This window comes from Rhinolophus ferrumequinum, unplaced genomic scaffold, assembly GCF_004115265.2.
Source record: "Rhinolophus ferrumequinum isolate MPI-CBG mRhiFer1 unplaced genomic scaffold, mRhiFer1_v1.p scaffold_84_arrow_ctg1, whole genome shotgun sequence".
NCBI lineage: Eukaryota > Metazoa > Chordata > Mammalia > Chiroptera > Rhinolophidae > Rhinolophus > Rhinolophus ferrumequinum.
Genome location: NW_022680440.1, coordinates 2,451,671 through 2,595,849, shown reverse-complemented (window position 1 = coordinate 2,595,849; position 144,179 = coordinate 2,451,671). Strand labels below are relative to the sequence as shown.

Below are 144,179 nucleotides of genomic sequence, written 5' to 3'. Positions count from 1 at the left end.
AAAAATGTCCTGGATGTACACACTCTTCCCCAATAAAGTCCTGTACCCCTTCCCCAAAAAAAAGAATCTTAAAAAAAAAATTTCAGAAGGGGCAGTTTTAACAATAGAAGTCTCCCTGTCCAGCCTTGCTCCCCTTTTAAAAAAAAAATGGCAATAACTATGTACCTATCAATAATCACTTTAAATGTAAATGGATTAAATGCTACAATCAAAAGACATAGGGTGGCTGAGTGGATAAGAAAGCAAGACCCTTGCATATGCTGTATACAAGAGACTCACCACGGATCAAAAGACACACACAGGCTGAAAGTGAAGGGTTGGAGTAACATATTTCATGCAAATGGAAATGAGAAAAAAGCTGGAGTTGTAATACTTATATCTGATAAAATAGACTTTAAAAAGAAGAATATATTAAAAGACAAAGATGGGCACTACATAATACTAAAGGGATTGATCCAACAAGAGGACATAACCCTAGTAAACATCTGTACACCCAACATAGGAGCACCTAAATATATAAAACAGATATTGACTGACGTAAAGACAGATCAACATTTACAGCATCATAGTAGAGGACTTCAACACACCTCTGACAACAAGGGACAGGTCTTCCAGACAGAAAATCAATATGGAAACAACGGCCTTAAATGACACATTGGACCAGTTGGATTTAATCAATATTTTCAGAGCATTTCACCCCAAAGCTGCAAGATACATGTTCTTCTCAAGTGCACATGGAACATTTTCCAAGATACGCCACCTGTTAGGCCACAGAACAAGTCTTAATAAATTTAAGACAATTGAAATCATACCAATTGTCTTCTCTGACCACAGTGCTATGAAATTAGAAATGAACCTCAGGGAAAAACGTGGAAGACACACAAATACACGGAGACTGAATAACATGTTACTAAATAATGAATGGCTCAACAATGAGATCAAGGAAGAAAGCAAAAGATATCTCGAGACACACGGAAATGAAAACACGACAACCCAAAATATATGCAATGCAGAGAAAGCAGTCCTAAGAGGAAAATTCATAGCAATGCAGGCTAACCTAAAGAAACAAGAAAAATCACTAATCAACAGTTTATCTTCAGACTTAAGGGATCTGGAAAAAAAAAACAAACATCAAAATAAGCCTAAAAGGAGTACAAGGGAGGAGATAATAAAGATCAGAGCAGAAATAAATGAAATAGAGACCAAAAAAAAAAAATTCAAAAGATCAATGAATCCAAGAGCTGGTGTTTAAAGATAAACGAAACCAACAAACTTTTAGCTGAACTCATCAAAAAAAAAAAAAAAAAAAAAAAGAAAGAGAGAGAGAGAGAGAGAGAGAGAGAGAGAGAGAGAGGACCCAACTTAATAAAAGCAGAAATGAAAGAGGAGAATTGACGACAGACACCACAGAAATACAAAAAAATTTAAGAATTTACTATGAGCAATAGATGCCAACAAATTAGACAACCTGGAAGAAATGAACAATTTTCTCGAAGCATACAACCTTCCAAGGCTAACTCAAGAAGAAATGGAAAACCCTGAATAAACTGATTACCACCAGGGAAATTGAATCAGTAATCAACAAGCTCCCAACAAACAAAAGCCCTGGAAAATATGGGTTTACAGGTGAATTTTACAAAACGTTCAAAAAAAGAATTTTCACCTATTCTCCTCAAATGATTCCAAAAAATCCAGAAGGAGGGAATGATCCCAAACACTTTTTACGAGACCACTATCTCCCAGATCCCAAAATCAGAAAAAGACATTACAAAAAAGGAAAACTACAGCTCGATATCCCTAATGAACATAGATGCAAAACTCCTCAACAAAGTATTGGCAAACAGAATTCAGCAATACATTAAAAAGATCATACACCGTGATCAAGTGGGATTCATTCCTGGTATGCAAGGGTGGTTCAACATCCGCAAATAAATTAATGTGATACACCACATTAACAAAATGAAAAATAAAAATCATATGATCATATCAATAGATGCAGAAAAAGCATTTGACAAAATCCAGCAGCCAATTATGATAAAAACTCTTAAGAAAGTGGGAATAGAGGGACCACATCTCAACATAACAAAGGCCATATATGATAAACACACAGATAACATCATATTCAATGGGGTAAAGCGAAAGCCATTCCCCTTAAGATCAGGAACAAGGCAAGGTTGCCCACTTTCTCCACTTCTATTTTTTTTTAATTAAATTTTATTGGGGGTGACAGTTGTTAGTAAAGTTACATAGATTTCAGGTGTACAATTCTGTATTACATCATCTATAAATCCCATTGTGTGTTCACCACCCACTCAGTTCTCCTTCCATCACCATATTTTTGATCCCCTTTACCCTCATCTACCACCGCCCCCCCCCCTTAACCTCTGGTAACCACTAAACTATCTTGTCTGTGTCTATGAGTTTTTGTTTCTCATTTGTCTTGTTCTTTTGTTGTTTTTGGTTTATATGCCACATATCAGTGAAATCATATGGTTCTCTGCTTTTTCTGTCTGACTTATTTCGCTTAGCATTATATTCTCAAGATCCATCCATGTTGTCACAAATGGTCCTATTTCATCTTTTCTTACCACCGAATAGTATTCCATTGTGTACATATACCACAACTTCTTTATCCATTCATCTATCGAAGGACATTTTGGTTGTTTCCATGTCTTGGCCACCGTAAACAAAGCTGCAATGAACATTGGAGCACACGTGTCTTTATGGATAAATGTTTTCAGATTTTTTGGGTGGATACCCAGGAGAGGGGTTGCTGGGTCATACGGTAATTCTATTTTTAATTTTTTGAGGAACCTCCACACTGCCTTCCATAGTGGCTGCACCAGTTTGCATTCCCACCAACAGTGTATGAGGGTTCCTTTTTCTCCACAGCCTCTCCAACACATGTTACTATTTCTCTTGTTGATGATAGCCATTCCAACTGGGGTGAGGTGATATCTCATTGTGGTTTTTATTTGCATGTCTCTGATGATTAGTGATGTTGAGCATTTTTTCATATGTCTGTTTGCCATTTGTATGTCCTCTTTGGAGAAATGTCTCTTCAGGTCCTCTGCCCATTTTTCAATTGGGTTGTTTGTTTTTTTGTTGTTGAGTTTCATGAGTTCCTTGTGCATTTTGGATATTAGCCCCTTATTGGAGGCACTGTTTGCAAAAATCTTCTCCCATTTAGTTGGTTGCCTCTTTATTTTGTTGATGGTTTATTTTGCTGTGCAGAAGCTTTTAAGTTTGATATAGTCCCATTCATTTATTTTAGCTTTTACTTCCATTGTCTTTGGAGTCAAATTCATAAAATGCTCTTTGAGCCCAAGGTCCATAAGTTTAGTACCAATGTTTTCTTCTATGCAGTTTATTGTTTCAGGGCTTATGCTTAAGCCTTTGATCCGTATTGAATTGATTTTGGTACATGGTGCCAGATAGCAGTCCAGTTTCATTCTTTTGCATGTGGCCTTCCAATTCTGCCAGCACCATTTATTGAAGAGGCTGTCTTTTCTCCATTGTGTGTTTTTTGCTTCTTTGTCAAAAATTATCTGTCCATATTTATGTGGTTTTATTTCTGAGTTCTCAATTCTATTCCATTGGTCTATGTGTCTGTTTTTCTGACAATACCATGCTGTTTTGATTATTGTTCCCCTGTAGTACAAGATAAAGTCAGGGAGTGTGATACCTCCAGCATTGTTCTTTTTTCTTAGGATTGCTTTGGCTATTCAGGGTCTTTCGTGGTTCCAAACAAATCTGATGATTTTTTGTTCTGTTTCTTTAAAAAATGCCATTGGGATTTTTATGGGGTTTGCATTAAATCTGTAAATTGCTTTGGGTAATATGGCCATATTGACTGTGTTGATTTTTCCAATCCATGAGCACGGAATGTTTTTCCATTTCTTTGTGTCTTCTTCAATTTCTTTTAAAAATGTCTTGTAGTTTTCAGCATATAGGTCTTTCACATACTTGGTTAAGTTTATTCCTAGGTATTTTATTGTTTATGATGCAATTGCAAAAGGAATTTTTTTTTTATTTCTTTTTCTGAGATTTCATTGTTAATATATAGGGATGCAATGGACTTTTGTACGTTGATTTTGTAGCTGGCCACATTACTGTATTCGTTGATTGTTTCTAATAGCTTTTTGGTGGAGTCCTTAGGGTTTTCTATATGTAGCATCATGTCATCTGCAAAGAGTGACAATTTAACTTCTTCATTCCCAATGTGGATGCGTTTTATTTCTTTCTCTTGCCTGATTGCTCTGGCGATGTCTTCCAACACTGTGTTGAAAAGCAGAGGAGATAGGTGACAGCCCTGTTGTGTTCCTGAACGTATAGCAAAGGGCTTCAGAATTTCACCATTAATTATGAGATTAGCTGAGGGTTTGTCATATATGGCCTTTATTATGTTAAGGTGTTTTCTTCTATACCTATTTTGTTAAGTGTTTTAATCATAAATGGATGTTGTACCTTGTCAAATGCTTTTTTCTGCATCAATTGATATAATCATATGATTTTTGTCCTTTATTTTCTTTATGTGATGTATCACATTTATGGATTTCTGGATGTTGAACCATCCTTGGTGCCCCTGGGATGAACCCCACTTGGTTGTGATGAATAATCTTTTTAATGCATTGTTGCATTCGTTTTGCTAGAATTTTGTTTAGGATTTTTGCATCTGTATTCATCAGAGATATTGGTCTGCAGTTCTCTTTTTTTGTGTTGTCCTTGCCAGGTTTGGTATCAGGGTAATGTTGGCCTCATAAAATGAGTTAGGGAGTACTTTCTCTTCTTCAATTTTTTGGAAGAGTTTAAGCAGGATTGGTATTAGATCCTCTTTGAAGGTTTGGTAGAATTCACTAGTGAAGCAATCTGGTCCCAGACTTTTGCTTTTGTGAAGGTTTTGGATGACTTATTAAATTTCTTTACTGGTGATCGGTCTGTTTAGATTTTCCAGTTCTTCATGGTTCAGCGTAGGAAGGCTATATGTTTCTAAGAACTTGTCTGTTTCTTCTAGGTTATTGAATTTGGTGGCATATAGTCCTTCATAGTATTCTTGGATGATCCTTTGTATTTCTGTGGCATCAGTGATAACTTCCCCTTTTTCATTTCTGATTTTGTTTATTAGTGTCTTCTCTCTTTTTATCTTAGTGAGCTGGGCCAAGGGCTTGTCAATTTTGTTAATCTTTTCAAAGAACCAGATGAATTTTTTCTATTGTCTTTTCGTTCTCTATTTCATTTAGTTCTGCTCTGATTTTTATTGTTTCCTTTCTTCTGCTGACCTTCGGTTTCATCTGTTCTTTTTTTTCTAGTTCTTTAAGGTGTAACGTGAGGTTATTTATTTGGGATTTTTCTTGTTTCTTGAGATAGGCCTGTAATGATATAAATTTCCCTCTTAAAGCTGCTTTTGCTGCTTCCCAAAAATTTTGGTATGATGTAATTTGATTCTCATTTGTTTCTATGTCTCTTTTGATCTCTCCTCTAATTTCTTCTTTGACCTGGTCATTCTTTAAAAGTATGTTGTTTAATCTCCTTGTATTTGTGTTTTTTCCTGCTTTCTTTTTGCAGTTGATATCCAATTTCAAAGCTTTGTGATCAGAGAATATGCTTGGTATGATTTCAATCTTCTTAAATTTTCTGAGGCTACTTTTATCTCCCAATATGTGGTCTATCCTTGAGAATGTTCCATGTACACTAGAAAAAAATGTATAATCTGATGTTTTAGGATGAAGTGCTCAATAAACGTCAATTATGTCCAGTTCATCTAATGTGTCATTTAGGGCTGCTATTTCATTATTTATTTTCTGTTTGGATGATCTATCCATAGCTGGCAATGATGTGTTTAGGTCCCCTAGTATAATTGTGTTTTGGTCAATTTCTCCCTTTAGTTCTGTTAGTAGTTCCTTGGTATATTTCGGTGCTCCCTGATTGGGGGCATAAATATTGATGACTGTTATGTCTTCTTGTTGTATAGTCCCCTTTACCATTATGAAATGTCCATCTTTGTCTCTTGTTATCTTTTTCACCCTGAAGTCTATATTTCATCTTATCAGGTGTATAGCTACACCTGATTTTCTCTGGATACCATTTGCTTGGAGTGTCAATTTCTACCATTTTGCTTTGAGTCTGTACTTGTCCTTGTAGCTGAGATGTGTCTCTTGGGGACAGCATATGGTTGAGTTTAGTTTTTTGATCCAATTTGCTACTCTGTCCCTTTTTATTGGTGAGTTCAGTCTGTTTACATTTTGGGTGATTATTGATATGTGAGGATTTCCTATCATTCTGTTTTCAGTTTTCTGGTATGACTGCATCTCCATTGTTTCTTTGCCTTTTTGTTGTTGTCTATTATTTCTGTGTGGTGGTATTCTATGATTTTTTCCGTCTTTTTCTTCTTTTTTTACAGTATATATTTCAGTTCTGGATTTTTTTTTTTGAGTGTTTACCATTAAGTTTATGTAAAATAAAGTTTGGTATTTAGAGTATTCCTTTTTCTTCAGCACGCTTTCTTTCTCCATTCCCATATTCCAGTTGAGGTCTTTACTCTCCCCCTTTTTATGTTTTGTTTGCCACACATTGTCCCTGTTGATGGTCCTCCAATAGCTTCCTTTAGTATTTCTTGTAGTGCAGGTCGTGTACTGGAAAATTCACTCAGCTTCTGAATATCTGGAAAGGTCTTTATTCCTCCTTCATATCTAAAGGATATCTTTTCGGGGTAAATTATTCTTGGCTTATAATTTCTCTCTTTCAATCGTTTGAATATTTGGTTCCACTCCCTCCTGGCTTGTAGAGTTTCTGCTAAAAATCTGATGATAATCTAATGGGCTTTCCTTTGTAGGTTAGTGTCTTCTTTTCCCTGGCTTCCTTGAGGATTCTTTCTTTGTCGTTGATTTTTGACAGCTTCAATACAACGTGCCTTGGAGAAGGCCTGTTGGGGTTGAGGTAATTAGGTGTGCTGTTTGCTTCTTGGATTCGAGGATCCAGTTCTTTCCACAAGTTTGGAAAGTTCTCGTCAACTATTTGTTTGACTATACTCTCTGTTCCCTTCTCTCTTTCTTCTCCTTCTGGTATGCCCATTATTCTTATATTGCTCTTTCTGATGGAGTCAGAAAGTTCTTGTAGAGTTCTTTCATTTCTTTTAAGTCTCAAGTCTCTTTCTTCCATCCGTGTCATTTCCAGGTTTCTATCTTCGATGTCACTGATTCTTTCCTCCATCTGGTCAACTCTACTTCCTAAGCTGGTGTCGCATCCAGCGCAACATGGGGAGTGTGGATGCGAGAAGGGGCAGCTTTGGGTTAAGTTTTTAAGAAAGAAAGAAACAGAGACTTAATGCAGTTTAAATATCAGAAGGCCAGGGGTCTCCAGTCATGAAAGACTGGAGCCTAGAATGAAGCCAACTGGTGGTTTTTATTGGTAAGTACACAAGGGAATGTTGTTGTTTTTGACACGGTCTGTGAGACTCTTTTATCATGTTTTAGAAATAACCCAAACAAATTATGTTGATCTTCAAACAACCAAAGTAGAAAGTCCTTGATATGAGATATATGACTCCCTTGAGGGAAAATATCACATGTTGAAATTGTTTTACAGAGCTGAGCAGAGAGAGCTTAATCTTATCGCTCTAAAGACTCTTCTCACAATTAAGTGAGAGGGGAAAGCCAGAGTACCAGCAGCTTTTCTCAGGCAGAGGGAAGGGGAGACAAGGCCCCTTCCCAAATCTTTCTAAGGAAGCTCATTGGGGGTCTCCATGGGGTTCCACCTGGCTTGAGTTGTGCCCCCATGGGGAATCTTACTCGTCATTGTCTGCAAACCCTCTTTTGGCGACCAGACAGAGAGACATGAGGTGTAAAACATTGAGATAAGCAAAGTCCCAAAGAGGCACAGTCTCACGGATTTTTCTCTCCTCAAAGACACGAGGGGGTGGGGAGTGCGCAGCAATCGGCTAAGCTGTTGTGTGACAACAAGCTGGCTACTTCATTCTTAATTTCTTCTATTTCATTCTTAATCTCCAGAAATCTATTTGGTTCTTTTGTAAAATTCCAATCTCTTTCGTAAAATGCTCATGTTGTTCCTTGATTGTGTTTCTGAGTTCTTTAAACTGCCTTTCTGAATTTTCTTGCATCTCATTGAGTTTTTTCAGAACTGCAATCTTGAATTCTCTGTCATTTAAGTAACATATTTCCATATTTTTAACTTCATTTTCTGGAGACTTTTCACTTTCTTTCTGAGCTGTCTTGTTGCCTTGGTTATTCATGGCAATTAATGATTTATTATTTCTCTTCTAGACATCTACAGGAGTGGGTTCTGCAACAGGTTGATAGGAAGAGGTCTTTCTTTTGTTTTCCAGTAAGTGTTGGTAGAATGTTTTATTTTCTCCCTGACTGCAGCCATGTTTCTCTCTCACACTGTAGTGTTATGTTTTCTCTGCACTATTGTAGTTTCTCACACAATGGGGGGATTCCCTGGAAGGTAGGCTTCTCCTCTGTTAACAGTTCACCTGGGTCATAGGACGCCGAGTCCCTGTGGGGATGTGGAGAGCTTTTGAAGTTCCAAAGCTCTTCCTGCACCAGATTTAGAGCTCGTGTGTTTCAGCAGTTCTGTTTACTCCTGTAGGGATCCGCCCAGATAGGTGGGGTAGGGGCGGGGTGAGTTGTGAGAGGTGGCCCAGAGCAATGGTGGCAACCACCACCACAGCTGGTCCTGCTTCCCTGGCTCCCTCCCCTTTGCTGGAACTAGTTGGGCTGCGAGCCCGTGTCTGCACACCACAGTTCTCAGAACTGCAAATATTCTGTTCTTTTAGTCTGACACTCCTATTGTTCCACTTCTAGTACTGGGCAGGTGGGGGCGGGGTGAGTTCTGGGAGGGTAGGGAGGGGGTGGCTAGTCTCAGTGCCTAAGGCTTCCATTCTCTACTCGTCAGTGAGGGCTTAAACCACCATTTTCAGCCTTCTTCCCTCAGTCTTTGCTCCGAGGTCTGTGCCGTGATCGTTGGGGTCAGCTGTGTTATATGCTGTCCCCTCAGCCCTGTGGGCCATAAATGGAGCCCTAGCAGTCGGAGTTCTTCCCTCTCCCGCAGCTGCAGTAGTTCTGGGATGCAGCGAGCTTGGAGCACTGAGCTAGGTCTGCGTCCTGTGCCTGTGCGGCTCCATTTCCACACTTCTCCCTTCCATCCTCCCCTGCTCGCATAATTTGCCCACCTTTAGGTGAATTCAGCAGTGACTCTTCATCTTGCCTGTGTGCTGTGCAGGGGTCCTTTGTGGACTTATAGTTGTTTGATTTGTTGTAAATTCCAGGGAAGATTTCCAGAGGCTCACGTCATGGCGACATTTTGATGACCGCCTTTTGGGGTTTTTTTTAAGCTAATGATTTTATTGTTTGTATGTAAACAAGACATGCTTGTAATAAAATATGTGGGGAAAGTTACGTGTTAAGCTGTCCAGGGAAGAGGTGTCATGAACAGACTCCAGATATGTCTCGTCGACAGAAACTAGGAACTGCCTAGGTAGACAGACACTTCACAAGAATGGGGCCGTTCATACATATAGTGGCTGGTTCTGACTTTCTGAGCCTTTTTATTGGCAGCATAGACACCCCCTCTCTTTTGTTTGCCAGCCAAGTAAGTGCCCAAAGTTTCAGGAGAACATGGATTTACATTCAGCCCTGAGGGTGTGCTGTCCATGACTGGGTTGCTGTGAAAATCAGGACAAACCCCACAGCTGCCCCAGAGCACGAGTCCTGGGGGCAGGGCTCAGATGTCAGTGGGCACAAACACGCACTGAGCAGCTCAGAGATGCTCCCCAATCACGGCCAGTGGCCTTCGGTCTGGGGCGGTGTGCTGGGCACAGTAACGGCTTTGTCCCCACAGCCTTAGTCGGCCTACAGGTGTGATTAGGGATGTGGAGGCCAGAGGTGGTCCTGGACAATCTGGGTGGACAAGGCATCATGATGTCCTTACAGGAGACCAGAGTCAGAGAGAAGATGAGGACCGGGCAGAGGCCAGGGAGGAGGAGGGACAGGGACACATGAAAGGCACGTGGGTGCCTCTCGAAGCTGGAAGAGGCAGGAAGCGTTTTCCCCAGAGTCTCAGGTCGCATTTCACACTCTACTCTGCAGAATAATGTGATGCATTCCTGTTGTTTAAGCCACTGCGTTTATGGTGACGTTTTAGAGCAAGGGTAGTAAGCTTTTACAGAACTCTTCAGGAGTGGGAGATCTGGCTAGCTTCTGAATGCTGGGACATCACTGGCAGTGGGGGGACAGAGCTCTGCACCCGAGCTCCCTGATCAGCCTTGTGTGGATGAGGTAGGTAGCTGGAGCCAGCCAGATTAAGGAGGGCCCCAGCCTAAGCCTGGCTGCCTGATTTCTGACCTCTCTTGCCTCGGGAGAGCCTTTGGAAAACATCCTGGAAATTGTCTTTTGGTGCCTTTTAATAATACTGTTGGCATATCCTGATGACTGTACATGAGAAAGAAAACACATTCTTTACAGAACAAGTGATGGACTACCACAAACATCTGGTGGCCGCTTTGGCAGCGGCAGGCAGGACTTCTGGCTCCTAAGCATCAGAGGCAGCTCAGGAAGCTGCTGCTCCTTTGTGAGGAAGTCAGCTGGTCCCCCCACCACCACTATGTTCAGACTGCTCCTCTTCCTCCTGTCCTCTGTCCTCCCAGATCATTTACGCCTTCATTGCCCTACTTGAAATTGAGTGAATGTATGTGAAAATGAGAGCTTATTCAATCACGTATAGAAAGTTCCACTACAAAGGGTTTGCTACAAAATGTGTACACTTATCAATCATTTCAGACTTTCAAAAAGTTGCAAAAATCGGACCAAGTTCGTGTGCCTGCTTCTCCAAATAACATTTCAGTTAATCACAGAACAAGCATCCAAGAGCCCAGGACCGATCTGTAGAGCTGGGGTCCTGCCCACTGCCCACAGTTCCTTCCCGCATCCTCACATCTGGGACAGCCCCTCAGTGTGCCTCTCAGGGCGGTGACACTTCTGAAGAGCGCTGGTCCTCATCTGTAGATGGTCCCTCAGTAGATTGAGGTTACCCATTCTTGGCAAGAAAACCTCAGAAGTGATGCTGTGCCTAGTTGGGGTACCAGGTGGGGGCACCAGCTGTGGAAAAGCCCCTCTCCCAGTGTGACCGGCTGGTTATGGTGACCACACTGTACGTCTCTTGTCCCCTTAGTAATCACTAAACGACTGAGTGCAGGTCCTCAGGGCAAGGCCAACACCCCGACCATATCACATGCCACCCACTAACCCCACTGATGTTCCTGTCTGCAACCTTGGTTAGTGCAGTGTTTTCCAATGGTAGCTCGTCCCCTCAGGAGCTATTCCTCCTGCTGCTGAATCGGTCATTCAGCAGTTTGCATCAACGTGAACTCCTGGGTAGTAATTTATTCTGAGGGCTATAACCCATTACTATCTTCCTGTTGTTGCAGTGTGTCCCAGATTTGGCCATTGGGAGCGCCTCTACGTGGCCTCCTGGTTTTCAACAGGCCTCCTGGTTTTCAACAAGCCCCATAAGTTTTCCAGCAATTGCTTGGTTCAGACACGAGATGGTCCAGGCTCACCTTGGACTTTCCTGGCCTTGGCCCTGGAGTCAGCCATTTCAAGGAGCCCTGTCCTTTTGCTGGAGACATTGTTGGAACCCAGGATCTGAGCTCTGGGTGTGCACCCTACCACTGGGTTTCTCTGCTTCCAAGTAGGGTTTCCAGGCGGGAATTCCCACCTGTTCTCAGGAATTTTTTTCACTTTCCCGTTCCTGAATCCCGAGAAAAGTTGGTCGGCAAATTGGGAAAATTGGCTCCTTGAACCCAGTAATACTCACAATGGGAAATAAACATACTACTCACAATGTATCTCTTAGACACTTTCGTATTTCTCGCTAGGGTTTCCGGGTGGGAATTACCACCCGTTCTTGGGAATTTTTTTCGCTTTTCCATTCCCAAATCCAGAGAAACATTGGTTGGGAAATCGGGAAAATCGGCTCCTTGAACCCAGATGTTTGGTAGTATTGGCCATCACTTTGTGGAAAAGATTCATCGCGGAGAACAGAAAACAGTTTATATCTCGGGATTTGGGAATGGGAAAGCAAAAAAAATTCCTGAGAATGGGTGGGAATTCCCGCCTGGAAACCCTACTTCCAGGCCCCAGTGCTCAGCTGGAAACATCTATATGAAGTCGCACCACATACACACATGTCTATTTCTGTATGTAGCTGCTGTCCTATGTCAGCAAACTAGTTTGTCAAATGCAGCTCTTACCCACAGCATACCCCTAGCTTCTTCAGTCTGCGGATACAGTTCCAGAACTGTCATCCATGTTAAAAACAAACTAACTAGAACACACAATCTTGTCTTTTTGTCTCTCGGTTTGGTCAAAATCCTGCTTCCTAAGTCACTCAGCTGTTGTGTCCCCTCCACTGTCATCGTGGTAAAAGTTCACATTTGTAACATGGTGTGGGTGTTCCATTTTGGGTCCCCACTCCCTGTCTTATTTTTCAAGCATGTTGGACATGAATGTCAATGATCCTTCTCACCAGTTTCTGGTTTGTCCTTCAGTTTATTTTTTGTACAAATACATGGATATTTCTGGAGTTTCTTACATCTCTTTCTTTCCCTTTTTTTAAAAAAAATTGTTTTATTGGGGAATATTGGGGAACAGTATGTTTTTCCAGGACCCATCTGTTCCAAGTCAAGTTGTTGTTTTCATTCTAATTGTGGGGAGTGCAGCTCACTGGCCCATGTGCAAATCGAACCGGCAACCTTGGTGTTAGGAGCACTGCACTTCAACCAACTGAGCCAACTGGCAGTCCCACATAGCTTTCTTTTCAACGTGCTATAGATGCACTTTTGGATTCCGCTTTTTTCACTTAACAGTATGTTTGTGATTCGAAATCATTCCATGTCAGCTGAGAGATGCCCACATAATCCCCAGTTTTGGGGGGCTGCATGCACTGTGCTGTCTGGATGAGCCAGTTTACTCAAACACTCGTATGGATGGGTTCTTGGGGCACTTCATGGTTTGTAACTACAAACAATGCTGCAATAAATAACTGTGTATGTAATTTTGTGCTGTTGGAAAATACAAAATAGTTGATGGCTCTGTTTGGTTTGGTGATAAAAACCAAGACTTCATAAACTAGACAATATGCAAAAAATCTGCAGCGTACCATCAAAAGATTCCGTTAGAGACCAAACAATGAACAGTGATGAGCTGAAGACAGGAGCAATTGGTGCCACCCATCAACATGGCAAATGGTGCCAAGTGGGCACTGGAGGAATGGAGTCAGTTTGGGAGGGACATCATTCAGGGGGGTCTCAAGAATAGACGTCCATCACTGCAGGACTGAAAACAGGGTTTTAACGCAAATATCTGAACAGGGGAGAGAGATGCCTTATCACCAATTTCCGAGGATTGGAGGGCAGTAATTTCCTGGAGCCCAGGCTGGTCAAGGTCGGCTGTCCCCACCTGCAGGAGCCTGGAGAAGATACAGCCACTGCCAGGGCTGCTGTCCGAGAGAGACATACCCCAAATTATCCCATCACCATCTTCCACTGGCCACATCGAGATGAAGGCCAGCTGACTAGGACTCAGGGAAGGAAGGCTGTGCCAGGGAGGGGGGACAGGTCCAAAGGCAAGCAGGTCCAGACCCACATGCACTCAGTGTTCTGTTTGTGGTTCTGAACCCTGCTCAAATACCAAAATCCCCAAAACTCCTGGCTCAGGATTTGGATACCTCTTTGGTTCAAATGCCCCACAGGGAATTCTGGTATCAGCTGGGCTGCTGTGGTACCATTACTCTAACACGTTCTCAAAGTACCCAGGAGCAAGTGCTGGTGGGTGTTCTTGGGGGAAAAACTGGAAGGCACTACGTAAGTCTAACTACAAATATACTGGCATTCTGTTCTTCAGAGTTACAGCAAATGAGTAATTGAAATTAAACATCTAGTTTTAAAAATACAGTCTGATACAAATCAGTAAATGACTCTGTCATTAGAAATATATGTAGTGTTCAGGTATCCTCAGATAAAGATTGAGAAGTCAAACCTGACAAAAGCCACACCATTTCTCACTTCCTAGTTTGTCTTCTATATTGCTAAAAAAGAAAAAAAAATGCAAGGAAACCATTTTGCTAGGGATAGTTTTCTGACATCTGTCTACATTACAGTCTGAAATTCGTGAACATTTAGCATGCTGGTCCTGAAAATATGTTCAGAGTATGATAATATAAAGCCACCAGTTCACAGGAGAGCCAAGCTGTCCACTCACTAATGAGACCTTCCTCAGCATTTCCCATCTGTCATGGGATCTCAGGGACTCCGTCACACACATGGATTTAAAAATAAAACTTAACATTCAGGGGAAAATGAGAATCTAAAAGGAAGGATAATTTTTCAAACTAATCTGGGGGTTTCAGAGCATGAGCCATACCCCCAGCCGTGAGCCCTGCCCACCAAGGAGTTGTGTCTATTGTGATCTCGTGAGACACTTCGAGGCACTCCGGGTGCCCCTTTTTCAGTCACACCACCTCATAAGTAAACTGTCAAGGTGACAAGGTTAGTGCCACTGTTCTGTCCCAGATGATCCCCAACAGAGCCCAGCAGTCTTCTTCCCATCAAAATTTAGCTTTTGTCTCTGATTTTCCATCTATCAAATTTCCAAATCCCAGTTTTTCCAGTGGTTCTTGTGCCATCAGTTGCCTCTCCATTCTGCGTTCTAAATATTTTGATTTGTTTCTGCACAAGCATTTTCAGAATTATTTTCACAGAGAAAATTCATGAATTTCTCCTTAAAGGTTTTACACTCACTGAAATGGTCCAGTGGGAAGCTGCCCTTGTCTGGGAACCACAGCTGGAAGCTCTAGGAACTGAAATTCATGGCCATCAATATGATGGCGGCAACAGAGCCCCCAAGCATGACACACGCCATACATAGGCCAGTCAGGCGAGCCTGCAATGGATTTTTGTACGTTGAATTTTGTACGTTGATTTTTGTACGTTGAAAGTTGCCAGCAACTTTACTGTATTTGGTTATTGTTTCTAGCAGCTTTTTGGTGGAGTCTTTAGGGTTTTTTATATATAGCATCATGTCATCTGCAAAAAGTGATGATTTAACTTCTTCATTCCCAATTCGGATGCCTTTTATTTTTTTCTCTTGCCTGATTGCTCTGGCTAAGACTTCCAATACTATGTTGAATAACAGTGGTGATAGGGGACAACCCTGTCTTGTTCCTGAACATAAAGCAAAGGGTTCAATTTTTCACATAAGGGTTCAATTTTTCACTCAGTTATGATATTAGCTGAGGGTTTGTCATATATGGCCTTTATTATGTTAAGGTATTTTCCTTCTATACCTATTTTATTAAGTGTTTTAATCATAAATGAATGTTTATCTTGTCAAGCATCTATTCACATAACCATATAATTTTTGTCCTTTATTTTGTGTATGTGGTGTATCACATTGATTGATTTGTGTATGTTGAACCATTCTTCTGCCCCTGGGATGAACCCCACTTGGTCGTGATGCATAATCTTTTTAATGCATTGTTGTATTCGGTGTGCTAGAATTTTGTTTAGGATTTTTACGTCTGTATTCATCAGCGATATAGGTCTGTAATTTTATTTTGTGTGTGTGTGATCCTTACCAAGCTTTGATACTGTGTAATGTTGACCTCATAAAATGAGTTAGGGAGTATTGTCTCTATTTCAATTTTTTGGAAGAGTTTGAGGACAACAGGTGTTAGATCTCTTTGAATGTTTGGTAGGATTCACTAGTGAAACCATCTGGTCCTGGACCTTTGCTTTTGGGAAGGTTTTAGATGACTGATTCAATTTCCTTACTGTTGATCGGTCTACTTAGATTTTCTAGTTCTTCGTGATTCAGCCTAGGAAGGCTGGACCTAAGAACTTGTCCATTTCTTTTAGATTATTGAATTTGGTGGCATATACTCCTTCATAGTATTCTTGGATGATCCTTTGTGTTTCTGTGACATCCGTGATAACTTCTCTTTCATTTATGATTTTGTTTGTGTCTTTTCTTCTTTTATCTTACTGAGGGTAAGCAAGGGTTTGTCAACTTTATTAATCTTTTCAAAAACCAGTTCTTTGTTGCATGAATTTTTTTCTATTGTCTTGTTGCTCTCTATTTCATGTAGTTCTGCTCTGATTTTTATTATTTCCTTCCTTCTGTTGACTTTGCGTTTCATTAGGTTTTTTTTTCTAGTTCTTTGAGGTTTAACGTGAGGTTGTCTACCTGGGATTTTTCTTCTTTCTTGACATAGGCCTGTAATGATATAAATTTCTCTCCTATTACTACTTTTGCTGCATCCTAATAATTTTGGTGGGATGTATTTTATTCTCATTTGTTGTTATATATCTTTTTATCTCTCCTCTTATTTCTTCTTTGACCCAGTTTTTCCTTAAAAGAATGTTATTTAATCTTCACATATTTGTGGTTCCTGCTTTCTTTTTGCAGTTGATATCCAATTTCAAAGCCTTGTGATCAGAGAATATGCTTGGTAGGATTTCAATCTTCTTAAATTTGCTGAGGCTAGTATTATGTCCCAATATATGGTCTATCCTTGAGAAAGTTCCTTGTACACTATAAAAAAATGTATAGTCTGATGTTTTAGGATGAAGTGCTCTGTAAATGTCAATTATGTCCACTTCATCTAATGTGCCATTTAGGGCTGATATTTCTTCATTTATTTTCTGTTTGAATGATCTATACATAGCTGTCAATTATGTGTTTAGGTCCCCTACTATAATTGTGTTTTGGTCAATTTCTCACTTTAGTTCTGTTAGTAGTTACTTTGTATATTTTGGTGCTCCCTGATTGGGGGCATAACATTGATGATTGTTACGTCTTGTATAGTTCCCTTTACCATTTATCAAAAAATGTCCATCTTTGTCTCTTGTTATACTTTTTTTTATCCTGAATTCTCTTTTATCTGATATCAGTATGAATACACCTGCTTTTCTCTGAATACCATTTGCTTGGAGTATCAATTTCCACTCTTTCACTTTGAGTCTATATTTGTCCTTGTAGCTGAGATGTGTCTCTTGTAGGCAGCATGTGGTTGGTTTTGGTTTTTTGATCCAATCAGTTACTCTGTGCACTTTTATTGGTGATTTCATTCCATTTACATTTAGGGTGATTATTGATATATGAAGATTTCGGATCATTCTATCTTAGGTTTTCTGGTAGGATGGAGTGTCCATTGTTTCTTTCCTTTCTGATGCTCTCTGTTATTTCAGTGTGGTGGTATTCTATGATTTGTCCCTCTGTTTCTTCTTTTTTTATGTTATATATTTCAGTTCTGAATTTTTTGGAGTGGTTACAATTAAGTTTATGTAAAAGAAGGTTTCGTATTTAGAGTATTCCATTTTTTCTTTATTCCTCCTTTCTCCATTCCCCTTTGCCAGTTCAGACCTTTACTTTCTCCCCTTTTTTGTTTTTGTCATCACTAATTATCCTTATTTCTGCTGTGAGTTGATTTCTGTATTGCAGTAGCAAGTAGTCTTTTTGCTCTTTTTTTAAAAATGTTTTTTCCTTCTTTACCCTGTATGTTATGTGTAAGTGTACAGTGTCCTATTTGATGTAGAATTTCCCATTTCCTGCTTCTGTCTTTCTGTTCATAATACTACTCATGGTTTTGTATTCTTTTGCTGTTTTGTTTCAGGTCAAATCGCCTCCTTCATTTCTTCTTGTACCGCAGGCTGTGTGTTAGAAATTTCCCTCAGCTTCTGTATGTCTGGGAAGGTCTTTATTCCTTCTTCATATCTAAAAAATATCTTTGCTGGATATATTGTTCTTGGCTCATAATTTCTCTCTTCAATAATTTGAATATTTGATTCCACTCCCTTCTGGCTTGTAGAGTTTGTGCTGAAAAATCGGATGATAATCTAATGGGCTTTCCTTTGTAGGTTACCATCTTCTTTTCCCTGGCTTCCTTGAGGATTCTTTCTTTGCTGTTATTTTTTGATAACTTCAATACAATGTGCCTTGGAGAAGGCCTGTTGAGATTGAGGTAATTAGGTGTTGTATTTACTTGGATTCAAGGATCCAGTTCTTTTCACAAGTTTCCCAAACTTTCATAAACTACTTGTTTGAATATACTCTCTGTTCCCTTCTCCCTTTCTTCTTCTTCTGGTATGCCCACTATTCTTATGCTGCTCTTTCTGATGGAGTCAGAATGTTGTTGTAGAGTTCTTTTATTTCTTTTAACTCTCAAGTCTTTCTCTTCTCCCATCTGTGTCATTTCCAGATTTCTATCTGCAGTGTCACTGATTCTTTTCTGCATGCATCTGGGCAGCTCTGTTACCTAAGACGGCTCTTTCATTCTTCTTCTTTTTTTTTAATTGAGTTCTTAATCTCCAGAATTTCTATTTGGTTCTTCTTTTTATAAGTTTATTGGGGTGACAATTTTTAATAAAGTTACATAGGTTTCAGGTGTACAACTTACTGTGTGTTCACCTCACAGAGTCAGTTCTCTTTGGGAAATGTTCATTTTGTTCTTTGAATATATTTCTGAGTTCATTAAACTCCCTGTCTGTGTTTTCTTGCATGTCTTTGAGTTTTTTCAGAACTGCAATCTTGAATTCTCTGTCATTTAAGTCACATATTTCCATGTCTTTGATTTCATTTTCTGGAGACTTTTCATTTTCTTTTTGAGCAGCCTTGTTACCTTGGTTATTCATGGCAATTAATGAATTATTATTCCTTTTTTTTGTTAAGCATCTGCAGGGGTGGGTTCTGCAACACGTTGATAGGAAGGGGTCTTTTGCATTCCAGTAGGTGTTAGTGGAATGTTTTATTTTATCTCCCATTGCAGCCTTTTTTCTCTCTCACACTGTAGAGTTATATTTTCTTTTGCAGTGTTCCAGCTTCCGGCACAATGGGGGAGTTCCCTGCAAGGTAGGTTTCTCCTCCGTGAGCAAGTTGCCTGGGTCTTAGGGCACTACCTCCATGGGGCAATATGGAGAGCTTCTGAAGTCCCAAAGTTCTTCCTGCATCCAGAGTTAGCACTTGTGTGTCTCAGCAGCTCAGTTTACCTCTGCATGGATCCACCCAGATAGGTGGAGGTGGGGGCATGTTGGATTATAAGAAGTGGCTCTGAGCAATGGCGACTACCAGTGCACAGTTATCTTGCCCTGACATATCTTTCCCTCTCACCAGAATTAGTCGTGCTGTGAGTCTGTGGCGGTGGGGGCTGCAGTTCTCAGAGCTGTAAGTGTTCTGTTCTTTTGATCTGACACTGATACTGTTTCTTCTGGAGTCTGTCTCTAGCACTCGGAGGGTGGGAAGTGGTCGGCCAGGCTCTGTTCCTATGCCTTCCATCTTCTGTTTGGAAGTGAGGGATTAAACCACCGTTCTCACCCTTTTTTTTCTCAGTCTTTGCTCCAAGGTCTGTGCTGTGATGGTTGGGTTCAGTCATGTTATATGCTGATCCCTCAGGCAGGATTGTGGGCCATAAGGGGAGCATTAGTAGTCTGCTGCGACTGTGGTAGCTCTGGACTGTAGGGAACTCCAAGCTCTGGTCTGTGTCCTGCAGTCCAACCGCGTCTTTGCTCTTCCACCTTCCCTCTTCCCGTACTCGCCCAATTTGCCAACCTTTATATGATTCAGTTGCAGGTCTCTTAGGTATGCCTCTGCCATGCAGCGAGTACTTTGTTCAATTATAGTTGTTCAATTTATTGTAGATTCCATGGGAGATTTCAAGAAGTACTCCTTACACCACACCACTGTCACACTTTGAATATTTCTTGCCACTCCTTTCTGGCCTGCAAAATTTCTGTTGAAAAATCAGCTGATAGGTTTATGGGAGCTACCTTGTAAGTAACTAGTTGTCTTTCTCTTGCTGCTCTTATGATAATTTCTTTGTTTTAAAACTTTGCTATTTTAATTATAATGTGTCTTGGTGTGAGGCTGTTTGGGTTTATTTTCCTTGGGATTCTCTATACTTCCTCGGCTTGTATGTCTATTTCCTTCATCAGGTTAGGGAGGTTTTTAGTCACTATTTTTTCAAATTTAAGTTCTCAGTGACGTGCTCCCTCTCTTCTCCTTCTGCTGCCACTACAATGTGAATGTTGTGTTTGACGGTGTTTCATAGGTTCCTTCAACTATCTTTTTAAAAATTCTTTTCTCTTTATTGTTCTGCTTGGGTGCTTTCTGCTACCTTGTCTTCTAAATTATGGATTAACCCTCTGCTTCATCTAATCTGTTGATTCCTTCTAGTGTATTCTTCATTTCAGTTTTGTATTCTTTCTTTATGACTGGTTCTTTTGATGGTTTATGTATCCTTCTTTAGGCTCACTATCTCTTGTTTGAAGTTCTCACTAAGGTCCTTAAGCATTCTTACAGCCATTGTTTTAAACTCTCTCTTTGGTATGTTGTTTTCCTCGAGGTTTCTCCTGTTCTTTTATTTGGGACATGTTTCTTTGTTTCCTCATTTTTGTTGCCTCTCTATGTTAATGTCCATGTATTAGGTAGATCTGCTATGCCTCTCAGTCTTTGCCAGGTGCCCTTATGTACTATGTGTCCTGTGTGGTCCAGTGGTGCAGTCTCCCTATTTTTCTGTGAGAGTGGTCCAAGATTGTCTCGAATGTGTTTTGTGTGTATTCTCCTGTTGTAGCTGAGCCTTGATTGCTTTTGATGCATCAGTGGGTGGGATTCACTCCCAGGCTGACTGGCTGTGAGGTTTGGCTATGCCCTCAGTATATGAGATACTGTGTAGGGGCTGATCCCTCAGAAGAGGAATCACCCCAGTGGGCTCTTGTGTCTATTGTTGCCACCCTTTGGGTGTGCCACTTGTGGGGCTATTGGGGTAGTGTTCTGGTGTGGTCTGAAGCTGGTCTCTGAGAGTGTTGTTTTTGAGGGAAGGGCTCCCATGCAGATCAAATTCAGCCTTGCCTGTGACTGGCCCAGGGCTACCTGGTAGGAGCTACAAAGCTATATGTGATTTGTTGCTGCCTGTGCTGGACCTGAGGTATGTAGGGGTGGCCTCGCTGTGACTAGAGGCCAGCTGCCCCAGTATTGAGGTGGGGCAGCTTAGGAAAAGGTCCAGGGGTCCCCTAGACCTGTTGCCACCTGGCTTCCCATAAGGCTCAGCCTGCTTGAAATAGACTCCTTGGCCCTTTAAGTCTCTTGAGCCTTGCTTTTGCTCAGTGGCCCGCTCCAAATCCTTTGGATTGTACTTTTGTCCTAATATTTCCACCTTGGGCCCTTGAGCCATTCTCTACTGCTTGGGTCTGCTTCTATTTCTTCAAAGTGCACTATCTCTTCTAATAAACTACTCTTTCACCACTTAAAAAAAAAAAAAAAAAACAAGAAAGAGACTCCTTAGGTGCACAGGCAGGGCTGTTTGACCCAGTGATGAGAAGATCCTCAGAAATGTAGTACTGGCTGGGTAGGGCAGGGTCCCAGGGAGTAATGAGGCATGGCTGGTGGTTTTCTACAAACTTAATGCAGATTCATTTCTTGGCACCAGTTGTGAGCCTGTGATGACTCATAAAATACCCTGAGAATACCAAGGACAGCCTCCACTCACCTCCGGCCCACAGATCCCCAGAGCTGCCCAAATACATGCAGTGAAAATTGTGCATGATTGCCCACCACTGAAAGTCACTTGGCTGCCATGGGCCATCTGATGCTGTAAAAGAGTTTCTCAGATTGTGGGGCAGCTGCCCGTCCAGGCACCCAGAATGTCCCCGTAGATGCAGCACTGAGTGGGGCAGCAACCCAGGGCATCACCAAGGTGGTGTGCAAGCCTGGATTTTTCCACATCAATGTGGTCTGAGATTTGGCTCTTTGGGGGAGGGTTCAATACAGAAAAGAGGGCATCCTCCTGTTCTCTATACATGAGGCAGGCTCCACACAGGGACAATGGCTGCTGTCCCTGCAGCTCTCACCCCGTATGTCTCCGGCAACTCTTGAATTGCTGCCCCTCCTGCAGAGCCCAGGTGAGTGTTTGCAAGCGAGTGAGTCGGTGTCCAGGCCCTTTAAGAGAACATGAGGCTTTCTAGCCACCTCTGTCTCACCAGTATGGACAGACAGAGTCCTCGCTGATTTTCAGTGCTGGATGTTCTGAGGACTCCTCTTCCTGAGACAGGACCTCTGATCTGGGGAGTCCAGTGTGGGGCTTGGACCCCTACCACTTCAGGGTACACCACTGAGGAGTCCCTCCCATTTTTCATCCACAACTTGTGGGTTTGGGGTCAGCCCATTACTCATCTATGCCCCTCCTACCAATCTCGATGTGGTCTCTTCTTTATATACTTAATTATAGGGATTCTCTTCACCTAGTTTTCAGATGATTCTGGATATTGATTTTGCTGAAATTTAGTTGTAGTTTTGATGTGATCCTGGGAGGCAGCTGGCATAGCATTTACCTAATCTGCCATCTTGGACCTTCCTCCTGGTCGAAGTTAGTTTTATAGTGAACTGAGTCTGTTGAAGAGACTTGACTAGAGGTCCAAGTGACCTAAGAACTAAGTAGTGGCAGCTGGTACCTAATATATCACAATAAGAAGCAAGGACCCTGAGGTTTGGTGAGGCACAGAGATTGCTGCTCAGAAGTTTGATTCATCTTGTAGAATCATGGGATTTAAAATTACCTCCTACTCTCTGAGGGAGACTTGAAACCCTAATGTCTTAAACCCCAGTGTAGCAAATTTTTACTACATTGTTCTCATGTTAATAAATGTCTCACCAAAAATGGATTCAAAGCAGAATCATTTTTTGAAAGCAAGGTTGACTTGCTTATTTAAAACTAACAATCTTAAAACTGTCTATAGTCCAAAAAGTAAACATTCTTATATTTTCATTTATTCTCTTTACCTTGCTGTGAATCTTCCATTTTATGGCCTTCTTCCAGTCAATAGGTCACAATAATTTATGAGGCTATGGCATGATTTTGTAGAGCAAAGCTGGTGGTAAAGAATACAGTTTGGTGAAAAAATTCTGTGGCAAACTTTGGGGTAAGCAAAGCAAAAGTTAGTGTTTTATTCTTTTTTTGTTTTTAGGCTGGAAATTGCCAGAGTGTTTATGATATGCAAGATGGACATGTGTGTCATAATATTCTCTAAACCTGTTTGAGTTTCAGTACTCTGTTTTGTTTTACTTTGCATTCTGGAGAAATTCCAAAAACTTTGGAAAACCCAGTTGAGAGAGATCAGAAGTTCATTAAGCAAGATGGCAAATTCCAAAAATATATACACTAAGTACAGTGGTACCTCGGTTTTCGAACGTAATCTGTTCCGGAAGACCATTCAAGTTCTGAAATGTTCGAAAACAGTTGACAGCTAGGCCTCAGGATCTTGCATTCAGCGGACCATGTTCGACTTCCAAGGTGTGTTAGAAAACCGAAGCATTTTCTTCCGGGTTTACGGCGTTTGTAAACCGAAATGTTCATCAACGGAGACGTTCGAAAACGAGGTACTACTGTATACACAATTAATACTAAATCAACATGCTATTTTTAATCAATGTTATTAAAGAAGAACTACCAATTTTGGGTGGCAATATGATGGTTTTTCTCCTCAGTATCAAGATCCATCTGATCTTTATTCATGGAAACTTTTTAAAAAAAGTTATAAGGATTTTTTCTTTAATATAATTTGGTGCCTTCTTGAAACTGCAGTATAATGTGAAAAACACAAACTTCTTTAGGGAAATTCTAAGTCAAATAGCTTAGGGAGAAGGTGGGTCCCTGTGTCAGCAGTGACATGTCCCGTGGTCATTATCATCCCATCACCACACCACCATTGGGATGGATGCTGGAGAAACACTATGAAAATGTGCTTTTTGTCCCTCACAGCTTATAGTCCCAACGCTTCAAAGAACACACTTTTATTTAGTGCCTCGTCTCTCTAAGCTGGTAATGCTGGTACATTTTCAAGATATGCAAACAATAGGAAAGCAACATTACTAAATATAGTACTTGAGTGGTTGTGAGACATTTAAATGCTCCCAGGAAACAATTCTTGCTCTTTAGGGTTCTAAGGAGAAAACATGTAGATCATTTTGGATATGATGAAAAAAATTCATGGTGATAAATACACCTTGAGAAAGTAGAAAAGAACATTGTGCACAGGCTGTAGGCATTCCGTTCTCAGAAAACATTGCGCAGTTTCTTTGGAGTGTGCACCTGTCCTCCCGCCCCCATGTCTGCCTCTCCCCCTCTCTCCTGCCCCACTCCTCTCTACCTCTCTCTCTCTCTCTCTCTCACACACACACACACACACACACACACTCATACACACACAGGCGCGCACGCACACCCACATTCTCAAAGAAAAAACACATTAAAAAAATTCAAGCACTATGCTACAACTGGGGATGGTGCGTTAAAAGAGAAGTCATTTTCCCACTCTCTTGAAGATTATAGCCCAAGATGAAGAAAGCACACACTAGTCAAACAGCCACACAAACAACCATAATACTGCAACCAACTAACAACTGTAACCACTGGGTTAAGCTAAGCGAGTCACCATTGTCAGCCCTCCCTCAACTCTCAGTAAAGTGTGTTCCAAGTAAAGGCCTTGAGTGAATCCTCTTCTGTTAAAAAGATCAAGGAAATCACCCCCACATTTGAAATTATGTAGTTTGGACTATCAGGAACAAAAGTAGGGATAGACCATTCAGACCTGCAACTAACCAGTCTCCTCTCCCTCTCTCTGTCTCTCTCTGTCTCTCTCTCTCTCTCTGTCTCTCTCTCTCTCTCCCCCTCCCCCATCCCCGACTGCTGCAATAATGCCGTAGCATATCCAGTGTTCACTCTAGTTCCCCTGGTCTATTCCCAGAGCTGACAAAGTGGTGCCTTAAATGTAACCCTTGTTTGCCACTCCCTACTCAAAATCATCCATGGGCATCCCACCTCATTATTAACCCAAAGTCTTACCTGTGCCTCAAGGTCCTGCCCGATTTCCTCCCCTCTCCACGCCTCTCTTGCTTCATCATTCTCCCTCCTTGGTTGCTGCAATCTGGTAAAACTTGTTTTCCCTCCTAGGTTTTCCTCAAACACTACAGGTAAATAAAGAACTCTGACAAATTAATAGACAAACAATTCTATTAAATTGGGTAAAAGATTTAGCAAGACACTTCACCAAAGAACATACATCAATAATCAGTAACCACATGAAATATGCTCTGCATTATTCATCATCAAAGAAAAATTAAAACCCTAATGAGAATAACTTCACACCCACGAGAATGACTCAAACTAAAGAAATTGATTACACTAAAAAATGTTAAGGATGTGGAACAAGTAGAACTCTCATCCATTGTTGATGAAAATGTAAAATGATGTACTACTTTTGAAAACAGTTGGCATTGATTTATCATACAGCCCCAAATCTCACTCCTAGGAATTTACACAACAGAAATACAAACCTATGTCCCCACAAAATTTGTACATTAGTATTCATAGCAACAACTTTATTCATAAATGGGCCAAACTAGAAATAACCCAAATGTCCATTAATAGGTGAATGAATAAATACATTTTGGTACATTCATATCACTGCTCAGTAATGAAAGGGAATGGAAGTTGATACACACAACAGCATGGCCCAATCCCAGAACACGCTGAGTGAAAGCAAATGGGCCCTGTGTACATACACACTGTAAGATTCAGTTACATAAAACTTGAGACCAGGAATATCTTACATGTAGTCACTGGAAGCAAATCACTGCTTTGCTTTCATACAGAGGTGGGGATTAATCACAAAAGGGCCTGAGGGAGCTTCCTAATACAAATTTTATATCTTGGTTGTAGTGTGACTACACAACTGTACATGTGTCAATATTCACCAAACTATTCTGTATACTTAACACGAGTGCCTTTAACTGTACGATAATTAAACTCGTGACTCATTTTAGAAAAAGTGCTACATACCTCATTGCTGAATATCACTATGGTCATCTTTGAAGTACTCCCCTTAGGAAGCTATGCACTGATGCCTGTGCCCAGTCCAGCCTTTAGAACAATTTTGGAACTCTTTATCTGGAATGGCCATTAGAGCTGTTGTTGTATTTCCCTTGATGTCCTGAATCTCATCAAAATGTCTTCCTTTCAATATTTCCTTTATCTTCTGGTAAAGAAAGAAGTCAATGGGGGCCAGATCAAATGAGTAGGGAGGGTGTTCCAATCCAGTTATTTGTTTACTGCCTAAAAACTCCCTCACAGACAGTGCCGTGTAAGCTGGTGCATTGGGCGTGTTGCAAGAGCCATAAATTATAAATTGGTGGCGAAAAGTCCAAGTCGTCTAACTTTTTCACGCAGCATTTTTCAGCACTTCCAAATAGTAAACGTGGTTAACTCTTCATCCAGTTGGTAGAAATTCACAATGAATAATCCCTCTGATATGAAAAAAGATAGCAACATCATTAAAACAAGTTCGTGAATTTGTCATATGACATATGTAAATGACACCCTAATACACTACATTTGAAAAGAAATTTATATTACATATGACATAAATATGTGTTTAAGTATGTTACATACATTTCTTCACAATGGAATGAAATATGTTTTTAGTGGTCACGTTGCCACTTAGCCAACATCTGCAATACTAAATAGTCGTATCTTTCTCTTGGTTTTTCTTTCATTAACCTTTTCTAGAAACATCATTTTGAATACAGCTACATAAACATTATTAATTTACTGGCGATAATTTGAAAACACAGAAGTTATTCTTTGTAAAAACAGAAACAAAAGCTTCTTCCTCCACTGTCAGTTTTTATATTCTTCTGTCAAGTTCTTTACACCAATTGACCCACTGAGTTATGCATTCATTTACTTTTATTACTTTTTTTTCTGTATTGGGGAATGTTGGGGAACAGTGTGTTTTTCCAGGGCCCATCAGCTCCAAGTCAAGTTATCCTTCAATCTAGTTGTGGAGGGTGCAGCTCAGCCCCAAGTCCAGTCGCCATTTTCAATCTTTAGTTGCAGGTGTCACAGCCCACCATTCCATGTGGGAATTGAACTGGCAACCTTGTTGCTAAGAGCTCACACTCTTAACTAACTGAGCCACCCCGCCATGCCTTGTGCGACCTAGTCCTAGAGTACCTGACTGCTACCAGGTCATCTGGTCAAGGGAGACTTCTTTAAAGTGGCAGACGCCCTAGAGGTGTGTACCTGTCCATCCCGTGCCCACTAAAAGTGCGGCTAAGGTGACTCACCTTTCCCCCAAGAAATAGAAGCCTCATATCGAGTTTGGCAATGGGATTCCCAACCAACACAGTTCAGACTTTTGATTCCACCAGAGACTAACCCCAGCTTGGAAACATCAATTTCCAACCCTCAAAAAAATCCATGAGAGGTTTCTGAGCACCACCAGAGAAAACGCCTGGCAGGGGAGAGAAGGAAGTAGAGTTGAAGTCACAGAGAGGAGGAGGTTGAACTCATGGAGAGGAGGAGGTAGAGTCGCAGGTTTTTGCACCAAAATGTACTGGTGTAGAATTATCCTCTGGTTGTTCCCAAAACGTGAAAGCATTCATGAGACTCTACAAACTGGGAGAACAAGAAAAGGTTTATTGAAATTTATGGGGGCGGGGGGGGGGGGAGAGAGAGAGAGAGAGAGAGAGAGAGAGAGAGAGAGAGAGAGAGAGAGAGAGAATATCTGTTTGAAAGAGAAATACTGGCAAAGGGAGTTTTACCAGGATAGAGCCCGATAGGGACAACTGCACTGATGAGCAGGAGTGTTGGGCTTTTATGTTTTTCCATGCAGGATGTAGGGTGCTTGTTTGCTTGCAGGGGGCCTGTCGTTACAATTGTCTTCTCCTGGGAACTGTCCTGTTCCCATCTGTGATGGATGTCAGCTTTCAGGAGATTACTGTCGCAGTTGGGAACTGTTCTGTTCCCATATATGGTGGGTGTTAGTTTTCAGGGTTTGCCATTGCAATTAGGAACTGTACTGTCCCCACCTATGGTGGATGTAAGGTGCTTGTCAGCTTGCAGGTGCAGTGCTAGCCAGAGGTTTCAGAACCAAGTAATTATATTTTAAGCTTGTTCCTGCTAGCTCACAAGCCCGCTCCTGTTAACTCTTTACTTGTCTTATCAGTTTTTATTAGAAATAGATATGGGGTTTTGCCAAATGGTTTTTGTGTATTTACTCAGATTGTTTTTTTCTTTTTAATCTATTCCATTGACTGATTACATTGACTGATTTTTAAAGATTAAACCAACTGGCATTACTAGAATAAACATCACTTGTGCATGTCCTAACCTTTTTAGATATTGGTGCACTTGATTTGTTAAAATTATTAAGAATTTCCCCATTTATACTCATGAGGGGTACTGATCTGCAGTTTTAATGTCTTTGGTTTTAGAATCTGAGTAATGTTGGCCTCGTGATATAAATTGAGAAGCAGTCCCATCTGTTCCAACTTTCTCTTTAGTTACGTAGAATTGGCATTATTTCTTCCTCAATAGTTGGTAGTATTCACCAGTAAAAACATCTAGACATAATTTTCTTTGTGGGAAGGTTTTAAAAGTACAAATTCGGTTCTTTAATAGAAACAGGACTATTCTGGCTATTTTTTATTTAGTGAAATTAGTCTTTTGAGGAATTTGTCCATTTCATCTTAGTTCTCAAATCTGTTGGAATAATGTGTTCATAGGCATCTTATTATCTTTTTAATATCTGTAGAATGGTACTTCACTTATTCCTGATATGCTAGTTTTTATGTCCTCTTTCCTTTTCTGATCAGCCTGAATAGATGTTTATAAATAATATGGATTTCTCAAAAATATCATTTTTTTCTTGTTTTCTATTTTGTTAATATCCATGCTGATATTTTTTATTTTCTTTATTCTGCATATTTTTAGTTTTATTTGCTCTTCTTTTTCTGCTTCTCAAGGTGGAAGCTGAGGTCATTGATTTGAATTCTTCTTTTCTAATATAATCATTAAATTTCCCTCTAAGTACTCAAATGAGGTAGATCCCACTAATCCTGAAATATTTTTTCATTTTCATTCAACTCAAAATACTTTTTGTTTGGCTCTATTTTAACCATTGAGTTCCGTATATGTGTTTTACTTGGTTTTCAACTATGTGAGGGTATTCTAGAGATCTTTCTGTCTTTGGCTTCTCATTTAATTCCACTATTGTTGTACTGAAATATAACAAATCTTATTAAATTTGAGAGAAGCATCTCTTTCATTGTGTCAGCCCGCCCTACACTGATACTGTTTTCCCAGGTAGGTTATAAGCTCCACATGGACAGGGTATAGTCCCATTATTATGTATAATGTCTCTTATGTGTTTGTTTAATTAATGCTTATTATTATAGTCAACTGTCCCACACTTCAAATACATTCACAATGGGTAGTCAGGCTTCAAAATATGAAGTTGAGGGGGACAAATTCGGTCTATAGTATAGGGGATGAAAAAGCAATTCACAAAGACTACATCCCTACTTGGCAGCAATTTTCTTTTTCAATACCAGATCTTGAAGCCCTATTATGGTGCTAAAGTTAGGTTCTAAAAATCTGGAAACAAAACCAGAGACTATGTCCATTACTTTGACGAATGCCATGAATGCCAAACGGGTTGATGGGATCACTAATCTCTCTGTATTTTACCAACCTGGGTTACGTAATTGTTTTGTTGCCTAGTGGATGGGATAGCCATTATTTCTCTGTACTTATCCAACCCAAATCTATGTGACTGGAAATGGCCCCAAAAGGAAGCACTGGACATTTCATTTTGCTACCATCATTATCACTGACTTCAAGGGAAAAGGTTGATTTTAAAATTAATGGTAAGTGGGGGCCACGTGAGATTGCTGCTGAGTGGAGGGGAGTCAACAAATGGGTGTTACAAAAGCAAATCACCTAAGCTCACCTTGGTGCCTTCAGAGAGGCTCAGAGCAAGTGAAAAATATTCTCTCTTAGCTTAGGCTGAGATGCCCCTTGGGGCAAAAGACTGCCAGCTCTTCCTCCACCTTTAATGAAATGAAGCAGCTGTACCATGGCCTATCTAATAAGTGTCCTTCCAGTGTTGATCTATGTCCTCCTGGTCTATGAACAGATCAGAGCTCAGATGATGACTATGTGGAACGATACCAACATGGCTGTCTCTCTTGGTTCTCATTTCACAGAATATTATGTCTACGGAGTACAATGGGCCTAAAGAAGATTTAAACTTAACTGATGATAGACTGATTAGGATTCTTAATTATGCAACAAGTGTATGACATAAAGTGTTGATACCTATAGCTCAGGGAGGACTAAAAATATGAGACAATTTGTGCCAGCATTATAAAATGGCTTAAATTATACAACCCCTCACTGGTTACTACAACTCTTTGAAATCTGTGTGTACATTTTGATTGTCTATTTGATTACATACTGTTGAAAGGCAAATGACTGACTGCTGTCAAACAAAGCAAAAGACTTTAACCAAAAACCAGGGGGTGAACTGTGCTGTGAGGGTTAAGACCAGCTGACCTGAAATGGGCCTGAGCTAAAGTATCTGTACATGATGACTATTCATTACTCAAGGAATGAAATACACTAATAATGTTGCCTTGTAACCATGGATTCAAGATATATGGGGGCAGGTTTTAACAGCTTATCAGCAGTGTTTATTGATAACAGTGTAACTGATAATCTACACCTGTGTTCACTGAGACATTTAGGGTCCTCTGATGTTGGGGCTGCTTACATAGCAAGCACATGCCTCATGGTGTAAGAAACCTCAACAGTGAATACGTTTGGCTTCTGGTGAGTTCTTTGCATGTTGATTCTTCCCTGACAGTGAAATTATGTCTGCTCAATAGAGAAAAATTGGAGTTCATGCCTGGCCTTGATCCAAATCCCAAGCTGTGAGGCACCCTTTCCTCTTAAGATGCAGATTTGTAAGTATTGCCACTTTGTGTCCCATGAGTCTTCTTTAGCAATTTCACCCTATTTAGGTGTCACTGTTAGTGCACTACATTGTTTAAAATGTGGCAGTTCTGTAGTTTTAACCCTTGTGGTCATTTCTCAGTGTGTAACCTTTTTCTCTCTCGTGACTTATCTATCCACAAGTCATGTAAAATCTAGTTCTTTTTTTGTTTATTCAGTGGTCCCATTTGTTCCTTTTCTCTGCTTACTTTGTCAGTGTGCTTGTTGGTTTCTATTTCTCTGGGATTCACAGTGCACTCGGGCACCAATAATCTTCTGATTTTCTGAGCAGTGTAAAAATAGTCTTCCTGTTTATCACAGTAGAGACATGGTAACATTCTACCTGTGCTATTGGGTTATCTTCTATTAGAGATGCATACCTGTTTGAGTATGTTTTTTATCAGAAATGTTTTCCACATGTACTTCAATCAATATAGTTATCTCCCAGAGGTGTTGCTTTTAGAATTCCTACTGATTTTCATCCACACTGATGTGTGATGATATGCATTGTATGTGTGCAATAACATATGCCCATGTGTTTTTGCTTCACTTGGTTTCTATAACCCTTCCCTGGTTTAACTATTATGATCTGGGAGTGACCATCTGCTCCTAATCCTTTATATGTCCATCTCGTTATGCCATATGCCTACAGGTCTAAACTTTCTATCTATTGATAACACACTCATTCCTTTTAGAACTTCCTATTAGTACCATACAATTTAATACTTTTTAAAACTGCTATGTAGGCATTTGGCTTTTGATACCCCATCTTGCTCTCATGCCCGGCTCAACTGATTTCTCCTCTCATTATAGATTTCTTAGTTATCATGGCTTTTCATTCTTTGTATCTCCTGTTCTTATCTGGGTTAATAGAACAACCTCTGCGTTGACTGGCTCATAAAATGCAGACAAACTTGCAGTCTTTTCATTACTCTGCATCCCAACTTCAAGGATTAAGAGGTATGGAAGAGTTGGGCATCAGTCTCATGACTAGATGTGTAAATAAAATCCTGAAGTTAAGTCCTGGGAAACAACAAAAAGGGCAATCATTCATTCATATTCCAATAAACACTAAAAACCAAAAATCTCGACTGTGAACTGGATCTGCTTAAAGCAATTTTAAAATACTGGGTGTTCTAGTTTTTAACCTGTTTATGTTGTTTCCAACAATAAAGTCAGAATGATATAAGAAGGATTCTGATCTTATTTTATGTACAACTTGAAAAACTAATAATTCATGAAAGAAATCTTTACCAAGTGCCAAGCATGATGCTTGCTATACATGCTTTCAAGTTGAGGGACAGTTCCTCAGCAAGGTGACCAAGCTTAGCAGTGTCAGTGATCATTCATGTTGACAGCACGTACTACTGATAGGATGAGAATGGTTTGTTTTTCTAACTATGTGGTCTTTCTACAAAAAAACGCTTAATTCCAATGCAATCATAAAAAAAAAATATATCAAAAACCCAAACTAAGAGATATTCTACAAAATACTTGACTAGTACTCATGAACTGTTAGGGTAATAAAAAACATGGAAGGCACGATTAATTGTCACAGACCAGTGGAAGCTAAGGTGACAGGACAATTAAGTGTAATGTGGTATCCTGGATGACATCTTGGAATACAAAAACACCATAGAGAAAAACTGAAAAATAATGTGTTTAGTTAATACTCTATCAATGATAGTTATGACAAATGTACCAGAGTAATGAAAAATATTAACAAGGGGAAATGTGTGAGGAATATATAGGAATTAGTTTTGTAACTTTTCTTCAAATCGACAACTATTCTAACCTCAAGTGAATTAAAAAAAATTTTTTAAAGTACTCAAGGTTAGATAATTTCCTTTAGTTTTCTGTAAATCAACGTTTTCTGAAAAATCAAGCGTGTAGACAGAGATGGCTTCTGACTTTCATTTCCCTTTTGGTTGTGCAATAAACTTTTGTGGATCAACATGTCAAGACACTGAAGAGAGGCAAACACACTCTCTTAGCTGCTGAAACTGTCTAGCCAGAAGGAGAGCTGATCAAGTGTAAGGTGTGCTAGCTCTGGAGGTCCCATGACACAGCCTTCATCCAGCAGTGGGCTCTTACTCTTACACCAATAAATGTTTGTGAGTATTGTCTGAGCTATGGGACACATCTTTTCTTTGGCAGGGATGCTGCTAAATTAAGTGCTGATAAGTCAGTGTCAAAGAAATACCTGTTCTCCAATTTGTGCTAAATTTATACTATCATTTCCCTCACGCCATATCAACACAAGATGGGGAATAGAAAACCTAGAGAATCAACTGACCTGAGTATTTTCCACATACTCTTATCAGATCATACTTGCAGAAAGCAACGTGTCCAGGGTTGAGATGTTTTTAGTGGTCCAGGTTTTAAAAATTAGTATTTCAGTTACTTATTTCTCTTTGCTGACCAAACCATGTTTCCTGCAATGATGACAGACTGACCAAACATTTTCTTGGTTAAGACTATATAGTTTCCCAAAATGTGAATGTTTTTCAATACCAATATGGTGCTTCTGACATGAAAGTAGCCCTGATTTTATTCCAATTACAAAGCCTGCTATTCAAAAAGGGTAGAAATTAACTGGTTTGCAATGCTGCAGTGTGAGCAAACACCATGGGGTAAGGAAAGATCCTAGACAGGATGTTCAGGCTACATGCATTCAAGAGGGCTAAGAAGACTTGCTTTTTAATTACTCAGCATAAAATAAACGATAAATGGCATAAAATGAAGGTCAAAAGAGCATGTAAGAATCACCATCCAATACACACATGCATGCACACACGTACACACATATTCACACAAGAGTCCTTCTCTCATGGATAGACGAGGTCCTAGAAAAACGGGGCCAGACCAATATTCAGACATAGCAGGCAGGCCAAAGTCTAACAGCATCAAGCTGAGGGAAGAAACAGAAGAGCACATAGACTGTCACTCAAAAAAGGAAAGTGAACTTGACCAGAGCAAGTTTGGCTACTGCCTCCTACTAGAAGAAGTAATGAAATCTGTTACATACCCATACAGATGTGTCCCATAGCTCAGACAATACTCACAAACATTTATTGGTGTTCTCCAGAGTTCACGTTATTCTTCAATGTTTAAAACTTCACATACCACAGTGTTCATGCATAGGGAATATTTTCTTCTGTATTTGCTATAAAACTTAGTATCACATATAAATCACAAGTTTTGGTACATCAGTTCTAGGTGAAGAATGTACTTTTTTTTTATTAGTTAATTGGGGTGACAATTGTTAGTCAAGTTACGTAGGTTTCAAGTACACAATTCTGTAATACGTCATCTATATATAATGTTGTGTATTCACCACCCAGAGTTCTTCCATCACCATATATTTGATCCCTTCTACGCTCACCTACCACCTCCCTCCCCTCTTACCCTCTGGAAACCACTGAACTATTGTCTGTGTCTGAGTTTTTGTTTCTTCATTTGTTTGTCTTGTTCTTTTGTTGTTGTTTTTTTTTAGTTTTATATACCACAAGAGAAATCATAGTTCTCAGCTTTTTCTGACTTATTTCGCTTAGCCTAAAAATCTTAAGTTCCTTCCATGTTGTTGCAAATAGCACTATTTCATTTTTTCTTATGGTATAATAGTATTCCATTGTGTATATATACCACATCTTCTTTATTCAATTATCTATTGAAGAACACTTGTTTCAATGTCTTGGCCACTGCATAAATAAAGCTGCAATGAACATCAGAGTACATATATCTTTACGGATAAATGTTTTCAGGTTTTTTGGGTATGTACCCAGGAGAGGGATTGCTGGGTCATATGTAATTCTATTCTTAAGTTTTTGAGGAAACTCCACTCTGCTTTCCATAGTGCTGCACCAATCTGCATTCCCACCAACAGTGTATGAAGGTTCCCTTTCTCCACAGCTGCTCCAATACTTATTATCTGTCTTATTGTGATAGCCATTCTAACCGGTATGAGGTCCTATCTCATTGTGATCTTTACTTGCACTTCTTTTAGGATTAGTGAGGGTGAGCATTTCTTTTCCATAGGTCTATTGGCCATCCGTATGTCTTCTTTAGAGAAACATCTATTCAGGTCTTCTGCCCATTTTTCAATTGGGTTGTTTTTTTGTTGCTGAGTTGTATGAGTTCCTTATATATTTTGGATATTAGCCCCTTATTGGAGGCGTTGTTTGCAAAAATCTTCTCCCATTGGGTTGGCTGCCTCTTTATTTTGTTGATGGTTTCTTTTGCTGTGCAGAAGCTTTTTGGTTTGACATGATTCCACTCATTTTAGCTTTTACTTACCTTGCCTTTGAAGTCAAATTCATACAATCATCTTTGAACTCAAGGTCCATAAGTTTAGTTCCTATGTTTTTTCTATGCAGTTTATTGTTTCAGGTCTTATAGTTTAGATATTTGACCCATTTTTGAGTTAATTTTAGTATATGGTGACAGAGAGCAGTCCAGTTTCATTCCTTTGCACGTGGCTTTCCAATTCTCCTAGCACCATTTATTGAAGAGGCTGTCTTTTCTCCATTGTTTTTGGCTTCGAAACTTATCTGTCCATATTTATGTGGGTTTATCTCTGGGTTTTCAATTCTATTCCATTTGTCTGTGTGTCTGTTTTTCTGCCAAGAATTTATCTTCAATTTTGAAAGTGATACATTTCCTCAGAAAAAATTATCTGATGCAAACTCAGTATGTGTTCAAAAATTAGTTATCAAAATACAAGATTTTAGTCTAATCTTAATTATTTCATGTTTAATGAAGTTCAGTTGGTGGTAAAGACATTTGTGTTGTTCCCTAAGATTTCTATGATTTTTAATGAAGTCTTCTGATTATTCAGGACATTGACAGAAGTTTTCTTCCTCATGTGAAATCTCTGATGTAGAATGATAGGTTGAACTCTGATAGGTCTTCTTACATTTATTGTATTTACAGCATTTCATCCCATTCTAACAGTGAGTTTCCTAAACTATATACATTTAACCAAGAGACCGAAATCTGTAAAAGCTCAACAGAGTACAAATTTAATTCTGGCTTAAAAAAAGCCAGAGGGGAATTAAAAAATTAGGAGGGAATTCTGATTCAACCAATTATTCAGACTCTAGCTTCTTTAACCTTATATTCTATGTTCAAAACACAGCACACACGTCTTCCATGGAAATTTCTCCATTCCAGTATAACACAGACATGAACAATATAAGGAGACTTTTTAAGGCCACACTTAGCTTAAATGTAATAGTATCGTATTTCACTACTGTACTGGGAAATTCAGACAAGCTATGTGCCTAGCACAAAAACAAATACTTAAAGGAAACAATTTGCCAGTCTATGTGTCATGAGATTCTCCACTGTGTTGTATGAGTTCTTAAAGGACATTCCAGATTCATTACACGCAAAGATTTTGTCTTCTGTGCATTCTGTTGTGATGTGCTCTAAGGGCTGCCTTAGGGACAAAAAATTTCCTGCATTCATTATATGCACAGGGTTTCTCCCGTGTGAATTATCTGATGTGCCCGGAGGGATGAACTGTCTGCAAAAGTTTTCCCACAGTCATTACCTTTATAGGGTTTCTCTCTTGTGTGAATTCTTTGATGGACTATGAGGGCTGCTTTGTAGACAATGGTTTTCCCACATTCATTACATTCATAGGGGTTTTCTCTCCGCTGTGCATTCTGTTGTGGTGTACTCTAAGTGCTGTCTTACGGACAAAAGTTTTCCCACATTCATTACATCCATAGGGTTTCTCTCCTGTGTGAATTCTCTGATGTGCAGTGGCATTTGACTTCCGGGAGAAAGCTTTCCCACATTCAGTACATTCATAGGGTTTCTCTCCTGTGTGAATTCTCTGATGTATTCTGAGTTTTGATTTAAGGGCAAAAGGTTTCCCACATATACTACATTCATAGGGTCTCTCTCCTGTGTGAGTCCTTGTATGTGCTCTAAGGTGTGATATCATGTAAAACGTTTTCCCACAGTCACTACATTCATAGGGTTTCTCCCCTGTGTGACTTCTCTGGTGTACCCTGAAGGCTGAATTGGAGGCAAAAGTTCTCCCACAGTCACTACATTCATAGGGTTTCTCCCCTGTGTGAATTCTCTGATGTGCACTGACATATGACTTCCGGGAGAAAGTTTTCCCACATTCACTACATTCATAGGGTTTCTCTCCTGTGTGAATTCTTTGATGGACTATGAGGGCTGCTTTAAAGACAAAGGTTTTCCCACATTCCTTACATTCATAAGGTTTTTCCCCTTTGTGAATTCTCTCATGTCCACTGAGGTTTGATTTCTGAGAAAAGGTTTTCCCACATTCACTACATTCATAGGGTTTTTCACCTGTATGAATTCTGTGATGTGCACTGAGGTGTGACTTTTGGGAAAAAGTTTTCCCACATTCATTACATTGATAGAGTTTCTCCCCAGTGTGAGTTTTCTGATGTGCTCTGAAGGCTGAATTATACGCAAAAGTCTTCTTACAGTCATGACATTCATATGATTTCTCCCCTGTAGGAATTCTAAGGGTTGAATTACAGGAGCAAGATCTCCCACAGTCATTACACATATAAGGTTTCTGCCCTGTGTGAATTCTCTGCTGTGCAGTAAAGTTTGACTTTTTGGAGAAAGTTTTCCCATACTCATTACACACATTGGATTTTACACCTGTGTGAAATCTCTGGTGTACTCTGAGAGTTGAATTGTGAGGAAAAGGTTTCCCACATTCATTACAGTCATAGGGTTTATTTCCTGTGTGAATTCTCTGATGTTCTTTGAGCTGTGCCATCTTGAAGAATGATTTCCCATATTTATTACTTTGATAGGGTTTCATTTCTGTGTCTGTTGTCTGGTGTACTAAGAGGGCAGGTTTCTTGTATGATTTCCCAGATTCATTGTTATCATAAATTTTCTTCCTTCTGTGAATTGTCAGATGTTCACTGGCATTTGATGTCTGATAGAAAGTTTTCCTACATTCATTACATTCACAGAGATTGACCCCCATATGAGTATCAGGATAGTGAATAGTGTGTAAATTTGAACAAAAGGATTTCCTGCTTTCCTCATATTCACACGTTTTCTCTCCTGAGCAGGTCCTCTGATGCTGAATGAGGTATGCTTTCTCGTAAAAGGATTTCCTGCATTCATTACTTTCTAATGACTTCTCTCCTGGGTCACTTTCCTGATGTACACAGAGAAGTGAGTTTTGATACAAGCATTCCCCATATTTACCACTCTTGTAGACTTTCTCTTTTGTCTGAGTTATCTGATGCATTGTATGGTGTAATTCCTGGGAGAAGTCATTTGCACCTCTATGAAAAACACAGAACTTATCTCCACTTTGTATCTTCTGATGTACTAGATGGGATAAGTTTTGGCTCAAGTTTTCTTCACATTTACTCCTTTCAAAAGCTTGCTGTTTTGTAATTGCTAGCTGAGGTGGAGTGCAGGGTGAATTGCTGTTGAAGTTATTTTCACTTTCATTACATTCATAGTTTGTTGTAACGCTGCTAACTTTATTGAATTCCACAATGGTGGTTTTGTGACACGATCTCCCACATTCATTAATATCAAAGCACTTCTCTCTTGTGCCAGTTCTCATTTGGTTCAACACAGTTGCTTTATCACAGTTTTTCCTAAATTCATCATCCTGATAGGATTCCTCTTCTGTTAGACCACTCTGAGCTGTAACAGAGACAATAGCCTCATTATGTAAAACTTTTCCAAGTTCATTACATTCAAAGGGCTTCTCCATAGTTTCAAATATCTGATGATTTTTCTTTTGACTGAGAGCTTTCATATTTTTACTATATTTGTAAGACTGCTCTCCAGTATGAGTTTTCTCATGTTTAATATCAAGCTGCAACTTTCCACATACATTCATGTAATCAGCCTTCTTTCTTGAACAGTTTCTATCACTAACAATTAATTCAGAAACAAGTGGCAAGTTCATTCTACATGAGTCACACTTACAGGACATTTTTTGTGGAAATTCTGGAGTTATATCCAGATTAACTGGTTTTGCTATAACTTTCTGCTCTTCTTTACTCAATGTTTTGTTGTCACTGACTATTACTTGCCACAAAAGTTTCTCTTGTTTTTCCTGGTTCCTCGTAATGTGGATGTCAACTTTGTAATATCCTAAAATGACAAAAATGGAAAACATCATTTGAATCTTGCATTTCTTATTGAGAGGTGCTTATAGCCATATGTTTTTGTCATGTATTGTCTATAGTCTCTGGTCATGTTTCCAAAATTAATAACTCATGCACTCAGAAAGACAGACACAGTCAGCCCCTCTCTCTCTCTCTACCCTATTCATAATGTCACTTAAAAAAAAGAAAAAAACTGATGTGTCCAGTGCTGGCCAAGATGAAGCAACCCCAGGCCTCCCTCTTTCAAATACAAATCCCTGGGGGAAAAAATTTGAAAAACAAATGAAGATGCTACAAAATGGAAAGAAAGTGGACTCTTGGACATAAGAAATGACATGGATCACAGTTTCAAGATTTTCTTTCTGCTTCCCATATATCTTATATGGAGTGCTCAAGTGGTGGAGAAGCCTGCAATCCAAAGCCAACAATAGGGAGAGACAAAGAGCTCTGAGAAAAGCCTGTTTCTTCTAGCCAAAGATCTGAGAAAAAGCTGGTCTAACATAGTAGAAAATCTTTTTGACAATATCCACCACACTCAAGCCCCCATGCATCCCAAAAAGAAAGAGGGAAAAAAAATAAACACTGTTCTATGCAGTTCTTCCACAGATATAAAGGATTTGTACACACTAGGAAAATTTTCCTTGAGCCAAACCAAGAATTCATAGGAAAGATCATGAAGAATCCTGAGAAATTTCCATTCACAAGACATTCTGGGAAATGGTCACAGCAGCCACTGCCAAAATATTTACCTGGAAACATATTCCTATCTACTCTATGAAATCTGCATGGGCAAGAGAAACAAATCTGTTTGTTTAGGGCACTTGTGGCCATCTTATACCACACTGGAGAATAAAAGCAGGAAAACAAAACACAGAAAAAGAAAAGAGGCAGGAAGATATCACACTATTACAGTATTACAGCACGAAGAGATGAAGCAGCATTTGTAAAAACCATATCCTCAAAACCCAGAAACAATACATTAAAAAGGAGCTGAATTCAGATTATTCTCAAATGCACATGATGCATTCATCAAGACAGACAAATGGAAAACAGTATGGAGGTATCTCAAAAATCTGAAAATGGAACTACCCTATGATCCAGTAATTCCACTTCTAGGTATCTATCCGGAGAAACCCAAAACTTCAATTCAAAAATCTTTATGCACTCCTATGTTTATTGCAGCACTATACACAATAGCTAAGACATGGAAACAACCAAAATGCCCATCAGTAGATGACTGGATTAAGAAACTGTGGTACATTTATACAATGGAGTATTACGCAGCCATAAAGAAGAAAGAAATCTTACTATTTGCAACAACATGGATGGACCTAGAGAACATTATGTTAAGCGAAATAAGTCAGACAGAGAAAGATAAGTACCATATGATCTCACTTATTTGCGGATTCTAAAGAAAAGAATAAGTGAATGAACTAATCAGAAACAGTTTTGGAGACAAAGAGGAAAAACTGAGGGTTGCTAGATGGGCGGGAGGGGTGGGGGGTGGGGGGGAGGGTGAGGGGATTGGAGGGCAGTCGGTGACCACAGGATGGCCACGGGTTTGAAAATTAATCTGGGGAACGTAATTTGGTGGTTACCAGAGGGTAAGGGGGTTGGGGGGTGGGGGATGAGGGTGAGGGGGATCAAATGTATGGTGATGGAAGGGGAGCTGACTCTGGGTGGTGAACACACAGTGTGATTTATGGATGATGTGATACAGAATTGCACACCTGAAATCTATGTAATTTTACTAACAATTGTCACCCCAATAAATTAAAAAAAAATAATAAAAAAAATAAAAAAATAAAAAATAAATAAAAATAAAAATATTTTTACATACAAAAAAATAAACTTTTGATAATTAAAAAAAAAAAGACAGACCACATTCTGTGCTATAAGACAAATCTTTACAACTATAAAGAAATCATATAAAGTGTGATCTCAACCCATAGAGAAATTATACTAGAAATCAGTAATGCCACGTTATATGGAAAAATACAAAATAATTCTAAATTCATACACTTCCAATTAAACCATGGTCAAAGAGGACATCTAATAGAACATTAAGATAATATTTTGAAGTAAATAAAAACAAGACTGTTCAATACATAGAATTTAGCAGCATTCAGTTAAAATAGTACTCAGAGATAAGTTTATATCTTAAAATTTTCACATTAGAAAAGACCTCCAACTAGTTTCCCAAGCTTCCACTTTAAGAAACTACAAATAGAATGTAAAGCTAAAGATAACAAAAGGAAGAAAATGATAAGGACTAGAAAATAAAATTGAAAACAGAGAAAAATCAATCAAGCCAAAGGTTACATATTTGTAAAGACTTAAAAAAAAAGATAAAAATCAACACAGAAAAAATGAGAAAACACATGATCAATATCAGAAATAAAAACAAGAAGGGACAACAGATATTAAAGAGATAATAAAGAATATTATGAAAAACTCTATGCCCATAAATGACAATTCATATGAAATGGACACATTTCCTAAAAATAAAAACTACCAAACTCATTCATGTAGAAAGAAATATCCTAAATAGATCTATTTAAGAAATTGAATATGTAGTCAAAAATATGTAGGTCAAAAAGCAGCTCTAGGACTATATGAGCTAACTAGTGCATTCGACCAAACGTTTAAAGAAGAAATAGTATCAATTTTACATATTAGGTCTGACAATTAAGTTTGCAAACTCATCCTAGAAAAAGTACCACCTCATTGCTGAATATCACTACAGTCACCTTTGAAGTACTCCCCTTGGGAAGCTATGCACTGATGCCAGCGCCTAGTCGACCCATCAAAGCAATTTTGGAACTCTTTTTCTGGAATGGTCATCAGAGTTGTCATTGTATTACCCTTGATGTCCTGAATGTCATCAAAATGTCTTCCTTTTAATACTTCCTTTATCTTTCAGTAAGTCATTGGGAGCCAAATCAGGTGAGTAGGGAGGGTGATCCAGTGCAGGTATTTGTCTGATGGCTAAAAACTCCTTCACAGACAGTGACGTGTGAGCAGGTGCACTGTCATGATGCAAGAGCCATGAATTGTTGGCGAAAAGTTCAGGTCGTCTAACTTTTTAATGCAGCACTTCCATAAAGTAAACTTGGTTAAATGTTTGTTCAGTTGGTACAAATTCATAATGGATAATCCCTCTGACATCGAAAAAGTTTAGCAACATCGTTGCAACAAGTTCACGAACTGAACTGTCAGACGTTGTAATCTCTTTCAGAACATACAAGATATGGGACTATTTCCTAAATGATTGTATAAGGTGTGCATTATCCTAATAGCAAAACCTAAGAAAATTCAGAAAAGAAAAACGTACGTGCCAATATCTCCCATGACATAAATGTAAAAATACTGAAAAACAGTAGTTAAAAGAACAAAGCAATATATAAAAATAATAAATCTGGATCAAGTGGGATTCATCCCAAGAATGCAAAGTGTTCCAATATTCAAAAGTTAATCAATGTAATCCATCATATAAATAGTCTAAAGAATTCAAACCACACAATCCTATAAATTAAGGTAGAAAAATATTTCAATAAATTCAAAATCCATTCATTGACCTAAATAAAAGGAATCTACGAAAAGGCTATAGCTAACATCATACTTAAGAATGAGAGACTGAATCTTAACCCTAAGATTGGGAAAAAAGACAAGGGTGTTTACTCTCAGCACTTCTACTTAAGAGAGTAATGGAAGTTCAAACGAATACAATATGACAAGAATAAAAATGAAAGATACAGAGTAAGTCTACACAGAAAAATCACAAAAAGATCTTTTAAAAAGTTCCTTAACTAGTAACTGTTTTCAGCAAAGGCAAAATACAAAGCCAATATACAGAAGCCAATAACATACAAATATGATCAATGGGAATTTGAAATCAGATAAACATCATAATTTACCTAACACACACACACACACACACACACACACACACACACACACACACACTTGGTATCTCTATGCTGAAAACTACTGACGAAAAAAATCATAATGAAAAAAATAAAAGAAATCCTGAATAAATGGAGAGGTATATGTTATTTATGGATTAGAAGGCCATATATTATTAAGACGTCAATTGTCTTTAATTTGATCTATAGATTCCATGCAATCTCAGCTGAAAGGCCAGCATGCCTTTTTGTAAATATCAAGAAGCTCATTTAAAATTGATACAGACGGAAGTTGGTGGATTCACAGTACCTGATTTCAAGAATTAATTAACAAGCTAGTGTAATGAAGTTAACGTGCTATTGGCATAAGGATATGTTGATGAATAAAAAAGAATAGCGAAGCCACAGAAATGCACAATCTTACACATACAGAATTATATAAAATATATACATATACAGAAATATGCAAATATTCCCATCTGTATTCTAAGATCTTGAAAATGCTGTTTAATGAAAAAATGATATTCTTTTCAATATATAGTGCTAAAATAACTGGATTCCCTCTTCAAAAATTTAAACCAAACATATACCTCACACTTTCTATAAAAATGAATACAAAATAGATCACAATGTATAAAATGTAAAATTTAAAAAATTCTAGGAAAAAAACATAGGAATAATCTGTGTTCCTTTGAGTTCCAATGTTTCTACACAGGACAACAAAACCATGGTCCTTAGAGACAACTGAAGAATTGGACTTTATGAAAGTGGATGTTCAGTTTTAGCCAGCCTTCTCCGAAACCACACCAACAGAAGAAGTTGGGTGCAGTTTCACTACTGCAAGTCAGGAGAGAAGTCCAGGTTCCCCAATAAACCTCTACTGACACCCGGGAGTTGGAGAAGATGCCACTTAAACACCGGGCAGGGGTGAGATCAGGCCCCCAGAAGCCTCCTATTGGCACCCAGTGTTTCATCAGGTGCCAACGTCCCTAAATCATCTTCACTCCTTTCCATCTTTCAGAATCTTAATACACATACACACACACACACACGTATAGATGTACTATATGTACATATGTACAAGTACATATTTAACTGAACTTAGTGGGTGAAGTAGAAGGGAATACATTTATTCCATCTTTCCCTTTTTATAAAAAAGGTTAAGCCTTTTTATATCCTATTAATTCCTTCCCTAAGCACAGTCATGAACACGTTTTCCTTGTCATCATATAGAATATTTCTAGTTTTGCTTTGAAAACTAGGTCATCAAGCCACCTGAATCCAATTGTTTGGTTCTGATCCATAAGGTTCCCTCAGAATTCTTTCCCCACTGCTCTGTGGAGATAGTGCCATGTGTCAAAGACCAATTGCCTATAAAGCACGTTTTATCTTGAGCTTTCTTTTCTGTTTCACTAATTCATTAAAATATCCCACCTCCAGCTGCATATTACATAACTACTCAGAGCTTTACATAAATCCTTGATATGTGGTAGAGCAAGTTCACTCTATTTTATGAATGGGATTTAGTTTGACATTGCATTAAATCTTTACAAATCTATCTCCACTTGAATTTCTTATATAAAAAGTGTTTCTTTTCTTTTGTCTTTGTTAGGGTTACCGAAGATTCACCCATTTTATTATTTTTTATTCTAAGAACATTCTACAATTTCTATGTTTTCCAGTTTATTATTAATTTCACTTTTAAATTCTTCTGCTTTCATTAGTATACTTTTGTTACTGTTCTTCCATTATTAATATAAATACGATATTACAAATTTATCTCTATTCACTAATTTAGCTATATCCTATGGTTTCTAATGCACATATTTATTTATACTATATTATAAATGTCATGAAATTTTGGAATTGATTTCCTTTGTCATACATTGTTTAAAAGATAATTTTTTTAGATTTCCATATAGAAAGAGTTTTTTGTTTACTCATTTTATCATTAATTACTACATTTTATCAAACTGTTGAGACAATATTATTTGTAGTGATTCTAATTTGTTGGGTTTATTGCTTTCTTTTTAGACTAAAGCTATATTTTCACAATCTTATTATTCCATGAAATTTTAAAAGCTTGTTCTTTGATTTCAGCATACACATATACAAATATGTTTCACTTTAATACAAATATTGAGACAGGTTAGTTAGTATGACGTCAGGCAGTCAGGAATTCCCTGGTAGAATGGACAAGCACAGTCATATCTTCAAGGCTGTAGCCCTGAGAAACATCATTAGCACAGGACAGCTGGTTCAGTTCAAAAAGTCCTGGTTTGTTTCAAAAAGCCTTCTCAAAAGCCTCCTCAAGGTTGAGAATTTGATAAAAATATACCAGTAGGCGTCAGCTTTTCTCCTGAGATACAGAAAAAAAAAGTACAAAAACAAAAGCCTTTGCTTTAGCTGTGGGCATCCCAGTTTCAGGTACCCCCTCCCATTTGGGAGCTGTAACTCTTTGCTTTAACAAACTATCCTTTTCTGCATTGCCTCTCTGGTCTGTGCTTCCACTCTTCGGATACGATCCCAGAGTACACACAGAAATATCCTACAACATTTGGGAGCTCCTCCGGGATACGAAGGAGAGGTAAGCACAGTGTTTCTGCTACCACTTGCCTGGCTTCAGGCTCCTATTTACTGATTCTCTCTCTCAACAAAATTAGGCCTCCGTCAGCCACTTAAAAGAGATAGCGCGGCTGCCAATATATAAGACCTGGAGAACAGGCTTGCAGAAGGGCTCTGGTCAATCCCGTCCGGTGCTGAGCTGGAGGAATGCTGGCCTTAGTCCAACTGCCTTTTCTCTTGCCTTCTCTTGTAAAGGGGGGGGAGACAGCACGAGGTTGGGGTGAATGACCCTTGGCAGTCATTGAAGAGCTCTTGCCATGGTTACTCTGCAGTGCATCCCGAAGACTCCCTAGGTCTTCTCCCAGCCCGACTGCCCGGTAAGATGCCATTTGGAGGCTCTCCCACCCCCTCTCTGCTACATTCTCCTATTCCTCTGCTGCCTTTTTTTTCCTTTCTGCGAGGAGGCCGAATACCGACACGTGGCCAGGATTGTCGGCCTTTGCAGACAACTGAGGGGCTCTGGCCACAGCTACTCTGAGGTGGGTCCCAAAGGTCTCATAGGTCTCTTCCTAGCCCAACTGCCCATAAAGGTGCCAGTTGAATGACTCCTCCCATCTATATTGTTCTTTTCATTCTGTCACTATCTCTCCTCAGCTCTTGAAACACTGCTCCAGGGTCTCTTCCCTGTGAGACCTCCTCAACATTCTCCACCAGCCTCAAGACATCTTAAGGTACGAACATGGACCTCTGTCTTTATAGGACATCCCTTGTTACTCAGGACAAAATTTACTGGCATCTGGCATTCATAGCATCCTATTGGTAACTCCTCCAAGTTTTTTAAGTGCAAATGGAGGTGTCCTGACATTCACACCCAACATCTGTTGTTTTTGTGACTTTCTCACCTGTTGCCCATTGTCCAATAACTGTTTAGCGGCCCAAGTCCATCGAGGACACCACCCTGGGGTCCCGAATATCTCGCCACGTTCGTTTTGCACCTTGATTTTTGCGAACCATCAAGCAAACTCCTTGGGGAAAACTGAGTATTCCGGAGTCGCTTTTCCTTAAGGAAGCTGCCCTGTCCGAAGCCTTTTGGGGCTTCTGATACCTCTTTCTGTCCCCCCTCACATATTGGACAACATGGCCTCCCTCTACATCCTTTCATTCAAGCAACATATCTTCTTTACAGAAGGTCCTAGATGGACTTGAGCATATACTCCCTCCTTAACCACTTCTATTTGGAAGGCCATCATTACATTGATCGTGCCATCAATTTTCGAGATGCCCAGAGATGGGCCATACACCCCTCTACTTTGAAACACTGCATTGTCGGCCACTACCTTATTTGGTCTGTAGGCAGTCGGCACCAGACATTCAGGCAAGGATAGTCCCAGATTTGGGCAGGCACTCACTGTGGACATGGTTTGGGCAGTCTCGTTAAGCATGACTAACCCTGGTACGCCGTCTCCTCACATGCCTTGGAACCAGTCATGTGGTTTCCTTGACCCAGGCTCTAGAGGACACTCTCGATAGATTGTTGTGAGATGAACTGCAATGAGATGCCTTTCTTTTCTCCCTCCCTTCCAGATGGGCAATCAGCCCTAATGCACCTTCACCCCCTGAATTGCATCTTGAAACATTGGGACAAATTTCACCCTCAGACTCTGAAGAAGCGGTACCTGGTCTTCTTTTGTTCTAAGGTTTGGCCTTAATACAAATTAGAAGATGGGGAGACTTGGCCTTCGGAGGGAAGTACTAACATACAATACTATCGTGCAGCTAGATCTGTTTTGCAGACAGGAAGACAAATGATCAGAAGTTCCATATGTTCAGGTTTTTTTGCTCTAAGGGACAACTCAGACTTCTGCCAAAAGTGTACGTTTGATCCAGCTCTTTTGGCTGTGATTTCTTGTCCCCCTCCTCTAAAGGAGACCCATTCAAAGGAAATTCCAACCAGACCCTCCTCTCCAGAGGAGGTCCCCTCAGTAGACACCCAGGCAGAGGACTGTCCCAAGACTCTATACATTGCCCTTCGTCCTGAGCCGGCTCCTGCTCCAGCTCCCTCTCATTGCCCTCCTATACAGGACTTGCTATACAAAAGCACCCCTAGCTGGGAACAAATCTCCTTCCCGGAAGTACAGCAGATGCCAGGAGAATTTGGGCCTGTCAGGGTTCAAGTCCCTTTCTGTCTACAGGATCTCAGACAAATAAAGGGAGATCTAGGGAAGTTTTCAGATGACCCTGATAAATATATACAAGTTTTCTAAAACTTAATCCAGGTCTTTGACCTCCCTTGGAAAGATGCCATGTTACTCTTAAATCAAATTCTTACTAGTTCTGAGAAACACGCTGCCAAAAAGTTTGGAGATGATCAGTTCCTAGCATATCATGATCAACAGGCAGAAGGGGACCCCATTCGGGAGCCCTTCCCTACAGGGAAGCCAGCAGTACCCGCTAACAATCCACACTGGGATCAGCCATGGCTGAGACAGCCATGGGAAATTGGCAGAAAAGGCATTTTCGGGCATGCATTTTAGAGGGACTAAGGAGAACAAGGACCAAAACAATCAATTATTCAAAGCTGTCTATTATCAGCCAGAATTCGGAAGAAAATCCCTCAGTCTTTTTAGAAAGGCTCAGAGAGGCCTTAATTAAATACACTCCTATAAGGCAAGACTCCTTCGAAGAGGAAATTCTTCCAAAAGACAAATTTATAACTCTGGCTGCCCTAGATATCCGCAGAAAATTACAAAAATTGGCTATTGATCCCGAAGGCACCTTGGACCAAGTACTCAAGGTAGCCAACACCGGCGTTTACGATCAGGACAAGGAAAAGGCCCAGAATATGAAGAAGAAAATAAGAAAAAAGGTGGAAGTATTGGTGGCTGCCTTACAGGCTACAGCCCAACAGGGGACCCAGGGGAAATCCTGCTGCCACTGCTGCAGGAAGTCTGAACACTGGAGAAAGGAATGTCCACAGCAACTGGAACCGACCCGGAGACCTCCACGGCCCTGTACCATCTGTAAAAGACCTCCCCAGAGGTCCCCACCCCCGAGGCCAGCCTCGGCCAGTCAGACTCCCACACGGGACTGAGGGGATCTGGGGCTTCTAACGATGGCTCCTTCATCCCATCTAATCATTGGGACTCACGAGCCTTGGGTAATCCTAGAAATAGAAGGAAAATCTATTGATTTCCTTCTACAACAGGAGCCACTTTCTCCGTCCTCCTCTCCAACCCAGGGACCCTCTCCAATCAACATGTTACTGTTCTCAGAGTAATGGGCAAGCCAATTACTAAATAGTTTTCCCAGCCCTTAGGCTGCATATGCGGTGATCTAATGTTCTCCCATTCTTTCTTAATCATGCCAGAAAGCCGTACCCAACTATTAGGAAGAGACATTATGACTGAGATGGGAACTGTTGTTCTCCTAGCCCTTGGAAATATTCCTAGCTGCCTCCCGGTTGTAGAAGCTGACATCAACCCTGAAGTTTGGGCCACACAGGGGATAAGCAGTCGCGCCTTAATGGCCACCCCAGTCCACATCCATCTTAAGGACCCCACCCTATTTCCTTGCCAGGAACAATACCCTCTAAAACCTGAGGCAAAGAAAGGACTAACACCAATCATTAACAATCTCAAACGACAAGGCCTTCTTAAAGAATGCAGTAGTCTTTGCAATACGCCCATCTTAGGAATTCCCAAACCAAATGGGAAGTGGAGACTAGTCCAAGACCTCTGGGCCATCAACGAGGCAGTTATTCCTATACACCCTGTAGTTCCAAATCCTTATACTCTCTTAGCCCAAATACCTGAGACTGCCAGATGATTCACAGTTTTAGATTTAAAGGATGCCTTTTTCTGCTTACCGGTACATCCTGACTCACAATATCTCTTTGACTCTGAGGACCCTGGAAGCCAGCCTTTACAGCTTACCTGGACAGTATTGCCCCAAGGGTTTAGAGATAGTCCCCACATATTTGGACAGGCTCTCTCTAAGGAGCTGTCAGAATTTTCTTATGACAGTTATATACTCTTACAATATGTTGATGATCTCCTATTGTGTGCTCCATCTGAGGACCTCATCAGCTGAGGCACCACCGCCTCATTTTATAGCCTCCAAAGGCTACAAGATTTCCAAGGCCAAGGCCAAATGTGTCAAACTTCTGTCAAACACCTGGACTAATTATCTCCGAAGGGGCTAGGGCCCTGGGAGAAGATCCGTCCCATCTCCATTTATCCACTACCTAAGACCCTTAAACAACTAAGGGGTTTCTTAGGCATCACAGGCTTCTGCCGCCTATGGATCCTGGGATACGAAATATGGAGAAATTGCCCACCCTCTCTATCAGTTAATTAGAGATACTCAGGCTGCAAATACCCACCTGTTACTTTGGAGCCCAGAGGCAAAACAGATTTTCAGCCTTTCAAAACAGGCATTATTAAGGGTGCTGACCTTAAGCATTCCCACAGGAAAAATCCTTTCACCTATAGATAACGGAGAGAAAAGGAATGGCTTTAGGAGTCCTGACGCAACCCAGGGGACCCTCACAACAACCAGTGGGCTATCTAACTAAGGAAGTAGATCTTGCAGCACTTGTTTCCGGGCCATAGTGGCGGCTGCTCTCCTAGTTCCCAAAGCCATCAAGCTCACAATGAGACAAGACTTAACTGTTTTCGCCCCACACCACATCCAAGGGCTGTTAAATGCTGATAATAGTCACTAGTTCACAGATAGCCACCTTTGGCAGTATCAGGCTCTCTTATTAGAGGGTCATGTAATCCAAATATGGACCGGCTCCACCCTTAATCTAGCCACACTCTTCCCTGAGACAGAAGAAGAATTAACTCGTAACTGCCAACAAGTTTTAATGCAAACCTATGCTGCTAGAGCAGATTTACAAGAAACACCCCTAGACAACCCAGACTGGACGCCCTTCACTGATGAGAGCTCTTTTATAGAAAATGCCATACGAAAGGCTGGATATGCTGTGGTTACTCTACATGATACCTTAGAAAATACAAGCCTTCCCTCTAGGGCCAGCGCACAATTTGCTGAGCTAATAGCTCTCACCCGAGCACTGGAGCTAAGTAAAGGAAAGAGAGCCAATACTGTTTCAAAATATGCCTTTTTAGTATTAAATGCCCATGGAAGCATTTGGAAAGAAAGATGCTGCCTAACAGGCACCGGGTCATCCATCAAATATCACCAGGAGATCAACCGACTACTATAGGCAGTACATTCTCCTTGGGAAATAGCAATCATACACTGCAAGGGACACCAAAAAAGAAGTGATGAGATTTCTGAAGGCAATAGATTAGCAGGCCAAACAGCTAAAAATGCTGCCGAAATGGGTCTTAATCCTATACTAGCTCCTCTAGCTTGGGATGGATCCATAACTCAAATTAAGCCCCAATATACTCAAAAGGAACAAGATTGGGTCAAAACAAGGGGCCACACTGCCCAACCCATGGGTTGGTTACAAGGGGAGGATGGTCGTTTATACTCCCCAGCAGCCAATCAATGGAAAAATTCTTAACACCCTCCACCAAACCTTCCACCTGGGAAAATTTTCCAAAGACCCAAAGATTATTCATAGGAAAAGATCTTCAAAAGACTATACAACATATTCTTACATCTTGTGAAGTCTGCCATAAAAATAACCCTTGAACACATCCTCAGACACCCATAGGGGTGCAAAGACAAGGCAAATGCCCAGCGGAAGATTGGCAGTTAACTTCACCCAAATGCCCAAAGCCAAGGGGTATAAATATCTCCTAGTGTGGGTAGACCTTCACCCACCGAGTTGAAGCCTTTCTTTGTAGGACAGAAAAGGCGATGATGTAGTCAAGGTCTTAATCTTGGAAATTATACCTAGATTTGGCCTCCCAGGTCTCTCCCAAGTAACAATGGGCCTTCTTTCAAGTCTTCAGTCACCGAGGGTGTTTCCAAAGCCCTGCAGATATACTATCACCTTTATTGTTGTGGATTGAAGGCCACAATCCTCAGGCAAGGTAGAAAAGACCAATGACATCATCAAAAATCATCTCCAAAAGCTATCACAAAAAACTAGTCAAAATTGGATAGCTTTACTTCCTACAGCTTTCTTCACATTCGAAATACCCCAATTAAATGTGGTCTAGGCCCTTTTGAAATGTTATATGGACGACCTTTCTTAACCAATGACCTCCTAATCGATCGTGAGACTATAGAATTAACCCAACATATAACCTCTCTAGCACAATTTCAACAGGCCATCCAACAATTGTCAAAAGCCCAACCCCGAACAGGTCAAAAACCCCTATTTAACCCTGGGGATGAAGTTCTTATTAAATCTCTCCCTTCTTTGTCTTCAACACTAGATCCAGTGTGGAAGGGACCCTATACTGTGATTCTCTCTAGCCTCACAACAATAAAAGTCCCAGAATTTGACTCTTGGATCCACCACTCTTGAGTCAAGCCCTGGACAAACACACCCCCATAAAAGAAAAGAAAAAGACAAAAGTCCTAAATATTCCAGCCAACCCCTAGAGGACCTAAAACTTCTATGTCGTACAGATAAGTACTCAGATGATAAAATTTAACTAAAAAGAACACACTGTGGGATTCAGTTTTCTAGTTAGTTGTGCTGTTCTAGATCCGGCCCCCGCTTCATGTCATTATCTATCCTGGGCGGGTCTAGGATTAGGAGTAGCCTGCATTTTTTCCCTAGGCTACATTCTAATCGGCCTCTGGAAATTCCCTGAAGACTACCGTACTAGCACCTCCCATAGGCTTAGAATATACGAACTACTCAACAGAGCCATTCAGTTGAAATGTATTATTATCAAGTTTTGCTCTTTTTAATAGTTTTCCAAAAGGGAGTTCAAGATAGTCCCATGCCCTTTCAAAAAAAATGAAAACATATGGGTTTACTTAGCCAAACATATGATGAACGTATCAGACTTTTGTCTCACTGCAGGAACCTATGTAGAACAAACTTTCACTTCCTGTCTGGTGGGGTATCTTTCAGTTTATTGACAAGCCCATATCCTATTCTGATATCTATAATTGGAGTCCCATCAGTACCCAAAAGGATATGAGCATGTTTTCCTTCCAGGTAAGAGCTGTAACTCCAGCTGATCAATGTGTTAATTTCACCGGCTGCTACGACCAGTGCTTTACTCTTTCAGGCGGTAACAATTTGAACTGTAGCTCTACCACTTCTATGAGTTATGCTAATGCACATGTCAAATTACTGGCTGGATGGTTTCTCATTTGTGGGAAGATAGCCTACTCTTACGTCGCAGGGGACCCTGCTGTCTCGGAAGATTAACTGTCTTTTTACCCCAAAAGCCTCATCAGGTTAGACCTCGCAGAGAACTTACTTTGGACTCCAGCTGTAACAGTGATATACATTTATTCAGCCTGGCTGAATATGCATCCTTCTCTCTTTTAGTAGTACCCACTATGACCGTTGCCTTAAATGTTGAGATTAGTCACATAGCTTGCTCAATGGCAAAGGCCCTAAATGCTACTTCACAGGCTATCTATGCCATGGGACAAGAGTTAGGACAGGTCAGAGAAGCAGTTCTTGAAAACAGAGCTGCCATAGATTGCCTACTCCTCAAACACAACCAAGGATGTGAAAATTTTAAAGGATTATGCTGTTTCAATCTCTCTGATAATTCAGTTAATTGAAAATAAAGTTCAACAAATTCATGACATAGTTTCCAATATTAAACAAAAAACAGGATTCTTTGGCTTGGATTTTTCCTTCCTTATTTCCTGGCTACCTAGTTTAGTGGGATTTACAGAAACTTTCCTCATTTTTCTTTTATTCATTATTATCGGGATTACTGCATGCTGTTGCCTACAATGAGTCTCAGCTTGCAGACTACCCACTGGCTGGCTACGATGGCCCACAAGACAATATCCTCACCTGTACTCATTCATCTACAGGGGACCCTTAGATAGACCTCTGGACAAGCCCTAGCTGCCGGTCTCTCTACGCCCCTCCTCTGCCTGAAGTAGCCAGAGCAGTCATCGCCCTTATTCCTAATGGCAGTTAGGGTTTCATCTTCACAGGGGGGATTGAGACAGGTTAGTTAGTATGACGTCAGGCAGTCAGGAATTCCCTGGTAGAATGGACAAGCACAGTCATATCTTCAAGGCCGTAGCCGTGAGATACATCATTAGAACAGGACAGCTGGTTTGTTTCAAAAAGTCCTGTTCAAAAAAATACTGGTTTCAAAAAGCCTCCTCAAGGCTGAGAATTTGATAAAAATGTACCAGTAGGCATCAGCTTTTCTCCTTAGATACAGAAAAAAAAAGTATAAAAACAAAAGCCTTTGCTTTAGCTGTGGGCATCCCAGTTTCAGGTACCCCCTCCCATTTGGGAGCTGTAACTCTTTTCTTTAATAAACTATCCTGTTCTGCATTGCCTCTCTGGCCTGTGCTTCTATTCTTCGGTTCCGTGAGACCACGATCCCAGCGTACACATACACACAGAAATATTCTACATCAATATCATTCATATCCTCTATGAATATACTTATTTAACATCCACAGCACTTCTTCTTTCATCAGATGAGGCACAGCAGGTACTGAAATAACTTCATTAAACATCGTTTCGTGACAACGTGGATGAGAACAAAATAATCAATTCCCAGACAGGGTCATTGTCTGCTGAGTTGGCATGTTCTCCCCATCTCTGCGTGGGGTTTTTCCGGGTACACTGGTTTCGTCTCACACCCCAAGATGTGCATTTTTTATGAACTGGCGTGTCTCCACTGCCCCCAGTCTGACTGAGTGTGGTATATGTTATGTACCCTATGATGGAATGGTGTCCTGTCCACGATGGGTCCCCACCTTCAGCCCTGAGCTGCTGGGATAGGCTCTGGCCACCTACCAAGGTAAACTCGCATAAGCGGGTAGGAAAATAAAGTCAGTTTTCAAGAACCTATTGACGCTAATGGAAGACTTACTGTCTATTAAGATCTCCTAATTCAAGTGAACTTTTAAGTTCTTAGAAATCCATTACTTTGTGTTTTATGAATGTTAACATCACATTGTTTGGTGCAGTCTCTCAACTGCTTGTGGGTTCACGTTAACCTGTGCTACTGTGCTAGCGGCCTTCTTTAAGTTAACGAATACATTGCCAAAATTCAAACCTGAACGATAACAGAACACTAAATCCTAAATTGTTTTATTTTTAGTGACTTAATAACGCTATCATTTTTTTATTACAGTCTTTCTAAGATACTTCTTTGGCGATATCCTTTTTAGCTAATAAGTATGAACCAATCATTTATATTTAGTGACTGTGAAATATGCTTCATCTAACTTACATCAATCTTTGTTACCCTGTTTAAATGGTTTCACAACAAAAAGTTTCAATGAGAACACTTATTTAAGATGATTTTACTTTTTGCTCGAGGAATTATACTGAAACTATAAATTCCTGGAATTGTTTTATTAGTTTAGACAAAGGCCAATAAGCACATGAAAAGATGTGTAACTTCATCAGTGATCAGGAAAATTGTTATGGACTAAACTGTGTCTTCTGCAAACTTTTATTTTGAAGCCCTAACCCCCAATGGAACTGTATTTGGAGATAAACCTTTGGGGAGGTAATAAAGGTTAAATGAGGTAATAAAGGTGGGGCCCTAATTCTATACAACCCGAGTCCTTATAAAAACAGGAAGAGACATCACAACTCTTCCTCTCTCCATGCGTGCGCAGAAGAAAGGCCATCTGAGGACATGGTGAGCCAGGAAAAGAGGCCTCCCCAGAGATCAACCAGTCTGGTCCCTTGATATTGGACTTTCAGCCTCCAGAACCAAGAGAAATAAATTTCTGTTACTTATGCCAACCAGGGTACAGCATTGTGTTATGCCAGCTTTTCTGACTAATACAGAAAAGCAAATCAAAACCTCAGTGATATAGCACTTCACATCCACTCACATGGCTATAATCAAAACGTCAGAGGGCAGCTGGATGGCTCAGTTGGTTAGAGTGCGAGCTCTCAACAACAAGGTTGCCGGTTCAATTCCCACATGGGATGGTGGGCTGCGCCGCTTGCAACTAAAGATTGAAAACGGAACTGGACTTGGAGCTGAGCTGCGCCCTCCACAACTAGATTGAAGGACAACGACTTGGAGCTGATGCACCCTGGAGAAATACGCTGTTCCCCAAAATTCCCAATAGAAAATTTAAAAACAACAACAACAACAAAATTGTTAGATAATAAGTGCTGGTGAAGAGTGGAGGAATTGGAACCCTCGTGTCCTGTCATTAGGAATGTGAAATGGTACAGCTCAGGAAAACAGAGTTCCACAGTTACCATAGAAACAAGTAATTCCACTCCTAGCTGGGACCTCAAGGGAAACAAAAGCAATGCCATGGAAAAACCTGAAATGAATGATTATATCAGCATTACTCAATAATAGCCAAAAGGTGGAATCCCAAAGGTCCAATGACTGATGAATGGACATACAAATGATGTAATATCCAGACAATGAAATATTATTTTGCAATTAAAACGATGGAGTACTAATGAATCCTATAATACGAACTTTGTGATGCAAAGCGAAAGAAACCAATCACAAAAGAACACATAGTGTGTAATCCCACTTATATGTAATGTCCAGAATTGCCAAATCTATAGAGACAGAAAGATCAATGGTTGCTAGGGCTGGAGGGGACAGGACACAGCTAAAGGGTATGGGTTGTCTCTCTGAGGTGAAGAAAACTGACTGTAGTGATGTTTACATATATATATATATATATATATATATATATATATATATGTATATGAATATATTAAAAGCCAGTGAACTGTACACCTTAAATGGGTGAATTGTGTGATATGCGAATTACATCTCAATAAAGCTGTTTAAAAAGAAAATCACTGTCAGAGCGTTTCCCTTTAAGGTCTACCCCTGGAGATTCCTTCTGTCCGTGCTCACTCACCTGGGTACCTCTGGTTTAGGAATTCTTCCCCTAAGGACCAGGGCTCTTCCTCTTGCTCCAACTTGAAGATCACCTGGGGTTTGGTAATGCAATACCCTGTGAACGCAATAATTGAGGGGATATGTAGACCCGATCCATGGGCTTTCTAGTTTCTGATTATGGAGAAAGATGCAGCACCAACAGGAAAATGAAAGCATCCATTTGCTCCTTTCAATGGGAAAGTAATAACACAGACGTTGTTTCTGTGTCTCCAGAGGTTTCAGTTACCTAGGCCTCTTAATCAAAAGCCTGAATGACACTAATCTCTAGGTGTATGTGATTTGATAATTTTAAAAAAAGGAATTGTATTCCAGAGGGAGTCAGGTGGTAAGGTCTGCTCACCCACGGAGACCAGGTGGCTGTAGTTCTCCAGCATCACATCTCTGTAGAGGGCCCTCTGAGCAGGGCCCAGGTACGGCCACTCCTCCTGGGTGAACTCCACAGTCACGTCTTCGAATGACAGGGATCCCTGTGATAACACACATTGTTCAAAAGTTCAGAATTAGGTGACAGAGCAAATAACTTTGAGAACTACTATTTTCCTGTTTACACTTAGGCTCCAAAACAAATACATATAAAAGCATTTCTGTTTTTTACTTAATTTGTCTTGAACTTTGGAGTTACTCAATTAGTTAAAAAGCTTTTTTTTTTTAATTTTTTATTTTTATTAAAGCTTATTGGGGTGAAAATTGTTAGTAAAGTTACATAGATTTCAGGTGTACAATTCTGTATTACATCATCTATAAATCCCATTGTGTGTTCACTACCCAGAGTCAGTTCTCCTTCCATCACCATATATTTGATCCCCTTTACCCTCTTCTACCACCCCCTCCCCGCTTACCCTCTGATAACCATTAAACTATTGTCTGTGTCTGAGTTTTTGTTTCTCATTTGTTTGTCTTGTTCTTTTGTTGTTTTTGGTTTATACACCACATATCGGTGAAATCATATGGTTCTCTGCTTTTTCTGTCTGACTTATTTCGCTTAGCATTATAATCTCAAGATACATTCATGTTGTCACAAATGGTCCTATTTCATCTTTTCTTATCACCGAACAGTATTCCATTGTGTATATATACCACAATTTCTTTATCCATTCATCTATTGAAGGACATTCTGGTTGTTTCTATGTCTTGGCCACTGTAAATAAAGCTGCAATAAACACTGGAACACACGTGTCTTTATGTATAAATGTTTTCAGATTTTTTGGGTAGATACCCAGGAGAGGGATTGCTGGGTCATACCATAATTCTATTCGTAATTTTTTGAGGAACCTCCACACTGTCTTCTATAGCAGCTGCACCAGTCTGCATTCCCACCAACAGTGAGTTAGAAAGCTTTTTAATGTAACATACTTACTTAATTTATATATATTTATGAATTGTAGGTTTTTAAAACAAAAAAATTTTCATTATACAGAGACTTCCTACAATTTTTCTTCTACATCCCAAGGGACGATCCTAGAGAATTCTAGGATGTTTTATCCCTCCATAGACATCACTACCATAAATGATGGGAGCCAAGGAAGGGGTACATGGAAGCTCTGGAGATAAAACACACGACTGAACTTCTGTCTAAATGAACGTATAAAGATATATAAATCTAGAGCTTATGAAGAGCAAAGCACAACTTACCAAGGAGTTGGAATCCCAGAGACCTGTATAAGAGAACTGTGTACACTGAAGTAGTAGCAGTGGATATAAGGGTAGGGATGGAATCATAGAGCAGAAGCAGCACCCAATGTTATAACTACTTTCTTATACAGCTACCCAGTTAAGCAAGATGAGCAGCTTCTTCAATGCTGCAGTCAAATACTGATATCGGGGACACAAAATGAAAAAATTGTGTTACAAATTTTAGTGAGACAGATCTGGTCATGTTGCTACTGAATGTCTGTGGAACATGAAGCTGAAACCGTCCATTAAACTAGCACACACATGGTTGTAGAACACAGAGGAGGTCCAGGATGAAGACAAGCATTAAGGAGTTAGGAGCAATCTGGGTGGTAACTGAAGGTATCAGAGGCCATCAGACAGCACCTTGAGCACACTGGGATGAGGAAAGCAAAGTACCAAAACCAGCCTTGCAGGGACCGTGGATATTAAAGAGGAGGGAAGAAAATGTATAGGTCACAAAGCCAGAGAACTTTTCTAAAAGGTCATAACAGAACCATGAGAGGTCAGAGTCTTGGAAACTGGGAAAGGGAAAGTTTCCACAACAACAGACTTCAAAGGGGCTGGGAGAAGGGAGAAGTGGGGAGTTGCCATTCAATAAATATAAAGTTTCACTTGAGCAAAATATTAACTTCTAGAGAAATGCTGTACAACCTTGAGCCGCTAGTTAACAATACTGAATTGGACATGTAAAAATTTGTAAGAGAACAGATCTCATGTCAAGTGTTCTTATCACAATGAAATAAAATAAAATAAAGCTAGATGAAGAGATAAGAGGAGAGAAGTTTTTTTCCAGTGTTATGTATCCAATTATATGTTCATTTACATCTTCAGAATTACTGAGTGAATATCTTCTCTCTGTGCAGCTCAGTGTTAGTAAGTGAGGAACTAAAACAAGTGAGTAAAAAAACAGAAACACATCTCAAATGTGTTTAAATTTACTTTGATCTAAAACAGTAAGGAAAATTGAACTATATTTTCCAAAACCAAAAAATTAATGAAAGAAAAAAGGTTTGCTTTTAAAAATTTTTGCCAATCTCTTTAATATCTGGTATAATAAAAATCAGTTGGCAAATATATGGTGATGGAAGGAGAACTGACTCCGGGTGGTGAACATACAATGGGATTTATAGATGATGTAATGCAGAATTGTACACCTGCATTTTTTACTAACTAATTTTTTTTTACTAAATAATTTTACTAACAATTGTCACCCCAATAAATTAAAAAAAAAAAAAAGTAAAAAAAAAAAAACAGGTGGATTAAGAGAACTTATGCTGATAAGTGACGGAGGTGAAAATGATGAACGAGGGATACCAGAAACTCTCTCCTCCACAAAAACAATGAAAAAAAAACTGAAAAATACTTATAACAGTTAACAAAGGCAACCTGTGGAAACATGCAAGAAAAACAGGCCGAATCACAATAAAAACAATGATACTGTATCTTTTTAATTCATCCTGTTCCAATCACTCCCTCTCTTCAACTCTGAGGTAGTTTGAGAACCAATGGTCTGCAGCCATCAGCCTGGCAACTACAGGAGGGGCAGAGCTGGGTTTGAGTTCCATCAAAGCCTCACTCCCAGAAAACTGTCATCATTTCGCCTGTTGATTGTTCTCTGAAAGATCCCCCTTACAAGGATGTCTTTATAATATTTGAGCTAAGTTGGTATATGTAACCTGAGCTAAGCTGATGTGTATAACATAGTATGTGTAAAAAGCCTTCTCCTCACAAGCATTTGTCAAAATATTTAAAGTCATTTATTTAACTTAGTGGCTACCTGAGGTGCTGGATAATAGCAGGAGCAATCAATGGCATGATCAAGAAGCTTAAAAGGAACTGCTGGGGAATGGGATGTTAATAAAGATTTTGAAAAGCTCTGATATATTTGTGGGAATCTACAAAGCTACATACATGCATAGAGCTGTGCATACCCAGGGCTGAGACCATGTACAGGAAACACGTGAGATGGCCTCAAGCTGTCACCTCTAGGGACCATGAGCTTTGGCATAAGAAGAAAGTGAAGGCTACTGCAGATTTAAAAAGTGTCTGACTGACCGTTGAAGGAATGCCTGAAATGCACAGAGCAAAGACTGGGAAACTTACTGATTCCAGGCATTGAAGAAAATTTCTGAAGAGACTTCAACTGCTACAGAGCACAAGAAATGCAGGCTCTATGCAATTAGTTCAGAAAAGTCACCAAAGAAATTTCAAGAATGACCCCTATGGAGAGGAGTAATTCTGATTTCGAAAGTTGCCACGTTATTTTATTTAAAATCTTAAAAGCAGCAAGAAAAAGTGACTCATCATGTACAAAAGCAGTAACAACTGAAGACTAGTCAGAAATCATGGAGAACAGGAGGCAGTGAGATGACATACTCGAAGTCCTGAAAGGGATGTCAACTTTAACAGAGCAAGAATTCTTCTCAAGCAAGAATTCTATACCCAGCAAAAATGTAAAAATTAAAACCTTGCACAATAAACACAAACACAATGTGTCTAAGGTAAAACTTCCCTACATGAAATAATATAGAAAGTAGTTCAGCAAATCTATGGTTGCTTGGGAGGGGGAAATGTGATGATGAGGCGGTATAGTTAAGTTTACAAAGTTGCTTTTTAAGGTGATGAAAATGCTTTACATTGACTGTGGTGATGTTTGCACATATTTGTGGGTATACATTTAAAAAAATCATTGTATTTTACACTTTAAATGGTTGGACGGCATGGTACATGAATAGAATCTTAATAAAGCTGTTTGTTTGTTTGTTTGTTTTTTTAAAAAAAGAGAGAATGAAGTTATTACAGGGCAATAGAGAAGATTAAGGGGCCAAGGACAGTAACTGGGGATGAGCCGTGTGAAAGGATAAGGGAGAGAAGATGACTCCATGAAGACGGCAGCAGGGCGAGGGCAGTGACAGTGGAGGGTGTCACAGACACTAACAGAAACTTTCCAGAAGGAAAAGAGAAGAAGAAGCAAGTGATACAGAAAAGTCAAGTAAGGAAAAGGATTAGACAAGGCCCGATGGATTTGATTATAATCAACTCTGATCACAAGATCACAGGCAAATGGGGAGAGAAAACAAGGCATAATGCACAGGTTTGAAGAATGAATAGGAAGTGTTGAAATATTTGAAAGAGAATAGAGTTTTAAACTGTCTATTGAGCAACCTGACTACCACAGGTACTCGAAATATTTACACAGACTAATTTAAAAAATATTCAGTTGATTCATCAAAAAAATATCTTAACTTGAGAGTTAAAAGAAATGAAAGAACTCTACAAGAACTTTCTGACTCCATCAGAAAGAGCAACATAAGAATAATGGGTGTACCAGAAGGAGAAGAGAGGGAGAAGGGAACAGAGTACATTAAAAAAATAGTTGACAAGAACTTTCCAAATCTGTGGAAAGAACTGGATCCTGAAATCCAACAGGCAAATAGAATACCTAATTACCTCAATCCTAACAGGCCTTCTCAAAGGCACATTGTATTGAAGCTATAAAACTTAATGACAAAGAAAGAATTCTCAAGGCAACCAGGGAAGAAAGGACAGTTACCTACAAAGGAAAGCCCATTAGATTATCATCACATTTTTCAGCAGAAACTCTACAAGGCAGGAGGGAGTGGAATCAAATATTCAAACTATTGAAAGAGAAAAATTATGAGCCAAGAATAATATATCTAGCAAAGATATCCTTTAGATATGAAGGAGGAATAAAGACCTTTCCAGACATAGAAAATCTGAGGGAGTTTTCTAACACAGAACTAGCATTACAGAAAATACTGAAGGAGCTATCTGACCTGAAACAAAAATCAAAGGAATACAAAACCATGAGCAGTATTATGAACTGACAGACAGAAGCAGGAAATGGCAATGCCTATACAAAATAGGGCACTACACACTTAAACATAACATAAACATAAAGAAGAAAAAATCATTTAAAAAAAGCAAAAAGAGAAGAAAAAGTCAACTTGCTACTGCAACTCACAAATCAACTCACAACATAAGTAGGGATAACTTGTGACAACAAAAACATGTAAGGGGAAAGAGTAAAGGTCTGAATCTGCAAAGGGGATTGGAGATAAGAAGTATGCTGAAGAAAAAAGACGTGTGTGTGTATATATCTGTGTGTATGTATGTGTGTGTATATATATATATATATATATATATATATATATATATATATAAAACAACTATGTTACTTAAAATTAATGGTAACCAATCAAAAAAAAAAAAAAAGAAAAATCTGGACCTGAGATATATAACATACAAAAAGAAGAAACACAGGGAAAATCATAGAATTTACCACCACACTAAAATAACAGACAACAATAGAAAGGCAAAGAAACAATGGAGACACCGACCCACCAGAAAACAAAAGACAGAATGGTAGGAAATACTCATATATTAATAATCACTCTAAATGTAAATGGATTGAATTCACCAATAGAAAGGCACAGAGTAGCAGATTGGATCAAAAACTTAACCCAACCTTATGCTGCCTCCAAGAGACACATCTCAGCTACAAGGACAAATATAGACTCAAAGTGAAAGAGTGGAAATTGATACTCCAAGCAAATGGAATTCAGAGAAAATCAGGTGTAGTCATACTTATGTCATATGAAACACACTTCATGATAAAAAAGGTAACAAGAGACAACAATGGGCAGACATTTCATAATGAAAAAGGGGACAATACAACAAGAAGATATAATACTCATCAATATATATGCCCCCAATCAGGGAGATACAAAGCAACTAGTATCAGGACTAAAGGGAGAAATTTACCAAAAGAAAATTATAGTAGGGGATCTAAAAAAATTATTGATAGTTATGAATAGATCATCCAAACAGAAAATAAATAAGGAAATATTAGCCCTAAATGACACATTAAACAAAATGGACATAACTGACATGTACAGAGTACTTTATCCTACAATAACATACTATATATTCTTCTCCAATGTACATGGAACATTCTCAAGGATAGACCATATATTCGGACATAAAACTAGCCTCAGCAAATTTAAGGAGATTGAAATCATACCAAGCATATTCTCTAATCACAAGGCTTTGAAATTGGAAATCAACTGCAAAAAGCAGGAAAAACCATAAATATGTGGAGATTAAACAACATACTTTTAAAGAACTGGGTCAAAGAAGAAACAAGAGGAGATCGACAGATATATAGAAACAAATGAGAATTAAAATATATCCTACAAAAATTTTTAGGATGCAGGGAAAGCAGTTTTAAGAAGGAAATGTATATCATTACATGCCTAACTCGAGAAAGAAGACAAATCCCAGATAAATAGCCTCATGTTATACTTTAAAGAACTAGAAAAAGAAGAACAAATGAAACCCAAAGTCAGCAGAACGAAGGAAATAATAAAAATCAGAGCAGAACTAAATAAAATAGGGAACAAAAAGACAATAGAAAACATTAATGCAACAAAGAGTTGGTTGTTTGAAAAGATTAATAAAATTGACAAACCCCTGGTTAGACTCACTAAGATAAAAAGAGAAAAGACACAAAGAAACATAACCAGAAATGAAAGAGAAGTTACCACGGATGCCACAGAAATACAAAGGATCATCCAAGACTACAATGAAGGACTATATACTACCAAATTCAATAACCTAGAAGAAATGGACAAGTTGTTAGAAACATACAGCCTTCTCAGCCTGAATCATGGAGAACTGGAAAATCTAAATACACAGATAAAGAGTAAGGATTTTGAATAAGTCATCCAAAACCAAAAGTCTGGGACCAGATGGCTTCATTAGTGAATTTTACCAAACATTCAAAGAGGTCTAATACCTGTCCTACTTAAACTCTTCCAAAAAACTAAAAAAGATAATACTCCCTAACTCATTTTATGAGGCCAACATTACCCTGATTAGGGTTTCCGAGCAGGAATTCCCACCTGTTCTCGGCAATTGTTTTTGCTTTTCCGTTCCTGAATCTCAAGAAAACTTTGTCGGGAAATCGGGAAAATCAGCTCCTTGAACCCAGGTGGCTGGTAGTATCAACCATCACTTTGTGGAAAAGATTCATTGTGGAGAACAGAAAACAGTTTATATCTCAGGATTTGGGAACGGGAAAGGGAAAAAAATTCCTGAGAATGGGTGGGAATTCCTGCCCGGAAACCCTAACCTTGATATCTAAACCTGGTAAGGATAACACACACACACAAAATTACAAACCAGTATCTTTGATGAATACAGATACAAAAATCCTAAACAAAATTCTAGTAAGTCAAATACAATGATGCCTTAAAAAGATTATACATCACGATCAAGTGGGGTTTATCCCAGGGGCACTAGGATGGTTCAATATATGAAAATTGATCAATGTGATAGACCACATAAATAAAAGATAAAAATCATATGATTATAATCAGTAGACGCAGAAAAACCATTTGACAAGATACAATATCCATTTATGATTAAAACACTTAATAAAATGGGTATAGAAGGAAAATACCTTAACATAATAAAGGCAATATATGACAAACCCTCAGCTAACATCGTAATTAATGGTGAAAAACTGAAGTTCTTCACTCTACGTTCAATAACAAGACAGAATTGTCTCCTTTCACCACTGCTTTTCAACATAATATTGGAAGTCCTATCAAGAGTCATCAGGTAAGAGAAAGAAATAAAATGCATCTGAATTGGGAATGAAGAAGTTAAATTGTTACTTTTTGCAGATGTCATGATTGTTCATATAGAAAACCCTAAAGATTCCACCAAAAAGCTATTAGGAACAACGAATGAATAAAATTGCCAGCTACAAAATTAACGTACAAAAATCCACTGCATTTCTATACACTAACAATGAAATCTCAGAAAAAGAAATAGAAACAAAATTTCTTTTGCAATTGCAACAAAAAGAATAAAATACCTATGTCACATTCAGTGCAACACGGGCAGTGAGAGAACCAGAAGGGGCGGTGAAGGGTTAAGAAAGAAGCAGAAGTCAAGAGATTTATACACTAGAGGCCAAGGGTCTCACGGCCTCAAAGGACTGAGAGCCCTGAATCGGGCCACCGTGTGACTTTTATTGATGTACACACAAGGAAGTAACACTGTTTTCTCCACGGTCTGTAAATTTCATACATTATACTAGGAAACTGATTCAAACTAATCACCTTTGGCCGGAACCGAAAGTCACAGGATGTCTTAATAATTGTATGTACCTCTCCAAGGGACAAAACCTTTATGCTGAAACTTACTGACACGAATAGATGGAGAACTCATGTTATCACATCATTGAATCTCTTCCCAAGCAGGTTGTGGGAAGGAATATAGCCATAGAGGCAGAAGCTCTCCTTAGGCGGGGAAAGGTAGGGGTCTATGCCCACCTCTATCAACCCCGTAAGTTCTCCTGATGGCTCCTATGCGACTGTGCCTGGCTTAGGTTGTTCCTTCCTTGAGGAATCTTATCCGTCATTGACTAACCAGCCATCCTTTGGGGCCAAACAGGGAGACATAAGGTGTAAGCACAAAGGTGAAGCAAAGTCCCTGAAAGAATCAGTCTCACAGACTCTCCTTTCTATAGGGGTAGGTATGAGGAGACAGACGGGTATGCTGCTGTGTGACAACATACCTAGGAATAAACTTAAAAAAGGATGTGAAAGACCTATACACTGAAAACTATGACATTTTTTAAAGAAATTGAAGAAGACACAAAGAAATGGAAAGACATTACGTGTTCTTCCATGGATTGGAAGAATAGTTAAAATGGCCATATTACCCAAAGCAATATAGAGATTTAATGCAATACCCATCAAAATACCCATGGCATTTTTTAAAGAAATAGAACACAAAATCATCAGATTTCTATGGAACCACAAAAGACCCTGAATAGCCAAAGCCCTCCTAAGCAAAAAGAATAATGCTGAAGACATATCACACTCCCTGACTTGAGCTTGTACCACAGAACAACAATAATCAAAACACTATGGTATTGGCAGAAGAACTGACACACAGACCAATTGAATAGAATTGAAAACCCAGAAATAAACCCACAAAATTTGGACAGATAATTTTTGACAAAGGAACCAAAACATACAATGGAGAAAAGACACCCTCTTCAATAAATGGTGCTGGAAGAATTGGAAAGCCACATGCAAAAGAATGAAACTAGACTGCTATCTGTCACCATGTACCAAAATTCACTCAAAATGGACCAAAGACTTAAACATAAGACATAAAACAATAAACTGCATAGAAGAAAGCATAGGTACTAAACTTATGGACCTTGGGTTCAAAGAGGATTTTATGAATTTGACCTCAAAGGTAAGGGAAGTAAAAGCTAAAATAAATGAATGGCACTATATCAAACTAAAAAGCTTCTGCACAGCAAAAGAAACCATCAACCAAACAAAGAGGTAACCAGCCGAATGGGAGGAGATATTTGCAAACAATGCCTCCAGTAAGGGGCTAATATCCAAAATATACTCATTTAAGGAACTCATACAACTCAACAACAACAAAAAAATCCAATTAAAAAATGGGCAGAGGACATGAACAGAAACTTCTGCCAAGACATACAAACGGTCAACAGATATATGAAAAAATGCTAAACTTAGCTAGCTATTAGGGAAATTCAAATCAAAATCATGGTAAGATTCACCTCACACCAGTTAGAATGGCTATCACCAACAAGACTAATAAGAACAAGTGTTGGAAGGCTTTGGAGGAAAAGGAACCCTCATACACTGTTGGTGGGAATGCAGACTGGTGCAGCCACTATAGAAGGCAGTGTGGAGGTTCCTCAAAAAATTAAGAATACAATTACCATATGACCCAGCAATCCCTCTCCTGTGTATATACCCAAAAAATCTGAACATTATCCTTAAAGATATACAAGTATGTCCCTCGATGTTCACTGTAGCTTTATTTACGGAGACCAAGACATGGAAACAACCGAAGTGTCCTTCGATAGGAGACTAGATAAAAAAAGATGTGGTATATATACACAATGGAACACTGCTCTGCCATGAGAAAAGATGAAATAGTGCCATTTGTGACAACATGGATGGATCTTGAGATTATCAGGCTAAGTGAAATAAGTCAGACAGAAAAGTTGAGAACCATATGATTTCACTCTTGTGGGATATAACTGAAAGAAACAAAGGAATACGACAAATAAATATAAAAACTCACAAACACAGAGAACAGTTCAGTGGTTACTAGAATGTAAGGGAGGAGGGGAGTTGGTAGAAGAGGGAAAGGAGGTCAAAAATATGGTGATGGAAGGAGAACTGACTGTGTGTGAGTAGTGAACACATAATGCACTATATAGATGACATATTATAGAATTGTACACTTGAAACCTATGTAGTTATTTTGACTACTGTTACTGCAAGAAATTTTAATTTAAAAAATGTCTTAATTCAACCACTGTGTTTGAGTTTCTGAAAAATAGTGTTGACTGAGTACACACTATTTAGCACTAAGTCTTCTACTTTTATTGCAGAACAAGTAGAGACAAATTTCTGTATTATTTTAGGGTTATTACTAGAAATTTGTTAACTGAATCACCTACTTAAAATCTACAAAGATATTTTTTATCTTTTATTGTCTTTACATTCTACAATGAAAGAATTGCCTTTATCTTCTCACCAATGTCAGCCTTTAAAGAAGTATTTTCTGACACTGGAACAGACATGAAACACGAAATCTCAGAAATAAATTTGGAGCTCCAATTTGGTAAATTTGTGGGATCACAGCATCTGCATATATCCACATGCCCCCTTTGCTCTGCTGTTCATCTCTATTTCTACAAATTCTCTGAATGCATCTCATCCATCTCTATTTCTACTTTTCCATGTTAACATAGAGACACTTAAGGCTTTATAATTTCCATTGTAAAATAAATAGGGTATTAACAACAGGACTCACCTGAGCTATGTTCATTTTCTGCTGCTCCTGGAAGAAGGTAAAAAAAATGAAGGTTCCACTAGGAAGGAGGAAAGTGAAATGGGGTCATGAGAAACCTGGTCTTCCTTACAACTCCTATATTCACCTGCCTACAAATCTCCTAACACCAACTGGAGCAAAAGCCTCCCTGTGGGAGCACGGCCCTCTGACATTCTGGAGAAGGCGCAGGAAGAAGCAGCACCACCTGATCACGTGCATCTCTGATATGAGTACATGGGCTTTTTCACCGAGTGAGGTCAACTGGTTTTTATCAAAGAATTCAAAATTGATGCCCCCTTCTGACTAATTAAAACAAACAAACAAACGAAAATGAAATATGTAAGTAAAACAGAATTGGTTAAACAAATTCAGGTCCACGAGAGGTCCCCCTACCTTCATTAAAACTGATGTCAAGACACAACTCTGGCTGGATTGTTCATCAAGTTCTTATTGTCTTTACACCTTGAGTTAAGAGTTTCCCCAGAAATCAAAATAAAGATGGGATACTTTATGCAAGAATTATATTGTGTAACTCTTTGTTCTAAATTGGTTGCGGTTTCTAAAAAACATCTGTTGATAAGATATGTCTGGAACTTACCTGTGAGAATAAACAGGCCTGTGCTGATTGTTGGGTTCAGCCTGGGGTGACTCTACAAAAATCATTCATTTCAGGCCCAGTATTTTGGGGCTTCCCTATGTGCCCAACACAGAAAACCCTTCTTCTACTCACATCCTGTTAACTCTGTGTTCAGGAAAAAGGGAGCATCAGCATAACTCTAGATACCACATGAGGTGATGGACATGGTGTGTCCATCTGGAAAGAGTGAGGGCAGAACAAAGGAAACAAGGTGCTGTTTAGGATTTCGTCAGCTCTGCCTGCTTACACCTTCCTGGGACATCAGTCCTCACCAGCCATCCAGTCAGGTGCCCTTTCCTGCGTAGCCTGGCAGACACCCATCCCTCTCAACCCCACATACCACCTTCTGCAAGTTGGTCCACAGTATCCACCATCACACAGTCTGTGATGGCTTCTGGGTGTGGTGACATCCCCGAGTCTGACTCAGGCTTCCCCCGGGGATCAAGAACTGCTTCTGGTGGACCAAATCAGGACCTGCTCCTTCTAGACACTTCTGTTTCTACTCTAAAATTAAATAAGTAAAACAGAATTGGTTAAACAAATTCAGGTCCACCAGAGGTCCCCCTACCTTCATTAAAACTGATGTCAAGACACAACTTTGGCTGGATTGTTCGTCAAGTTCTTATTGTCTTTACACCTTGAGTTAAGAGCTCTACTCTAAAGCTCTGGTGAGGAGTCTGTCAGAAGAGCTGTTCCCCAAAGCAGCACTTGTTCCTGGGGCTCCTCCCTCTTTCCTGACTTAAAAGAGTTACTTTGCTCCAGAGGGGCTGGGACCTGAGCCTGCACAATAAATTCAGTTCATCTGAAACCTTCATCACTCTAATCCTGACCCTTTTGGAATTCAGGAAAACTGAACTACGCAGCACTGTACCCATTACCTGTGTACAAGTGCTCCACCGGAAGTGTGGCTAGTGCCACGAGTCAAAATATTATTTGAATTAAATGCACCAGTAAAATTAGCTTCACCTCCTTTTTTTTTCACTGCTGCTTGAACATTTTTCAATTATATTTTATATTATAGTTGCATTACTTTGCTACCGGCCAGCACTGCATTAGTTTGTCAGACTGGACCTCTGAGGATGGAGACAGCCTGGACAGTGCAGGAAGGCGCAAGAGCCTCACAGTCCCACCCAGGGGCTCTGGAGAAAACCCACACATCCCAGGATGTGTTTACCACGTGGTAAGATTCTGTCCGCATTTACTTCACAATGATGTCTATGGGGATTTGAGGACAGGCTACTGTGCTAAGTGCTCCAAAGGTTGGAGCTCTGGGTTTGGGGCAGGGAGGACATTGGGAAGATCAAGAGATGGGTAGTGAAAATCTGTATTTTAGTCCTACCTTTCTCACCTACCAGCCTGTGCCCTCGGGGTACATCACTTCACTCCAGGAAAGTCCTTTCATTTTGGGAAATGGCATGTTTATACCGACAGTAGGCTTGTGAGGATTAAATGAAATAAACGAAGAGAACAAAGTGTCTTTTGATAGCAGCTTACACAGTGATTACAAGCATTTGAGAAAATGTTTTGCAGATCACACCTTATCTAATTCTCATAATAACTATGCGAACCCCTATTAGTAGCCTCAGGTTTACCGTGAACGTCATAAAGGTGCATGCCCCTCCCGCCGCCTGCAGCCCCCATACCGACCGCACCGAGCACCTTCTCCTGACCAGGGCTCGGCCCCACCTGCGCCGCCGGATCCGCCCGGGCCCACCCCGCACGTACACGGGGCAGGAGAAGGGGAGAGCCCGCCTGAAGGTCCCTGGGATTGGCCCCTGCGCTGCCCCAGACAGCAGCCGACCTGACCGCAGGGGCCCTGTGCTCTCACCCCGGTTCCACGGCCTCTGCTCCCGCAAACACCAAACCACTAAGAGATTCTGTCTGTCTCTGTCTGGACAGGGCCGTCGGGAGGAGGCGGGACTAGTGCGCACATGCGCAGAGTGAGACCCATCCTCGGCGGACTGAACGGTAAGCCAACACTTTGAAGACTACGTTTCCCATGGAACCTTGAGACCAGGAAGTAATATTTGAAGCGTTTCCGTTTCGTTAGCGAGTGGCGGACTTGACAATTGGACCTGACCTTTGGAGGCTTTAAGTAGGTCCCCAGAGGTTTGGGTTTGGACTTTAACTTGAGTACCTAACAACACATTTGCAAAGGTGGTTCTCGATCGGATCCTGGTTGGAAAAAGTACAGCAGCAAGAGACAATTGGGGAAACATAAATATGGACTAGACACTAGAAATATTAAGGAAAATTAACCATTCCTTTGGAAAGTGCGATAATATTTGGACGATGTAGGAAATTGTTATTTTTTAAAGATGTATACTAATATGTTTATAATTATGAAATCATGTTTTTGTAATTTACTTTTTTAAATTAAGCAAAACAATTAGGGAAGCAAATATGGTAACTGGTTAAGTATCATGAAATCTATGTAATATGTGTATATGATGCTTATTTTACTATTTCTATTCTATCTGGAGTGTTTGAATTTCTTTTTAACACACAGGGAAAGATTTGGGGAGGTCAGGGAGTGTAATGCCCCTTCAGACATGTACCTTTAAAATCAAGCTGCCAAGAGAAGTAAAGGTACACACAACTATCTCTTTCACCAGCTGTGAAATAGAACATATACTACAAAATGGAGCCAGCATTGACATAAAAGAGTAACTAACATCTGTGACCAGCAGGGTGGTGGTGGGGAGGCAATATAGTCTAGCTGTTCAAATGACACAAGTAATACATGAAAATACATACAATCCCAAATAAGGAAATTATTATTGTAATCCATTTTGCATTTTTATAGGTAAACCTCCCTTGAAACTTAATGTGTGCACACATCAAATTAGAGATATATGGACACAGTAACATAATTTTTCTTTTTAGTAGACTTCTTAGAGCAGATATAAGTTTTGGAATAATTGAGCAGAAAGTCGAAAGAGTTCCCATATAACCCCTCTCATCATCCCACACACTGTTTCTGCTGTTATAATCTTACTTTAGTGTGATATATTTTGCACCATTAAAGAATGATACATTATTACTAACTAATGTCCAAACTAGTTTACATTAGCAGTCACTCTTTGTGCTGTACAGTTCTATGGGTTTTACCTAATGCATAATGTCATCTTGTGTAATGTCCAGCATTCCATTATCATACAGAGTAGTTTCACTGCCCTAAAAATCTCCTATGCTCTGTCTATTCAACCTCTGCCCTCTTGCTTTCCTATCCTGAACTCCAGGTAGGCACTCATCTTTTTACTGACAATAATTTTACCTTTTCCAGAAAGATAAGTAGAATGATATAGTAAGTAGCCTTTTTAGACTGGCTTCCTTCACTTAAAATATGCATTTAAGTTTTTTTCATGCCTTTTTATGGCTTGATAGCTCATTTTTTAAATCCAGGACAATATTGCATTGTATGGATGTATACAGTTTATTCACTCATCTTTTGAAGGACACTTGGTTACTTCCAAATGTTAGCAACTATGAATGCTACTATAAACATTTTGTGCAGGCGTTTGTGTGAACATAAGTTTTCAAATCAATTGAATAAATACCAAGGAGTACAATTGCTAGATTGTATAGTAGAGACTAGGTTTAACTTTATTAGAAACTGCCATACTGTGTTCCAAAAGTGAATGTACAATTTTGCATTCTCACCAGCAATGGAAAGACAGTTCCTCTGCTCCATATCCTCTCCAGCATTAAGCGTTGCCAATGTTTTGGGTTTCGGCCATTCTAATAGGTATGTAATGGTGTCTCATAATTGTCTCACAATTCCGTAATGACATTGATGCTGGGCTTCTTTTTATGTGCTTATTTGCCATAAGTATATCTTCATTTGTGAGGTGTCTGTTCAACTCTTTCACCCATTGTTCATTGGGTTTTTCATTTTTTTACTGAGTTTGAAGAGTTATTTGTATATTTTGGATAAAATTCCTTTATCAGATATGTCTTTGATCAATCTTTTCTATCAGTCTGTGACTTCCCTTTTCATTCTCCTGACATTCTTCCACAGAGCAAAAGTTTTTAATTTTAATGAAGTCAATCTGATCAGTTTGTTCATTCATGTGTTACACTTTTGATGTTATCTAAAAACTAATTGCCAAACTCAAGGTCACAGAGGTTTTCTTCTGTGTTATTTTCTAGAAGATTTATACTTTTGTATTTCACTTCTAAGATGATTATGATCCATTTTGAGTTAATATTTGTGAAAGTGTAAGGTCTGTGTCTCTGTTTATTGTTTTTCTTTAATATTTTTAACTTAAGTAAATGCTTTCAAGTACCATCAAATATTCCCATTTCTCAGCAAAATATAAATACTGTGTCTATTTTGCAAATGTTTCACAACTATTTCATGATTTTTTATTCTCATATATTTCTATTTCTATTGGAATTGTAATAAAATATCCAAAAAAGCCACATACTCTTTGCTTACTATGTCATATGAAAATATATTTTTACATCCACTTTTAACTGATATAATTTTAGAACTAATATTTTCTGATTTGGGTCAAAGTAACATAGTGGCTTAAAATTCTGATATGATCACTGACCATCCTAAGAAGCTCAGGGAAATAAAGGAAAAGTACTTTTTATTTCATGTTAATTTGATGGCTGCCATGGAACATTTAAAATTTAACTTTCTTTTTCAACTGTCAATTCTTGTTTACAGTTTTATTGAGATATAATGGCATATAATACTATGTAAGTTTAACGTGTACAATGTGATAATTTGATACACATATATATTGTGAAATTATTACCACTATAATGTTAGTGAACACATCCATGACCTCACATAGTTACCATTTTATGTTTGTGTGGTGAGAACATTTACGATCTACTAAATTTCAATATTGAAAAAAATCAAAAGTCCATTTATTTTTACAGAGTAATCTTTAGTAGTAATTTTTTTATTCTTTTCATCATGTGCTATGTTCTCATACTCTGGTTTCTTTCACTTTGAGGAGTTGTTAAGATAGTAATGTCAACGGATAATTCTTAGTATGATATTTGATAAAATTGCTTTATACAAAAAATTATTAGACAAGTTTGTGTGAACTTCCCATAGAAAGCTCAGTTCAATCGTTATAACAGTCTATGTGGAATGTGGAAATATGTCCAAACACACATATACACACTCAAGGAGATTTAACATACTGTTTAGAGCAATGAGAATATGTCCTGCAGGGTGTAATGCGGGGTCTCTGGTCCTGCTCCCCCCATAAGAACGCAAAATATGGTGAGGCCAAAAAGGAACACCCACAGAGCCATGAATAGGGGAGTTACACAACTATATTCTCGCTGGTGGCCGGGTGAGACACACTCAGTAGGATCCACACGATCCGCAGTCCGCCGTCCAGTTCTTCTGCCTGCCAACCAACCAACCGATCAATGCTGTCCCAGCAGTTACATGAGTAGCCAATTGGCTAACTGGTTACAGCTTATGGCCAACCAATCACAGCCGATGGTCACTCACCACCCGAGCCAGCACCTCCCCATGTGAGGCCAAAAGCCTGGAAACTGCTCTCTGGGACTCTGTCCCCACACTCCACCCCTACAGGGTCTCGCCTCACAATCTACACACGACAAGTGTCTTCTGTGAGGGGCCCTGTGCTGTATACCTACGGGCGGAAAGAAATAGCGTCTTAGGAACCAACAATGGCAAATCCCTTCCACCTGGGAGGATACATGCTAGCTTTTTGTCCTGGGAACGGAAGGTCGCTGCCACTGGCACCTTTCACGGTTTGTGGTACCAGACCTTTATGGCAGTGCTTGGGGTACCTTGCGCAGTTTCAACATGTAGCAGAACAGGGGACCTCATAATAGGCCATAGCGAGAGCACATAGGTTCCCTTCAAAATTGTCCCGACATCAGGACTTCCGTATACTACAGTCACTTGCGGTGGCCACTCGGCCACCACCCCTGGTGTCACTTGCAAATCATGAATCAAACCAGCCCCCCATGGGGCTATCAGGCCCAACCACCAACAGTGGGGGGTTTTGACCTGCCAGAGCCAAGTCCATTGCTACCATTCCCCTGATTTCAAGCATGTGGGTGCCGGCAGCAAAATGTTTCCATTTCTGCCATACCCTGGCTTTAACAGAGTCTCACTTGTGGTAACCTGTAACTGAATGGGAAAGGCTGTTCAATGTAGTAGAGCTTCTATTGGTACGGGCCCTCCCTTCCGTGGTCTCTCATTCAGGACCCTCAAGACGTCCCATAGACGCGAGGCCCAGTCGCGCATCGTGGGAGGGTGTTTTGACACCCAGAGTCCTTGCTTCAAAAGGCTGTTGTAGCATTGATTATGCAGCTGCTTGTGGATTGTACGGGATATGAAACAACCATTGTACCTCCATCCTGGCAGCCCAGCACTGCACTTATTTGTTCAAACAATCCCATGGCAATAACTAGACTACTATGTCCTAGAAAGGATATTTTGACTGAGCTAGAGCAGAAAGGGAGGACAGAAATGCTGGACTTCTCAGCACAGGTGCCAGGTTTTACCTGAGGTCACTGTTAAGCCTAGGCAGCTGGGTTCAGAAGGCTTTTGTTGACATGCAGAGGTGTGACCAGGTGGGATGAGAAGCAGATTTTTCCATTGGCGCCCACTGCAATGACAGCCTGGAAGAATTGGTCCTTGAATGTGCTGTCCAGTAGAACCCCCTGATAGAACAGGGCCCTAGAAGGGTAGGGTCAGGTCTGGCAGAGAGGCCCAATGTGCCACCCAGGGTACCAGGGGGTGCTTTTAATCACACGTGGGAAGGAGTAGAGAAGCGGCAGCGGCAAACTCTTCAGGCAAAAGCATCCTACAGGACCATATAATTTGGGGATGGTCAGCCAGTTCTGTGTCCACAGGCAGACCGCCCACTGTGTAGTTACTCCCTTAGTAAGATGCTTATAGCCAGCACAGAGAGAATTGGTGTTAACCTCAGAATACCAGTTTCTCTATCAAGTTCATGATTATCCAAAATGAATCATCGTGGGAACTAAAGATGGGAAGTAGGGTACATGTTCTAAGCTGCTCCTAGAAGGGACAGAAATCCTCACATAATACCGGGGATTCAACTATAGTAACCTTTAGGCTGCAAGGGTATGGCTCCTAAGTGGATTAAAAGATAAGAATATATATCTATATAATGTCTTCAAACATGCAGGCTTAAACATGCTGTAAATGAAATTCATTTTATACTTTAAAATGAATTAATGCTTTTACGTAGAAATTGATTTTTTTGGCAAAAATGGAGTTCCCTATAATGTTCTTGTGGGATGATTCCCAGAAGAGGATTAGAAGCCCTTTTGTATAATGAAGATATGGAAGGAATACCTTTAAAATCCTGAGGTGATCTTTCCTTTGTCCAAAAGATTTTATCAAACACCATTTTAGACTCCTGCGAGATCTGTAAAAAGAGATCATCTAGTTCCAGCTTCAAATTAATCTTTGGTCTGAGACCCTTTGAAATTTGAAAATTGTCCACTGGAGAGGCTGAAAATAAGAAAAAAATTATTATTTTCAAACTTAGCAAGTTCTAATTCATATGAATTTAACAGTTTAATTTTTAGGTCATCTGTATCCTAGGTATTTTATCATAAGTAGGGATAAGAAACTGGGTAGAACTTTTAATTTTCTGCATAGAAATCTTCATAGTCAGATGATTGGAGTTATTAAATATATTTCCTATTTTCTACATTTTCACAAACAACTATGTTGTCAAAATTTCTGCTACCACATAGCAAGGATTCCATTTCTTTCAGCTTCAATTATACTTATTATATGTTTCTGTAAACCCTCATTGTTGGCATCTTTGAGGGCCCTTGGGTTTATACGAATGGTCTCCTCAATTCCCTTCCAGCTTGCACTCCCATCCCGTCCCTAAATCAATGTAACATTTTAGATTTATTTTGATTTCAGTACTTTATTTTGGGATAACAGAATCTATATCAGTTACTTTTGCTTTGTAACAAAACACCTGAAAACTCAGTGGCTTTTTTTTTCAATTTTAAAAACACTTTATTTAATAAAAGTTAAACATGCAAAAACTTAAATGAACATATCCTTAAAATCACCATCTTCTATTAATTTCTATGCATATATTTGGCTTAAACTCAACTCAGGATAACTGTGATGTTCACTTATACCAACAAATGCTTGCATCTCCATCTAGTTGACAGAAATTACAAACTCAGCTACATGAACATAAATATACAGGGAAATTACGGTCAGATTAATGCACAAGAAATACAGTAAATTTTTAATGATGAAACGTTCAGTACTCTTGTTCATTAATTTAGCCTTGGTTTTTATTTTTTATAAAAATAGTATCTACACTGTGTAGTATCTATACAGTGTAGATACATCAGCTTGTTGTTTGCTCATATACACATTACACATCCAAAAAATGGTACTACTACCATAAGTGAAAAATTAACACAGGAAAAAAGCAAATGTAAAAAAAAAAAAAAATCCCAAAATCACAATAACAAAAAATTAGAAAAGGTAGCTGATCCTAACCATGGTTTGTTGCATAAAACTAAATGAAAAGAATAAAAGAGCTGGATCAGTTTTAGAAATGGCCTAATAGCCTCAGGAAACAAGTTATTGAAGGAAAAACCTCAAAACAAACTTTGCCATTTACAAATTAACCTATTTTTAGGCTTAATTGGGCAACAGCTAGGTTTAAGTTGAAGATAAGAAAAAAGAAAAGATCGCTGTAGCAGTGGTATTTTGCTTTGATGTTCCAGTGAATTGCTAGAATATGTGGCAAGTTCAAAGGTTCTGAAAGTTCCAGGTTAGGAGTTTGCAAAAAGTATATGCCGTCCATTAAATGGGGGCCTGATAGTAGGACAATCAGGAATTCATCTACGTGCTTCATTGAAGCAGCATCTACCTAGAAAAGTTGCTTCATCCAGCAAGCTTTGAGGAAACTGTGTTAGTAGTAATGAAGAAAGTTAAATGAATAGCAGTTATCAAATGCAATTTCAAGTTTCATTCTCTTGTAGTCAAACAATGACAACAAGGGTGTCTTCCTTACTCATCTAACAAATAGTTTACCTTTAGGAAAATATAAGGATGGAAAGGTAATGAAAGGAGATGAAATACAACAGTTTTGCTGGTTATTGATGCATCAAATGCCCGACATTGTATTTAGAGGTATCTCGATACTGTGTCAGAGGTTTATCAGCAATCCCATGAGTTCCTACTCCAACTGTGCCCGTTTCACTCTCAGGTGAAGCAACAATATCCTCCTTTACCTGGCCTTCTTTGTTTTTAGAACAGGCTCTGTTGTTGGCCTGTTGCCATTTCACCTTCTGGTTCTCTCTCTCCTGCTCAAGTTCTTTCATTCTCCGTGCTTTTTTCAAATTTTTCTTCTTTTTATATTCACGCTGCTGGGCACTCGTTTCTTTTTTGACGTGGGTTTGTTGCCACCGCACTCCTTTGCCTGCCTTCTTTCTTCTACAGGCTGAGGTTCTGGGGTGGGGTCACTGCAGCACTGCCACAGCCATCAGAGGTGACTGCAGCAGTGCCGCCTCCTTCACCAGTCTCCTCAATCTCTGCCTCATGACACTGTCCGTCTTCACTCCAGACTGCCATACACTTGTCTCCTACTTTTCACGAATGAGGGGGCTGAGTAAAAAAAAAACGGTCGGAATTTGCAAGAGTTTCAGAAAGTTGAGTTGACAGAAGGTCTTTGGTTAGTTCTATAACTTCTTGTAAATTTTTCTTTAATTTTAGCAAACATTCATTTTTCTCCATTTCCAGATAACACAGCTTCAACTTGCTGGAGTTGAGCTTTCTCAGCTGTTTGGCGGGATCCTCTGGTTGGGAGCCAGGGGGCGGGAAGGGCTGGGGCAAATGAGCCCCTGGGTGGCAGAAAAATTTGAAAAAAGGACAGAGAATGAAAGAACTTGAGCAGGAGAGGGAGAACCAGGAGGTGAAATGGCAACAGGTCAACAACAGAGCCTATTCTAAAAACAAGCCCATGGGTGGCAGCGGCAACAGTGGGAGCAGCAGCAAAAAAACTCTCCGCGCAATAAGGCGACTCAGTCTGAAAAAGCAAAACTCAGTGGCTTTAAAAAGCAATTGTTTATTGTGTTTATGAATCCACAGTTCAGGGAAAGTGTTGCCACGCAGCAGCCTACCCGTCTGTCTCTTGTACCTGCCCCTAAAGAAAGGAGAGTCTGTGAGACGGATCCTTTCAGGGACTTTGCTTCACCTTTGTGCTTGCACCTTATGTCTCCCTGTTTGGCCCCAGAAAGATGGCTGGTCAGCCAATGACGAGTAAGATTCGGGGGGTGGGGGCGCACAACTCAAGCCAGGTGCAGTCGAGTGGGAACCAACAGGAGAACCCACGGGGTTCATAGAGGTAGGCACAGCCCCCCACCTTCCCCAGGCTAAGGAGAGCCTCTGCCTCTGTGGCTGCATTCCTTCCCAAAACCTGCAAGGGAAGTGATTCAGTGATGTGTTGTCCATCTATTCATATGCATATAGGTTTTGTCCCTTGGGGAAGTACAAACAGCCTGAGACTTAAGGTTCTGCTGCCTGCAGGCAAGGGTGATTGGCTTGAATTGGTTTCCTATTATGATATGTGGGATTCACAGATCTTGAGATTGACAAGCTTTATCTCCTTTACTTCCCCACCTAACTAATAAAAGCTAATGCATAGGCCCGATTCGGGGTGTCCAGTCCTTGAGACTGGCGGTCCCTTAGCCCTGCTTATAATCTATTCATGGCTACTGTCTTTTCTTAACCCTGAGCCGCCCTCCTCACTCCCCACAACTCTCGTCACGTGGGAAGCAACAGGAAAGCTTGTTGGAGACAGCTTATCTCTGGTCAATGTTGTGTCACCTGAAGTGGCTGAACTGGGACTGGAGGATCCACTCTCAAGGTAGCTCACTTCTACGGGCGGCAGGTGGGTGCTGGCTGTCGGTTCCTGTCTGCATGGGCCTTAACCTGGAGCGGCCTGAGCATCTTTGCAGCATGGTGCCTGGGTTCCAAGAGTGAACATCTCATGATAAAAGGAAATGGAAGCTGTCAGTTCTATCTTCCTTCCTTCCTCTTTTCCTCCCTTCCTTAGTCCCTCCCTCCCTCCCTCTCTTCCTTCCTTTCTTCCTTTTTAAAACATTTATTGAGGAGACTCGGGCTTTCTCAGTGTCTGCTTTGGAGCGATGGAACTAAAAGTTTTGAGTGTGGGAAGTAGGGTAGGGGAGTAAGCAGACACATCATTTCAAAGATTGAAGGGTTTCATGGGCCTTTCTGGAGGTTGATTACAGACCAAGCAACAAACTGCTTTTTGTGGACCTGTGACCTGCCTAGAGTGTGTCACCTTACAGATCATCTTCCTGTCTCCTCTCCCCTCCTTCACTATTAATTTGCTGGAGCTACTTCCTTTCTTGGGAGTCTCCCTTAAAAATCCTTTTTTGTTGTATTTATTTTTTACTTGAAAAATATTTCTTGAATAGTTACTATGTCAAGATGCAGTTCTTTGTGGGGTGTAATAGGTTTTTTTTTCTTTTGATAGTCAGGAAGTGATAGACCTAGTAATAAGAGTTTTAAAAAGTCCCTCTCTCTGCTGCAGGGATAATGGACTGTTGGTGGGCAGGTTTGGAAACAAGGAGAGCACTTAGGAAGGTACTGCCCTGAAGCCATCCATGGAGGCCTGAACAAGGGGTGGTATTGGTCAGCACGGGGAGGAGTAGACAATTTATGATATGATTCGGAGATAGAAAATACAATGTTTGGCAATGGAGAATAGGAGAGGAATAAGAAAAAGGGAAAATTAACAATGATTACTTGGTATGTGACATGAAGAAATGGGTAAGCAATTTACTGAAATGAGGAAGAAGGCAAACCAAGAAACTTATGGGAAGATGACCAGATTTGTAGGGTAAATAGGAACCTTTCAAACCTTTCATGGACTTGGAGAAGCATCATTAATTCATCTCTTAAAAATTCTCTTTTCAGTCAAACAACACTACTTAATAAGACATGCTTATTTTTTTAATGTTCATATTGATTCACAGTTGATAATTGTGTAAAAACAATCATTTTTAAAAAGTCTCTCCTTTAATTATGTGACTGCCGACATTGCTTCCTTATCTAATAAGGAATTCTGTGCTCAATAGTCTAAATATTACATTGCTGAAACTAATAATAATAAAAAACTAATCAGTACACATGAAACTAATAAAAAACACACAAATAAATAAAGATAAAATAAAATAATAGTATGTCTTTAGCTCATTCAATTTTTATTTTACTGAGAATTGACATATGTCACTACATTAGTTTCTGGTGTACAAAATAATTATTCAATATTTGTATATGCTGTGAAATAATCACCACAATAAGTCTAGTTAACATCCATTACCACACACAAATGCAATATTTTTCTTGTGATGAAATTTTAAGATTTACTCTATTAGCAACTTTCAAATATGCAATATAGTATTGACAACTATAGTTCCCATGCTGTACATTATATCTCCAGGACTTAATTTATTTTATAACTGGAAGTTTGTACTTTTTGATCACCTTCACTCATTTTGCCCATCCTCCCACTCCTCTACCTCTGGCAACCACCATTCTGTTCTCTATATCTATGAGTTTGTTTTTGTTTTAGTTTTGTTTGTTTGTTTTGTTTTTAAGATCCACATATAATGAAATCACATGGTATTTGCTTTCACTGTCTGACTATATCACTTAGCATAATGACGTCAAGGTCCATTTACTTCGTTTGCTATCCAACTGTATGCCACATTTTCTTTATCCATTCACCCATTAATGGACACAGGCTATTATACATAATGTTGTAATAACATGGGGATGAGGATACGTTTTTGGTTAGTGTTTTCCTTTCCTTCAGGTAAATAACCAGAAATTGAATTGCTGGATTGTATGACAGTCCTACTTTTAATTTTTTTCAGAAACTTTCATATGGTTTTCCGTAACTGTTGAACAAATTCACAGTTCTACCAACAGTGCACAAGTTTCCCTTTTTTTCCACATTGTCATCAATGTAAGGCTTGCGGCGAGATAATGAGGCTAGTCAGGCGGGTTGAGAAAAATGAGTGCTTTATTCTGCGCTCCTGGGTGAGGTTCACCGGTCCGCAGAGGGGGCCGGCGAAGTCGCACCCAGGACAAAGCGAGGGAGGCATATATGCGATTTTTGGGGTGGGGGTTGGCTGAGTGAGGTGGCAGATGAGCAGGCCCCCCCAGCGCAGATTGGGCGCCAGCGGCTGCGTCCGGAGTTGTTTATCATACCAGGGGTCTGCTGCCTTTTCTGGGAAACGCCAGGGGCCTCAGTCTCTGTCATGCCGGGAGGGGTCTGACTTGGCAGCGGGGTATGACTTGGCTCCTGGTGGCTTTGACCATGCCTGTAGCTGACCTAACAACCAAAACTTGTTATTTCTTGTCTTTTTATAATAGCCATTTTAACAGGTGAAAGCAATATCTTATTTTGGTTTTGAACTGCATTTCCCTGATGATTAGTTATATTGAACATCTTTTCACGTACCTGTTGGCAATCTGTATGCCTTCTTTGGAAAATGTCTATTTAGATTTTAAAATTAGATATTTTTTTTCTTTTGGCTATTGAGTGCTATGATTTCTTTGTATTTTTTGGGTATTAAACCCTTATTAGATATATGGTTTACAAATATTTTCTCCCAATCTGTAGATTGCTTTTTTATTTTGTTAATTATTTCCTTCACTGTGCAGAAACTCTTTAGTTTGATTTAGTCCCATTTGTTTATTTTTGCTTTTGTTGCTGGTGCTTTTGGTGTCAGATTAAAAAAAAAAAATCATTTGCCAAGACTGATGTTAAAGAGTTACTACCCATGTTTTGTTCTAGGAGTTTTATGGTTTCAGGTCCTATGTTCAAGTCCTTAACCAAATTTGAATTAACTTTCAAGTATGGTGTAAGATAGCAACTTCATTATTTTGTATTTGGCTGTCCAGTTTCCGAACACCATTTATTGAAAACACTGTCCTTTCCTTATTGTATAGTCTTGGCTCCTTTGTCGTAAATTAATTTCCCATGTGTATATGGGTTTATTTCTTGGCTCTTTATTTTGTTTCTTTGTTATATGTGTCTGAGTTTATGCCAGTGAGACAGGTTAGTTAGTATGATTACTAGGTAGATAGGGAGGTCCCTGATGGAATAAACAAAAAGCAGCCATATTCAGAAACTCCAGGTCCTAGAATGTCTCCTTCACTCCAGGACAGAGACATGAGAATACGCCTTAAGGTTAATAGATAATCTCAAATCCCTTCTGCCTGGACAAAAGAGCAGATCTAATAGATAGGAGTGGGTTGGTTCGTTAATCCCTTCAGGATGAGCAAACAGGACAAACCTGATAGATGAATCCATTTAGAAGTCTCCAGCCCATTTCCCCAAGCAGGCAAGGGAAGGTATAAAAAAGAAAGAGCTTTTGCCTCAGTCACGGACACCCCCATTCGGGACCCTCTCCTGCTTGGGAGCTGCAACCTCTTCTCCTGCCTCTAATAAACTATCCTCTTTTTAAAACTTTTTGCCTCTCCCTTCCATTCTTAGGCTTCACGAGACACAATCCCAGCCCACACTTAGAAACTGCTGGCAGATCCAACATCACCTACATCATTTGGGGAGTCACAGGAAAATATCCCCACATCATTAATACCACATTGTTTTGATTATTATAGCTATGTAATATAGTCTGAAATCAGGAAGTGTGGTGCCTTCAGCTTTGTTCTTCTTTCTCAAGATTGCTGTGGCAATTTGGGGTCTTTTGTGGTTCCATATAAATTTCAGGATTATTATTATTTTATTTCTGTTTAGAAATCCCCTCTTATTGCTTTTACATTATTAAAGTTCAAGAAGTGGTTGAAGGGAAAATGTGTGTTATACAAGACAATTTCATAACTTTGATTAAATTGATTATTTGATAAATATAAATCTTATATTTATTCTGAGGGTTTTACTTGTGGGTCTCAGAATTACTACATTTAGAAAGGCCTTGGAATTTAGGAGAAACACTGAGTATCCTGTTGTGGATGAAAAAGGGACCACATACAAAACCTGACAAGCTCAGGGGAGGCCTGCATGGCAGGCCCTACAAACTCAGAGACTGAAATTAACTACACAGGATGGTCTGAACATAAAAATTCCTGACTAAAAGTGGGTTATGATCAGCAGTCTGGTTCTAGGCCTGTAGCTTCCTTGACAAAGGTCAATCTTTACCTTAAATAAGCCTGTCTATTGTCTTTTTTACATCTAAGATAACAGGCCCTTGGAATGTCAGTTATCCCTTTTTCTGGACCCCTCAGGATACAACCTCCCACCAGAGCAGGAGGCCACAGAACCCCTCATTGTTACCTTGTTCCCCAATACCATCTCTATGTGCTGTAAATGTTAATTATTAACCATCCTGTACCCACCAATGTAAAAGAAATATGAGTCTCTCCATTTTATTTCTTATCCAATCCCAGAGATTTCCCTGCTTTGCTTCTCCCCCCCACCACCATTTACCATCAATGGATTTTATGTAAATCTCCTTAAGTCTCCTCCTTTGATTCTAATGTATAAAATAAGCTGCAAAACTGCCATTCTCCAGAGCCTTTACTCAATCCATTGAGATTTTGCTTCCTGGTAATTGTCATCAGTTTGCCTCAAATAAACTCATTAAAATCCTGTGCAGTTTTGTCCGTTCCTTACATCAGCACTGTGTCCAACTGCTTTACCATGAGCTGCATCTGTACTCCCACCTTTGGAGCAACTTGCAAAATTAAACAGTAAGACCAGGATGAAATCCATCCTTTACTTCTATATAAGTAGTGGAGTGACCCTTTGGAGTGACCAGACTCAGGACACCCACAGATGCTATGTGATCACTCATTGTTGCCAGCAGCTCCACAGGGAATCTAACTCCAACATACCTGTATCATTAGTATCCGATGACTTAGTATCCCTGTAATTAGTTAATTAGACTTACTTAAAATCATAATCACTTGAGATGCTCTGGGATGATGTATTCAAAATGAAAGTCATATATTTCAGTGGCACCAGACCAGGTAAATAAATGATTACTAATCCATTTGCTTATGTATGGCATAAAACAAACAGTGAGCATCCTACAGATAATGATGATGACAGAACTACTGCAAAGGGGGCAAAGGACAGGCGAAAATATTAGGAAATTCTATGTATTCCTGAATTCTTATATTTGTTGCTGGTTTTTACCTGGCTCCACCTTTAGAATATTTTGTGGATGTAATCAATATGCATGGAGATGTATTTATTTAAATAAACATTTTACTTCTGAATAGTTTTAGATTTACAGAAAAGTTTCAAAAGTTCATGTATACTCTGCACTCAGCTTCTCTTACTATTAACGTCTCATATTAGTATGGTACAGTTGCTACAATTAATGAACCAAATTGATATATTATTAATTGAAGTACATAGTTTATTCATATTTCTTTTTAAAATTTATTCATATTTCCTCAGCATTTACCTAATGGTTTTCTCTGTTCAGAGTCTCATCAGGACACAACATTTAGTTGTCATATCTTCTTGACTCCTTTTGGCAGTGAAAATTTGTCATGTTTTCCTTGTTTTTGATCATTTTGACAGTTTTTCTTTTTTTCAGTATTTTCTTTTCTGCAGTTCCATTTCATATTCAGTGCTATTTTATATTAGTTTCAGGAATACAGCATAGCTATTAGCATTTATATAATTTATGCAGTGATCCCTGTAATTAGTACAGTACCCACGGGGCACTATACATACTTATCACAACATTATTGACCACATTCTCCATGCTGTACTTTACATACCATTGACTATTTTGTAACTACCAATTTGTATTCTTAATACTTTGCCTTTATAATCCATCTCCCCAACTCCCCTCTCCTCTGGCAACCATCAGTTTGTTCTCTGCATCTGTGAGTCTCTTATTGTTTTGTTTGTTCATTTATTTTGTCCTTTTTTTTTGTATAAAATGTTTTTTTCAAATATAATTTTTTATGTTAGTTTCAGGTGTACAAAGCAATGTAATAGTTAGACATTTAAACCCCTCATAAAGTGATAACCCACTCCCCCCAAGCTACTACCCCTCTGACATCTTATATAGCTGTTACAATACCATCGACTATCTTCCCTATGTTGTACTCCATATCCTGTGACTATATATATCTATATATTTAGTTATTGTTGACATTCAATATTATTCTACTTCAGTTCTTCAGGTGTATAGCGCATTTGTCAGGCATCTACACAGTCTTATGATGTGATCTCCCTGATAAGTCCAGTGCCCATCTGGCACCTTACATGATCTTTATAACATTGTTGATTATATTCCCCATACTGTATTAACTATCAACTTACATACGCCTTCACCTTTTTCACCCTGACCCCAACCCCATTCCCATCTATCACCCTGATAGATCTAGTACCTATCTGGAACCATACATAGTTATTACAATATTATTGACTATATTCCTTATGCTATACCCTACATCCCCATGACTACTGTATAACAACTAATTTGTTCTTCTTAATCCCTTCCCCTTTAACCAGTTCTTAACCCCCTCCCATCTTAAAGAAGTCCCTCTAAGAGTTCTTGTAATACTGTTTTGGTGGTGATGAACTCCTTCAGCTTTTTCTTGTCTGGGAAGCTCCTTATCTATCCTTCAATTCTAAATGACAGCCTTGCTGGGTAGAGCAATCTTGGTTGTATGTCGTTGCTTTTCATCACTTGGTATATTTTCTGCCACTCCCTTCTTGCCTGCAAAGTTTCTGTTGAGAAATCAGCTGATAGGCTTATGGGAGCTCCCTTGTAGGTAACTAACTGCTTTTCTCTTGCTGCTTTTAAGATTCTCTCTTTGTCTTTATCCTTTGTCATTTTCATTATGATGAATCTTGCTGTTGGCCTCTTTGGGTTTATCTTGTTTGGGATTCTCTGTGCTTCCTGGGCTCATATGTCCATTTCCATCACCAGATCAGGGAAGTTTTCTGTCATTATTTTTTCAAATAGGTTTTCAATTCCTTGCTCTCTCTCTTCTTCTGGTACCTCTATTATGCAAATGTTGGTATGCTTGATATTGTCCCAGAGGCCCCTTAAACTCTCCTCAATTGTCTGGATTCTTTTTTGTTTTTGCTGTTCTGGTTGGTTATATTCTGCTGCCTTATCTTCTACATTGCTGGTTGGATCCTCTGCTTCATCTACTCTACTGTTGATTTCCTGTAATATATTCTTCATTTCCGTTATTGTATCCTTTATTTCTGTCTGGTTCTTTTTCATGGTTTTCATCTCCATTTTTATGAGATCATTGAGCATTCTTATAACCAGTGTTTGGAACACTGCATCTGATAGATTGCTTATCTCCGTTTCACTTAATTCTTTTTATGGAGCTTTGTTCTGTTCTTTTATTTGGGACATGTTTCTTTGTTTCCCCGTTTTGGCTGCCTCCTTGTGTTTGTTTCTATGTATTAGGTTGGGCTGCTATGTCTTCCAGTCTTAGTAGAGTGGCCTTATGTAATAAGTGTGCTATGGGGTTCAGTGGCACAGTTTTACTGGTCACCTGAGCCACGCACTCCAAGTGTGTCCCTTGTGTAGGTTGTGTGTGCCCTCCTCTTGTAGTTGACCTTGGTTGATAATTGCACATCCATGGGAGGGACTGAACCTTGCGCTCACTGGTTGTAAGGACTGGCCTTGACTATAGTGGAAGGGTTGTTGTGCAGGGGCTGATCCTACAGAGCAAGATCTGCCTCACAGCACTCTGGTGCCTGCCCAATATGCCCCTTGGGTGTATCATACTTGGAGATGACTAGGTGATGCTCCAGCTTGTTCTGAAGCTGGCCAATGGGGGCGCCAACCTCAGGACCACCTTGGAGGGGATCCACTGTAGGTCTACTTCAGCCACAGCCCGTGCCTCACCCAGGACCTAGAGGAGCCAGAAAGAAATCCGCAGATGTCTGCCACCTGTGCTGTGCTTGGAAGTGCCTTTGAGAGGCCAAGCCATGAACCAAGCCTGGCTGCCACTAGTGCTGGCTTAGAGCTACAAAGCCAGAGGTACAGGACAAGCTCAAGCCAGATGCTGCTTAGCTGGGTTCTGCAAACCTTTGTGAGACTCTAGGAAAGTGCAGCTTGAGCCAAGGCAGGCGGTCTGCATGAGAAAGCCACTGAAAGCAGCCTGTGTGTGTCCAAATGTTGGTTGGGCCAAAGTCGCAAATCACTGGGGCGGGGCAAATAAACAGCAGAGACTCAGAAATGGCGGCCACCTGTGTTCACGTGCTGAGAATAGGGAGGGCTCAACAAAGAAAAAATGGCCTCTGCCAGCTCCTCCATCCAGGAGAAAGCCGCCTGTCCAGCCTCTGTCCCAAGCCAGACAACTCAGTTCCCCACCATATGTTCCTGCCGCCTTTCTAGCTGCTGCTCCAGCGCTGGAGCTCAGAGCAAGTGATTACACTGGTGGGTAAGTCCATCAACAGTCCCTTTAAGAAGAGTACTTGTGAATGCAGCCGCACTCAGTCTTACTCAGTCACAATCTCCACTGGTTTTTACAACCAAAACTTATGGGGACTTTTCTCCCGGCACTGGAGCCATGGGTTGGAATGAGGCTGGGATCTCTCGTTCCTTTAGAAGACGGGGGCACCCCACAGCCGAAATGACCCTCCTGATTTTTAATGGTCACATGTGGGTGTGGGGCTAGCCCGTTCCATGTCTCTGACCTTCCTACCAGTCTGGAGGTGGCTTCTTCTGTATGTCCTTAGTTGAAAGGCTTCAGTTCAGCTTGATTTTAGGCAATTCTCAATAATGATTGCTTTGTAGATTACTTGTAATTTTGATGTGGCTGTGAGAGAAGGTAAACACAGCATTTACCTACTGCATCATCTTGGTTGTCTCCTATTTTGTTCTTTAGATTCCACATGTAAGTGAGATCATATATGTCTTTCTCAGTCTGATTTATTTCACTTAGCGTAATACCCTCCACATCCATCCATGTAGTCACAAATGGTAACATTTTTCTTTTTTTTTCTTTTTCTTTTTTTTTGTGGCTGAGTAATATTACTTTGTGTATATGTACCACATCTTTTTTTTTTTTTTTAAAGATTTTATTGGGGAAGAGGAACAGGACTTTCTTGGGGAACAGTGTGTACTTCTAGGCCTTTTTTCCAAGTCAAGTTGTTGTCCTTTCAGTCTTAGTTGTGAAGGGTGCAGCTCAGCTCCGGGTCCAGTTGCCGTTTTCTAGTTACAGGGGGCACCTCATGGTTGAGAGGACGCATTCCAACCAACTGAGCCATCCGGGAGCTCAACGGCAGCTCAGCTCAAGGTGCTGTGTTCAATCTTAGTTGCAGGGGGCGCTGCCCACCATCCCTTGCGGGATTCGAGGAGTTGAACCGGCATGCTTGTGGTTGAGAGCCCACTGGCCCATGTGGGAATCAAACCGGCAGGCTTTGGAGTTAGGAGCACGGAGCTCTAACCACCTGAGCCACAGGGCTGGCCCCACATCTTTATTCAGTTGTCTATTGATGGGCACTTAAGTTGCTTCCATATCTTGGCTATCTTAAATAGTGCTGCAGTGAACATAGGGATGCATATATCACTTCAAATTTATTTTGGATTTCTTCAGATAAATACCCATGAGTGGAATTGCTGGATCATAGTCTATTTTTAATTTTTTTAGGAAACTCCATACCATTTTCCATTGTGGCTGCACCATTTTAAATCTCACCAACAGTGCACAAGGGTTTCCTTTTCTCTGCATCCGCACTAAAACTTGTCCTTTGTTGATTTATTGATGATAGTCATTCTGACAGGTGTGAGGTGGTATCTCAGTGTGGTTTTGATTTGCTTTTCTCTGATGATTAGTGACATTTTCTCATATGACTATTGGCTATATGTATGTCCTTTTTTGGAAAAATGTCTATTCAGGTCCTCTGCCTATTTTTAAATTTTATTGTTTGTGTTTTTTGGGGGTGTTGAGTTATATGATTTCTATATAAATTTTAGATATTAAACACTTATCAGATGTATCATTCACCAATGTCTTCTCTCATTCTCTAGGTAGTCTTTTCATTTTGTTGATGGTTTCCTTTGCTGTGCAAAAACATTATAGTTTGATGATGTCCCATTTGTTTATTTCTTCTTTTCTTCCGTTGCCTGAGAAGATAGATCAGAAAACATATTACAGAACAATGTCAAGAGAGTTTACATCTTATGTTTTCTTCAAGAAGTTTTACGGTTTCTGGTCTTATGTTTAAATCTTTCATTGATCAAAATTGTGGTGTTAGGTGAGCCTTTGGAAATCTCCCTGAAATTTACAACAAATTGAACAACTATAACTCCACAAAGGACTCCCTACACAGCAGACTGGCAGGACGAAGAGGCTCACTACTGAATTCACCTAAAGGGATGCAGCACCCTATGACCCAGCAAATTGTTAACAGAGGAGAAGCCCACCTTCCAGGGAATCCCCCCTTGATGTGAGAAGCTGGAATAGTGCAGAGAAAACATAACACTACAGTGTGTGAGAGAGAAAAAAGGCTGCAGTCAGAGAGAAAATAAAACATTCTACCAACACGTACTGGAAAACAAGAGAAAGACCTCTTCCTATCAACCTGTTGCAGAACCCACTCCTGTAGATGTCTAGGAAGATAAATAATAAATCATTAATTGCCATGAATAACCAAGGCAACAGGACAGCTCAGAAATAAAGTGAAAAGTCTCCAGCAAAAGAACTTAAAGATATGGAAATATGTGACCTAAATGACAGAGAATTCTAGGTTGCAGTTCTGAAAAACTCAACGAGATGCAAGAAAACACAGAAAGGAAGTGTAATGAACTCAGAAACACAATCAAAGAACAACACAAATATTTTACCAAAGAGATTGAAATTTAAAAAAAGAACCAAATAGAATTTCTGGAGATTAAGAATTCAGTAGAAGAAATGAAGAACGAAATAGCCAGCTTACGTAGTAGAGTTGACCAGATGGAGGAAAGAATCAGTGACATCAAAGATAAAAACCTGGAAATGACACGGATGGAAGAAGAAAGAGACTTGAGACTCAAAAGAAATGAAAGAACTCTACAAGAACTTTCTGATTCCATCAGAAAGAGCAATATAAGAATAACGGGCATACCAGATGGAGAAGAAACAGAGAAGGGAACAGAGAGTGTATTCAAACAAAGAGTCAATGAGAACTTCCCAAACTTGTGGAAAGAACTGGATCCTCAAATCCAAGAAGCAAATACAACACCTAATTACCTCAACCCCAACAGAACTTCTCCAAGGCACATTGTATTGAAGCTGTCAAAAATCAACGACAAAGACAGAATCCTCAAGGCAGCCAGGGAAAAGAAGACGGTAACCTACAAAGGAAAGTTCATTAGATTATCATCAGATTTCTCAGCAGAAACTCTACAAGCCAGGAAGGAATGGAACCAAATATTTGAACTATTGAAAGAGAAATTATGAACCAAGAATATTATACCTAGCAAAGATATCCTTTAGATATGAAGGAGGAATAAAGACCTTTCCAGAAATACAGAGCTGAGGGAATTTTCTAATACATGACCTGCGCTACAAGAAATACTAAAGGAGGCTATTCGAACACCATCAAGAGGGACAATTTGTGGCAAACAAAACATAAAAAGTGGGAGAGTAAAGGTCTGAACTGGAATATGGGAATGGAGAAAGTAAGCATGCTGAAGAAAATGGAATACTCTAAATATCAAACCTTCTTTTACATAAACTTAGGATAACCACTCAATAAACACTGAAAACTGAAATATATACTGTAATAAAAGAAGAAACAGAGGGAAACATCATAGAATACCACCACACAGAAATAATAGACAACAACAAAAACACAAAGAAACAATGGAAACTCAGTCTTACCAGAAAACTGAAGACAGAATGATAGGAAATCCTCACATATCAATAATCACCCTAAAAGTAAATGGACCGAACTCACTAATAAAAAGGCACAGAGTAGCAGATTGGATCAAAAAACTAAACCCAACCATATGCTGTCTCCAAGAGACACATCTCAGTTACAAGGACAAGCATAGGCTCAAAGTGAAAGGGTGGAAATTGACACTCCAACGAAATGGTATCCAGAGAAAATCAGGTGTAGCTATAATGATATCAGATGAAACAGACTTCAGGGTGAAAAAGGTAACAAGAGACAAAGATGGACATTTCATAATGGTAAAAGGGACTATACAACAAGAAAACATAACAGTCATAATATTTATGCCCCCAATCATGGAGCACCGAAATATACCAAGCAACTACTAACAGAACTAAAGGGAGAAATTGACCAAAACACAATTATACTGGGGGACCTAAATACATCATTGACAGCTATGGATAGATCATCCAAACAGAAAATAAATAATGAAATAGTAGCCCTAAATGACACATTAGATGAAATGGACATAATTGATATATATAGAGCACTTCATCCTAAAACATCAGACTATACATTTTTTTCTAGTGTACATGGAACATTCTCAAGGATAGACCATATATTGGGACATAAAACTAACTTCAGCAAATTTAAGAAGATTGAAATCATACCAAGCATATTCTCTGATCACAAGGCTTTGAAATTGGGTATCAACTGCAAAAAGAAAGCAGGAAAACCACAAATACATGGAGATTAAACAACATACTTTTAAAGAACAACCGGGTCAAAGAAGAAATTAGAGATCAAAAGATATATAGAAACAAATGAGAATGAAAATATATCCTACCAAAATTTTGGGGACGCAGCGAAAGCAATTTTAAGAGTTAAATTCATATCATTACAGGCCTATCTCCAGAAGCAAGAAAAATCCCAAATAAATAATCTCACGTTACTTTTTAAAGAAATAGAAAAAGAAGAATAAATGAAACCCAAGGTCAGTAGAAGAAAGGAAATAACAAAAATCAGAGCAGAACTAAATGAAATAGAGAACAAAAAGACAATAGAAAAAATTAATGTGACAAAGAGTTGGTTCTTTGAAAAGATTAACAAAATTGACAAACCCTTGGCTAGACTCACTAAGACAAAAAGAGAGGAGACACTAATAAACAAAATCAGAAATGAAAACGGGAAAGTTATCACGGATGCCACAGAAATACAAAAGATCATCCAAGAATACTATGGAGGATTATATGCCACCAAATTCAATAAACTAGAAGAAATGGACAAGTTCTTAGAAACATATAGCCTTCCTAGGCTGAACCATGAAGAAGTGGAAAATCTAAACAAACCGATCACCAGTAACGAAATTAAATCAGTCTTCCAAAACCTTCCCAAAAGCAAAAGTCTGGGACCAGATGGCTTCACGAGTGAATTCTACCAAACTTTCAAAGAGGATCTAATACCAGTCCTGCTCAAACTCTTACAAAAAATTGAAGAAGAGACAGTACTCCCTAACTCATTTTATGAGGCCAACATTACCCTGATACCAAAACCTGGTACGGACAACACAAAAAAAGAAAACTACAGACCAATATCTCTGATGAATACAGATGCAAAATCCTAAACAAAATTCTAGCAAATCGAATACAACAATGCATTAAAAACATTATTCATCACGACCATCACGGATTCATCCCCGGGGCACAAGGATAGTTCAACATCCGCAAATCCATCAATGTGATACATCACATAAACAAAATAAAGGACAAAAATCATATGATTATGTCTATCGATGCAGAAAAAGCATTTGACAACATACAACATCCATCTATGATTAAAACACTTACTAAAATAGGTATAGAAGGAAAACACCTTAACATAATAAAGGCCATATAGGACATGCCCTCAGCTAATCTCATAATTAATGGTGAAAAACTGAAGCCCTTTGCTCTACGTTCAGGAACATGGCAGGGCTGTCCCCTGTTACCTCTGCTTTTCAAGATAGTGTTGGAAGTCCTTGCCAGAGCAATCAGACAAGAGAAAGACATGAAAGGCATCCAAATTGGGAATGAAGAAGTTAAATAGTCACTCTTTGCAGATGACATGATGCTATATATAGAAATTCCTAAACAAATACAGTAAAGTTGCTGGCTACAAAATCAATGTACAAAAGTCCATTGCATCCCTATATACTAACAATGAAATCTCAGAAAAAGAAAAAAAAAATTCCTTTTGCAATTGCAGCAAAAAGAATAAAATACCTAGGCATAAGCTTAATCAAGGATGTGAAAGACGTATATGCTGAAAATTATAAGACATTTTAAAAAGAGATTGAAGAAGACACAAATAAATGGAAAGACATTCTCTGCTCAGGGATTGGAAGAATCAGCATAGTTAAAATGGCCATATTACCCAAAGCAATGTACAGATTTAATGCAATCCCCATCAAAATCTCAATGGCATTTTTAAAGAAACAGAACAAAAAATCATCAGATTTGTTTGGAACTGCAAAAGACCCCAAATAGCCAAAGTAATCTTAAGAAAAAAGAACAATGCTGAAGGTATCACACTCCCAGACTTTAGCTTGTACTACAGGGCAACGATAATCAAAACAGCATGGTATTGGCAGAAAAACAGATACATTGTCCAATGGAATAGAATTGAGAACTCAGAAATAAAACCACATAAATGTGGACAATTTTTGACAAACAAGCGAAAAACACACAATGGAGAAAAGACAGCCTCTTCAATAAATGGTACTGGCAGAATTGGAAGGCCACGTGGAAAAGAATGAAACTGGACTGCTATCTGTCACTATGTACCTAAATTAATTCAAAATGGATCAAAGACTTAAGCATAAGACGTAAAACAATAAACTGTATAGAAGAAAACATAGGTACTAAATTTATAAACCTTGGGTTCAACGAGCATTTTATGAATTTGACTCCAAAGGCAAGGGAAATAAAAGCTAAAATAAATTAATGGGACTATATCAAACACAAAAGCTTCTGCTCAGCAAAAGAAACCATTGATAAAATAAAAAGGCAACCAACTGAATGGGAGAAGATTTTTGCAAACAGTGCCTCTGGTAAGGGGCTAATATCCAAAATATAGAGGGCACTCATGCAACTCAACAATAAAAAAACAAACAACCCAATTGAAAAATGGGCAGAGGACCGGAAGAGACATTTCTCCAAAGAGGACAATCAAATGGCAAGTAGACATATTTAAAAATGCTCAACATCACTAATCATCAGAGAAATGCAAATATAAACCACAATGAGATATCACCTCACCCCACTTAGAATGGCTATCATCAACAAGACAAATAGTAACAATTGTTGGAGAGGCTGTGGAGAAAAAGGAACCCTCATACACTGTTGGTGGGAATGCAGACTGGTGCAGCTGCTATGGAAGACAGTGTGGAGGTTCTTCAAAAAATTACGAATAGAATTACCATATGATCCAGCAATCCCTCTCCTGGGGATCTACCAAAAAATCTGAAAACATTTATACATAAAGACAAGTGTGCCCCAATGTTCATTGCAACTTTATTTACGGTGGCCAAGACATGGAAACAACCAAAATGTCCTTCAATAGATGAATGGATAAAGAAGTTGTGGTATATATACACAATGGAATACTGTTTGGCGGTAAGCAAAGATGAAATAGGACCATTTGTGATAACATGGATGGATCTTGAGATTATAATGCTAAGCGAAATAAGTCAGACAGAAAAAGCAGAGAACCATATGATTTCACTGATGTGTGGTATGTAAACCAAAAACAACAAAAGAACAAGACAAACAAATGAGAAACAAAGACTCATAGACACAGACAAATAATTTAGTGGTTACCAGAGGGTAAAGGGGTTGGGGGGTGGTAGATGAGGGTAAAAGGGATCAAATATATGGAAGGAGAACTGACTCTAGGCGGTTAATGCACAATGGGATTTATAGATGTTGTAATACAGAATTGTACACCTGAAATCTATGTAGCTGTACTAACAATTGTCACCCCAATAAACTTTAATTAAAAAAAAGTCTTAAAAAATGAAAAAAAAATCTTTAATCCATATTGAGTTTATTCTTTTACATGATGTAAGAAAGTTGTCCAGTTTTACTTTTTTGCATGTATTTGTGAAATTTTTCCTAATATCATTTACTGGATAGGCTGAATAGACTGTCTTTTCTTCAATGTATATTCTTGCTTCCTTTGTTGTAGATTAAATCTCCTTATAGTCATGGGTTTATTTCTGGACTGTCTACTCTATTCCATTGATCTATGTGTCTTGTCTTTTTTTATGTCAATACTATTCTGTTTTGATTCCTATAGCCTTGTAGTATAATTTGATATGAGGTAGCATGATACCTTTAATTTTTTTCTTTCTGCTCAAGATTGCCATGGTTATTTGGGGTCTTTATGTTTCCATATAAATTGTAGGATTTTGTTCTAGTGAATTAAAATGCCACTGTATTTTGATGGGCATTGTATCAAATCTATTGATTGGTGGGGTAGTATGGACACGTTAAGGATGTTAATTTTTCCTATCCATGAGCATGGTATATTCTTCCATTTATTTGTATATTCTCCAATTTCTTTCTTCAGTGTCTTATATAGTTTTCCAAGTACAAATCTTTTACCTCCTTTGTTAAATTTATTCCTAGGTATTTTATTTTTTTGATGCAATTGTAAATGGGATTGTTTTCTTAATTTCCCTTTCTGACAATTCATTATTGATGTATAAAAATGCAACTGATTTCTGAATATAAATTTTGTGTCTTGCTATTTTACTGAATTTATTTATTGGTTCGAATAGTTTTTTGTTGGAATCTTTAGGTTTCTCTCTATACAGTATCATGTCATCTGCAAGCAATCACAGTTTTATTTCTTCCTTTCCTATTTGGATACGTTTTATTTCTTTTTCTTATCTGCTTGCTGTGGTTAGGACTTCCAATACTGTGTTGAATGATAATGGTGAAAGTGGACATCCCTGTCTTTTTCCTGATCTTAAAGAGGATCCTTTTAGCTTTTCTCTGTTGACTATGATATCAGCTGTGGGTTTGTTGTATATGGCTTTTATTATGTTGCGATATGTTACCTGTATTGCCACTATTTTTTTATATTTAACATTTTTTTTAATTTATTGGGGTGACAATTGTTAGTAAAATTACATAGATTTCAGGTGTACAATTCTGTATTACATCATCTCTAAATCCCATTGTGTGTTCACCACCCGGAGTCAGTTCTCCTTCCATCACCATATATTTGGTATTGCCACTGTAATGAGAGTTTTTATCGTAAATGGATGCTAGATTTTGTCAAACACTTTTTCTACATCTATTAATATGATGATGCAAGTATGATTTTTATCTTTCACTTTGTTTATGTGGCGTATCACTTTAATTGGTTTGCGGATATTGAACTAACCATGTATTTCAGGAATAAATCCTACTTGATCATGGTGTATGATCTTTTTAATATATTGCTGAATTTGGTTTGCTAATATTTTTTAAATTTTTTTTATTAGTTTCAGGTGCACAAAACAATGTAATAGTTAGACATTTATCATTTATATCCCTCACAGAGTGACAACCCCCCTCCCCCATACCACCCTGAATGCTCCCGATCTCATCTGCTAATATTTTGTTGAGGATTTTTGTGTCTATGTTCATTAGGAATATGAGTTTATAGTTCTTTTTTTTTTCCTAATGTCTGTCTGGTTTTGGAATCAGGGTAATGATGGCCTTGTAGAAGGAGCTTGGGAGCCTTCCCTTCTCTTGAATTTTTTGGAATAGTTTAAGAAGACTATGTATGAATTATTTTTTGAATGCTTGGTAAAATTCATCTGTGAAGTCATCTGGTCCAGGACTTTTGTTTGTTGGGAGCTCATTGATTACTGATTCAATTCCATTAATAGTAATTGGTCAGTTCAGATTTTCTGTTTCTTCTTGATTCAGCCTTGTAAGATTATATGCTTCTAGGAATTTATCCATTTCTTCCAGATTGTCCAAATTGTTGGCATATAATTGCTCCTAGTATTTTCTTAAAATTTTTTTGTCTCTGGTGTCTGTTGTCACTTTTCCTCTTTCATTTCTGATTTTATTTAGTTGGGTCCTTTCTCCTTTTTTTGTCGTTTTGTTAACCTCTTTTAATTTTTCTGCAGCAATCTTTTTTATTTCCTTGCTTCTACTCATTTTGCGCTTGGTTTGCTATTCTTTTTCCAATTTTTTTATAGTGTAACATTTTGTTGTTTATTTGAGGTTTTTCTTGTTTCTTGGGGTAGGCCTGTATTTCTGTGAATTTCCTTCTTAGGACTGCTTTCACTCTGTCCCATAGATTTTGGGCTGTGTTTTCATTTTCATTTGTCTCAAGGTATCTTGATTTTTTCCTTGATCTCATTTTTGACTCATTCATTATTTAATAATGTGTTATTTAGCTTCCATGTGTTTGTGTGTTCTTCAGTCTTTCTTGTAATTGATTTCTAATTTCATAGCATTGTGGTCAGAGAAGATGCTTGATATGATCTTAATCTTCTTAAATTTATTGAGACTTGCTTCGTGGCCTAAAATGTGGTTTATCTTGGAAAATGTCCCATGTGCATTTGAAAAGAATGCATATTTTGCTGCTTTGCTGTGAAACGTTCCAAAAATATCAGTTAGCTCCATCTAGTCTAGTGTGTTATTTAAGACCGCTGTTTCTTTGTTGAATTTCTGTCTGGAAGATACGTCCAGTTGTGTCAATGGGGTGTTAACATCCCCTACTATGATTACATTACTGTCAATCTTTCCCTTTACGTCAGTTAATATTTGCTTTATACATTTAGGTGCTTCTATGTTGGGTGCATACATTTTTGCAAGGTTTATATCTTCTTGTTGGATTGATCCCTGTACATTATGTAATGTCCCTCTTTGTCTCTTGTTATAGTCTGTTTTAAAGTCTATTTTGTGTGATATGAGTATTGCTACCCCAGATTTCTTTCATTTCCATTTGCATAAAATATATTTTCCATCCCTTTACATTCAGTCTGTGTGTGTCTTTCAATCTGCAGTTGGATCTCTTGTAGATAGCATATGTATGGATCTTGTTTTCTTATCCATTCAACCACACTACATCTTTTGATTGGAGCATTAATCCATTTACATTTAAGTGATTATTGATAGTTACATAGTTATTGCCATATTATTATTCATATTTTTATGTTCATTTATTTGTTTGTTTTCCCCTTTCTTTTTCTTAAAGAAGTTCTTTTAACATTTCTTGGAATACTGGCTTGGTGGTAATGAATTCCTTTAGCTTTTTCTTGCCTGGGAAGCTTTTTATCTTGCTTTCAATTTTCTATGATAGCCTTGCTGGGTAGAGTAGTTTTGGTTGTAAGCCGTTGTTTTCATCACTGTGAATATTTCCTGCCACTTCCTTCTGTCCTGCAAAGTTTCTGTTGAGAAATCAGCTGATAGTCTCATGGGAGCTCCCTTGTAAGTAACTAGTTGTCTTTCTCTTGCTCCTTTTAGGATTCCCTCTTGTCTTTAACCTTTGCCATTCTAATTATAATGTGTTTTGGTGTGGGCCTGTTTGGGAATCTGTACTTCCTGGGTTTGTATGTCTATTTCCTTTCCCAGGTTAGGAAGGTTTTCAGTCATTACTACTTCAAATACGTTCTTAAATTTTATTCTTTCTATTCTTCTAGTAGCTATCTGATGCAAATGTTGTTACACTTGATGTTTTCCCAGAGTTCTCTTAAACTATCCTCATTTTAAAATTATTTTTGCTGTTCTGATTGGGTGTTTTGTCCTTCCTTTTCTTTCAAATTGTTTATCCTCTGCTTCATTTAGTCTGCTGATGATTCCTTCTAGTGCATCATTTATTTTGGTGATTGTAGTATTAACTTATGACTGGTTCTTTTTTGTGGTTTCTATGTCTTTTTTTTTTATGCTTGCTAGCTCTTTGTTCAAGTTCTCACTTTGTTCCTTGACCATACTTATAACCATTGTTTTGAACTCTGTATCTAATAGGTTGCTTGCCTCCATTTCATTTAGTTATTTTTCTGGAGTTTTTTTCTGTTCTTTATTTGGGACATATGTTTTTTTTTTTTCTATTTTGGCTGTCTCCCTATGCTTGTTTATATGTAGTAGGTGGAGATGCTATGTCTCCCTGTCTTTGTAGAACAGCCTTATGTAGTAAGTGCCCTGTGGAGCCCAGTGGTGCAGTCTCCCTTTTCCCCTGCCCTGGGTTCTCCAGGAGTGTCCCTTGTGTGGGTTCTGTGTGTCATCCTGTTGTAGCTCCTCCTTGATTGCTATTGGCATGTCAATGGTTGGGATTGACCCTCAGGCTTACTGGCTGTGGGGTTTGGCCTCATCCGCAGCTTACAGGCTGCTGTGTGGGGGCATTACCCCATGGAGTGCGTTTCACCCCAGCAGGCTCTGGTGCCTGTGAAGACTGCTCTTTTGGTGTGTTGCTTGTGGGGCTATTTGGGTGGTGCTCTGTGTGGGCTGAAGCCAGGCTCCAGGTATGTTGGTTCTGGAGCCTCTTGGGAGTGGCTTGGTGTAGCCTCAAGTCAGCCACTGCCTGTAACTGGCCAGGGACTACCTGGTAGGAGCTACAAAGCAATCCTTGTTTGATCACTGCCTGTGCTAAACCCTGATGTGCCACCACACTGCAAACCGGGGATGGCTGCTTCCATTGTGGGGGTAGCTCTGCAAAAATCCCATGCTACTGCCTGCCAGCTCCTGTAAGGCTCAGCCACTGATAAAACCTCATGTGATTTCCGAGTTGAGTAAGGTAAGGTCTCAGGGAGACACCAGGGTGTGACAAGAGGTTTTTTTACCAGGGTAATGTAGATTCTGTTTTGGTAGCAATGCTGAGTCCAGAGATACTCAGCAAAAGTCTCAGAGCACACTGAGGCCGGCCACTACCCTCCTGGTGCCCACAGACCCCTGAGAGTTGTCCAAAGAGAGCAGCACCTGGTGGCATTGGCTCCTGGCGGATCTGGCTCCTGGCCACAAGAGTGCCTCCATCATTGCATGAGATGTGTGGGGCGGGGTCCCAGGGAGTCATCATGGTGGAGTGAGTGGAGTTCATCAGGCCCATTCAGATTCAAATTTGGCCATGTGACAGAGGAATGTGGCCATGTGGGCAGGAAAGATGATGCCCACCTGCAGGTGCACATGAGGAGGATTCTATACAGGGAAAATGGCCACTCTCTCCAGTACTCTCCTTGAAGCCGCACAATTCAGTCTCTCCCTGCATGTCTCTGATGATTTCTGCATCACTGTCCCTTCACTGGATCCCAGGATGAGTGGCCGTGCGTCTGTATGTTGGACCTTTAGGAGATGTCTGCATTTCTCACAGCCTTCTATTTCTCCAGGACGGTTGAAAGACCCACTGCTTTTCACAGCCAAATATTGTGGGGCCTCCTCTTCCTGGCACTGGAACTCCAGGCTGGGGAACCCAGTGTGAGGCTGAGGTCACTTGCTACTCTGGGAGTGACCTCTGAAATTGAAATATCTCTCCCGATTTTCAACCACCACATGCTGTGTGGGGCTGGCCTGTTTTGCATCTTCACCCCTCCTATCGGTCTGGATGTGGCTTCTTTATATCCTTAGTTATAAGTCTTATATTCGGCTAGACTTTAGAGGTTCTCCAGGATGATTGTTCTATAATTTAGTTGTATTTTAATGTTGTCACAGGAGCAAGCATAACACTTATCTACTCTGCCATCTTTGGATTCCCCCAAAATGAATTCTCTGTCATTTAAATCACAGTCGTCCAAGTCTTTAAGTTTATTTTCTGGAGATTTTTCTTTTTATTTCTGAATTCTCTTATTACCTTAATTATTCATTATGGTGAATGAATTATTTTTCTCTCTGGATATTTGTGGGAATGAAAACTTTTTAAAAAGTATTTGACCCTTCAGTGTTTAGCAAGTTTATATGTAGAGATCTTTCTTTGTTTTCCAGTAGATGGTGCCAAAGCACAAGTTTTTATTTTCTGTTATCTGCACTGCTGAGACTTCTGGTATCTCTCTGAGGCGGTGTCACCTTGGCCATGAAAAATGCCTCATATTCCTCAAAGCTGTGGGAATCCCCTTTATAATTTGGTCTCAGGGCATGACTCCCTTAGATTGAAAATGGTGGACTATGGGTCTCCTAGAGTCTGTGTTCCTGACGCTACCTTCCTGTAGCCAGAAGCCTTGGCAGAACTGCTCTGACTGAGTTGACCCAGCTCCGTTTACCAGGCTGTGCTGTAATGAGTGAGGGAGGGGCAGGAGCACAGAAGTGGATTTGTATCTCTGCAGTTCTGCTTTTCCTCATGGGTTTAGCTGCAATGACCACTTAGGCTGCAAAGTGTTTTTCAGCCCTTTTGTGATCGATCTGTCAAGTGAGGATTTTACTTCTGGACTGGTCACAGGGGATGGAGTTGGTGGGTTCCTGCATCTACAGAACCCTTTGTTCAGTGCTGGTGGGCTGTGGAGCACTGTGATTTTTTGCACCACTTCTTTGCCACTCACTGTAGGCCCAGCCTAAATGTATGCCAGTCCCCCAGGCCCAATTGCTCTCTCTGCCCCTCTGTTTTGCCCAATTTGCACCCAAAATTTTCACTGCTCTTATGTCTGTTGGGGCCTCAGTGAACACTGGACTTGCACATAGCTTCTGTCTCTTTCCTTACCCCATCTTGTCACGGCCGTTTGCTCAGATAAACCCACCTTCAGATGTCTCAATGTGTGGATTTGTCACAAGTTTTTGTATTAAACAGGGAATTTTTTGTTGAATTATAGCTTTCCTACTCTTAAAAGGGAGAATCTGGAGGCCTTCTCATGAGACAATGATGCTGACCAATATTTTTCAATTTTAATGAAGTCAAATTTCTTTCTTTCTTTCTTTTTTTTTTTCCTTCGGTTACTTGTGTATTTATTGTAATATCTAAGAAACTGCTACATAAGACAAGATCATGAAGATTTATATGTGGTTTTAAATGAATGGTTTTATAGTTTTTGCTTTTACCTCTAAGTCTGTTGAGACGGTTTTTTCCCCCCCGCAAACCCCCGCTAAGAGCTCCATCCCCTTATCGGAGCTATCTCGCCCAATCCCCTTATCGGAGCTGTCTCCCTCCTTCCCCTTATCAGAGCTGTCTCCTGCAGGCACTAAGGTTAGAGACCTCCCCATCAAAACGAATGTTGAAGAAACGCAGCTGCTAGGGACGGACATCCCCACATCCTGGCCAGATTTAACCAATCCCTAGCGTCGCAATAGCAATAGCGCGACTCTCCCCCAAACCCGGAGACCTAACTCTATAAAACAAAGCCCCCCAACCCCGGGAAGTGCTCAGTCTTAGGAATAATTCCGCTGAGCCCGCCGGCGTAATAAAGCTGTGTTCTCCCTGATCTCTGCATGCAGGTTGAGTCTCTCGGTCCTGGCCGCTTTTCCGCAACAAGTCTTTGGTCCATTTTGCATTAATTTTTGTTTATTGTGTGAGTTTAGGGTTTAAATTCATTTTTTAGCATGTGGATATTCAGTTATACTAGCACTATTTGATGAAAAGAGTATTCTATCCCCTTGAATAGTTTTGGCATGCTTGTCGATATCAATTGAGCATAGATGTATAGATTTATTTGTGGATCCTTAGCAACTTTATATTAATCTATATTTCCATCCTTTTGCCGGGACAATATTTTCTATATTACTGTAGCTTTATAATAGGTTTTGAAATTGGGAAGCATAAGTCCTCCAACTTTATTTTTCTTTCTCAAGATTGTTTTGGCTATTTCCTTGCTATTCCCTATCTATTTGGGTATTCCCTTACAATTCTACATGTATTTTAGGATCAGCTTGCCATTTTTTTATAAAAATGGTAGTTGAAATTTTGATAAGTGTTGTATCAAATCTCTAGATCAGTTTGAGGCTATTGTAATCTTAACATATTAAGTTTTCTAATGCATTACACAAGAAATGGTTGCATTTTTAAGATCTTGTTTAATTTACTTTAACAATGACTTGCAGTTTTTGGTGTACAAATCTTGCATTTCTTTTGTTTACTTAGTTCCTAATTGTGTTGTTCTTTTTTTAGCTATTGTATATGGACATATTTTTCTTAATTCAATTTATGGATTTTTCACTGTTGGTAAATGGAAATGCAAATAACTTTGTATATTGATCTTGTGTCCTGCAATCATGTTGAATTCACTCATTAGCTTTAATATTTTGGGCTGATTTTAAAGCATTTTCTCTAAAAATTCATGTCATTGCAAATACAAATGGCTTTGCTTTTTTTTCCTCCTTATATTCTGAATAACTTTTATTTTATTTTCTTGTCCAATATGCCTGGCTAGCCTATTTCCCACACAATGCTGAATAGAAGTGACCAGAGTGGACATCATTTACTTTTTCTTAAACTTAGGGGAAATTTTTCAGTCCCTTACCATTAAGTAGATATTAGCTGTGTTTTCTTCATAGATGCCCCCTTTCAGATTGAGAAACTTCCCTTGTACTTTTTTTTTTTTTAAGTATTTTTATTATGAAAGGATTCTGGGTTTTCTCAAATATTTTCTCTGTGTTTATTGAGATGAGCATTTCCCCCCTTTATTACTGTGGTGTATAACATTGATTTTTTGTATGTTAAGCAAACCTTATATTTTGGGGGTAAATCCCAATTGGTCAAGGTGTATCAACTTTTTTATATGCTGCTGGATTCATTTTAAGAATATTCTGTTAGGGATTTTTGCATCTATATTTATAAGGGCTATTGGTCCTATAAATATAGTTGTATTTTCTAGTGGTAGCTTTGCCTAGTTAATGCCATCATCATAAAATGCATTAGGAATTGTTTATTTCCCTTCTCTTTTTGGAAGAATTTATGAAGGATTGGTGTTAATCCCTTTTTAAATGTTTGTTAGGATTCTCCAGTGAAGTTTTTCTTGTCCTGGGCTTTCCCTTGTGGAAAAACTTTTCGTTGCTAATTTAATTTATGTATCTGTTATAAATCTACTCAGATTTTGTTATGTTTTCTTGAACCATATTTGGTATTATGTGTTTTTCTCAGAAGTTGTCTATTTCATCTCAGTTATCTAAATTGTCATACAATTGTTCATAGTATTTCCTTCTAATTCTTATTTTTGTAAGATTGGTAGGAATGATTTCTCTTTTATTTTTTATTTTAGTAATTTGATTCTTCTTTTCATTTTCTTTATTATTGTAAATAAAGGTTTATCAATTTTTTTATCTTTTGTTGTATTCAGTCTCTCTATTGTTTTCTATTTTTATTTTTTTGTATTCCTACTCTAATCTTTATTATTTCCTTTCCTTGCCTTTGAGTTAGTTTGCTTTTCATTTTCTAGATCTTAAGGTGCAAGGTTAGTCTGTTGATTTGAGATATATTTTCATCCTCTTTCATTTCTGAAAAATATTTTCGAGGGCATAGAATTCAGAGTAGACAATTATTTGCTCTAGGAACTTGCAAAATGTTATGTCACTTTATTTTGGCTTCCATGGTTTCAGATAAGAAATCACCTGCCATTCAAATTAGTGTTTCCTCATAACAGATCATTTAATCCTGGTTGCTCTTGTATTTCTTCACATTTTTCTTTAGTTTTCAAAATTTTAATTATGATATATGTCTTGACATAGATTTTTGTTATTGTTATCTGATTTGGGGTCTGCTCAGGTAGGGTTATGGGTTTTAAGGGTAAAGGTTTTAAGGGTTTTGCATAGTTTAAAACTCCCACAGGCAACAAAGGAGGGAGTCACTTGGGATTTCTGATCAGTTTTCCCAGATGTGGTGAAGATGAGGAAGAAAGAGGGATGAGTCTTACAAGATGTTAAGAAGCAAATATTAAATATTTTATTCAGACTCTTTATTATAGTTAAGTTGTGTTTATAACTCTGAATGTGATCTGTGGTGCGTGTTCCATGTGTGCATGAGAAATGTGTGTTCTGCTATTGTTGAATGGTATAGTCGATACATTCTGATTATATCAAGCTGACTAATATCGTTGTTAAAGACAACTATATCCTCACTGATTTTCTGCCTGTTTGTGCTGTCAGTTACTGAAATAAGGTTGTTGAAATCCCCAGCAATAATAGTGAATTTGCCTTTCTCCTTGCAGTTTTATCAGAGTTTGCCTCATGCATTCTGATACTCTGTTTTTCTGTGTTTACATCGTAAGAATTAGTTGATCTTCCTGGATAATTGACCCCTTTATTATGTAATGCCTCACTTTACAACTAATAATGTTTTTTGTTCTGCTGTATCTTAAATAACTTTATCTTTCTACTTTATCTTTCTTTCATTAGTGTTAGTGTGGCATATATTTCTCCACTCCTTTACTTTTAACTTATCTATGTTTTTATTTTCAAACTCAACTTTTGTGCGCAATATATATTTGGTTTTTAAAATTTTCTCGGACTTTCAATTTTTGTCTTTCAATTTGTATATTTAGGCTATTCATATTTAAAATAGTTATTGATGTAGTTGGACTAGTATCTACTACGTTTGTAACCACTTTCTCTTTGTTTTTCTTCTTTTTTTTTTCCCTCTGGTTTTAGTCAAGTGTTTTATATGATTTTCTCTCTTCTTTCAGCATATACATTATATCTCTTTTACAAATTATTATAGAGGTTGCCTTAGAATTTGTAATATATCTATTTAAAGGGAATCTAAGTCCACATTCTATAACATGCTGTTTCATGGGTAGTATAGGTAATCTAAAAGCAGAGTATTTTCCATTCTTCCATCCTGTCCCTTACAACATTGCTATTATTCAACTCATGTATTTATATGTAATGTTATGGGTTGAATTATGAACCCCCCCCAAAAGACATGTTGAAGTCCTAACCCATAATACCTCACAAGGTGGCCTTATTTGTAAATAAAATTGTTGCAGATTTAGTAAGATAAGATGAGGCCATACTGGGTCATGGTGCTCTGAATCCAATATGACTGATGTCCGCATAGAATATGGCCTTATGAACACAGAGACACACGGGGAGACTATCATGTGATGATAGAAACAGAGATTTGAGTGATGGAGCTGCAAGCAAAATAATGCCAAAGATTCTGGCAAATCACCTGAAGTGAAGAAGAGACATGGAAGTATTTCTCTACAAGGTTTATAGGAAACATAGCCTACTGGTATGTTAATTTTGGACTTCTAGCTTCCAGAACTGTGAAAGAATAAAATGTAGTTGTTTTTAAGCCACAAAGTTTGTGGCACTTTGTTACAGCATCACTAGGACACTAATGTACAGGATAATTACATAATACATTGTTATTATTGCTTTGAAGAGATAGTTATCTCCTAAATTAATTAAGTATAAGAAAAATAAAATATTCTATTTTTTACCTTTCGTTATTTCCTCTCTGATGATTTTCCTTTTCTTATGTAGATCTGAGTTTATGACCTAAGTAAATGTCCTTTTCTGAACTTCTGGATCTGTGGTTTGGTTCCTGCTATTGATTCGAAAAGTTTTGGGCCCTTTTTATATCAAATATTTCTTCTGCCTCATCCTCTCTTCTCTGGTATTCCACATATGAGTATATTTTATCTTTTGACATTGTCCCACAGTTCTTGTATACTCTATTATTTTTTTCTTTAAACTTCAGTTTGGGACATTCCTATCGACATATTAACATCTCTTTAAACTCACTGAATTTTTGGTTCCCTCTGCTCAGTCCATCCTATCAATGAGCACATCAATGGCATTATTTTTTTCTTATTATTTTTTCTTACAATTCTGTCTTTCTCCTTACGTTTCCAATCTATCCTTTCATGTTATCTACTTTTTCCTTTACAGTCCTTAGCATATTAATCATTGTTTTTTTTTAATTCCCTGTTTAATCATTCCAAAGTCTCTGACATATCTGAGTCTATTTCCGTTGCTTGAATTGTTTCTTCAGACTATTATTTTTAATGTTGAAAATTTAAATTCATTGTAATTTTTTGTTGAGAGGTAGACATGCCACGTAGGATAATAGGATTTGAGGTAAATAGGTCTTTAGTGTGAGGTTTTATGTTAATCTGAGTAGGAGTTGAGCTGTTCTCAATGTTTGTTGTAGTGGTAGGGCCAGGGGCTTTAAACTACTCTAGTGCCTTTGTTTTTATCTTTCCTGTTGTCTTTAGGTTTTCCTAAGAATTCTTTCTGACATATAATTTGAGCCTCTATTTCATCTGTAAGCCACTGGTATTATACTGGAACCTTACTAATGTAGTAGTAAAAATGGGAGTGTAAAAGGGTTCTATAATCTTATGATTACTCATAAATCTCAGTCTTCTAGTAGGCCTGTGTTCCTGGATTGACACCTACATAAGCGTTCTTTGTTGGTTTGTTTTTCTTTCTTCTTTAGGTTAGTCAGTATCATGGAGGGACTCAGCTCCTGCTCCCGGCAGGTGAACGCAGGATATAGTGAGGCCAAAAAGAAACACCAACGGAGCCATAGATAGCGGAGATAGGGGAGTCATACCACTGTATTCTCGATGGCGGCTGGTTGGGACACGAAAGCAAACATCCACCAGTACCCCAACAAGAGGTCTTCCTGAACCCCCATCTCCCTTGCAGCCGGGTGAGACACAGGAAATAGGATCAACATGATCGGCAATCCACAATCTGCTTGCTAACCACACTTGCTAGCCGCAATCCTCAGTCTGCTTCTCTGCCAACCAACCCTTCCAACCAACCAATGTAGCCATGACAGTTATATTAGTGGCTAATGACTGACTGGTTACAGCTGATGGCCAACTAGTCACAGCTGATGGCCATCTACTACCTGAGCCAGCACCTTTCCACGTGAGGTCAAGAGCCTGGAAACTGCTCTCTGGGACTCTGTCCCTACAGTCAGGAAGGCTAGAAGGGGCTCAGGTTGTATAAATATCCTTCTTCCTACAAGGAATCAGATTACTGTTAAGTCTTTCTCATAAAGAGTAGGGTTTTGCTTGAATATATATAAAAATGGTTGCTCTTCTCTTCCCATTGCCAGCGACACAAGTGGTTTCCCTGACTCTTCACATTGATAACCTGATGGAGTTCTTAGAGGTGAATCCTGTGAAAGTGTGGTCCCCTCCCTAGGACATTACACTCTAATGTTAGTCCACTCTCAGCCTGCAGAAATTTGTCAAAATACATGGCGATGGAAAGAAAACTGACTCTGGGTGGTGCACACATAATGTGATATATAGATGATGTGATACAGAATTGCACACCTGAAATCTATGTAACTTTACTAATAATTGTCACCCCAATAAACTTTTACTAAAAAAAAGAAACAAATTTGTCAAAATTATCATATTTGTGTTTCTACAAGTTTAGGACTCCAGCAGAGTAAGCTGATCTCAACTCTGAATTCTGCATTCATCTGTCTCTCCAAATTTGGGGGGTTGGTTTCCTCTTTGACTTTGATTCTCTGATGGGTCCAAGAAAATTTACTGATTTTCAGTTTGTCCTACTTTTTCTCCTGTTGTAAAAATGGGAGTGATAACTTCCAAACTGTTTTCATATCTGATCTGAAACTGGAATATTCAGTATATTTTCACCCCAATGATGTAAATTTCATCTCAGAAAGTTTGATTTTGTTTTTAATTACATCTTCTAAGTCTCAATTTGTCCTTTTGAGCATGTGCAGCACAGTTATAACTGTTTTTATGTCCTTGTAAACTAATATACATGCCAGTTTTAGGTTGATTTCAGTTCATTGATGTTTATCTTCATCTGGGGGTTTTGATTAAATATTAAATATAGAGAATTTAAATTTTTAGTTCCTGAATATTTTTGTATTCCTATTAGTTTTATTGAATTGTGTTCAGGGATACAGTTACATAATTTGAAACAGTTTTATTGTTTCAAGTTTTTCTTTTAATATATTTGAGGTGAGTCCAAAGCAGTGTTCAGCCTAGGGTTTATCATTGCTCATTACTGAGATAAGACTCTTTTAAGAATTCTATCCAGTGATCCATGCATTCTGGATATTTGATGTCTAGTTGTTGGAAACAGACTTTATTCTTGATTCTGTGGCTGTGTTACTTCCTTCTAATCCTTTAAGGTTGTTCTTTTCCATCATCAGATAGTTTCCTATGTATATGTGCTGATCAGTATTTTGCTGAAAATATTTTGGGGACCCTCTTCAGATCTCTGGGATTCTCTCTTTATGCAGCTGTCTCCTTTCCAGTGCTATATTCTTCAAAATCTATCTACCTTGGTCTCCACATATTCCCAGCTCCATCTCAACTCAGGGAGTCTGTTGGGTTCCCCTAGGGTTCTTCCTTCCTGTGCGATGACCTGAGAACTCAATATAGTAAGTTAGAGCAATTAATAGGGTTCATTTGCCTCCCATCTCTCAAGAATCTTGCACTTTGATGCAGTGTCTTGAAAACATTGTTTTATATATTTGGTCCAGTTTAGTGGTTGTTTCAGCTTGAAAAGTAAATTTAGTCTCTGTTACTCCATCTTGATTGGAAATATAAATCCTGGGATAACATTTTTTACATAAGTATTTCTGAAATATTTGGTAGAATTTCCTTCTAAAAGTACCTGAACCTGATGCATGTTGTTAATATTTGTTAAGTAGATATAAGACTAGGGACTAAGTAATACAATTTCTTTCAAGGTGAGAAATTTATTCAGATATTTCCATTTATTTCTTGCTTTATTTATAAGGTTCATTTTTTTAATGATAAATTGTCCATATTTATAGTTTTTAAATTAAGTAATGTAAAATAGTTTGTATAGCCTATAATTTAAAAATCTCTCTCTATTTATAGTTATAGCCCCTATTTTATTCCTAGCATTTTAAAAATTTATTTATTTATTTATTTATTTTTATTTTTTAAATTTATTGGGGTGACAATTGTTAGTAAAATTATATAGATTTCAGGTGTGCAATTCTGTATCACATCATCTATAAATTACATTGTGTGTTCACCACCCAGAGTCAGTTCTCCTTCCATCACCATATATTTGATCCCCCTTACACTCATCTCCCACCCCCCAACCCCCTTACCCTCTGGTAACCACTAAATTGCGTTCCCCAGATTAATTTTCAAACCCCGTGGCCATCCTGATTGGAGGCCATCACCAACTGCCCTCCAATCCCCTCACTCTCCCCCCCACCCCCACCCACCCCCGCCCATCTAGCAACCCTCAGTTTTTCCTATTTGTCTCCAAAACTGTTTCTGATTAGTTCATTCACTTATTCTTTTCTTTAGATTCCGCATATAAGTGAGATCATATGGTACTTATCTTTCTCTGTCTGACTTATTTCACTTAACATAATGTTCTCTAGGTCCATCCATGTTGTTGCAAATGGTAAGATTTCTTTCTTCTTTATGGCTGCGTAAAACTCCATTGTATAAATGTACCACCGTTTCTTAATCCAGTCATCTACCGATGGGCATTTTGGTTGTTTCCATGTCTTAGCTATTGTGTATAGTGCTGCAATAAACATAGGAGTGCATAAAGATTTTTGAATTGGAGTTTTGGATTTCTCCGGATAGATACCTAGGAGTGGAATTACTGGATCATAGGGTAGTTCCATTTTCAGATTTTTGAGATACCTCCATACTGTTTTCCATAGTGGCTGCACCAATCTGCAATCCCACCAACAGTGCACAAGCGTTCCCTTTTCTCCACATCCGCGCCAGCACTTGTTGTTTGTTGATTTATTGATGATAGCCATTTTGACTGGGGTGAGGTGGTATCTCATTGTGGTTTTTATTTGCATTTCTCTGATGGTTAGTGAGGTTGAGCATTTCTTCATATGTCTGTTTGCCATCTGTATGTCCTTTAAGAAAAATGTCTCTTCAAGTCCTCTGCCCATTTTTTAATTGGGTCGTTTGTTTTTTTGGAGTTGAGTTGAGTGAGTTTTTCATAGATTTGTGATATTAATCCCTTATCAGACATATCATTGGCAAATAACTTTTCCCATTCAGTAGGATCCCTTTTTGTTTTATTGATGGTTTCCTTTGCTGTGAAAAACTTTTTAGTTTGATATAATCCCACATGTTTATTTTTTCCCTTACTTCCCTTGAGCGAGGGGATATATCAGTAAAAATCTTACTCTGGGTAATGTCTGAGAAGTTTCTTCCTATATTTTCTTCTAGGTATTTTATGGTTTCAGATCTTACATTTAAGTCTTTAAGCCATTTTGAATTTATTTTTGTATATGGTGTAAGGAGGTGGTCCAGCTTCATTTTTTTGCATGTGTCTGTCCAGGTTTCCCAGCACCATTTATTGAATAGACTGTCTTTACTCCATCGTACATTCTTGCTTCCATTGTCGTAGATTAAATGGCCATATAGGTGTGGATTTATTCTGGACTCTCTATTCTGTTCCATTGATCTATGTGTCTGTTTTTATGCCAGTACCATGCTGTTTTGATTACTGTAGCCTTGTAGTATAATTTGAAGTCAGGTATTGTTATACCTCCCACTTTGTTCTTATTTCTCAAGATTGCCTTTGCTATTCGGGGTCTTTTATGGTCCCATATAAATTTTAGGATTATATGTTCTATTTCTGTGAAAAACGACGTTGGTAGTTTGATAGGAATTGCGTTGAATATGTATATTGCCTTAGGCAGTATGGACATTTTAACTATATTAATTCTTCCTATCCATGAACATGATATGTGTTTCCATCTATTTATATCTTCCTTCATTCCTTTCTTCAGTGTCTTATAATTTTCTGAGTACAGATCTTTTACTTCTTTGGTTAAATTTATTCTCAGGTATTTTATAGTCTTTGGAGCGATTGTAAATGGGATTGTTTTTTTAATTTCTCCTTCTGATGTTTTATTATTGGTATATACAAATGCAACTGATTTCTAAATATTAATTTTGTATCCTGCTACTTTACTAAATTCATCTATCAGCTCTAATAGCTTCTTGGTGGAGTCTATAGGGTTCTCTATATATAGTATCATATCATCTTCATACAATCATAATTTTACTTCCTCCTTACCAATTTGGATGCCTTTTATTTCTTTTTCTTGTCTGTTGCTGTGGCTAGAACTTCCAGCACTATGTTGAATAGAAGCGGAGATAGTGGGCAACCTTGCCTTGTTCCTGATCTTAGGGGGAATGGTTTTAGCTTTTCCCCATTGAGTATGATGTTAGCTGTGGGTTTGTCATATATGGCCTTTATTATGTTGAGATATGATCCCTCTATTCCCACTTTCTTAAGGGTTTTTATCATAAATGGCTGTTGGATTTTATCAAATGCTTTTTCTGCATCTATTGGTATGATCATGTGATTTTTATTTTTTATTTTGTTAATGTGGTGTATCACATTAATTGATTTGTGGATGTAGAACCACCCTTGCATACCAGGGATGAATCCCACTTGATCATGGTGTATGATCTTTTTAATGTATTGCTGAATTCTGTTCGCTAATATTTTGTTGAGGATTTTTGCATCTATGTTCATTAGAGATATCAGCCTGTAGTTTTCTTTTTTTGTGGTGTCTTTGTCTGATTTTGGGATCAGGGTGATAGTGGCTTCGTAAAAAGTGTTTGGGTGTCTTCCTTCCTTCTGGATTTTTTGGAAGAGCTTGAGGAGAATAGGTGATAATTCTTTTTTGAACGTTTTGTAAAATTCACCTGTAAAGCCATCTGGTCCAGGGCTTTTGTTTGTTGGGAGATTGTTGATTACTGATTCAATTTCCGTGGTGGTAATCAGTCTATTCAGGTTTTCTGTTTCTTCTTGAGTTAGCCTTGGAAGGTTGTATACCTCTAGAATATTGTCCATTTCTTCCAAATTGTCAAATTTGTTGGCATATAGTTGCTCATAGTAACTTCTTAAAACTTTTTATATTTCTGCAGTGTCCGTTGTCACTTCTCCTCTTTCATTTCTGATTTTATTAATTTGGGTCCTCTCTCTCTTTTTTTTAATGAGTCTGGCTAAAGGTTTGTCGATTTTGTTTATCTTCTCTAAGAACCAACTCTTGGATTCATTGATCTTTTGTATTGTTTTTCTGGTTTCTATTTCATTTATTTCTGCTCTGATCTTTATTATCTCCTTCCTTGTGCTCCATTTGGGCTTATTTCGCTGTTCATTTTCCAAATCCCTTAAGTGTGAAGATAAACTGTTGATTAGTGATGTTTCTTGTTTCTTTAGGTAGGCCTGCAAAGCTATGAATTTCCCTCTGAGGACCACTTTCGCGGCATCCCATAGATTTTGGGTCATGGTGTTTTCATTTTTGTTTGTCTCGAGATATCTTTTGATTTCTTCCTTGATCTCCTGCTTGACTCATTCATTCTTTAGTAATAAGTTATTCAGCCTCCATGAATTGGTGTGTCTTCCAGTTTTTTTCCTGTAGTTCATTTCTAATTTCATAGCATTGTGATCAGAGAAGACAATTGGTATGATTTCAATTTTCTTAAATTTATCAAGACTTGTTTTGTGGCCTAACATATGGTCTATCTTGGAAAATGTTCCTTGTGCGCTTGAGAAAAACGTGTATTTTGCATCATTGGGGTGAAATGTTCTGAAAATATCGATTAAATCCAAGTGGTCCAATGTATCACTTAAGGCTGTTGTTTCCATATTGATTTTCTGTCTGGAAGACCTGTCCCTTGTTGTCAGAGGTGTGTTGAAGTCCCCTACTATGATAGTGTTACTGTTGATCTCTGTCTTTATGTCAGTCAGTACCTGTTTTATATATTTAGGTGCTCCTATGTTGGGTGCATAGATGTTTACTAGGGTTATGTCCTCTTGTCGGATCGATCCCTTTATTATTATATAGCGCCCATCTTTATCTTTTAGTATGTTCTTCATTTTAAAGTCTATTTTGTCAGATATAAGTATTGCAACTCCAGCTTTTTTCTCGTTTCCATTTGCATGAAATATCTTACTCCAATCCTTCACTTTCAGCTTGTGTGTGTCTTTTGTTCTGAGGTGAGTCTCTTGTATAAAGCATATAGAAGGGTCTTGCTTTCTTATCCAGTCAGCCACCCTATGTCTCTTGATTGGAGCATTTAATCCATTTACATTTAAAGTGATTATTGATAGGTACATAGTTATTGCTATTTTTAAATTTGTAATTAGGTTGTTTTGATCTTTCTTCTATTTACAGAAGTCCTTTTAGTATTTCTTGCAATGCTGGCTTGGTTGTAATAAATTCCTTTAGCTTATTTTTTTCTGAAAAGCTCTTTATCTCTCCATCAACTTTAAATGATAGCCTTGCTGGATAAAGCAATCTAGGTTGTAGGCCTTTGTTTTCCATCACTATGAGTATCTCCTGCCACTCCCTCCTGGCCTTCAATGTTTCTGTAGAAAAATCATTTGATAGTCTTATGGGAGTTCCCTTGTATGTAACCCTCTGTCTTTCTCTTGTTGCTTTTAGGATTCTCTCTTTGTCTTTAAGCTTTACCATTTTAACTATAATGTGTCTTGGTGTGGACCTGTTTGGGTTAATCCTGGTTGGAACTCTCTGACTTCCTGGGCTTGTATGTTGGTTTCCTTCATCAGGTTGGGGAAGTTTTCGAACATTATTACTTCAAATATGTTCTCAATCCCTTGCTTACTCTCTTCACCTTCTGGTATTCCTATGATGCGCACGTTGTTGCGCTTGATGTTATCCTAGAGGTCTCTTAAGCCATCCTCATTGTTTTTTATTCTTTTTTCTTTCTGTTGTTCCGTTTGGGTGACCTCTGCTACCTTGTCTTCTATGTCGTTGATTCAATCCTCTGCTTCATCTAACCTGCTGGTAATTCCTTCAAGTGAGTTCTTAATTTCGGTAATTGTTTTCTTTAGTTCTAACTGGTTGTTCGTTATGATTTCTACATCCTTCTTTATGTCTTCTCTAAGCTCCTTAAACATTCTTATCACCAGTGTTCTGAACTCTGTCTCTGAAAGGTTGGTTACGTCTGCTTCATTTGGTTCCAGTTGTGGAGGTTTCTTCTGTTCTTTTATTTGGGACGTGTATCTTTGTTTCCCCATTCTGGCTGACTGTGTTTATTTTGATATATTAGGTAGATCCCCTAGAGTTCTTAGTTCTTGCTAGGTTATCTTATGTAGTATGTGTCCTTTATATTTGACTCGCACCACGTCGTCCTTCTCCTCTGCGTGTGCTCCAAAGGTGAGTCTTGTATTGTGCACACTGTCCCATTCAAGAGGATCTTTAATTGCTTTTTGCTTGTGAGTATGTGGGGTTAACTCCTGGGCTGACCCGTTGTGAGACTTGGCTCTGCCCCCCGCAGGGCGCTCTGCTGCGTGAGGGTTGACCACCCAAATGTGGTTTGGCCTCTATGGGCTCCAGTGCCTGCAGAGAACCCCCTCTGGGTGTGTGACCTGCAGGTCAAACCCGGCAGCACTCCGGTTTGGTCTGGAGTTGGCCCCTGGATATGCTGAATCCCGTGCCTCTCAAACTGGGCCCTGGCAGGGCAGTTTCAGAACAAAGCAAATCACCAAGCACAAGAGCAACAACAACAACAAAGAAAAAAATGAAATACATTCACATGCAAAAACATCCGATAACCCCCACTCAACACAGGCAAAGATATCAAAGATATAAAGACAAAGCAAAACAAAACAAAACAAAACAAAGCAAAACAAAAAGCAGTGACAGTCTCGGCCTAAGCCCACCAAGCAATGTCCAGGTTGTCCTCTGCTGTACCAAAGAGCCCCCTGCTTATTGTGCAGGCAGAGCCGGTCACCTGGTGCCCAGAGTGACTTTGGTACTGCAGACTTAAATGCGTGGGCCTGAAGGGTCTGGATGATAGTTTTTACAAAGTCAGTGCAGTTTCTTCCCTTGCCTGCACATTTGCACACTGAGAGTAGCACCACCAGCCCCGTGTCCAGTACTCCTGAGTCTTAGGGCACTTCTTCAGTGTGTTTGTGTATGGGGGTGGTGCGGGCGGGAGATTTCTGATCTGCTGAAAGCCCAGAGCTGCGCCTGCCTTACTGCTGATCTCTGGGTGTGTCTCTGCAGTTGCACTTGCCCCGCCCTAGGCAGGCCAGAAAGGGTGGGGACTGGGGATGGAGGCGGTCTTTTCTCTCCCAGCCCAGCCGTGCGTCACCCTCTTCCCGCAGGCCAGAAAAGGTGGTGGCTGTGGGTGGAGGAGTCTCTTCTCTCCTAGCCCAGCCAAAATCACACACTTCCCAGTCTCCCTGGGTCAGGGCTGCCTGTCCGGCTTCCCAGAGCCTGAGCACTATTACGGCTCCTCTGTAATCTGACACTACTTCTCAGTTCAGGGGCCAGTTTAAGTCTCTGGAAGGGCGGGGTAGGATTGGAAGAGAGGGGCGGGGGAGGGGCCCAGGTATGGAGTCTGTTCTTTGTCCGCCTCAGGCCCCACTAGCTACCCTCCCGGCGGGAGAAATCAGCCGTGGGACTCAGGGAAAGAGCCCACCTCCTGGTCTCTGTGCTCTCCGTTCCGCCCTGGGATCCCGTGCGTGCCCGGAACTGCGGGTGCCACCGCGGTTTTCGGTTATCGCTGCCTCCGGCTGAGACTCCGCTGCGGGCTGGGATTTCCCGCCGCTGCCGGCCGGGCGTTTTCACTCCGCTCCCCTCCTTCCTTCCCCTGCTCACCCAATTAGCGCACCTTCAAGTAATCCTTAGCTTCAAGTAATCCACGAGTCTCTTAGCTGTTCTGTGTGATGAGCAAAGAGTTCTTTGATGCGTTATAGGTCCTGTTTGTAATAAGATCTGGAGGAGAACTCAGAAAGTGCGCCCTGCTGCCGCCATTCCTATGACGTCACTCCTAAAATTTATTTTTATAGTCAGTCCATGCTTAGTCTTTTTTATAGTATAAAGTTGTGGTGTTTTAACCTGTGTTATTGTTTGTACTTCATTAATTTTCACCCATCTCAATTTTGTTCCATGGTTCCACATTGTAAGTTTTGTCTTTTGTTCTTTTCTAATCTCTTGATTAGATATACAACTACACCAGTGCTCAGTACTTAGATTTGGCTTGTTAATATTTAGGAAAATATATGTATATATTTTTTGTTACTAATTTTTAATCTTCGTTAGAATTTCTTCTTTGAGCAGTAAATTGATTTGATGCATCTTTTTCGTATTTCCAAAGAAATATAAAGGTAATTTTTTGATGCTTTTTGCTATTGATTTTTAATTTCTTTATTATAACTAGAAAAAATATTAAGTAAATGTTTTGACATCTGTTTATATTTTATATGTGGTCTATTTTTGAAAATGTAGCATTCAAAATAATTATTGTTTGCAATATTCTGTCTGTTTATTATGTCACTCATTACATTGTTCAGTATTTTTACTGATTTTATTTTAATGCATCTAATTTCTTCGATTCTGAGAGGTCATTTAAATACTCACACCTTTATATTTAGATTCCTCACTTTCTCTTTGTAATTAAGTTAGTTTTACTTTTATGTATTTTAAAACTATCTTAGGTACTGAAAGGCTCTGAATTGTTATTGTTTTCTGGTGAAATAGTTTTTTAAATCATATTTAGGACATTTTTTCTCAATTACAATTGACTTTTGTTTTAAAATTGATTTTTAAAAGACTTTCTTTTAGTTAATATTTTTCCCGATCTTTTTCTATCCCTTAACTTTGTTTTTCTTAACTTAATATTTAATATTTGCAAGTTATACTCAAACATCTTTTTAAAAAAAATTGTATTGGGAAACAGCCATGGTCATTGGTTACATATTGCTTCCATGCTACAATGGTATAGTTGACTCTTTTAAGGAGGGCCCAGCTCACAGTGGCCCACACAGGGATTGAACCAGCAACCATGGTGCTATTAGCACCATGCTCTAACCAACTGAGCTAAGCGGTCACCCCTACTTGAATATTTTTAAAAGTTAAAATAGTCATAAATGAGTGAAATAATGAACTTCTGGCATGCTTACCCCAGAATCATTATGGTGATCATACCTCGTCTCATCCCTGCGACCAGCATGTTTCAGAAATTATTGTAGATAGGAAAACTCATAGATATCATCTATTTATTTATTTATTTTTATTATATTCGTGTCAGGTGTGCAAAACAGCATAATGATTAGAGTGGAACATTGAAGAAACTACCATAATCTTGCCAAAACTTGTATTTCAATTTTGAATTTTTTGTCTACTAATTATTTCAAACAATTTTTGATACAAAAACAAGAATCTTTGACACTATGCTAGATATCTGAGTGTAATTAGTCTACACTCAAATAAATACAATATCTCGACAGACCTGACTGCTTGATTCTCTGTATACCTACAGTCAAGTAGCACTACTCTTCTTCCCTTCACATCTCTTGAATTAGTCTTTCTGCTATTTTGCCATCACCCTAACTTTCCAACTGCCTATTTCTTCGAATGCTGAACTGAAATCTCCCAAAGTAAGCCTGTAATTAATGTCTTATCACACCGTTGATGAAAAACATCCAGCCTAAGAAAAAGCTTATAAGAGTGTATTTGAGCCAAACTGATAACAATTGCTGGGGAGCAAAATCTCAATGAATTAAAAAAATGCTCTGCAAAATGGCAGTTTGCAGCTTATTTTATACATAGAGTCAAAGGAAGAGGGTTACATGAAATCCATTTGTGGTAGATTAAGGGGGTGGGAGAAAGCAAAGCGGGGGAATCTCTAGGATTGGATAAAAGTAAATTGGAGAGACAGGTACTTCTTTTACATAGGTGGGTACAGGACAGTTAACAGTTCACATAGAGATGTTAATCAAGGGACAAGAATAATACCGAAGGATTCTGTAGTTTCCTGCTCTGGTCTGGAAAAAGGGATTACTGACATTCCAAGGATGTCATTTTAGGTGTAAAAAGACAGACAGGCCCACTTAAGGTGAAGATTGACTTTATGAAGGAAGCTTCAGGCTAAAGACGTGACTTCCCGCCATGGCCCAGTTATGAATTCTTTTTATGTTCACGCCATCTTATGTGCTTATTTTCAGTCTCCTGACCTTGTCAGGTTTAGACTGTGGCCACTTTTCTGTCCTTACGCAGATGGGTAAGTGGAAATTCTAGCAGGGAAAGAGAATGGTTGGTACTGATCACTTCCAGACTCAGTTTCCACCTTGCCATTATGTATTCTTTCTCCCCAAGCCTGGCACCCCCTCCAGACCTCCCTCTTGTTCTGTGTTTAACCTAGCTTGCTCTTCAGTCTATTGTAGCTCAGGTTCTATGTCCTCAACAAAGTTTTTCTATTGCCATGATCTAAAACATTTGTTACATCCTCTTGTCACATCTAGTGACCACCACCTGTAGTACACTCACTATGCTTTTTTCATTGTCCTGTGGCACTAGCCAGCTTTATTGCATAATTGTGGTGAGTTTGTGAAATGTTTTCCATGAACTCTGCAGATAAATAATCTTCTCGCTTCCCCGTGGTCACCAGTGTACTGTAGACACTTAGGTCACTATTTACCTTTTCACAGGTTTCTGCCTTGTCTTTTGCTTCCCACAGTGAGCTCCTGGGGCCTGGGGGAAGGCAGAGCCTTGGGCCTGATTTTATTTTCCCAGATCCCAGCTTAGCAGCCTGCACCCAGGAGCAGTGACTACAGTAGATAGTTGATTTGAAGAGCTAGTGCAATCCATTTCCTCTCCATCTCCTTCACTTTTGCATATGAACTGCTCTCTTTTCCCAAGGTGCCCTGCCTTCGTCATGACTGTAGGATTTCACAGAGGTGTGGCTCTCTGCACACCAAAATGGCACAAAACTTAGGGAAATGACTTCAGGAATGAATATACCCAAAGACACTTAAAAATTGCTGTCCCAAATGTTTTTTAAAATGTTCCAAATTATTGATCAAGACTTGTAATTTTTTTCTTTTTTTTTTTTAGCTCTTAACTCTATGAGATTTCGAAGATAATTATTACCCAACCTATTTTCTTGACAATTTTATAACAGAGATAACATAATTTTTGTAAACCCAGGTAAAACAAAAGATACCATATTTAATGTTAATAACCTTAAAAATATATCTATTTAACCAAAATTTAAAACAGCCTTACTATCAAATATTTTCTTAGATCACATGATCCTGAAAAGTACTTGAGTTAGTTTTTTATTATTTAAATTTATATAAACACTTAATCCTTTTTCTTTAAGCCAATCGAATATAATCTGGTAAAACCCTCCAGAGGCAAATACATTACATTATATATAAAACACAGACAAGCACAGAGATCATATACATATAAACAGAATTATTAGCAATTGCAGAGAGGTCCTAAGATCTTACAATTACCCCTCCAATTTCAAAGAGGCTGGAAAAAGGGGTGGGAGATATGGCTTGAGAATTAGCTGCTTGGTTTTAAAAGTGTCTCTTTTTTTTCTCCCTTCAGTTATCTCAGCCTCAGGCATACCTGGTTATAAGTGGAGTAGGAGATGGGTGGAGTCTCCTTTTCTCTGAAATATCAGTTTAGTTCCCTTCTTTTCAGTCTATCATAAAGGCTTATACATAAGAAATTTCATCCTACTTCCCAGACCTCTAACAGAACAATTCCAGATGCAAAATAGTATAATAATTCAATGAACTATTGAGCGACCAGCGCCTCCAGAATCTAATGTATACATTGGCCAAGCAGTACTGTCATAAAACATTAATTTCTTTTTGGTCAACAGTTTATAGCTGTAGTTTTGCCAATGGCCTAATATTTTGCCCAATGGACTCCTGGTTGGGATTGAAACCTTATATGCCATTATTGAGCTGGAACAAATACAGTTGCACTTGACACACACTTAAAAACACACACAGACAAATCCAAGTATTCCCTGAATTGGACAGACAAAACCAGAAAACCTAACTTCGGATCCGAATACCAAAACCAAAACTGAACCTGGCCAGGCACCAAATTGGGATGCGACATCGTCTTACTCCATATACATGGTCTGTCGACTGTCAGACAATCAGCCAGTGGACAAATACCAAAAACCAAATGTGGTCCTAAGACCACCCAATGCCCAAAGGCCGAAATCAAGTGTGGTGACTTTCATAGTGCCAACCACAAGTGCGCTTCCAAGACCAAAGCAAGCTCGCAACCAGAGCCCCTTACTGGTGGGGGTATTATGCCTTGCTGGACATTGCAATCTTACCTATTGGCACCAATGGGTCAGTATGACCCCCAGACGGCCCTCAAAGAGGAGCCCCAGATGGTGAGTGCAAAATCCTCCAGCTGTGCACACTGGGGCTGCCCTGTTTCTGGAACCAGTTACTAGAGGCAGGAAAACAGAGCAAACACTTATTCTATCCCAACTGAGCAGAAAAGGTGTCCATAACAGGCAGGCCTTGGCACAAACCCCGCCTCGGCGAGCAAAATCGTTTGGCAGCTGCATCCAGAGGTAGGTCCTCTGCCAAGGAATCTGCCCAGTCCCAGGCAGGCCCCAAGACCCTCTGCAAGCCGAAAGACTTACCAGAGAAGCTCCAACGCTGTCCCATGAGTTACCAGAAACTGAAACTGGAGGCCAAACGAGTCCGGGGTTCGTGCTGCCTGCGCTGCTCAGCCAATAGACAAACACAGGAGTTGGGTGATAGAATAAGTGTTTATAATCAGAGCACCGGTGGTCTGAGAAGGCAGCGGGTTAACACCTCCAAACACTGCCTTAAGACTTGTAATTTTTGATTCTCTTTCCATCCCCCACATAAATTTTATCCTTTTCTTAGTTGCTATCGAAGAAATCTTCCCTGGTTCATTTGTGAATCTGACATGTTCTAAATATTTTTTAATAGTAGTCAAGATTAGAGCTGTGTTCTGCATTTTCTCCTCCCATTCCTCTCAGCGTGAATTGCTTTTCCTTTACTGCCAGCTCTGGCACCCCACAAGCCTCTCTGAATGCAGCACTTTGAATTATTAATGCTACTCAGGCCATCAACATGCACGGCTCAATCTGAAAGATGCTGGCTGCCCATTATAAACCTGGAGCCACGTCTGTCTAGAGACGTGAATTTACTAAATTATTTCCCTACTGCTAGTTTTCAGATTATTTCAAGCTTGGTTCAATTGAATTTATATTAACATATGTTTGTTAACCACACACATCTTCCCAGAAGACTGAGTCAGGACTTATGTTTTCAGTAGACTTCATAAATTAGTGAGGAAGGCACACACACAAAAGACAAGGCAAGTGGGGAAACAAGGGGTATTAAATACAGAGGTGGGGTCACTCCCTCAGGATACAGGTAAAGAAGATTCCTTGGAGGAGAAGGGATTGTATTCAGTCCCTGAAAGATGAGAACCTAGAAAATGGTGGGCAAGGGTTGAGCTAGAAGGCATTGCAAATGAAGGGAAGGGTATAAACAGCAGAGCACATGTGAGGGAAAGTGAGGAACATTAAAAACGAAGCTCAAAGTTGCCAGGAAAAGGGGGATGTTTAATGACTTAATAATATAGATGGGTTTTCTTATCCTTCTTTCCACTAGAGGGGGCTTCTCAGCCTAGACGCACAAAGGCTTTGTTTCGCTTCGTTTTGTTTTAAGTATAAAGACTGACTGGGTGATGAACACACAATGGAATTTATAGATGATGTAATACAGAATTGTACACCTGAAATCTATGTAACTTTACTAACAATTGTCACCCCAATAAACTTTAATAAAAAAAAAAAATGACCAGGGTGAATACCTGCTTGTCACTATGTACGACTAAACTGCCTGCAGAAGTTGGAAAACTCAGGAAAGGAAACATGGGCACAAGTCAGGCCTGAGCCCTCTTGAGAGCACAAACACCCAATTGTGGGGCTTCCCTTCTCTGGGAGTGACAGATGATGGACAAAAGTCATTCTCATTTCTACAAGAGTCTGAGAAGTTAAACCTTGGCAACACTACACATTCAATAATTCCTCTAAACTTAGATCAAATTTATGACAGGAGACAGTGTATATTTTTAATTGAAATCTTAGTAGAACTATGTAAAATGGAAATGAAAATTCAATGCAGAGCTGTGGGGACCAGCAGGACCTGATGCAAGAGGGAGAAAAATGGGAGGGGTTCAGACAGAGATTCTTCCCTTAGATACACCTGGCTGAGGACTTGCTCCAGTTTTCCCTGAGCTGTGACAGGCAGTGTTTGTTAGAACACACTCTGTGTTTTTGTCTTTCAAAGTTTCTGTTTCAGAAAATCCCACTCAAATTGGATTTGTTACTGGAGAGGGGTGCCCTTCTAGGGAGAATTTCTGGCTTGGCTCTCACACCAGGGGTCGAACTCAGCAGAGTCCGGCTAGCTTCCCACACTGGGTGTTGAACCTGGGCCTCAGGACTCAGGGAGGAGAATTGGGAATCCTAGCTGCTGCATCCCTGGGGGTTGGGCCCTCCTTGGCGCAGTGACCACATTCTTGGCATCTCCAGCAAAGAATTAAATGAGACACAGGTAAAGTGGTGGAAAATTTATTAGAAGAAATAGTACACTCCTAAGAATTAGGAGCGGGCCGAGCACAAAGAAAAGCTGCTCAAGGCTCAGGGCTCAAGGTGGCAGTATTCGGAGAAAAAATATACTCCAAAGGGTTTGGAGCAGGCCCCGAGCAAAAGCAAGGCTCAAGACTCAATGCTCAAGAGTCAGCAGCTTGCAGGAGCCTGAGGGTTTTATCTTTTTTCTCTGGGATGGGCTGTTGCTCTCCAGGCATGGGACCACTTGATTGACACCTGTGATTGATGAGTGGCTGTTACCTCATCCTCTTAGACTGCGCATGTCCCTTCCCAGAGTTCGGTCTATTATAATGGTATTAATGAACTTCTGGGCATACGTATGACATTACAATGACGGTGTAATGAGGCTAGGGTGCGAAGGAGGTTTTGGTGGCCCCTACCAGTGGTTAATGCTTAGGGCAGATAAGGGAAGAATTTGGGAGGTCTCCAGGTGATGCTCCCCATAGATTGTGTTGGACGTGCAGGAATGCAGAGACCCCATTACCTGTCTCTAACTGCCTGCCTTATTTTCCCTGAGAGACATGGTCCCCATAAATCTCTGTGGGGAGTGGAAGGTAGAGGGTCTCTTCTTTAGTATTTGCTTCAAGCTGAGAAGGGGGTCCCTACCTAATAGAGAGTCACAAAACCCTCACCCTATCTGATCTTAAATAAAAAGAGAGGTCTCATATCTGCCTTGTTTGGGGTGCACTGGAAGCCTCGCTGAGCCATAATTTGTATCCAGACGGCCCTTAGATTAGGAGAGACAGATGTTAATCAATAAATTAAAGCATTGGCTCCAAAAATAGGACTCGAAGCCTAAGTATCTTAACTTTACCCAGGGGTTGGGTATGGACTGGCCTGGAGGAGTGTTAAAACCCATTTGGTCTCTGGGATAGTGGTTATTTGTCCAAGAGTTAGATCTATAATGGCCTGGGGAATGTTGGGCTACAATGATTATAGCTCACAGGCTTTTAAGTAGTTATTAAGCAGGGGTGAGAGACATTCTGTGATTTAGGCTAGGAGCAATCTTTAGTTTAGGATTTAGAAACTGATTAGAAGAGTGATTAAAACCAGGGACTAAGGAGCTAAGAAACTAGGGAAAAGGAGACTTAAAATTTCTATAGTGAGGGGGCTCTCCCATGTCAGATTGCCGCTGTTGGAATAACTGAATAGTCTGAGGTCCAGGCCTCCTTTGTTGTGTCTGGATCAGGCTCCAGGATGGGTCAGGTGGTGTTCCCTTTGTCTCCTATGTGCCAGTCTCACTCTCTTGAAGTCACCTTCAGAACTCCAGGTTGACATCTTCCCTTGTACATGTCTAGGAGAAAGGGGGAGTCTCTATTTCCCTGGCCCTGACTGGGACTTCTGTCCAACTCAGGACCAATCATGATGGTGAATGGGATGGACTGATGAGATAAAAGGGGGTACCTAAGAGAAATCAGGGAGGAAGACGAGTGCTGGATGTTCATGGACTCATTCAAGCAATGTATATTTACCAAGTGGCATTTTAAGACACAACTCAAAGCTCATTTCTTCTGGGAGACCCTCTCTGACTTTAGTGTCTGCTTGTCCTATAGTATTTACCTCTCTATTTGTCACAGTCCTATTTCCACAGCCAAACAGTGTGTGCATCCCACTTCTACAGGGCACTACACCCAGGACAGGGTGTGCTAAGGCACAAGTGTAAAACATTGGGTATACACGTACATACTACATGTGCCAGAGGCATGCACTTATTGGTAGAATTGCTGCATTGAATATTATGTTTTATTTGTTTTTATTTTTTAGGTATAATTGACATTTTATTAGTTTCAGACATACAATATTTGTATATGCATCTGTTCTTTTGGGGTAAAGGTATGAGCACTTCCATATTTCTTACCAATACTTGTAATATAACCATCATTAATTGCAGGTAGTATCATTTAATAAAGCAGTTCTTGTCACATGAGTACTCAAGAAATAGTTTTTGGATGAATGAATGAATGGATGAGTGCAGGCCCCACACAATGATGTTAATTATGACAATAGCTAACATGAACTTATTATTTATCGCTGTCAGGACTATGGTAATAGTGAAGTAGGAATATTTTTCTATGAGCCCCCAAATGATGTTGGACCTGTGGGCCGGGATCGTGTCTCGTGAAGCAGAAGAATGGACACACAGACCAGGGAGAGGCAAAAAGTTGTAAAAGAAGATAGTTTATTAGAGGCAGGAGAAGAGGTTGCAGCTCCCGAGCGGGAGGGGGTCCCGAATGAGGGTGTCCAGTGACTCAGGCAAAAGCTCTTACTTTTATACCTTCCTGTTTGGGGAAGGGAGCTGGAGCCCTCTAATTGAATTCATCTGTCAGGTTTGTCCTGTTTGCCCATCCTGAAAGGATTAAAGAAACAACCCATTCCTATCTATCAGATTTGCTCCTTTGTCCAGCTAAAAGGGATTTGAGATTATTAACCTCAAGGCGTATTCTCATGTCCCTGTCCTGGAGTGAAGGAGACATTCCAGGACCTGGAGTTTCAGGATATGGCTGCTTTTTTGTTTATTCCACCAGGGACCTTCCTATCTACCTAGTAATCATACTAACTAACCTGTCTCATTTGCTCACTGGCCAGCCATGAAAGAATTCACGAGTTAGGTAGAAATAGAGAAGGAAGATTTATTAAAGTAAGAGACGGGTGGGCTGGGCAGAGTCTGCTGGAAATTATTGCAAACTACTGCATCCAGTCTTTGTTTGGTCTCAAGCTTTATTTTCTAACCCATATGTAAATTGTTTCAGTCTGTAGTTGGGGTTGGGGAAGATGCAGTTAAACTGATTATCGAAACCTTTGCCTATGTTGTGTTGATTTAAGTTGAAGCCAGGAGAGTGGATCCTATACAGATGCTAAACCTCTCCCAGTTATAAGGCCTGCAATGCGCTGAAGTAAATAGAAACATTGAAACTGGTATGCATACCGTGTTTCCCCCAAAATAAGACCTAGCTGGACAATCAGCTCTAATGCATCTTTTGGAGCAAAAGTTAATATAAGACCCAGTCTTATTTTAATATAATGTAAGACCAGGTATAATATAATATAATATAATAATATAATACCTTGTCTTATTTTACTATAATATAAGAACCGGTCTATAATATAATACAATATAATATAACACAATATAATATAATACTGGGTCTTATATTAATTTTTGCTCCAAAAGACGCATTAGAGCTGATTGTCTGGCTAAGTCTTATTTTCGGGTAAACATGGTAATAAACGTATAGCAAGCAGAGCCAAAGAAAGCTTTCAAGAAGTCCCAAGCTAAATTATACTTATTAAATCAAATTATACCAGAGATCCAAATCTCAAAATAGAAGATTTAGTGCCACCATTACAATTCCCCTGTCTTAACAGAAAGGCTTAAGATTAGTTATATTTCTTTGTATCCAATTGTTGTTTCTTCTTAAGTGCAAGGTAATTGTATTTCTAATATCCTGATTTTTTTTTTTACACTATCTGCAAATATCTGAAGGTAAATAAAAAGGGGTCTGAGTGGACTTTGATTTTTGTTCTAATTTCTGCCCTTCTGTGTTATTAAGGGTGTTTTATTGGTTAGTTATTATACCAATATGAGAGCTCTCTAAAATTTTTCATTGTAAAAGGTTTTCCAATCAAGACATCCATTGTCTGGCGCGGGACAGTTGGATTTCAATAGCAACTCAAACCAATAAGCCTTTTAAGGTCAAACTAAGAACATGAATAACTTCCATAAAGAGTTCAAAGGATGCATCCCCACAGATCCTCCGAAAGTTCATTCACATAGTTAGCCCAAGAAAAATGGGAAGCTCTGTCTTTAAACATCTATTCCAAAATATAGGGAATCATGCTCTTTCCCCCTGCCCCCCAACAGAATTAAGTTTAAGATTCCCTAAGCGTGGATCCACATCCTATTCAGCTGTCCAGCAAAAGCATATGCATCGTCCAGCTGGTGGAGATAGTAACCATTTCTAGAAGGAACAGGATCAATACAAGAATAATTGAATCAAGTTTTTACCAGAGTCACATTTGTCCACGAATCTAGTTTCACAAATATTTTCTCCTTCCAATCTAAATTTAGAAAAGAGTGTCACCTCTTCTCACTTCCATCAAATCCCACAGATGAAGAGACCAGAGAGACTGATAGAGTAAACTGCTTACTCTTAGCTGCATGATCGCTTCGCTGCCAGAATCTGGTAGGACAAGAAGCTAGCAGTGTTCCAGGCAGTGAATTCTGGCTGGCTCACCAGAACTGTGGGGGCTAAAAATATATTTACTTTTCCTCTCACCTCTGAGTTCTTCTAGCTGGGCCAATAATCAAATTAACAGATCAATTAACAGGAGACAAAAAATTCATACATGCACATGGGGAATTCACATAAGCATGAAAATTCCAAAGACAATGAGGCAACATTGGGTATATATGACAAATTTGGATAAAGAAGAAAAGGGGAGTGGAAGGGGCATTAGATTTCAGAAGAGAATGGGTGATTTACAGGAGGTGAGGAAGAGCTGAACGCACATGGCAGGAAAATTCTTGCTGAGTGCATCAGAAACAATGGGACCCAGGGGGTGTCCAGCTAACAGGCCCCGCCTGAAGCCCTCCTATTAAATCAAATTAGGCTAAGGCAACATCCTGAGATTTTCTTCTTGGAGCAGGCCTTACCATCTGAATCTCTTAAGCAGGAAAGGGGAAGGGTCAAAAGTTCTTTTTGTCTTTTGTTTCTAAATAAACAGTTTAAAATCAATATCCCAAAAAGGTAGCTTCTGGGTGGCAAAACTGATTCCCTTCATCTTCAATGAAAATGTTAAAGAATTCTGAAATTAAGTGTTGATCCAGGCCTTAGCTGCAGACATCAAAATTCATAGATTAAAATGTAGGGCATCTATTAAGAGATAAGTTCATAGAATTCTTGGGAAGGTTGGAGGCTGGTCAGCATCCTGCACCACACAGCAAAGCCCGCAGCCGCAGGAGCTGTGGCCCCACCATGATCATAAACGGGTCCAGGACACCTCACCAGTCACCGGCTCCAGAACCATGAATGCCCCATGCCTACCTCTGTTCCCAGGTAACTCCCATCCAAGGAAGTTTCACATGGATTCAGAACATAGGCAGTATTTCAATCACATGTCTGCTCCCTAGTAGGCTGAAAATAGAATTTGCTTGAATTTTCATTGGAAAAGTACAGGTGGCACTTGGGAGAAATATGTGACTGTTCATAAGACTCAAATGGTCAGGGGGACAGATGATCACTACAAAAGACTTGCAAACAAGTAAATTAATAAGAATTTAGAATCAAAATCTCATATTAATACAACAGAATCTGGTAGGTCAATGGAAGTTGGGGGACAAAAACTCTGAAATTACCTTGCACAGGAATGACTCTATGTAAAGTAGCCATTTTTGATGTGTCTGTAGGTTAAAATGTGATAAATTTTAGAAGGCTACTTTTAATAAGATACAAATCCTTCATTTGTCTAATTCAAATATTATTGTATATTGCATCATTGATAAATAAAAACAGCTTTTCATAAACAACAAAAAAATGTCAAGTAAGAAGAAAAGGCATGATATTACCTTGAATGTACTCATGTGTTTTTTTCCCCCTGACCTAAATTACATAACACTTTCTTTCATCCTAAGAATCCACCTCAGAGTTTGAGTCTGAAGTACTTCATACAGTGAGATCCAAGATTTTTCTGTATCGTATTGTGGGAATGGCTCTGGATCTGTGCTAAAGGCTGGGACCTTCTAAGCACCATGGTACCTGTCATGTAGCTTGGAGGAATATGAAAGGATACTAGAGATTAATGTACATTTTCTACTTTGTGAAACTTATGATTTTATTTTCCCCAATTATTTATTCAACTAATAGCATCTAATGTTTATTGTGGTAGGCATTATTCTATGTGTTAGGGCTGCAATTGTGAATAAAACTTAAACATTCCCTCTGAGACCTTACACTCTACTAGGGTGTTAGTAGGAGGTAGAAAACAGTATAAAAAAACTGAAAAATAAACATAGACTGTAATGCAGCCAGGTGGTCAATATTCACAACTACCGAGGGAAGTCATGTTAATAATCCCTTTGATGTGACACGATGAAAATGTCATTTTGCCTCTGTGATCTTCCTCTTTAAAACTCATAGCCCCAGTCTAATCATAAAGAAATCATCAGACAAAGGCAAATTGAGGAATATTTTACAAAATATCTGATCAGTACTCCTCCAAACTGTCAAGGTAATAAAAACCAAGAAAAGCCTGAAACTCTCACATAGCATAGGAATTGAAGGAGACATTATGACTAAATGTGATGTTTTATAGTGGGTGGGAGCCTGGTGCATAGAAAGGACACTAGGTTAAAGCTACATTAATCTGAGTAAAGTGTGGACTTTTGTTAATAAAAATGAATCAATATTGATTCATTAATTTTAGTAAATGTTCCATACTAATTAATGTAAGATGTCAATAATATGGGAAAACTGAGTGTGGGGCATATGGAAACTCTGAATTATCTTTGTGATTTTTGGAAATCTAAAACTGTTCATATATATATATGTGTGTGTGTGTGTATATATATATATATATATATATGAAATATATATACATATATATATGTGTGTGTTGTATATATATATATGAAATACTCATCAATTATTAATGAAAGTATGCAAATGTTAAAAAACAAATATAATGAATTTCAGGTTCAATGAAGCAAAGTAAGAGAGAAAAAGTGAGAAGGAGGGTATACTATTTTAGATGGTGTGGTCAGTGGAGGCCTCTGAATAGGTTACAGTTGAGTAGATAATGAAACTCAGGGGAAGCAAACTAGATGGCTTTATGAAGGAAAAGTGTTCAGAGGGAGAATACAGCAAACGCAGAGTCTGAGACAGAAGTGTTCTTGGTATGTTTGTGGAATGGTAAAATCAGCATGCCTAGTAACTGATGAGGTTGGAGAAGTTAGCGGGAAGGAGATTACTGAATGTAACTGTCGTCTTACAAACTATCCTCAGTGTTTCATGTTTCGTGATAAGACTAATGATAAATCATTGATGTGACATGTTTAAATGTTAAAATCCTTGTTCTAGCTTTTTGACAGAATAGACTGTACATGGACAAGAGTGAATTCACAGATACCAAGGAGGAGGCTATATTGTTTACCAGGAGAAAGGTGAGGGTGGTGTATCTGAGAGTAGTAATAAGAAGCAGTCAAATTTGGGACATGTTAGAAGGCTAGTTTTAGGTAGAGAAAGGCAAAAGGCAGTAGTAAAATTGTCAATGAGTGGCCCCAATAAGGGATAGTGAGGGAGGAAGGTAGCAAGAAAGGAAAAGAAGCAGGGATGTACATTAGTGCTATTTATTTACTTCAAAGGATCTGAGGAATTGCAGAGAGGAGTGAGAGACGATGTTCTAGAATTTGCCATGTGGAGCAAGGATAACCAACTGCACCTTTATGCTGAATGGGCATGGTATATGTGTAGGAGGAAAAGAAAAACACCACTAGAAGAATATGTGCCTTCAGGGGAAAGTCACATTTGTTCAGAACAAGAAAATGAAGGCACTTTATAGAGAAGAAATTTACTACATGCAGAATTTTGCTGAAGAAAGTTCGTATTCCATGGGGCAGAGTAGAAGGGTTTGGGTAATTACGTTATGCTGAGAGATTGGGTAAGATTAAGTGAAGGAGAGAATTCAATGAAAGTCTGAATGAAGACTGCCTTGGGCTTCCTGTTATGACAATCTAAAGAGAGATATAGGCTTGATGAAATTATTCCTAACAGTCTTTTATGAGGAAGAGAAAAATCAGTTTCAATTATCCTCCTTTTCTAGAACCAGTGTCTTAGTTTGTTTAATAATGGTGAGGCATAATTGAATTATATGTCCTTCAGAATTAAATAGCATCCTTTGCAAGTTACTTGGAAACTTCTGACAGATGAATGTTCATTCCCTGAGACGTAGCCAGTCATTTATAATAAAAGAAAATATTGTCAAACCAATTTGGTGGCTCTGAAATTCCAGCTATTTATTTAAAGAGATCTGGAATGATAATATAATTCTCATCTTTGTTCTTTATTTGATGTTTCCTATTATATATATGACTTGAAGGTGTCCTTGGTTTCCAGCAGTTTCCTTGTTTTCCCCCAAGGATAGCAAATCTTTCATTTATACCCTTATACCAGAAATAGTGTATATTTCCTTAGGCCCTTGGAGCAGGATATTTTTTCTGTTTCTTCCCCCTAACCTAATGCTTTCGCTTTGCCTAAGTGGAGAGTCTGGGGAAGCAGTCAGTGTGTCATGGTTATCTCCCAGCAGCAGCCAATAATTTATCATCTCCGCGCATGCTCCACCACAGTGCTTTCTTTGACCTTTTGTCCCACTCTTAACCTTTTCTGTGAGCCTGGTGGAGGGTTAGTGATTGGAAGCTTTCTTTATGTCTGAGATCCTAAGTATTTCAACTGATATGTTAATACATAGTTAAAATTTTTAAACGTGATAAGATTTTTAGCTGATTTTTTTTCTGACCATTTTATGGTGGCCACATTTTCCTACTTTGCTTTGCCAAAGAGTTCATGTGTCTTGCCTATTCTTAGAGGAGATTTTCAATCCTTGGAATTCAGTTCATTTGGTTGCCTTGTGTTCTCAGCCCACTTATGGGTTTAAGAAAATTTATAATTTTATGGATTATCCAAGTTTATCAAGTTGTTAAGATTAGGGTGGCATTATTTTGCATGCTTCTGTATTTTAAGTAGAAGCAGGAACATGTTAAATAACAGTTAGGTTAGAATAAAATATACAGAATAAAGGATAAATCAGAAATACATGGAAAGCACAAAAGAGAGGGTGAGGACATTGGAGATACGATGTGGATGTACAAATGTAATGAAAGTTGCACTAGGAGAGGTGAATGACAAGGTGAAAGACACAAAATTTGTAGATTATGGCTGAGAACATTTTGATAACTAGCAAACAGTGTCAAGTCAAAAATTCAAAATCTCATATATCATAAGCAGGATTTTTAAAAATTACGTTGCTAAAAGCAAAATCTACTAGGGATGAATATCGTCTCAAAAGAGGGACAATTAGATTGTCAGTTAACTTCTCAACAACAACAACAAAAACAAAAAAGAATCCAAAAGACAGTGTAACAATAGTTGCAAAGTGCTGATATATATTGACGTTAAGAAACATCCAAACCTGTAGAGAATTTTAATGAGTTTATCTGAGCCAAACTGAGGACAACTACCGGGAAGCAAAATCTCAAAGGATTGAGAAAATGCTCTGGAGAATGGCACTTTTGCAGCTTATTTTACACACTAGAATCAAGAGGAAACATAAAGAGGTTTATATGAAATCCACTGGTGGCAGATTAACGGGATGGGAGAAAGCAAAGTAGGGAAATCTCTGGGATTGGATAAAAAGCAAAATGGAGAGACACATGTTTCATTTACATTGGTGGGTACAGGGTACTTAATAATTAACATTTACAGCACATAGAGATGGTATGTGGGCAACAAGATAACAATGAGGGGATCTGTGGTCTCGTGCTCTGGTGCCAGACGTTGTGCCCTGATGGATTTGGAAAAGGGGATCACTCTGACCATTCAAAGGTATGTTATCTTAGGTGCACGGAGATAATAGACAGGCTCACTTAAAGATTGACTTTTGTCAAGGAAGCTACAGGCCAAGGATGCACCTACCCACCATGACCCACATTAGTTAAGGATCTGTATGTTCAGACCGACCTGTGTGGTTAATTTCGGTCTCTGAGTTTGTAGGGCCTGCCATGCTGGCCTCCCCTGAGCTTGTCGGGTTTAGTAGGTGGCCCTTTTTTCATCCACAAATAAAATTCCTTTTAAAATACAAAAACAGAAGGAAAATACTCTGAAAAATAAAGGTGAGGTAAACTTCCAGTGGGGGCAAGCTCATGATAAACAGCAGATTTTTTGAATACTGAAAAAAAAAAAAAATCTGTTTTCCAAACAAACATGATGCCAGTGAGAATGGAGAAATAAATACTTCCAAAAATTTACTTCTCCATAAAAGACATTTTTAAATGGCATAAAAGTCAGAATCAACTTACAAATAACTCTGGAAACTTACCTACAGCTTCCGATGGAGTTTTTCTTTAAGAAAAAGAACTATCAGTCAGAATAGCAAACTTTGTGGTATTTTAACTTGCCCTAATCCCATCTCTTTTTCTCTATCTCAGGGATACTCTTGAAAAATAATAGCCCACATTTCTGTGGAAGCTTTACAGACACTGGAGGAAGCAGAATGGTATTAAAAGTTTCAAGACTTCATTTCTAAAGAATTGTCATTTTTTGACCTGTCTAATGGTTTCCACAAAGACCTGATTTACAAAGTGAATCAGAGATCACCTGGTGTGAATAGCCCCCTCCCTGGGTGACTTTTGTTAAAGGAAATTATAGGTCAGTGTTTTCATTTGCGAGCTATAAGAGGTGAGAAATAAGAGTTTGGGAAAGCAATAGAATAACCAGAAAACATACTAGAAAAAGTTGAAGGATAAGCTGTCCATAGGGTCTTTGAAAGCTCTAACATATTCCTGAGACTCTATTAAGTCACATACATGGGTAGGGCTACTTTTCATGCTGAGGAAAGACCTAAGAATGCCGTAAACACATGTTTCTAGCTTATCTTGAGACTACACAGGCGGGACATGAAGGCTAAGATGAAATTGTAAATTGTTTAACTGAGTGTTAAATGCACACATAGAATGCCTAAGCAAAAACTGGGAGACATTGGTTCTGTTACCATAGGCAGAAAGAACAGGGACATGGGGAAAGAGGGAGGAAGGGAAGGAGCAAGAGTGGAAAACAAAGGAAGGAGGAGATGAGAACATTCTTAAGAAAAGGTGCAGATACCGCTAATTGTAATGGATTATAACACTATTAGCATTGCAGGGGAAAAATCTCCACCCCATTTTGCTATGACTGTTCTGATGTGGGCCAAGTAAGAACAAGGGAATCCTACCTCCCAATGGGAAGGAATGGTTATCAAGGACAGCAAGGACCCACCTTGGGAATGCCTATAACGCAACCCCTAAAACTTGAATTCTTGCACCCTCATTCTAATAAAATCGTAAACTTCTTTGTTCTTACGGGAAGTTCCCCTTCTCCTGGACTTCCCTCTACCTTTATTTTGAAAGCATATTCTGTTTTTTTTTTTTTTAAACTTTAATAAATCCACTGTTTTTTTTGGCTTTGTTCGTGTTGTTATGGATACCAGGACAGGAAAGAACCCAAAAGGTACTCAGAGAGTTAGGAGAGTCAGCTTTATTACCCCGGCGGGCTCAGTGGGATCCTTCCCAAAAGACTGAGGCCCTAACAAGATTTTGAGCAGGTTGGGGACTTCCTTGAGTTGGGGAAGGTGTCCTCTGGTGATTGGCTCGGGGTGTGGCTTGGAGGGGGGTTATGCAGAAGTGGGCTGGGGCTTAGGCTGGGGACTTCTCTCTTTGCTTGGGCCACCATCTTAGGTCAGTTCCACGTGGCAGGGAACCATTTTAGGTCAGTTTCTCCATCTTTTCCCGCTGTTGATGATCGTAAGTGGTAACAACTTAGAGATCATCGTATTAGCTAAGAGGACGATAACCCCGCAGGGCAAGGATCCAGGCCCGACAGGTGACGGAGAGCTCTATGAAACATACGACAGCGTTAAATATGCATGGCCCAATGGTAGCAAGGAGGAGGATCGTGAGGAGTGGGCCGGCTAGGGGTAGGAGCCAAGAGGACCAGCAAAAGCTAGAAATAGTAGGAGTCCAATGACAGCGAAGACGGAGGCCGGGCAGACGATGGCGAGGCTCATCCGGGCTGTTTCTTGAGGGTCAGACAGAGTGGACGGGCCGGGTCAGGTAGGGCGATCCAGGCGTCGTTCTCCGTCCGGCTGGGCTCTTTTAACCCGAGTGTGATGGATCCATGGAGTGATGCCTGAAACTTTAAGAGTGGTGGGAGTAACAAGTATGACAGTGTGAGGGTTTGTCCACCGGGGTCGGAGGGGCTTGCGCTTCCAATCTTTGACCCAGACTTGGTCTCCTGGGGTAAAGGGGTGTCTCGGGGCCCCGAGAGAAATGGGGGCCCTTTCCAGAATGTAAGCACGTACATCTGTGAGGACCTTGCCTAGCGCAGGCATCTGGTTTTTGAGGCTGGAGAACCCCAGCTGGCGAATGTCGCCAGGGAGGCTGGTTAGCAGGGGAGGGGTCCTCCCAAACATAATTTCGAAGGGAGAGAATCCAGATTTGCCAAGGATGCAACGTGCCCGAAGGACAGCTAGCGGTAGGAAGTGCGCCCACCCTAGGGAGGTCTCCTGGTAGAGTTTAGCTAATGTCTCCTTGAGGGTACTGTTTATGCATTCAACTTTCCCTGAGCTCTGTGGTCGGTATGTTGTATGGAGTCTCCAGTTGATGCCCATGACTGGTTACCATTTGGAGGAGTTCTGCTATGAAAGCTGGCCCATTGTCACTATGAAGAGAAAGTGGAATCCTGTAGTGGGGAATAATCTCCCTGAGGAGGACCTTGGCTACTTCGCGGCTCTTCTCAGTCCGAATGGGGAAGGCTTCGACCCACCTGGTCCGAGTAGGTACAGACCAGGACCAGCAAGTACTTAGTACCACGGCAGTTTGTCATGTCAGTGAAGTCGACTTCAAGGTCCTCCAAAGGTGTGGTACCGCTTCTCTGAATCCTGGGGATGGGGCTAGGGCTGGACTTTGTATTGTTCTTTGCACAAGTAAGGGAGCATTCTCCGATGGACTTGCAAAGAGCTGACAGCCGGCTAATGTAGGAGTTTTTGGCTAGGAGGTCCTCGAGAGCAGTTTTTCCTTAGTGGGTTAACTTGTGATATTCAGCGGTTACTTGAGGACCTAGCAAGGCTGGGATGAAGAGTCTTCCATCGGGCAGTTTCCACCACCTTTGTGGCAATCTGGTGGTCCCTTCTGACTTTGCCCATCTGAGTTCTTCTTTTGTGTACCGCGGGACAGACATGGTGGACTAGTGTCAGTGACCAAGAGTAGCTCACTAAGGCTTCCAATCACTGCTGATTTGGCCGTGGTGTCAGCGAGCTGGTTCCCGACTGCTGAGAGCTCATTGCTTTTCTGGTGGCCCCGACAATGGATAACTGCAACCTGCATGGGAAACCAAATGGCTTGTAGGAGCTTTAGGATTCCTTGTTTATTCTTAATAGTTTTTTCCTCCGCGGTCGGAAGGCCCCATGGATACAAATGGTTGCAAAGTCGGTGTAGATGTTGGCCCTTGGATAGAGTAAGGGCTCTTATTAGTGCCCACAGTTCTGCCCGTTGAGCCGACCATCCTGATGGAAGTGCCCCTGCTTCAAGTACCTCATCTCTGGTACTTACCGCATACCCCGCGTGATGTTTTTCATCCCTCAGGAAGCTGCTGCCGTCAGTATACAGAGTAAGGTCCGGGTTAGGATGTGGGCCGTCCCGGAGGTCAAGTCTGGTGGCGTAGACCTTGTTGATAACTTCTATAAAGCCATGTTCTGGATCTCCTTCCTCTGTTGGCAAGAAAGTGGCTGGGTTCAGGGCGTGCAGTTTCTAATGAGATCCGAGTGTTTTCCAGGAGTAGCCCCTGATATTGAATCAGCTGTGCATTGGACAGCCATCGGGGTCCTTGACTGTTCATTAAGGTGGTGACCGAGTGGGGTACCTTAACTATGAATCTCTGGCCTGAGGTGAGCTTATCTGCCTCTGATGAGAATTACAGTGGCTGCTAGGGCCCCACAGGCATGGCGGCCAACCCGCTGCTACCAGGTCTAGTTTCTTTGAGAGGTAGGCGATGGGACAGAGCCACAGTCCAACTGTTTGGACCAGCAGTCCTACAGCTATTTTGTCTTTTTCACGGACGAATAAGTGGAATGGCCTCTCAGCATCAGGTAACCCGAGGGCTGGGGCCTGTCCAGGTGAGCTTTTGAGCTGCTGGAAGGCGTGTTCTTGATCTTCTGTCCATAGCATGGGGGCCTTTTCTTGACCAGTTAGAGCTTTATATAAGGGCTGGGCTATTGCCAAAAAGCCAGGAATCCAGATCCGGCAGAAGCCGGCGGCCCTGAGGAACTCATGGAGCGCTCTCCAGTTGGTGGGATGAGGGAGGGAAGTGATGACTTTCTTCTGCTCGGTGCTGAGGGCTCGCTGTCCTTTGGAGATGATAAAGCCCAAGTATTATACTTGCTTACTGCAGAGTTGGGCTTTATTTCAGGAGCTCTATACCCTGACTCACCTAAGTGGGACAGGAGTGCCCGTGTCATGGTGTGGCACTCGGTTTCGGTGGCACAGGCTAAGAGCAGATCACCTACATATTGTAATAGAGTGCAGTGGTATTCTTCTCGAGGGAAGATGGCTAAATCTGAGGCTAGCCCTTCCCCAAAGAGGGTTGGGGAGTTTTTGAAACCCTGTGGGAGCTGAGTCCATGTCAGCTGGAGCTGCCGGCCAATATCAGGTTCAGTCCATTCAAAGGCAAACAGTGGTTGGCTCTGGGGCGACAACTGAATGCAGAAGAATGCATCTTTCAGGTCCAGGCAGGTGAAACATCCGGCCTCCGGGGGCAGCTGACTGAGGAGAGTATACGGATTTGGGACTATGGGGTGTAGGGAGACTGTGGCTTGATTTACCACTCTTAAATCTTGTACTGGCCGGTACTCTCCATTGGGCTTCCTTACTGGCAGGAGGGGCGTATTCCATGGTGACTGGCACTCTTCGAGTATCCCTGCTGCTCTGAGATGGATGAGGTGTTCTTGAATTCCTGCCCAAGCTTCCCTGGAGATGGGGTATTGGCATAGCCGTTGGGGTTGAGCTCCGGGTCTCAGTTCCACCAAAACTGGGGCCTTATGTTTTGCTAGCCCAGGTGGGTTATCTTCAGCCCAAACCTCTGGGAAATCGGCCCTGTATGCTTCCGGGTTCTGTTCTACACTGCCGGTCCCATAGAGCCTCCATTCTTCTTCCCTCAGGGTGGTGATAGACAGAATAAGTCCCTCTGACGGGAGCTGCAGTGATATGGTGGCTCAGCCTGATGGTTTGAAGGAGATTTGCGCCCCTAATTTGGTAAGGAGGTTGCGTCCCAGGAGTGGGATTGGGCAATATGGTAAGAGAGGAACTCGTGCGACACAGTGTGTCCTCCTAATTTACAAGTTCGAGCCTGGAAGAATGGTTGGCTTTTAGCTTGATCCCCAGTAGCTCCCATTATGGTGACTCTGCGGTCGCCGAGCGGTGCCACTGGCATGGTGACTACTGAGTGTTCTGCTCCAGTATCTACCATAAAAGTCACTGTTTGGCCCCCTACATCTAAGTCAACCGTGGGCTCGCGGGGCCAAGTTTGAACGAGCCTGGTCCTCTTCAGTCCAACTCGATTCCCACTAATCCTATGAAGTCGGCCTCTGGGCTGGTTGGTTGGGACCACAGGGAGACTGAGGCTGGAAGCGAAGTGTCTGGAAGCCGTGGGGCCGGGCCAGCCTTTGGCTGTGGTTCGTAGGGAGGTGGTGGTGGCTCTTCGTTGGAGTCCCCCTGGTAAATGGCCTTAGCCATGTCTTTCTGGGTGCGGCCCCGTGGGTTCCATGTGACGAGGACCCTGGACTGTCCTTTACTATTGGAGCAGAACCGTACCCAAGGAGGAAGGGTTTGGGCTTTCCAACCACAAGTCAATGTAAGGGAATTGGTCTGGATGTCCTGGGGTCCTGGTGACAACTATGTAGACTCAGCAAATCGTGGGGAGGTCAAGAGTGCCTTCTGGGGGCCATCCCATGTCAAAACCTGGCCATTCCAGCTCACATAAAGTGCGGAGACGTCCGGAGATCATTTTGACCCTGTAGTCACCTCCGAAACCTTTCCTGAAATTCTGTAACCTGCAGTCTAGAACCTTGGGCTTCCCCTGTTTCCCTCCCATGATGTTCGGTGTCGCACAGACAAGGGAAGGGTTTCAATCAGGCGCCTGCCTGGCTGTTTCCCTTGCGGGAATTTAGGGTGCATCTTGGCTAAGGTGTGCCCATGTAAACCCCGGACCAGGTCGCACCCCGATAGTGCGAATCACTGTTATGCCTTATGACGCTACCACGGAAACGCAGGTTTGGGCTCACTTGGGTTCCGTAGCCGACAGGCCGTGGATCCACACAGAATCCCGTTTGGGACCAAGCACACACACACTCATTCAGGGAGGAAAGACGCCCTCCCCCGGAATGGCCCTAACTAGAGTCCGAAGTAGGACTCAGCTGGAGGTGATCAGGCTCCCCATCTGCCCTTAGGCAGGCCTAACTGGGTCCCTGCCCTGGGGTCTTACCGTGTCCGATGACCTGGTTGGCTGTCCGTCCTTTCTCCCTACTGGGGTCTGGCAGGGAGCCACGGGCTGGAGACGGTGGGAGGTTGCCGGTCCCAGGCCTGCCGAAATCAGCAGGGCACGCCTAGCCCCGTCTTGGCTCTCCCGCCACCCTGCTGCCCGCCTCTGCCCAAACCAGTGGCTCAAGGGGCCAGCGCGGTTGGGTTCCCGGTCAGGGAACCAAATGTTGCAGAATCCAAGACCGGAAAGAACCCAAGTGGCACTCTGAGAGTTAGGAGAGTCAGCTTTATTATGCTGGCGGGCTCAGCGGGACTCTTCCCAAAAGACTGAGCCCCTAGTAAGATTTTGAGCAGGTTTTTATGGGTTGGGGACTTCCTTGATTCGGGGAAAGGGTAGGTGTCGTCTGGTGATTGGCTAAAGGTGTGGCTTGGAGGGGGTTACGCAGAAGTGGGCTGGGGCTTAGGCTGGGGACCTCTCTCTCCACTCGGGCCACCATTTTAGGTCGGTTCCACATAGCAGGGAACCATTTTAAGGTCAGTTTCTCCATCAGTCCTATTTACTAAAAAAAATTAATTTAGTAGAAAAGTTCAAACTGTTATCTGACAATTATGGAATAGTCTGTCTTAATTGGAAGTCTTCATTGATAGTTGGTCTTAACTCCTCAATCATTGATCTAGGAATATATTTCAACCAGAGACATGCTTTCTGGCATTCAGGCTTATTGTGTAACATAAGTAATATTCTGGAACCTAGAAATTCAATACATTGGATGCTTTAGAGTACCTACCTTACTTAGCCTAGATACTGAAAAAATGTCTATCTGTTAAGCCATATTTAGGCCAGGAGCAGAAACCTTATCTTAAAAGCCATCTTGCCTTGATCCTGTCTTGCTTTATCTCCTAGGGGCCTGTGATCAGCGGGCCTGGGTAGTCTGGACAGTGATCTGGAGCCAGGGTGTGGAGCTGGAGGGCTTGGCCATGCCCTGAAACCTTTTGTCTTTGAAGGGGGGCACAGCCTCGTTTAACCCCTCCTATAAAACTCCATACCCCTCTGTCATGCGGGAGACCCTGCTTGCTGCGCCATTTGTTGTGCGGGGCGGCCTGCAGGGACTCAGCTCCCACTCCCCACTGTAAGAACGCAGGATATGGTGAGGCCAAAAAGGAACACCCACGGAGCCACAGATAGGGGAGTCATACCACTATAGTCTCGCTGGTGGTCGGGTTGGGGACACAGGAAGCAGGATCCACATGATCTGCAACCTGTCAACCAACCTCACTTGCTAGCTGCAATCCGTCATGCTAACTGCAATCCACTCTTGCTAGCTCAGCCACCATCTTCTTGCTAGCCCCCATTTGCTGCTAGCATAGCCACAGCAGTTACATGTGACTCCTGCAATTATAAGAGGTGCTCAAAGTGGTTACCATCAGCGTAATTTTAACACAGATTTTTCCTTTCTCAAAATGTGTATAGATTGTTTTGGCACCCTCTGTATATTTGTATAAAGGATTTTATGTAGCCATAATGAAATTCAACTCATATGCGCTAGGATGGCAAAAAGAAAAAGAAAAAAGGCAGACAATGGCAAGTTTTGGCAAGGATGTGGAAAAATTGGAACACCCATGCATTACTTTTGGAAATATAAAATGGTATATCTATTTTGAAAAATAATTTGTTAGTTCTTCAAAAAGGAGTGTCATGGACTCTTGCAAATGTATAACTATTTATTTGTAGCTTTATAGTTGTAGGTAAGTTTGACTAAATATGACTCTTTGGTCATGTTTTCATTCCTTGAGAATCTTTGATATTTATAATGATTTTGAGCATAATGCTTTGTACAGATTTTAGTGGTTGCTTTAGATACTACCATAAGCATGTATATAAATTAGTTCTTCCTAAGGAATCAAGAGAATGAGATTTAAATAACCAAGAAGTGATAGGAGAGGCATAGGCATAAAGTCTGGTGTTGAGTATTACATATATTTAATTTTAGAGCTAAAGCTCAATTATAGTGATAAAAGTGATGGAATTATATGTATATAATACATGTACCAAATACATATCCATTTCCATAGAATATAGTACATAAAAATATCAAAGATAACAAAATGTGAAGAGGGTAAATGTATGGAAAATATAAAAAAAAAATGCTGATGCCATCGACAAATATCAATGGGGAGTAAAGATATCACTTCATAATAACAGAGAGGAGGAAAATAGTGTGTGTGTGTGTGTGTGTGTGTGTGTGTGCGTGTAGGGGTTATACATAATTTCATTATTTCTTTTTGATTTGTTTGTTTTTTAATTAAATATATTGGGGTAACATTGGTTAATAACATTATATAAATTTCAGGTGTACAATATTATAATTCGACATCTGAATACTCTGTCGCACACTCACCACCCAAAGACTAGTTTTCTTTCCTAACCATATATTTGAACTTCTTTACCAATTTCATCCTCCCCCCACTCCTTTTTTCTCTGATAACCACTATTCCGTTGCCTATATCTATGAGTTTCTATGTTTCTTTTATTTATATCCTACATATGTGAAATCATATAGTTCTTGTTCTTTTCCATCTGACTTATTTCATCTAACATAATACTTCCAAAATCCATCTATGTTGTCACAAATGGCAATATTTCATCTTTTTTATGGATGAATAGTAATCCATTGTATATATATGCCACATCTTCTTTATCCAATCATCATCAGTGGACACTTAGAAAGTTTCAGTGTTTTGGCTATCATAAATAATGCTGCAATGAACATAGGGGTACATATATCTTTACAAATGTTTTCTAATTTTCAAGGTAAATATCCAGAAGAGGGATGGTTAGGTCATACTATAGTTCTATTTGTAACTTTTTGAGGAACCTTCATAATGTTTTCCATAGTGGCTGTATCAATTTACATTCCCACCAACAGTGTATGAGGGTTTCCTTTTCTCCACATCTGCTCCAACACTTGTTATTCTAATAGGTGTGAGGTAATATCTCACTGTGGTTTTGACTTGCATTCCCCTAATAACTAGTCATGTTAAACATATTTTCATATATGTTTTGGCCATCTGTATGTCTTTCTTGGAAAAATGTCTATTTAGGTCATCTGCCCATTTTTAAATCAGATATTTTTTCTTGTTGAGTTATATGAGTCACATATATATGAGTGTGTGTGTGTGTGTGTGTGTGTGTGTATACATATATATGTGTATATATATATGTGTGTGTGTATATGTATATGTGTGTGTGTGTATATATATATATATATATATATATATATATATATATATATATACACATACATATATAAATGGTAGCCCCTTACCAAAACTTTCATTTGCAAATAACTTCTCCCATTTGGTTTTTGGCCTTATTGTTTCGTTGATGATTTCTTTTGCTGTGCAGAAGTTTTACATTTGATGTAGTCCCATTCATTGATTTTGCTTTTGTTTCCTTGCCTTTGCAGTCAAGTTCACTTTGAGACCAATTTTCATAAGCCTACTTTTTCTTCTATGTGTGTGTGTTTTATTGTTTCTAGTCTTACATTTAAGTTTTAATATATTGAGCTATACTTTTTTGTATGGTGGTGGTACGGTCTAGTTTTAGTTTTATTCTATTGCATATGGCTGTCCACTTTTCCCATCACAAATTATTGATGATATTTTCCTTTCTCCAATGTGTGTTCTTGGCATCTTTGTCTAAAAGCAGTTGCCCATGTACATGTGTGTTTATTTCTGGGCCCTCAATTCTGTTCCATTGGTCTGTGTGCCTGTTTTCTGCTTGCCAATACCATGCTGCTTTCTGCCAATACCATAGCTTTGTAGTATAGCTTTGTAAGTATAGTTTGAAGTTGGGGATACCTCTGTCTACATAAAAGATACCAAGAGATTTTAAAAAAAAAATTTGAAAACTCCTAGAATAAATAAGTGAGTTCAGTTAGGTCA

At 39.6% G+C, this 144,179-nt stretch overlaps 1 protein-coding gene and 2 pseudogenes across 1 annotated transcript; all 3 read right to left on the bottom strand.

The window, feature by feature from the left end:
* Window positions 1–14,618: 14,618 nt before the first annotated feature.
* Window positions 14,619–14,936, bottom strand: LOC117020073 (cytochrome c oxidase assembly protein COX19-like; annotated as a pseudogene).
* Window positions 14,937–35,404: 20,468 nt separating this feature from the next.
* LOC117020100 (zinc finger protein 658-like) lies at window positions 35,405–70,664 on the bottom strand. The gene is given in 8 exon segments (XM_033102343.1): window positions 35,405–36,545; window positions 36,548–38,571; window positions 38,860–39,027; window positions 56,462–56,557; window positions 56,843–56,969; window positions 68,086–69,244; window positions 70,080–70,175; window positions 70,569–70,664. Coding segments are annotated over 6 exon segments (2,610 nt in total). The 5' UTR covers window positions 68,101–69,244; window positions 70,080–70,175; window positions 70,569–70,664; the 3' UTR covers window positions 35,405–36,365.
* A 7,196-nt stretch (window positions 70,665–77,860) lies between these two features.
* Window positions 77,861–100,695, bottom strand: LOC117020072 (survival of motor neuron-related-splicing factor 30-like; annotated as a pseudogene).
* Window positions 100,696–144,179: the final 43,484 nt, after the last annotated feature.